The sequence below is a fragment of the Thermothelomyces thermophilus genome, chromosome 2 (assembly GCF_000226095.1).
Source record: "Thermothelomyces thermophilus ATCC 42464 chromosome 2, complete sequence".
Classification (NCBI taxonomy): Eukaryota; Fungi; Ascomycota; class Sordariomycetes; order Sordariales; family Chaetomiaceae; genus Thermothelomyces; species Thermothelomyces thermophilus.
Window position 1 is genome coordinate 62,244 of NC_016473.1, and position 130,997 is coordinate 193,240.

At 51.4% G+C, this 130,997-nt stretch overlaps 37 protein-coding genes and 1 non-coding gene across 38 annotated transcripts; 23 read left to right on the forward strand and 15 right to left on the reverse strand.

The window, feature by feature from the left end:
- Positions 1-691: 691 nt before the first annotated feature.
- On the reverse strand, positions 692-2,197 carry MYCTH_2299979 (uncharacterized protein). The gene has a single exon (XM_003660991.1). The coding sequence runs from the start codon at positions 1,999-2,001 to the stop codon at positions 877-879; it is 1,125 nt and encodes a 374-aa protein (XP_003661039.1). The 5' UTR covers positions 2,002-2,197; the 3' UTR covers positions 692-876.
- A 751-nt stretch (positions 2,198-2,948) lies between these two features.
- On the forward strand, positions 2,949-4,628 carry MYCTH_2299980 (uncharacterized protein). The gene has a single exon (XM_003660992.1). It carries the CDS (start codon positions 3,270-3,272, stop codon positions 4,434-4,436), a length of 1,167 nt encoding a protein of 388 aa, XP_003661040.1. The 5' UTR covers positions 2,949-3,269; the 3' UTR covers positions 4,437-4,628.
- Positions 4,629-4,968: 340 nt separating this feature from the next.
- Positions 4,969-10,804, reverse strand: MYCTH_2132970 (uncharacterized protein; the record flags this gene model as incomplete). The annotated part of the gene is made up of 7 exons (XM_003660993.1): positions 9,852-10,804; positions 8,821-9,792; positions 8,354-8,662; positions 8,183-8,301; positions 5,676-7,328; positions 5,519-5,624; positions 4,969-5,430 (listed from the first exon to the last, which is right to left on the reverse strand). Exons 1-7 carry the CDS (start codon positions 10,623-10,625, stop codon positions 4,969-4,971), a joined length of 4,395 nt encoding a protein of 1,464 aa, XP_003661041.1. The 5' UTR covers positions 10,626-10,804.
- A 2,192-nt stretch (positions 10,805-12,996) lies between these two features.
- On the forward strand, positions 12,997-14,605 carry MYCTH_2299985 (uncharacterized protein). The gene is made up of 2 exons (XM_003660994.1): positions 12,997-13,431; positions 13,518-14,605. The coding sequence occupies exon 2, from the start codon at positions 13,644-13,646 to the stop codon at positions 13,836-13,838; it is 195 nt and encodes a 64-aa protein (XP_003661042.1). The 5' UTR covers positions 12,997-13,431; positions 13,518-13,643; the 3' UTR covers positions 13,839-14,605.
- A 381-nt stretch (positions 14,606-14,986) lies between these two features.
- Positions 14,987-16,597, reverse strand: MYCTH_2057317 (uncharacterized protein; the record flags this gene model as incomplete). Its single annotated transcript, XM_003660995.1, has 1 exon — positions 14,987-16,597. The coding sequence occupies one exon, from the start codon at positions 16,595-16,597 to the stop codon at positions 14,987-14,989; it is 1,611 nt and encodes a 536-aa protein (XP_003661043.1).
- A 2,291-nt stretch (positions 16,598-18,888) lies between these two features.
- MYCTH_2124750 (uncharacterized protein) lies at positions 18,889-20,628 on the forward strand (the record flags this gene model as incomplete). The annotated part of the gene is made up of 5 exons (XM_003660996.1): positions 18,889-18,937; positions 19,041-19,442; positions 19,609-19,865; positions 19,940-20,012; positions 20,090-20,628. 5 exons carry the CDS (start codon positions 18,889-18,891, stop codon positions 20,626-20,628), a joined length of 1,320 nt encoding a protein of 439 aa, XP_003661044.1.
- Positions 20,629-22,907: 2,279 nt separating this feature from the next.
- MYCTH_2299988 (uncharacterized protein) lies at positions 22,908-24,967 on the forward strand. The gene is made up of 2 exons (XM_003660997.1): positions 22,908-23,132; positions 23,244-24,967. The coding sequence occupies exons 1-2, from the start codon at positions 23,055-23,057 to the stop codon at positions 24,723-24,725; spliced, it is 1,560 nt and encodes a 519-aa protein (XP_003661045.1). The 5' UTR covers positions 22,908-23,054; the 3' UTR covers positions 24,726-24,967.
- A 545-nt stretch (positions 24,968-25,512) lies between these two features.
- Positions 25,513-25,977, forward strand: MYCTH_2299991 (uncharacterized protein). The gene has a single exon (XM_003660998.1). It carries the CDS (start codon positions 25,701-25,703, stop codon positions 25,968-25,970), a length of 270 nt encoding a protein of 89 aa, XP_003661046.1. The 5' UTR covers positions 25,513-25,700; the 3' UTR covers positions 25,971-25,977.
- An 877-nt stretch (positions 25,978-26,854) lies between these two features.
- Positions 26,855-26,953, forward strand: MYCTH_t54. The gene has a single exon. It is a non-coding gene; the product is annotated as a tRNA-Ser (tRNA).
- A 1,216-nt stretch (positions 26,954-28,169) lies between these two features.
- On the forward strand, positions 28,170-31,894 carry MYCTH_2299996 (uncharacterized protein). Its single transcript, XM_003660999.1, has 2 exons — positions 28,170-28,911; positions 28,983-31,894. Exons 1-2 carry the CDS (start codon positions 28,631-28,633, stop codon positions 31,531-31,533), a joined length of 2,832 nt encoding a protein of 943 aa, XP_003661047.1. The 5' UTR covers positions 28,170-28,630; the 3' UTR covers positions 31,534-31,894.
- A 1,285-nt stretch (positions 31,895-33,179) lies between these two features.
- MYCTH_2299997 (uncharacterized protein) lies at positions 33,180-35,123 on the forward strand. Its single transcript, XM_003661000.1, has 2 exons — positions 33,180-33,563; positions 33,652-35,123. Exons 1-2 carry the CDS (start codon positions 33,346-33,348, stop codon positions 34,748-34,750), a joined length of 1,317 nt encoding a protein of 438 aa, XP_003661048.1. The 5' UTR covers positions 33,180-33,345; the 3' UTR covers positions 34,751-35,123.
- Positions 35,124-35,591: 468 nt separating this feature from the next.
- Positions 35,592-36,952, forward strand: MYCTH_2299998 (uncharacterized protein). Its single transcript, XM_003661001.1, has one exon. The coding sequence runs from the start codon at positions 35,814-35,816 to the stop codon at positions 36,828-36,830; it is 1,017 nt and encodes a 338-aa protein (XP_003661049.1). The 5' UTR covers positions 35,592-35,813; the 3' UTR covers positions 36,831-36,952.
- An 816-nt stretch (positions 36,953-37,768) lies between these two features.
- MYCTH_2089588 (uncharacterized protein) lies at positions 37,769-40,051 on the reverse strand. The gene is made up of 2 exons (XM_003661002.1): positions 39,329-40,051; positions 37,769-39,115 (listed from the first exon to the last, which is right to left on the reverse strand). The coding sequence occupies exons 1-2, from the start codon at positions 39,411-39,413 to the stop codon at positions 37,866-37,868; spliced, it is 1,335 nt and encodes a 444-aa protein (XP_003661050.1). The 5' UTR covers positions 39,414-40,051; the 3' UTR covers positions 37,769-37,865.
- Positions 40,052-43,018: 2,967 nt separating this feature from the next.
- Positions 43,019-45,027, reverse strand: MYCTH_2300003 (uncharacterized protein). Its single transcript, XM_003661003.1, has 2 exons — positions 43,903-45,027; positions 43,019-43,354 (listed from the first exon to the last, which is right to left on the reverse strand). The coding sequence occupies exon 1, from the start codon at positions 44,986-44,988 to the stop codon at positions 43,996-43,998; it is 993 nt and encodes a 330-aa protein (XP_003661051.1). The 5' UTR covers positions 44,989-45,027; the 3' UTR covers positions 43,019-43,354; positions 43,903-43,995.
- Positions 45,028-45,909: 882 nt separating this feature from the next.
- MYCTH_2300006 (uncharacterized protein) lies at positions 45,910-47,328 on the forward strand. The gene is made up of 2 exons (XM_003661004.1): positions 45,910-46,809; positions 46,901-47,328. The coding sequence occupies exons 1-2, from the start codon at positions 46,171-46,173 to the stop codon at positions 47,315-47,317; spliced, it is 1,056 nt and encodes a 351-aa protein (XP_003661052.1). The 5' UTR covers positions 45,910-46,170; the 3' UTR covers positions 47,318-47,328.
- Positions 47,329-48,064: 736 nt separating this feature from the next.
- Positions 48,065-48,975, reverse strand: MYCTH_2300008 (uncharacterized protein). Its single transcript, XM_003661005.1, has one exon. The coding sequence runs from the start codon at positions 48,793-48,795 to the stop codon at positions 48,172-48,174; it is 624 nt and encodes a 207-aa protein (XP_003661053.1). The 5' UTR covers positions 48,796-48,975; the 3' UTR covers positions 48,065-48,171.
- A 2,573-nt stretch (positions 48,976-51,548) lies between these two features.
- MYCTH_2300010 (uncharacterized protein) lies at positions 51,549-53,188 on the reverse strand. The gene is made up of 3 exons (XM_003661006.1): positions 52,787-53,188; positions 51,651-52,701; positions 51,549-51,593 (listed from the first exon to the last, which is right to left on the reverse strand). The coding sequence occupies exons 1-2, from the start codon at positions 53,040-53,042 to the stop codon at positions 51,827-51,829; spliced, it is 1,131 nt and encodes a 376-aa protein (XP_003661054.1). The 5' UTR covers positions 53,043-53,188; the 3' UTR covers positions 51,549-51,593; positions 51,651-51,826.
- A 48-nt stretch (positions 53,189-53,236) lies between these two features.
- MYCTH_2300011 (uncharacterized protein) lies at positions 53,237-54,069 on the forward strand. The gene is made up of 2 exons (XM_003661007.1): positions 53,237-53,673; positions 53,732-54,069. Exons 1-2 carry the CDS (start codon positions 53,481-53,483, stop codon positions 53,887-53,889), a joined length of 351 nt encoding a protein of 116 aa, XP_003661055.1. The 5' UTR covers positions 53,237-53,480; the 3' UTR covers positions 53,890-54,069.
- Positions 54,038-55,403, reverse strand: MYCTH_2300012 (uncharacterized protein). Its single transcript, XM_003661008.1, has 2 exons — positions 55,177-55,403; positions 54,038-55,067 (listed from the first exon to the last, which is right to left on the reverse strand). Exons 1-2 carry the CDS (start codon positions 55,241-55,243, stop codon positions 54,250-54,252), a joined length of 885 nt encoding a protein of 294 aa, XP_003661056.1. The 5' UTR covers positions 55,244-55,403; the 3' UTR covers positions 54,038-54,249.
- Positions 55,404-56,644: 1,241 nt separating this feature from the next.
- MYCTH_2076976 (uncharacterized protein) lies at positions 56,645-58,923 on the reverse strand (the record flags this gene model as incomplete). The annotated part of the gene is made up of 7 exons (XM_003661009.1): positions 56,645-57,031; positions 57,086-57,366; positions 57,444-57,584; positions 57,651-58,091; positions 58,153-58,326; positions 58,490-58,581; positions 58,650-58,923. 7 exons carry the CDS (start codon positions 58,921-58,923, stop codon positions 56,716-56,718), a joined length of 1,719 nt encoding a protein of 572 aa, XP_003661057.1. The 3' UTR covers positions 56,645-56,715.
- A 1,077-nt stretch (positions 58,924-60,000) lies between these two features.
- MYCTH_2300024 (uncharacterized protein) lies at positions 60,001-62,748 on the forward strand. Its single transcript, XM_003661010.1, has 11 exons — positions 60,001-60,230; positions 60,308-60,336; positions 60,464-60,553; positions 60,654-60,704; positions 60,802-61,094; positions 61,157-61,178; positions 61,261-61,524; positions 61,602-62,060; positions 62,127-62,227; positions 62,287-62,386; positions 62,438-62,748. The coding sequence occupies exons 1-11, from the start codon at positions 60,163-60,165 to the stop codon at positions 62,617-62,619; spliced, it is 1,659 nt and encodes a 552-aa protein (XP_003661058.1). The 5' UTR covers positions 60,001-60,162; the 3' UTR covers positions 62,620-62,748.
- A 949-nt stretch (positions 62,749-63,697) lies between these two features.
- On the forward strand, positions 63,698-65,450 carry MYCTH_111314 (uncharacterized protein). Its single transcript, XM_003661011.1, has 2 exons — positions 63,698-65,134; positions 65,209-65,450. The coding sequence occupies exons 1-2, from the start codon at positions 64,250-64,252 to the stop codon at positions 65,263-65,265; spliced, it is 942 nt and encodes a 313-aa protein (XP_003661059.1). The 5' UTR covers positions 63,698-64,249; the 3' UTR covers positions 65,266-65,450.
- Positions 65,451-65,710: 260 nt separating this feature from the next.
- Positions 65,711-66,994, reverse strand: MYCTH_2089610 (uncharacterized protein; the record flags this gene model as incomplete). The annotated part of the gene is made up of 2 exons (XM_003661012.1): positions 66,529-66,994; positions 65,711-66,375 (listed from the first exon to the last, which is right to left on the reverse strand). Exons 1-2 carry the CDS (start codon positions 66,794-66,796, stop codon positions 65,711-65,713), a joined length of 933 nt encoding a protein of 310 aa, XP_003661060.1. The 5' UTR covers positions 66,797-66,994.
- Positions 66,995-69,092: 2,098 nt separating this feature from the next.
- On the forward strand, positions 69,093-69,862 carry MYCTH_2300032 (uncharacterized protein). The gene has a single exon (XM_003661013.1). The coding sequence runs from the start codon at positions 69,106-69,108 to the stop codon at positions 69,583-69,585; it is 480 nt and encodes a 159-aa protein (XP_003661061.1). The 5' UTR covers positions 69,093-69,105; the 3' UTR covers positions 69,586-69,862.
- A 2,428-nt stretch (positions 69,863-72,290) lies between these two features.
- MYCTH_2108406 (uncharacterized protein) lies at positions 72,291-73,610 on the forward strand (the record flags this gene model as incomplete). The annotated part of the gene is made up of 5 exons (XM_003661014.1): positions 72,291-72,329; positions 72,394-72,508; positions 72,541-72,663; positions 72,945-73,406; positions 73,558-73,610. 5 exons carry the CDS (start codon positions 72,291-72,293, stop codon positions 73,608-73,610), a joined length of 792 nt encoding a protein of 263 aa, XP_003661062.1.
- A 1,685-nt stretch (positions 73,611-75,295) lies between these two features.
- On the forward strand, positions 75,296-78,022 carry MYCTH_2300033 (uncharacterized protein). Its single transcript, XM_003661015.1, has 16 exons — positions 75,296-75,762; positions 75,867-75,897; positions 75,954-76,083; positions 76,162-76,310; positions 76,368-76,486; positions 76,557-76,560; positions 76,645-76,739; positions 76,805-76,837; positions 76,894-76,919; positions 76,977-76,997; positions 77,052-77,105; positions 77,159-77,268; positions 77,320-77,381; positions 77,438-77,499; positions 77,557-77,650; positions 77,714-78,022. The coding sequence occupies exons 1-16, from the start codon at positions 75,748-75,750 to the stop codon at positions 77,795-77,797; spliced, it is 1,089 nt and encodes a 362-aa protein (XP_003661063.1). The 5' UTR covers positions 75,296-75,747; the 3' UTR covers positions 77,798-78,022.
- A 123-nt stretch (positions 78,023-78,145) lies between these two features.
- MYCTH_2300045 (uncharacterized protein) lies at positions 78,146-79,535 on the reverse strand. Its single transcript, XM_003661016.1, has one exon. The coding sequence runs from the start codon at positions 79,209-79,211 to the stop codon at positions 78,294-78,296; it is 918 nt and encodes a 305-aa protein (XP_003661064.1). The 5' UTR covers positions 79,212-79,535; the 3' UTR covers positions 78,146-78,293.
- Positions 79,536-80,403: 868 nt separating this feature from the next.
- MYCTH_2300046 (uncharacterized protein) lies at positions 80,404-81,721 on the forward strand. Its single transcript, XM_003661017.1, has one exon. The coding sequence runs from the start codon at positions 80,756-80,758 to the stop codon at positions 81,416-81,418; it is 663 nt and encodes a 220-aa protein (XP_003661065.1). The 5' UTR covers positions 80,404-80,755; the 3' UTR covers positions 81,419-81,721.
- A 591-nt stretch (positions 81,722-82,312) lies between these two features.
- On the forward strand, positions 82,313-83,748 carry MYCTH_2300047 (uncharacterized protein). Its single transcript, XM_003661018.1, has 2 exons — positions 82,313-82,519; positions 82,602-83,748. Exons 1-2 carry the CDS (start codon positions 82,499-82,501, stop codon positions 83,166-83,168), a joined length of 588 nt encoding a protein of 195 aa, XP_003661066.1. The 5' UTR covers positions 82,313-82,498; the 3' UTR covers positions 83,169-83,748.
- A 1,118-nt stretch (positions 83,749-84,866) lies between these two features.
- Positions 84,867-87,366, forward strand: MYCTH_2300049 (uncharacterized protein). The gene is made up of 4 exons (XM_003661019.1): positions 84,867-85,304; positions 85,399-85,616; positions 85,700-86,932; positions 87,012-87,366. Exons 1-4 carry the CDS (start codon positions 85,124-85,126, stop codon positions 87,072-87,074), a joined length of 1,695 nt encoding a protein of 564 aa, XP_003661067.1. The 5' UTR covers positions 84,867-85,123; the 3' UTR covers positions 87,075-87,366.
- A 376-nt stretch (positions 87,367-87,742) lies between these two features.
- On the forward strand, positions 87,743-88,302 carry MYCTH_2300050 (uncharacterized protein). The gene has a single exon (XM_003661020.1). The coding sequence runs from the start codon at positions 87,974-87,976 to the stop codon at positions 88,289-88,291; it is 318 nt and encodes a 105-aa protein (XP_003661068.1). The 5' UTR covers positions 87,743-87,973; the 3' UTR covers positions 88,292-88,302.
- A 19-nt stretch (positions 88,303-88,321) lies between these two features.
- MYCTH_2300052 (uncharacterized protein) lies at positions 88,322-89,428 on the forward strand. Its single transcript, XM_003661021.1, has one exon. The coding sequence runs from the start codon at positions 88,426-88,428 to the stop codon at positions 89,107-89,109; it is 684 nt and encodes a 227-aa protein (XP_003661069.1). The 5' UTR covers positions 88,322-88,425; the 3' UTR covers positions 89,110-89,428.
- On the reverse strand, positions 89,429-90,638 carry MYCTH_2300054 (uncharacterized protein). The gene is made up of 3 exons (XM_003661022.1): positions 90,120-90,638; positions 89,798-90,030; positions 89,429-89,730 (listed from the first exon to the last, which is right to left on the reverse strand). The coding sequence occupies exons 1-3, from the start codon at positions 90,538-90,540 to the stop codon at positions 89,587-89,589; spliced, it is 798 nt and encodes a 265-aa protein (XP_003661070.1). The 5' UTR covers positions 90,541-90,638; the 3' UTR covers positions 89,429-89,586.
- A 256-nt stretch (positions 90,639-90,894) lies between these two features.
- MYCTH_2300056 (uncharacterized protein) lies at positions 90,895-92,933 on the forward strand. The gene has a single exon (XM_003661023.1). The coding sequence runs from the start codon at positions 90,977-90,979 to the stop codon at positions 92,738-92,740; it is 1,764 nt and encodes a 587-aa protein (XP_003661071.1). The 5' UTR covers positions 90,895-90,976; the 3' UTR covers positions 92,741-92,933.
- On the reverse strand, positions 92,934-94,770 carry MYCTH_2300057 (uncharacterized protein). The gene is made up of 2 exons (XM_003661024.1): positions 94,540-94,770; positions 92,934-94,469 (listed from the first exon to the last, which is right to left on the reverse strand). Exons 1-2 carry the CDS (start codon positions 94,685-94,687, stop codon positions 93,127-93,129), a joined length of 1,491 nt encoding a protein of 496 aa, XP_003661072.1. The 5' UTR covers positions 94,688-94,770; the 3' UTR covers positions 92,934-93,126.
- Positions 94,771-95,693: 923 nt separating this feature from the next.
- On the forward strand, positions 95,694-97,605 carry MYCTH_2300059 (uncharacterized protein). Its single transcript, XM_003661025.1, has one exon. It carries the CDS (start codon positions 95,822-95,824, stop codon positions 97,244-97,246), a length of 1,425 nt encoding a protein of 474 aa, XP_003661073.1. The 5' UTR covers positions 95,694-95,821; the 3' UTR covers positions 97,247-97,605.
- Positions 97,606-97,968: 363 nt separating this feature from the next.
- MYCTH_2108417 (uncharacterized protein) lies at positions 97,969-98,750 on the reverse strand (the record flags this gene model as incomplete). The annotated part of the gene is made up of 2 exons (XM_003661026.1): positions 97,969-98,505; positions 98,535-98,750. The coding sequence occupies 2 exons, from the start codon at positions 98,748-98,750 to the stop codon at positions 97,969-97,971; spliced, it is 753 nt and encodes a 250-aa protein (XP_003661074.1).
- Positions 98,751-101,188: 2,438 nt separating this feature from the next.
- MYCTH_2059134 (uncharacterized protein) lies at positions 101,189-102,548 on the reverse strand (the record flags this gene model as incomplete). The annotated part of the gene is made up of 4 exons (XM_003661027.1): positions 101,189-101,325; positions 101,390-101,714; positions 101,793-101,860; positions 101,924-102,548. 4 exons carry the CDS (start codon positions 102,546-102,548, stop codon positions 101,189-101,191), a joined length of 1,155 nt encoding a protein of 384 aa, XP_003661075.1.
- Positions 102,549-130,997: the final 28,449 nt, after the last annotated feature.

The window sequence follows — 130,997 nt, forward strand, 5'->3', positions numbered from 1 at the left end:
GGAGCGAAGGGGCGCATCTATGTTTCTCCAAATCCGTATACATAGACCGTAGATATTAGACGTTTATGGGCGTCCGCACAGGAGAACAACGAAGCCAAGTTGCCCAAGACAGAATACGCGTAATAGACTTTCTTTCCGAGCTTTTGGGATGTGCTTTCCTTTCTCACTTAGGTCTAGGCTCCCTTGCGTTTGCCTAGAGGGGCATTGACATCGTCGTCTTTTACGTTTCGCTAATTGACCACCGCAAATACGATTGGCAGCCATGCTTGCCCTCGGTTTATCTTTCCATTCTGAAATCAAGGAGCTTCCATGTTGTGCGGTCATCATGCATAATATGTACAGACTCAGGACAGGAGAGGAGTCACCCACCCCGTGCGTTGCAAGCCTTCGTCCCCAGTTACTGCAGGTACATGCCACGAGAGGGGAAGAGCCACCGTACTGAAGGACGAGGTGTGTCTTCGAGGCCATCAACCGCGAAAGGTAGGTATCAATTGCGCCTGTCATAATAAAAAAAGGACAAATATTCTGGCCCTAATTATTCAAAAAGTTGCCGTTGAATGGTATTAGTGCTTATCGAAAGGCACCTTTCAGGACGACTCCGTCGAGGAAACGTGTTCCTTCTTCTAAGGTAGGTACCGCTCCTAACACGCACCGGCCTAGAGTGATCTCAAGGGAAAGATGGTCGTAGGTATTCAGCTCATCCAGAGAACTCATGCACAGCGGTGAGCCAAATCCTAAACTTCGTTATTCAACGCGACGTCATCTTCCTCTGCCGCCCCCCTTCATTCCATCACTCATGCTTGTAAGCTCGGCCATACAGTTGCTGCAGTCAACACAACTGCCTAGATATGCCGTTATGCCCTGCATGGACAATTCTTAGATCCTCGTTTGTCTCTCCGCAGCAGAAAGCGCCTGAGCCGCTTCAGTATTCTTGGTCATTTCGGTGTAGCTTTTAACCGCCGATAGAGCAGCTCGTGCTCGGACCACCTGTAACGATGCCTCGCAGCTTAGGGGAGACTTGTTGCAAGTGCATTTAGTAGCCCCTGGCACTGCATTGGCTACATCGGGTAGACCAGAGCCGGCAGCTACGGCAGCAAGGGCTCTTTCCGCCTGGATATGACCGGCCGTTGCGGCATGTGCCCGGATAGCGTAAATAACCGCCTGCATTCTGGCCACCCGCCGTACCGCCTCGCAACTTCCATATTTGCTGCGTGTATCGGCGCTTGAGCTTTTGCTAGAATCAGGGTCGGGAAGCTGCTCGGGAAGTTTCTGAGGACCGGAGCGGGTGCTGGCAACGCCGCGGTCGGGGACGCCGTCAGCCGTAGAGTTGGCGAGGCGAGAATACATGTCAGCCCTCCACGTCCCGCCATCCAAGGACGCAGCAGCCACATCGTCGGTGACCTTGGCGACGGCCTCTGCAATGGTAGCAGCGACACTGTCACGTAGCCATGGAACAACAGAAGATAGAGCGTGGTCAATGTTGCTGAGAGCCTTGGGAAGACCTTCGGCAAGAGCAGGCATTGACGCAACCGGTACCGAGGCGAGAGCCTGATCATATATGGTGACAGAGGGAACCCCTGGCCCTACTTGTACGACCCTGGTCGCAAACTTGATGACAGCGGTAGTTATGGCACTGACAGTGGCTGGTCTCTCGTCTTTCGATACGTTGGCGACGGAGTGGGAAACAATGCTGATCACGGTAGCTACCGCTCTAGCGGCAGCTGGCCCACCGGTGACGCCAGCAACGCATACGGCAGCCTGGGTGCTTGCACGTGTAGCCCGAACGGGACGGAAGAGTACGTCGTATTCCGGCAGCGCAGTCAACCTGGATTCTTGACTGTATGGTGGAGGCTCTGTGGTCGGGTGAGACTGTGTTTTGGTGGACATGTCGTTCGAAGGGGGATCTCTCGGCTTGATGGCGACGGATTCGGGTTGCATACCCTTGGACCCCCATATATTCCGTTGAAGCCACTTCTGGCATTGCCGTAACGGGTTACCCATTCCAGGTTGGTGGGTGGAAGATGGATGGCCAGTCAGAGCGTTAGGGTTAGAAGCGAATGATTCGGCTGTCAAGAGGAGAAGGACGGACGAAATGGCTTCAAATATCCCACTGCTTGATGAAAAATGTTTTGGAGCACATTAGCCAGTGACGTATGTGTTAGTGCATGCCATGATCATGATCATGCTACGATTTGGGTCTGTTCGCAAACTACGCGGGGATACGGAACTGTGACGCACCCACTGCGAGTGCTGCTGGCGGGATGATATTCCACGGTGCTCGTACGCCGGCACCGCCACCCCGCGAGGTCGGCCCACAGCTCCGGGACACGGAGGAGACTCCTAGTTGGAGGCAGCGGCACCTGTTAGGTGGAGCGGGGAGTTCCATCCCAACTCTTCCCTGTTGACTTGTCGGCACGGACGAAGCTATTAGGTGCCCACATCTGGCTGCTTTTGTTGTGATATGTGGCCGCTTATACGGCAATAGCCTTTCCAACAGGGGCAGGCTGGTGGCACGTCATTAGTTCAGGTATGTGAAGACTGAACTCGATGCTTTAAACATTGCTCCAATGTACGGAGGACATCGCAGCCCGTTCCTTGGGTGGAACCAAATCCAGAACGCCGTACCCGACCGCATTTTTGCTCAGATACCTAATAATTTCCTACACATCTTGACTCGCTGCTTGCTTAGCACCCACTTCGAAGCAGCACTTGCTCCCAAGCTACCAAATCGCCTTGGGAGCATGAACCACCAGCAATAAGGCGGCCCGATGTTGCCCTGCGTTTACTCAAGCCACTTACTCACAGATACCGATTGTTCGCCGGAATGATTTTGAGGCTAGAGTATCCGTATCGGCATCTGAACCACGAAGTGGATGGGTTCGGCTCATCACATGGGGCTTGCCGGCTAATAAGTGGAGAACAAAGAGGTCTCCAGTCCCCTAGGTCCCCTCTGCCCCACACAAAACCCAAGGCCCAGAAGTCCATCGCCAAGACAAACACAATCACGAGATCGGCGACCAGCCCCGAACAAGCAGCAGCAGCAACACCACCGCGCACAACAACCCTGGGCTTTCCACGCGCCGGCAGGACCGGCCCTACCACCGAGCGCACCGTCGGGGAGGTCTTTGATACGACGAATTTGGAACCTAGAAATAAGAGGAAGTGGAAGCATACCACAAATAACAGGAGGAAAAAAAAACAACGAAAACCAACGAAAAAAAAAAAAAAAAACATTTGGGTCCTCGGCATCATCGAGCTCGAGAAGCACAATGGACTCACCGACACGTCGACGGCGCCCAGCGGTGCACCGCTTCTCGCTGCGCTACCTGCTCGTGGTGCCGGTGCTACTGGCCGTCCTGACTGGCTGCGTGCTCTTTGTGCACGGCGACACAAACATCTACATGCTCTACTCGCAGTGCCACGCCCGCTCCCGGCTGCCGTGGCTCTCGCGCCTCCCCGTCCTCGGCGGCCCGGCCTGCTTCCTCGTCAGCTTCTTCGGCGAGGCCGTCGCGTCCGCCCGCGCCGCCGGCCTCATGGCCGCCGTCCTCTCCTTCGTCGCCGGCCTGCTGACCGTCAGCACCGTCGAGGCCGCCCGCATCTGCAACGCCCCCAGCCGGCTCATCGCCTGCCCGACCGCGCCCTGGCTCGTCTTCGACCTGGTCGGCGGCGCCTTCGTCTGGCAGCTCGTCATCATCCCGGCCTTCTTCCGCCGCACCCGCGACATCATCGCCGCCCGGAAGCAGCAGGGCGGCGGCGGCGGCCCCCAACCCCTGTCCGGCCCGACCGACCCCACCTTTGGCGAGGCCATGAGGCATCTCGCCAGCCCCGCCGAGGCCGTGGCCATCCCCGTCGCCGTCGCCCTCGGCTTCGTCCTGCCCGCCCTGCTCATGCTTCTGCTGGCCCGCCCGGCCGCCGTGCTCGTCTGGCTCTTCTTCCCCGTCTGGGTCTCCCTCGTGCGCCGGCTCGCCCGCCGCGCCGCCCTGATGCTGATGGCCCGGCAGGGCTGGAGAAGAAGAGGAAGCCACGGAAGCAGCGGAAGCAGCCTGCATCTCGAGTCGAGCCGGCCCGCCCTGCTTGCCGTCTACGCCCTGCCCGTCGCCTGCTCCGTCCTGTCGCACGCGCTCTTCATCTGGACCCTGACGCAGCCCGACGACCGCAAGGAGATGACCCGCTCCGCGCTCAAGTTCATCACCATCAACATCTTTTTCGTCGGCCTGACTGTCCTGTACTGGATCCTCGTCGAGGCTGGTTGGAGGGTTGCCCTCGTCATGGTGGTCGCGTCCATCGTGTTGGGCCCGGGCGCTGGTGTCTGCCTCGGCTGGGTTTACCGGGAGAAGACGGTCGACCTGGACCGGACCGTGACGGTCGTGGCCGTCGGATCCCGAAGGCAGAGCGGAGACGCGGACCCATCTGAGGAAACCCCGCTGTTGCGGTGAACCAGGGAGCGCACAAGCGGGAGGTAAGGGGGGGGGGTGGGGGGAGGCTTGGCGGATGGAGTTGGAACAAGATCAATAATTCAAGCATGCTCTACGGAGTTATTAATAACGTTATAATGATGTATGTACGAGTACACGAGCCTAGAGATGCCATCATGACCTCAGTAATGTTGATAGCAAGCATGATCGATATCTTTCATGAGAATCTGCGCGAGGTGGTTGTTGACAACTTGAACAGGTTCTTTTTTATGGTTGTACACTAACTTTAATAACGTGACTTGCCCCGTTTGCGGCCCCCAACAACAAACCCCAAACACGGTATGCACCCCACGCGCACGTGGGTGGGATGGCGGCATAAACGACCCGGATGGTGTCATGGCACCCTAAGCCATTTAAAACGGGGAGGAAATCCACCACTCAAGTTCGGGGCGGAGAAGAAGAAGAAGAAGAAGAAAAGAAGAATAAGACATGAGGACGTCGGAACAACATCTGGTGTCTATTAGACCAGGTAAAATTATTGATTGCAGCAGCCTTATGGGATGCCGCTGCCGGAGAAATGCCCAATGTCCGCCCAGCCGTGCGGAAGGGCCGACCACGATTCTATCCCGAAGAACTCGGGTCCAAAATAAAGCCCTTCAGGTAACTCTTCAAACGCATTACTTCCGCTCGTCACCCCGCTGGCCTGCGACGGTGCCACCGGAGCCGTGCCCTGTATTGCTCCCTCGGCCAGAGGCAAATTCAATCCTGCCATGGGGCTTACCGAGGCAGGCGGCGGCATCTGGACGGATGCCATCATGTTTTGGTTCGCTGGAGTCGGGGCCGACGTTGGAACCCCAAGTTGCGCACCGGCGTGGCTCGTTCTCGGCGTTGACAGCTGTGGCGCAAGGTACGGTTCCCCCGCCCCGGCATCAAGGCTGCGAGGGCGGCCAGGCGGAGCGGGAAGACCCTCCGGCAGCGACAAGCCGCTGGCGATGAGGCGCTCGATATCGGCTTGCTAACTATGGTGTAAGTATCGGTCCCGCTCGCTGACGTAAAACGCGGGTTGGAATGTATGCGTGTGTGTGAGAGAGAAAAAGACTTACGATGCTAGCAGATGCTGGCCCGGGGGTTGACTGCCTTGCAGCCCGGAGACAGACCGTGGCAAGCTCCCGCACGCGCTCCTGCGTGAAGCCCAGACCAAGATCGCCACTACTCGTCTGTAAACCGTGGTACAGTACCTTGCAACACTGAAAAGCACACCCAGGGAGGTCCAAGTCGGCCACTGGAGGGCTGGTAGATGTGCTGCTCAAGCTGAGCAGCTGAGACATCATGTCCGCCATCCTCCTTGCGTGCTCGTAGCAGCTGCGGCGTTTGTGCATTACGAAGTGGGGGTCCAATTGCTGCAGAGCAGCCGGGGCGAGTGCCTCCTTCAGACCCGGGAGGAACAGACGGTACAAGTCGAGATGACACTGCCGCCAAAGGAGATGAGTCGTGATGAAGATGTTGAGCCTGGAGGAATAACTGCGCAAACGAAAGTTGGCCTCGTTTTCACGGAACGAGACAGGTAATCGCGCCTCGAACATTTCGAGTTCTGCAGCAAAGTCCGCCAACTGGCTCGGCAGCATGGCTAGCGCGTCTGCCGTTGGCGAGGCGGCCGCTTTCGAGGTGCACTGCAAAATGCGGGAGCGGATCCAGTAGAGCCGGATGTGCAGCGCCATGAGGCCGAGCACGTCCGGTAGTGGCGGAATGGCACCCGTGACGGGATCGGGGCCCGGCGGCCGGAGCGGTTCTGTCGGATCGGGCAGGTCAAAGTCGAAATGCCGCTCGTTGCAGGGGAGCTGCAGTTGGATCTGGCGTTCGGCGTCGAACCAGATAGCGACGTCGGCCTGGCCCATGGATATGGACGCGTCGATCATGTAGATCGACCACATCAGGCGGCGGCGGGCTTCCCGCGCGAGAAAGCAGAGTTCCGGGTTCTCCTGGTACAGCCGGAGCGCGGTGGCGAACCGGCTGGCGATGGCGTGAAGCATGAAGGCGCTCGAGAACCGCTTTGAGAGGATGCGGTGTTTGATGGCGAGCACTAGCGCCTGCAGGCGGGACAAGGTCGGCTTTTCGAGGCTCGCCAGGCACAGAGAGACAGCCTCTTCGATGCATCGGTTGCCGTACTCGGCCATTCCCGGTCCGAGATCGGTCAGGAGCGAAGCGACGCCGACGATGGAGAGCACGAGGGCACGGTCCAGAGACCCCGCGTGGTAGAGCTCCATGAGGGATGGCCGGTGCAGGAACGAGAACATGGCGACGTGGTAGACGTGGCGGAAGAAGTTGTCGAAGGCTTTCAGAGCCAGGGCCTCGTCGGGCTCGCTCGGATCCACGGCCGTGGCAGGGCTGGCAGTGCCGCTGGAGGTGCCGTAGTCGTTGGGCGCGCCCTGGGCCGTGTGCGAGTCGAGATCCATCCCTGATCCGGTCCCGGATCCGGATCCGGATCCGGACCCGGACCGGGAACCGGGGGACGGGGCTGCGGCCGAGATGGAGGTTGAGGGAACGGGCGGAGGCAGCGACCGCTTGCCGGGGCGGTAGACGCATTCGAGGCGCTGGGCCCGGCACCGGTCACAGCTCGGCATCGTGCCGCTGCACCGGGCCTTCCTGGCGTGGCAGTTCTGGCAGGCCTGCCGCACCCGGCGTCGCGGGACCGAGATGGCGGTCCCACCGCCCTCGCCCGGGACAACCTCGACCCCGACATTCTCGTCGTAGGAGCAGTTAAAGCCGAGGCGTTCGCAATTGGTACAGATAGTTCGCCGCCCGTCGCACCGAACCTTGCGCGCACGACATGTGACGCAGGTGTTTGTCCGTTTATGGGGGCGGGGTGAGGTACTCATGGATAGGCGGTTTCCGGCGGCCGGCGGTTGCACTGTGCTAAAGCGTGTCTCGTCGGTGTGTCATCGGCCGTCGACGGCGGCTGCTGTCTCTCCCAATCCAGAGCCACAATTGCCCCTCGGAAGAAGCCCCACTCGCTGTCGCAGGCTGTGTCTTGCTGAATGCGCGGGCGGGTCTGCGTCACGGATTGCTGCAAACATCTCGTTGTGGCCAGGTCCCCGAGGCAAGCTTTGTTCCGCCCTGCGTCTGCTCAATGACGGGTTGATGCTGAGACCTCACCGACCGACGTCCTTGGTTTGCGGGTGTGTGGGGTTTGCGAGCCGGAGCCCGCGAGCGAACCCGTTGGTGGGGGCCCCACTGGGTCCCTGCCACCAGGTACTGCTGTCCTTCGTAATAACAAGTGCCAGTGCGGTTAGTCTTGGCGATGCAGTCGGCCCTCCGTGCAGGCATCAATCACATGATGAGGTACTGTACTGTATCGGGGCCCAGGGCACCGGCAACATATCAGTAGAGGAACACAAATTGACAAGAAACCCAAATTCCACCGGCATGGAAGGGTAAGAAGATACATGCATGTATCGAGAATTAAAAATGAATAACTCGTGAAAGTGAGAATGTCGAGAACAAAGATTGCCTTGCTCCTAACACCGTTAACAATGCTATCGCCCAGGCGATCGATCCACATATTAGCATCGAGTATTGAATAAGTCGTCGTCCTTGGATGTCTCGGAGCTGAAAGACAGCTGGCATCGTCTCATGCCCGCCACCTGCGAGGTAGCAACAGATTATAGCGGAGCAAGCTAGAATCGAAAAGCAACAACTAGCAAGACGTTTTCCGATATCCCTACTCATCCCGTACGCCGTACACCCGAACAAACATCGTGGCTCCTCACATGCGTACCCGGAACAGATACCGCAGGCAAACCTGGGCAACATCATAGCAAATGTACTCGTTGTAGAAGAGGCCGGCTCCCTTCACGTCGGTCGGGCCAGGGGGCACCGATGTGTCAGGCTGCAAAGTCTTGGTTAGCTGGCTTTCCGCTGTCTCGAAAGAGGAATCTTACCATCTTCACACCGACCAGGGATGGGTGGACACAGCTGGCATCCTTCCACTTGCTGGGACCCGTCCTACCCTGACCCCAGGTCGAAACCATCCCTTTTTTCTTCGCGTCCTCTCCTGCGTTGTATGACGCGCCGATGAGTTCTTGCATGGGATCACCCAGCTCTGCCTCGCAGAGCAGGAGGAGCGCGGTGCCTCCAGAAATGTATGAGCAGCAATAATTGGCCGACTTCGACGCCATGTCAGCCAGGTAAATGCCCTTTCCAAACATGTAACCCGACACTGGCGCTTCTGGAGGCGCGATGCGTAGGCCCTTCAACAACGTTAGTATTGACAGTTTCGCAAAGGTTATCACTTGGAAAAAACAGCCGAGAAGAGAGAAAAGAGTAAACAAGGAAATAGAGCTGAACAAAGGGTGAGGCAGCTGGAAGGGGGTTTAGGTTGAATGAAAGAGCTAAGGTCATCGCTCACCTGACTAAGGATACCGCCGAAGTTGGTACAGCGGGAGCCATGCCATAGCAGACGCCGGTTCTGGTTCATCTTTCCAAAAGAACTGTTCTCGAACCGCTCACGCTCACCCTGGCGCTCGATTCGGAAGATATTCTCGATCGTGTAATTATGTCCATGGGTGTAGCCACGAGTCTCGAAGAGGTAGTTCTGTAGCTGGGCGTACTCAGCGCTGGTAGGGTCGAGAGGCGTCATCTCCTCCATCTTCAGCCCCTGATACTGCTTGTCAAGGGGGTGGATATCGTCATCGGCAACCTTGTCCAGCTTCATGATTAGGGCGGCATCCTTCATGTCGCTCAGGCTTTCCAGAAGCTCTATTTCTTTCTTAACCATCGCCTGGTCGCTGATGACCGGGGGCCGGTTGCGACCGAAATCATGAGGAATCAACGAGTAGAAAGTGTTGGAGAGCTGCTCAACCGCCGGACGGTAACTTGTGCCGTAGTTCGCGGCCAAAGAGGGGTCGTCGATGAGGGCCGAAAGCTCCTTCAACGCTTGATAACCACGCGTGATGGTCGCCTTGCTGAGCTTCCCGAGAGGGAGCTTATTGGCGTCATAATTCAGAGAAGACATGGTGTCTCTGAAATACTGCGGGTTGAAGATGAGCTGCATGAGAGACTGCACTGCAGGGTGAAGCGTTGACTTGGGCGGCTCCCGGACAGATGTTTTCTTGTCGTCCTTGGCTCCCGCCTTGTCCGTCTCGCCATCGTCGTCCGAATCGTCTTCGTAGTTTCTCTCGACGAAGGCGTATTTCCCAGGCTTGGGATTCATTCCCCGATCCTTCCAAGCCAGGCCCGATTTGTCCTTGAACTTCTTCTCATAAAGTCGAACCGCCTCCTGCAAGGAGGTTGTGCTGGTCCATTGAGTTTGGCCACGCTCGCCAACTCTTCCCCATCTTTGCCACGTGACATATTTTGCTTGTTGAGGTTGAACCAGAAGCTTGAAAAGTGCATTAGTCAGGCAGCGGCGCTCTGTCTTGTTGTCGTTGTGGATCTCACCTGAAGGCGATAGAATTTATTGTTGTTGTTCGACGCATTGGTCTGATTCAGTGAGGCGTCGTATATGACGCCGGAATCGTCGATATAGACCTTGTACTGAAAAAAAGGGCTCCCTTCGTCGAGCGGGATCTGAATGTCCTTGCTCTTCGCAACCTGGCCCTCGCCTACGGCCCGTTCCACGCCCTTCGTCTTGTCCAACGCTTCTTCCTTGGGTTCGGTGTTTGTGGCGTTGTTTGCATCTTGCATCTTGACGTCGTTCTCCCCATCCGCCTGAACCGCCGCTGCCTTCCGCCCTCTCGTCCTCTTGGGCTTTGGGGCGGCATCATTATCTGAGGCATCATCCGCGACGGGGGAAGAGGCACGCTTTCGTGTCCTGGTACCATCCGTTGCTGTTGCTCCACCTTTCTGGGAGGACGCCAACTTAGACGCATCTGGCTGAGCGGAACTGCCTGCGGTGGGCTTCCCAATGGTGTAATCTTTCTCTGGTTCCCGAGTGTTGTTCGTCTCACAGGCCAACAACCAATCCAAGCTGATAATGTGGGTCCCGAGTGACTGGGCTTTGGCGACCTTGGAAGATGGCTTGTTATAGTCGTTGTCGGTTGTCACAAGGTGTGTAACATTGTCTGTCACGCTGATGGCGACAGTCGCTCCGAGCGATTCAGCTTTCGCCTTTATCGCCGCGTGCGTTGCCCCAGGGAAAGTTCCGCTGAGAGCGAGGATGCAACCATCCAAAGCCGGCTTGGCCGCAGCCTTCTTCCCTCGCTTTGGTGGCATTGTTTGTCTTTGTCGTACTTGACTGTGGCGGGAATCGGGGTGCTGCGGTACGGATTTTTCCCAATTCGGAGATCGGGTTGGGTCCCAGGCGGGCAATGAATTGAGAACCAGGGCAGATGCACAGAGAATGATCGATCAACCCCGAATTGGTGGTGCAACAGAAAAGGGCTGGACGCTCGAGGTGCAATGGTGAAAATCTCTGTCCTGAAAAGAGCAGTTTGAGCGACCATGTAAATAAGATTCCAGCAGAATTGGGCCGGGTTTGTGAACGCGCCGCGTCGAGCAGGCAACAGCGCCCCTTTGGCAGGGTCAATTCGCGCGATCACGGGACATCAGCAGGCACCAAAGGCATCAACGAGCACTAAGAAATCACGGGTTCCACAAAAAGTTAGGCAGCTCGAGGCAGCTCAGACCTCCCCACAGGTCCAAGCGAAATTCGGTGCCAACGTGGCTTGGGCTTCGCAAAGGTCGCCAAAAATTACCTGGCAACTGTTCCAATAGCGCGTTGCTTTGCTACCATTTCTCCAAAAAGGATGCTTGGGTATTTCTCGAATGAGGATTTTCAGGACAACTACTCGGGCTCTCCATTCCTCCCTGCTGTCGGTGTATGTACATAATTACACTTTCTCCTCCTGTATACGGGCAATTGTCGGCAATCTTTCTTTGCACTTGCAGAACGCTTCAATCTCTTCCGAAAGACCGGAACGACGGCGGGAGCGAGGAGTGAGTCTAACGAGGGGGAAACGCCTACGTCTACGAAGTACAGTCCATACATCGCAAACAACGCATGGGAGGGGAACGCAGCGTTCAGCTTCGTTTCCATCTCTAGGGCAATAGAACAGTCCGCCACTTCGAATTCCTCTTTCGCATAGTGTCGCACAATCCCGAGTTACCTCAGGCTCAAAGAACGAGCTGATGTGATGCATGCCCAATCCGTATCAGAAGCTGTATTTCGAGTATTTCCTGTGACTGTAGCTCAGCTCATATCTTTTTTTTTCTCAGGTCTCTTCCTCAAACTTCGGTAAACGAATAGAGCTGGCGCGCTTCTCGGTGCTTCGCACACACTTAAGAGGCTTGAACTGCAGATTTGGTGCGACTCATGTCAAGCGAAGCGAAATGGTTGACAATCGCCATTTTATGCTCACGGTGTCTGGATTATAATTAAACCTCAACCAAAAGTAGTAAGTCAGGCATACCATGGGTTATCTCACGATGTTGATAGCTAGGTGCCTAATAAGGTTAGTAATTGTGTACCTTAAGGGTGCTCCGCCTTGGGCAGCAAGTTGGAACAACCATATCGCAAACTCCCATGACAGGATTGATTCCCTGACAATCAGGACCTGCCGTTGACTCCTATGTCCATGGTCTTCATCTGTCCAATATTCAAAGCAGCTAACTAACTTTAGCACAAATCGGGTCATGCACCACTTCTGAAGTACAGGCTCTTTTGCTCTCTGTTTGACTTCCATCCACGGATCAACGGTTTAGGGACCTACTACATACCGGGGGGTATGTCGGGTCTACGGAGTCTATTAGTATTTAGCGATTGGGGCCTGCACTGAGAAGTACTATTAATTATTTTATTTTTGTAGACTCGTTGCTTTCAATCATAGCTTTGAATTCATCGTCCCAAAATGAAGAGCGGCCTGATACATAACGTTCTCGGGAATTGCCTATCCGATTGCCGTTCTTCTCAAAACAAGCAATTACTGCGTGCGTATAGGTCTCTGTAAAACGAGCCGCTGTAAGAGGTTGCGCTAGCTGCATAGAACCCCCATCCGTTCATTCAACCACCAGCCCAGTTCCTTGTCGGCCGTTTCAACTAGAAGGCGATGCCCCATCCAAACTATACCAAATGGTCCGAGTTCAACAATCTTGTTGCGTGGCCCTTGCGTCAGGCTCTTTGGCTTGGTGCGCAACTTCCCCCCAATCGAGTTTTCTCGACACCTTGGTGCTAAAGCGCACTGCAGTCCCTTTACTCCCACTCCCTTTTTACCCGGGACCTTTGCTGGTGTCAGTCACGCAAACCAAGTTGAATTCTTTTTCAGTGAAAAAAAAAAACTTTCGGTTGCATTTTCTTGCCCCATGTCCACGCACCCTTCTGATGAACGATTTTAGCATATTCTGCTAGCCTGGCCGTGAAGCTCCTCGGAGGCTGCACACCTTTTGACGATGTGGACCAATCATGAGGTCTGACAATCCTCAAATTTGCCAGACGGAGCCTAGAACCTCCAGCCCAGACCATGACGTAAGTGACTTAGACGGTCTAGCCAGTGGAACTGCCAATCAAAGGGCAAGCACCGGGCGAAGCTTGAAAAAGGGATTTCATCATTGTAGCCTTCTGCTAGGAGCGGCTTGGTCTGGACCGCATCGTGGCATGGTGATGCTGGGCAGGCTTGAGACATGGCGGGAAGTTCAAAGCCGAAGTTCTCGCTCGCCATCCTAAATTTCACTGGCGCTCGGAACTTGGCTCAGAAAAACAACTTTTAGTCAAAACCTCGAGCAGCCCAACCCCCAGAGCCAAGTCAACCTAAGCTGAGGACGACAACAACGCCGGTCTTTGGGTTTCCTGCGTACGCAGTTCAAACCACCGTTTCGCGCGTGAAACGAGCTCCCGGAGCTTACTGCAGACGGAGAACACGACCCCGATTGAGGCTCTCGAGGCTCTGGGGCTTCGAGAGGCAATAACCCGGCTCCGTACCTCACAAATTCAATCTTCGTTTCTCGACATCATTCAACCAACTTCAATTCCTCTGTTCACTTTGACATTTTTTCTCAGTATTTTACCCTGCTGAGACACCTTTCGGTAGGCCTGGAACATCCCTCCCCCCATTTCCTTCAGACAGAATCCTTCGCAGCGCAGTGGTCTTACAAAGCAACCTCTGCACACAGTTCGATACCCACCTAGTATATTCGATTCATTTTATCTCCACGACTCCGGGCGAGAAAGGGAAAAAAAAAAAGGAATAAGAACAAAAATATAGAGAGAGACGGGACCGTAGCACATCAATAGCGAAGATGTGCGGCACCAAGATCAGCTACGCCTGCATGACGACACTCATCTCGCAGTCGATCACCTGCAGCTGCGACCGCGTCGTGGCCTGCGGCAAGAGCACGCTGTTCTGCGGGACATGTTCGCACCCACGCTGCAAGGAGCTGCGCGGCGAGGTCCAGCAGCCGGTGCCTCAGCAGCTGTCTAGCAGTCTCAGGTAATAAATATGGCTTCTGGTGCTGGTGGTGATGGTAGTGGCGGCGGCGGCGGCGGCGGCGGCAGATGGGGGGCCCTAGTGCTTCATCTTCTCCGCGGGTTCGCAAGCAAAGGGTCACGGCGGCAGTGGCTGGCTTCCATCTTACCCCGTGGGGAGGAGACTCGAGTGCACTCGACAAGCAATGAACAGCAACAACGAACGACTCGGCTCGTCGTAGTCCATGTCTCGCCGGACGGGACGATACGACAACTGTTTGGCGGGACGTCAAGAAGAGCTGGAGGCTGTCCAACTCGTGACTTGGTGGAAAAAAAAAGGTTTTCACTGTTCAGGGCTGGTCCTAAAACTTTACGAGATATGGACGTCCAATGTATGTTCTTTTTTCTTGAGTTTGTTGTTTTCTTTTTTTTTTTTTTTTTTTCAATTTCTTCCCGTCTTCCATTCTTTCTTTCGTTCATGCATGTTTTCTTCTTCCATTCTTCATTCTTCTTTCCATGTTTTGCCGCACATTCCATTGCCAGGCACAATAGATCGACAACGGAGGTCTGGCGGAGGGGCAGCGATTTGACACCTGGAACTCGCTGGTCGTTGAATGTATATAACATGTGTGTGCGTGAGCAGAACTTAGAGACTATGCAACGCACACTTACCATCCCTACCTACCTTTCCAGCTATACATAGTACAGGCTTACGATCGTTGGGAGTAGCGGCGATCATGTGTGCGGGGGATGTTATGGGATGGTGGATCTGTTGTGATCCGTACATCGAATTCCATCAGGGGGGGGGGGGAGGGGATGATCGGCAAAGGTCTAGACTCGCTGCTCTCAGGCGGAGTCCTGGCATATCCTTACTGCGCACAATGTCAGCTAGGTAGAAAAGACATATCAAATGCATGAATCCATGCGAAAGTTCTAATAGTCATTCAAAAGGTTCGGATAAGTGTCACCGATCCTAGCCGACACCAGCAGACGCCATTGTCCAATTCTTGTCCGTTGCCATACAAACCCAAGTGTACCGATCTACTGATGCTGAATGACTCGCAGAAAAAAAAAGGTATCATGAGATGCCGAAACCGTTTCGTTGTTGGTTTCTCTTTTGGTTTCTCCTCTCTCTCTCTCTCTCTCTCTCTCTCTCTCTCTCTCTCTCTCTCTTTCTTCACCTCCTTTTCTTGATCCTTTCTATGTCCGCTAGCCTCGGAGTCCTGGCGCCTCTCTTGGCCGGCTTCAACCAGTCCTCCCTCCCGGGCGGCCAGTACACCCTCCCGTCCGGTCCGCCCATGGCGTAGTCCTCGTCCGACACTTCTCTTCCGGTGTCAACGGGCTGCTCCCGGTCGTCAGTCCCGGAGCCGACGTTGTTCAGCTCGACCGGGTCCTCGTCCGGGGCCCGCTTCCTCTTGAGGCTGGCCGCGGGCTTCTGCTTCCTCTTGGGCACCTTTGGCGCCGGTCTGGGCTCGTCCTCGCGCTCGTTGGGGATCATGTCGTTGATGCGCTCGAAGCCGGGGAGCTTGAAGGTGCGCATGAGCTCGAACACGGCCTGCTCCTTGTCCTTGGCCTCGATCATGAGGTCCATGTCGGGCGGGCAGGGGGGCAGCGTCATGACGCGGGCGCTGTGCTTGCGCCGGTCCCGCGGGGTGACGGCGCCGGGGCAGGGCTCGCTGTAGTGCATCTTCTGCTTGATGCGCTTGCGGGTCCAGGTCGCCGCGATGCGCGCCTGGAGCTCGGGCCGGCAGATGTCGAGCGTGCCCTCGCGGCACTGGGTGCTGTCGAAGACGATGTTGTGGTGGTGGTAGTCCAGCACGAGCGGGATGTTGAGCTCCTCGCAGACGGGGAGGAGGTCGTGCACGCTCCAGCCGACGTCGTCGTTCTCGAGCACCAGGCGGGCCCTGACCGAGGGCGAGAGCTTGGCGTAGTTGGCGCGGAACCTGTCGAGGGTCGCCGCCTTGTCCCCGAACACGCCGCCCATGTGGAGGACCATGACGGCGTCGCGGTCCTGCTGCTCCGGGAGACGCAGGAGGGACAGCATCTCGTCGTGATACTCCAGGTCCCGCACCGCCGCGTCCACCACCTCCTTCCGGGGAGAACCCAGCTGGGTGAACTGGCCGGGGTGCGTGGTGAGCCGGTGACCCAGCTCGGCGGCCACGCGGCCCGCCTCGGCCAGCACCTCGGAGGCGAATGGTGCCAGCTTGTAGCCGTGTTCCCGGTGGCTGGCGAACGGAAACATCTCGGAGCTGAGGCGCATGAACTTGATGCCGTGCTTGCCGTTCCACCGGAGCATCCGGACGATGTCCCGGGCGTTGGCCAGGCCGAGGTCCTGGACAGACTTCAGGCCTCGTTCGAGAGAGGGCTCCTTGGACTTGTCCGGCCGGTTCTTGACCGAGTGCTCGGGCCGAGACGGGTCCGACAGCGGGTACCGGTGGTCGATGATGGATGCCATGCGGCAGGTCCGCGAACAGAAGACGGGCGTCTTGGCCGATCGCAGGTACGTGTTGAGGCACGCATAGCCGAGACGGCCTCTCCAGGGCAGGGGCAGATACCCACTGTTGACCGGCGGCGCTCTGGCAGCCCCACGCTCGGGGACGTCGGGTGCTTCGCCGGGGGAGTCTATCCTCTCAGCCTCCGGATCCAGGATCTTCTCCCCAGCGATGATGTCTTCAGCAGAGCTGTCCTCCCCGCGTTCGCCCTGCCGGAGGGGCGTCTCGACGTCGAGGTCCGCCAGTTGCTCTAGCTTGAGCTCAGCCTTGGGCGGCGGGTTGGACCTACGAAGCATGGTGATGAACGACCGGGAGGCGCACGACGCGGGGAAGAGGGACGTGTGATTGTGCTCAATCTGAGAGGTCGCAAGAAGCGACTTAGGTAGGTAAGGTAGCTGGTGGTAGGTAGGCAACGAGGGCTGCAAAAAGGGAGATTGGCAGATGACACACAGGACGAGAATCGAGGGCGAAAAACGTCACAGGCCAGACAGTCAGGGTCTGTCCGTCTTTTATCGCCTCGTCACAACCGCGTTCGCCCAGTGTTTGCCGCCCGGATTCGGACTGGGACATCCTCTTTTTTTGGCATGCCCCCCATTCATGGATGCTAGGTCCAATGACGGATGATTAAGCGGATGAGTTTGCCTTCGCAACGGCCCGCCCAAGCTATTCCCCTGCCAATGGCTGTTCGGAGGGCGGCGGGGCGCATCTCCCAATCCAGCTATAGAAAAATACAAATTCAAGTGATATGTGTCCAGTCATGTTCTTTGCCCTTCTCCATAATTTAAACATGGCGTTGAGTTCGCCACGGTGATGCATCTCGAATTGTGACAGCTGGCCCTCTCGAGTTTCATGACTGCAATACCGAGAATGCCTTTATGGATGGGGAGGCTCGGATGGTCCAACAACTTGAAACCTCGTCATATCATTATTGTGTGCGCTTCTAGCAAACGTGCCACCTTAATGCTCGCCTCCAACTTTCGGTCCTTTGGAGACCTATATCGGTTCTGGTGAGTTTAGATACAGGCAAAGTAAAACACGAGGATGTACGACGCCGTTCATTCATGAGACAGGTGCGATGTGGAACTTGGAGAGAAAACCCCTGTAATGATCATCTTAGCAGGTGGGAGAATTTAAGGTGGGAGGACAGAAGACTACCAATGACAAACACAGGGGATCCAGTATGGAAAGAAGGGAGAATGGCACATGAACTGTAGGTAATTACATACCTATCTTACGGCAAGCACTGCTGATTGCTCGTAGTCAATCGCCCTGGGATGGCTAGCAAAAACCCAGTTGGTCTAGGTGGGAATGGAAAAGACTGGCCTCCGGCAACACATTGCATTTGCCTGATTGAGGTTGTGTAGTCACCTATAATCGAATTAATAGATGGAAATGATGATGACCACGAAAATCAGTTTCGGGCACAACGGTGACTGCAACCGCAGACATTGTTCTACTGAGAACTGATTACACTTTAGGTAGGTACCTGAGTTACAATGCCAAGGGCCATCCGAGCTCTTTTGGAAAGTAGCAATGGGGATGGGGAACTTCTCGGACGACGTTGGAATCGTACCGTATCTGACCTTGTTAACCGTCTTCTCGCGAAGACATAGAAACAACAGGGAACGACGACAGAGAAAAATTGAATGAAAGAGAGAGAACTTCAGTGGGTGCAAGCACATACTCAGCACCATAAATAAAATTGAGCGTATTGTAGTGCTGAGCTACGCGAATCCGCCATTTGCTATTAGGTGCTAGTATCCTGCCCGCCGGCGGAGAGGCCAGAGGGCGTGCAGCTCGGAGGTTGATCTAAGGGCGAAGGACAGCAGATTAAGGTGCCAATGGCCAGTCATACGTACGATCAGATGTCTCCTCGAGTGTCCGCTGACTTAGGCAGTCGTGAAATAAACCATCCGGTCAAGTCGCATTTCGATACAAAAATAAAAAGGAGCGAGTGTAACCGAGGGAGGATCGACAAGTTCCAGTGTTTCCTTTGTGGTTGTTTTGACGGGGCAAAATGCACCCTGGCCGGGGCAGAATATCCATGTCGAAGAGAAAACGGAGAAACGAGCTTCGTACATTAATATATGAACCAGCAAGATTGTCAGCCAATGGAGACGCTTTTGCATCTTCCCCCGCAGCCGGGATAAGTTGGAGGAGCCAACTGCCGCGGTCCCTTACAAGCTCTCCGGAGCCAATCTACCGAACAGGCTATCAAGAGCATATTGGGGCCTCAAACCCGAGAGCTGGTTGGCCAATACTAGGGGCACCATTTACAGGACCCAACCTCAACCACGCGGTAGAGTGACAGCATGATTCACGGGGAAAATGTGAGCGATGAGCACGCCAGCCCCTGAGCCGGCCAAAGAGAGAAGAGAGAGAAGGGGGGGGGGGGGGGCAAATGGACGGCATGTCCTGAATCCTAGTGCAGAAACCATGATAAACACTTAAATATTCGAGAGGAGCCCTTCCCTAGCCGGGACGTCATCATGCTCGACTCCTTGTAGGCTCACGTCCCAGCTCCGCTCGGATCCATAGCGCAATTCTCGACAACTTTCACTAGAACACGGCTGGAAAGCAGGGGACGATGCGTCTAGTCCAGATCGCCGCAAGCGCAGCGGCGCTGCTCTCCACAGGTCGGTCTACACAATACTGACAGCACGGGGAACTTGGTGCAGGCACAAGTCCCATGCGAGATCAAAAAGGGGCGGTATTGCTAACGAGGGTTCGAATGACCAGGCGCCAATGCCGCAATCCCGGAGCTCCCGCTGCCGCAGTCCTGCAGCGGCGTCAGCAGCTCCCGGTTCCAGTACACAGTGGCGTCGGGATGGTCGGCGTTCAAGATTGCCGGCGGTCTGAAGCAAGTCCGGACCATCGTCTGGGACACCGAGGGCAACATGCTGGTTGCCCAGTCCGGCAGGGGCATCTCGGTGCACACGTTCGGCGCCGACGGATGCATCAACAGCACCAGCATGCTCATCCAGGCCAACCAGCTCAACCACGGGCTGGCCCTGTCGCCGGACGGCAAGACCCTGTATGCCAGCGGTGAAACCGCTGTCTACAGTTGGAGCTACGACCCGGTCGCCCGAGCCCTCAGCAACCAGAAAACCCTCATTTCCGGCATCTCCACGGGCATCCACTGTAAGCCACAGTTAATTACGCACCACCCTGATGATTTTACCATCATCGCTCCATAGCTGTCTCGGTCGGCGTGGTGGTAAATGCCGGTGTGCTCCGCGACAGCGGGAGGGTACCGTTTAAAGAGCACGCGAGCAGCCATGTATGACTGACATTGTCTGATACATAGTCACCCGAACCATTGCTGCGGTGCCCAACTCGGACCTGATTCTCGTCCAAGTCGGCAGCAATCAGAACCTTGACATGGCTGCGGCGAGCCCCTCCACCGGCAGGGCAATCATCAAGATCTTCGACACCACCAAAGCGCCCGCCAGCGGGTTCAACTACAACACGAACGGCGAGGTGTTTGGCTACGGTCTGCGCAACACTATCGGCTTCGTTCCCGACCCCAGCGGCGTCTTCTGGGGCGTCGAGAACAGCGGTGATGTAAGTTTCTCCGGCCCGGTGTCTCTCAGTGTGGAACGGGGCAGCAGCGTGCCGGCTGACAGTGTCCCCAACAGGACTTCGCCCGGACCGAGAACGGACAGCAACGCGACATTCACCAGGACAACCCAGCAGAGGAGCTCAATAACCGTAGGTCAGCCCCTGGTGCGCTCATCTCCGTTGACCCCTGAGCGCTGACAAGCTCGCGACGACTCCACCCTCATCAGTTGGCAACCCCCTGGACCCCGAGAGGCGCAACATCTGGTACGGCTACCCGACGTGCTTTACCGTCTGGGACCCCTCGCCTTTTAGCGGTCTCAAAACAGGCGACCAGTTCGTCCTTTCCCCCAACAACACCTTCAATGACGCGTCGTGCGCCCAAAACAATGCAGTCCCTCCCCGCCTCTCGTTCCAGGCGCACTCCGCACCCATCTGGAACACCTTCAACGCCGATGCGAGCAAGATGTACGTGGCCTTCCATGGCAGTTGGGACCGAAGCCCTCCAACAGGCTTCAAAGTTGTTGAGATTCCGTTCCAAAAACTCGACGATGGCAGCTATGAACCGGTGGCTCCGGCGGACAGTCAAACCGGATACAAGGATATTTTCGGCGCGCCGAACCCGGCCAGCTGCACGGCAAACGGCCTCACCATGAGCAACTGCTTCCGGCTGACTGCAGCTGCCTGGGATCCTAGCGGCCGCGGCCTGTTCGTTGGGAGTGACAACAGCGCCGAGGGAGAGATCTTCATCTTGACCCCTTCGTCTTAAACGATTGAGAAAAAGGGGGTTTCGCGGCCGACGAGAGCCATAGAGGTATCATCCTCAGCATGCCTGAAGGGGGCGTATCAAGTTTTCAATGCTTTGGTAAATCAGTGGTGTCATGTTGTACCTTACTCGAGGTCTCGCGACCGTCTTTCGACTCGGTGATGATGGATGTTACGGAGTACATCCGTAGAGGAGTTGCGAATTCAGGGTGCATCCTTCGAAGGGCTCACCCCAGTTCGGTTCTCTTCCTTCTATTATATAATTACTCCGTACAAACACATCCGTTGCAGTAGAGCTAAACGAGGATCGCTTTTTGCATTTCCCACCCCACAGAAGCTGTTATTCCTGTAAAGCTCATGCTACCGTGTTCAGTCCTTGTCAATGAATCGCCGAGTCCTCCGTTTACAATCAGAAAGAAGGATGGGATGACCCTTGGTTCGCGGTCACGTAATTAACCACCTGCAAACTGAGAATGATCTCTGGAAAAAGGCTGATAGCCACGTCGAGAGCACAACATAAATTATGTTGTTTTGGCATCATATGGGCTTCTACTCCCGAAGACGAACTCAAGCAGAATGTTGACCAATCTTGGTTACGAGCCGGAAAGTCCCTGAGCACTTGCCATGAGGCTCCAAAAAAGAGGCATATGAGAACCCGGGAACGAGGCTACGAGTCACGCTTCCAAGCGAAACATTCGACGACACCATCATGTCACGGGATCCCTTACACATTTATGAAGAAACATAAGATGAAGTGTAAACTTTGCGTTGCGGATGGCCTGGCCGTTGAAGGGCTGGTCGGTTATAAGGCTTCGGTAAGTGGGTAACCGAGATTTCAGAAAGGCCATGGAGTCGCCTGGCCAGACCATCTCCGGCTTGACCGCGATGTGCGACAAACAGATTAGCATTTGGCTCCAGATCGCATCCGGGGTCGTTAGGGTCAGGCTGTACATCACCCTCGGGCCTGGTCTGACAACCGACATCAATAATGTTGGTCTCTCCATAGCCCACGCTGATTTGGAAGGGCTTCCGTAGAATCTCATTCATTAAGCTTACAGTAATTACTGGCAACTGCTGAGAGTGGTGATGAAGCCCAAAACCCAGGCACAACAAATCTTGGTTGAGTTCTCGAGATTGGGGTCGCTCTTTCTTTTGTGTGTGTGTTCTTGCCTCCCCGGCATTCACTGCCTTGAATTGACCAAAATACCTGGTAGTCACTCCTTCCCATGAGGGATCGTCTCCCTGCTCTCTTTTTTCTAATTTCCGATCCTGTTCGAATAAGTCCTTGTTTTCTGTTTCCTGGTTCGAAATCGTCCCTCATCATGGATACAGCAACTTTGGGCCATCAAAGTCAGACAAGAGGCACTAATTATACGCCAACGTTAAATGTGCCACAAGATTAGATAAATTGGAAAGCTTTCGAGCGTCCATTCATCTGTCGAGACAGGGGCTGCAAAGACCATAGGCATATATTCCCAGATATATGCAACCTACGAAGACACCTCGGCATGGTAAAACATCGTGTAAGGCTACTAAGCAACCGTGGTAAGATAATAGTATAAGTACTAATAGCATATCTAGAGCATCAAGCGAAACCCAACTGTCCGGACTGACTGTTCAGACAAAAAGGGAGTTCCCGGCCCCTCGCGTACTATCCCGGAGACACCAGAGTTGGATCCCATCGACAGTGACGATGACGGGACGTGATGGCGAACGTCACTCCCCTCCGCCTCCCAAGCCAGCCCGTGGCGGCCTCTTCCACCCCCTGACGCCGTCAACCCTGCGGAGGCCCGTTGTTACCCTCTCAGGCTCCCCGCCCTCGCGTATACGGCGCCGCAAGCCGCTTCCTCAAACTCCCCCGAAAAGGCGGTGACCCCGGCTGCTCTTCACTTAATTACGATGTCTGATGAGTAATTTTTACCCCGTGACCAGGTATAACTAGGGAAGTCCTAACCCGAGTGTACAGGTTTTAGCTAGAATTAAGGCACTACAAACTGCCATTAAGCTAGGTAAGGGAAGCAGATAATATGTAATACATATACTAGTTAAATGGCTTGCCTTAGTCTTTAACCTATGTTTAAGGTATCACCAATTTCCTAATTAGGGCATCACCAATTTCCTGAGGCGGTTGTTTTGAAAAGGTCGGCTGGTGGCACTGCCCAGAATGCGGGGATGCGTAGGTAATAACTAACTTCCTGGGCCCGACAGGGAGTGAAACTACAGCATGCGACCGCAGTAAGTTCCCTTTTATTAGTTAGTGCTCTCACTTTTTTTGACCGTACTGCGTAGTTCTTCGGAGCGGCCAGCTGGCAGAGGCGGCCCCACATCATTATCAACACGTTGAGCCCCACCACTTCGCTCTCCAAATCGCCAACGCCATCGAAACAACGACCACGACGCGCACATATATCCTCAAAACCGGTCGCCGCCATGGTCCTCCAAGATCTCGGTCGCCGCATCAATGCGGCGGTCAGCGACCTGACGCGCGCCCCCAACCTTGATGAAAAAGCAAGTTTCTTTGCACTCTCGCGCCTCGAAGGGCACCCCACGTTTCGCTTGCCCGGTGCAGGGTGAAACAGACCCATGGCGCAGCGATGCTGACTCCGCGGGACCTGGCAGGCTTTCGATTCCATGCTCAAGCAGATATGTTCCGCTCTTCTCGAAGCCGATGTCAACGTGCGCCTGGTTGGCCAGCTGCGCAAGTCGATCCGCTCGACCGTCAACTTCAAGGAGCTCCCGCCCGCCGTCAACAAGAAACGCCTCATTCAGAAGGCCGTCTTTGACGAGCTCGTCCGCCTCGTCGACCCCCATGCGGAACCCTTCAGGCCAAAGAAGGGCAAGTCCAACGTCATCATGTTCGTCGGCCTCCAGGGCGCCGGAAAGACAACTACCTGCACAAAGCTCGCTAGGTATTACCAGTCCCGTGGGTTCCGCGCCTGTCTGGTGTGCGCCGATACCTTCCGCGCCGGTGCCTTCGACCAGCTGAAGCAGAACGCGACCAAGGCCAAGATCCCCTACTACGGCAGCCTGACAGAGACCGACCCCGCCGTGGTCGCCCGGGATGGCGTTGAGAAGTTCAAGAAGGAGCGGTTCGAGGTCATCATTGTCGACACGTCCGGCCGCCACAGGCAAGAGAGCGCCCTGTTCCAGGAGATGGTGGACATCCAGGCGGCCATCAAGCCCGATGAGACTATCATGGTCCTAGACGCCTCGATCGGCCAGCAGGCCGAAGCCCAAGCCAAGGCGTTCAAGGAGGCCGCCGACTTCGGCGCCATCATCATCACCAAGACGGACGGCCACGCCGCGGGCGGCGGCGCCATCTCGGCCGTCGCCGCAACCCACACGCCCATCGTCTTCATCGGCACCGGCGAGCACATGCTGGACCTCGAGCGGTTCGTCCCGCGCAACTTCATCAGCAAGCTGCTGGGCATGGGCGACATGGCCGGCCTGGTGGAGCACGTCCAGAGCCTGAAGCTCGACCAGAAGGAGACCATCAAGCACATCAGCGAGGGCATCTTCACCATCCGCGACCTCCGCGACCAGCTGCAGAACATCATGAAGATGGGCCCGCTCAGCAAGATGGCCGGCATGATCCCCGGCATGAGCAACATGATGCAGGGCATGGACGACGAGGAGGGCTCGCTCAAGCTCAAGCGCATGATCTACATTTGCGACAGCATGACCGACAAGGAGCTCGACAGCGACGGCAAGATCTTTATCGAGCAGCCGACGCGCATGACGCGCGTCGCCCGGGGTTCCGGCACCACCGTCCGCGAGGTCGAGGACTTGCTGACGCAGCAGCGCATGATGGCCGGCATGGCCAAGAAGATGGGCGGCAACATGAAGAACATGCAGCGCGCCCAGAGCGCCATGGCCGGCGGCAACAAGGCCCAGCAGCTCGCCGCCATGCAGAAGCGCCTGCAGAGCATGGGCGCCGGCGCCGGCGCCGGCGGCATGCCTGACATGGCTAGCCTGATGAAGATGTTTGGCGGCGGCGGCGGCGCCGGCATGCCGGGCCTCGGGGGGATGGACATCAACGCCATGATGAAGCAGATGGGTGGCATGATGGGTGGTCAGGGCGGCCGCGGCGGCCGGAGGTGACCCGACGCGTGAAGCGTTGCCATGTCTCAAAAGATGTGTGTCTACTTGGTGGACTCCCGGGATTGATTGCATTGTCTGGCGTTGGGGTTGTCGGCTGGTTTGCCAAATAATCATTATCCAAATTTTACGAACAATCTGATCACGTTATTCTGCCCTGTGTCTCATCGATCTTTCCATCGTTCAGAGCATATCATCATCATCATCGGTATTGCTATTGTTGACGTGTCCCCGCTTTCCTTGCTCTCTCCTCCCGTTTTCTCTCTCTTGTTCTTTTTCTCCTATTTCATTTTTGTTTTGCTTTCTTCTCGACTCCTTTTCTCTTTCAAACTCCTATTAATTAAAGCTCTTCTACCCTTTTCTCTACTTCATCTTATATATATTGCTGCTTTCTTCCTTAATTTCTTTGCCTATCCATCCTTGTTTCTACGTAATTAATTACCTATCACATTCTTTTTATCAATCTTCCTATCATTCTTGCTATTGTAGGTGCTTAATATCATTCTTATCATTCCACTTATCATCTATCAACCCATCTATCACGCCGTTCATCGTTCTTCCTATCGTCCCTCATATCCTCCCTCTATCATTATCTGGATAGGTAATCGCGATTTATTATCTTCCTTAACCTTAGCAGCGCAATCGTGGTCGTTATTGATCAAAATTGGCATTACTACTGGCATGACACTTGACATCAACCCATGTTAGTCAGGGCACCGTTGATGTGAGCAAACGATAACAGATCGCAAAGGCGGTTAGCATCATTCTTTTCGGAGATTTGGGGGATTCGCTGCTCTCCAATGTTCCCCGAAATCGTGGAAATGACACAAAACCACTTGGGCAGAGCAAGAACCGCTACGCAGCGCGCTACCGCATAATATCTGCTGCGTCCTCTCTGAATTCAGGCTGAAACCACGCTCAATGCTTGTTTAGCATGGTACCGGCCGCAAAGAAAGGACAGGCACCGGTGATAAGCACATGCTTGTCGAGGGTCAGCATGTGGAGAGGCGAGAAGACGAGGCCAAGGTGCTCGAGCATTACCGCAATCCCGTCGCTTTGGTTGATAATAAGGTTAGCGTGACGGAGAGGGGTTCGATAGTCGACATTTTAGCGTGCGGGGACAGCTCTGGTCGTGGGACAGTGATGTCCAAAACAGCCGCCTTATTAATATACGTCTCGGTGGCCGTCATGTTGAGTACGGCGTCGAACATGTACCACGCAGCCTCTGCTACTCCGCATCGTCAGTGATGCCGGCACATGTAAAAGACGCTCTTCCAAGGTCTTGAGTCCGAGATTGTCCCGCACATTCGGAGCCATCGGAAACCCCTTGGTCAGGTAAGGCTTACTCAGGGCAAATGTGTCGCCGACAAAGCACGTCAGTTGCTCGGATTCCAGGCCCACGCGGAGCACGCCCGCCTAGTCGACCCGAACGTTCCCGTAGACAAGATTGGCCAGAAGTACTTGAAAGAAAAAGCCGGCGGGGCCCCGGAAGGTAAAAAATTGTTGCCGGCCGCCGCGTCCTCGCGGGAGATGGTCACTCTAGACCAAAGACAGTTAGTGGATGGAGCTCCACCTTAGTGGTGGTGCAGGGTTGTCGGACCCGTCGATGAAGTACACTAGAGACGGAAGCGGTGAGATAGAACTGCTTGACGAAACCGCGGCCGCATTTGATGGTGCAATTAGGTGGGGGTATAGTGGCGGTATCGGAGAGGGAGGAGGATCGAAACAGCTCCTAGGAAGCTTTCAGCTGGCGTGGGGAGTTTCTGAGACAACCGACGTGGATAAGTGCCTGTCACAACAGGACTACTCGAGGGTAAAGCAACTGAACTCAAGTTTGCCTCGAGTTGTGTTGTGAAGCCTGCTTCCAACTTCGGAGCGGCAGCTCCGGTGTGCATCGTGATAGATCCCAGAGCTTACACAACAAGCCCGCGTCATGCCCCCATATCTCGGACTGACTGTCTCAACCACTGCACCGATGGGAAAAGCCACTAACCAGCAAAACTCCCAACTTCTCTCCAAAGTCGCCTAAAAATCAGTGACCGTGGCAGTTAACCACTTCCCAAGGTCGAGCCGGCCAGTCCGCATTCCATTTACAAGAGGGGAATTCCCAAATTGTAATGATCATCTGCTTAGTCACTTTGGCGGAGTGGTTAACGCGCTGCCCTGCTAATAAATTATTAGCCTGCTAGGCAGTTCCCTCGGGAGCGTAGGTTCGAATCCTACAGGTGACGCGGACCTCTTTGATTTTTTGAACCTTGAGCCTGCACCGAGACGTTCGGCGTAAGGATTTACTACCTGCGATAGATAACGAGGAGCTCTATAATTAATTAGTATATTTGCTGCGTATATAGTAGGATTGAGTTATAGTTATATAGACAAGTATACGATATGTCTATTTCACGTAATATTATACGTGTTGAGCCCCATAGTCCTGATGAAGCTTTGCTTTATACCTACTGTGGGGCTCGAAGAGGGGCGCAAAATACTAGTATAGGCTTGCCCCAATCCAAAAATCTTTGCTCTGCCTTATGTTGGTGCGTTTGCCAGAAACTGGTCGCCGCCCGCTAAGAATGCGCACAATGCCCGGTAATTAGTGCCTTAAGTATTCTGCGACCTATCTGTCATCTCGGTGTTTCGGCTGAATGGTCTGGCATAATCAGTTCTTAAGTCAAGGTATACATGTTTTGCAAACCTAGCTTCCGAGTTGTATGCGAAAAGGTCTGGGTAGTAGTGCACCGACGCTGTTGTGGACTGCGGGTCCGCAGCACTACGGAGGTGGTTTGCTGTGATGAAAGCACCTCGTAGTTGATTCTCTGGTAAGAGGGTGAGGAGGGCAACCAGAGCAGTAGCAACCCTAACCCTAATTAGACATCTTGAGAGAATCTGCCCAGGCAGGAACAAGAGCGCCCAATATCTGAAGGTCTCCAAGTGCTCATAGTTAAGCCCGCCCTCCTTCAGCTTGTTTCAAACATGGTCATGGGAGAGGTCAATTGATAATGAAAATCTCGTGAACGCGGCTGATCGCTCGGATGTCGTGGCCGTCCGCGTTCGAGCTGCCCAACGTCTTTATTTTGCACAATTGTGCGTTACGCACGTTCTTGCATCAGTCTTGTTTAGCAATCTCATGCATTGCGGATCTGTGAAGCCTGATTGATGGGCTGCTCTGGGAGAGCGACGGCCTACGTGGCGGCATGCCTGTCAACCCAGGCGAGAAGCGCGGCTACTCGGTCCTCACTGAATTCTTCATTGGGCTTGGCGTCGGGCGATGGGCCACTGCGGGCCCAACGAGATCCAGTGCTGGGAAAGAGCGCGAGCCACGTGTAGAGGGAGCTCACATGCCTCCTTGCCCCTTCCAGATCGCGCGGTGCAGACTACGGGCGACTTCCAGCTTTGTCGAACCGCCCTGCCCAATGACTGGCTCGCAGGGCGAATTGTAGGCGGGGCAATGTCCGATTGGGAAACCGCCGGCCACATCGCTCCTCTTGAGTCACAATCCTGCCACCCACTGCTATCGGTAGTCTCCGCTGATCTCTTTCCCGGAATTTGGCCCATCGCTCGCGCCATGGGATCTCGAGCGTTTGACAGCTCACCACAGCAACGCAATGCCTCTTGCTGGATTCTCGGTACTATCCGGCAAACTCGAGACCCAGCCACCTGCGGCCGGGCTTGGCGAATTGAGCCATTCAGGGCGGCCATTGAGGCCCAACCGAGGACGAATGGCGAGGCGGGCACAATCGCTGTCAGACGCATCGGACTGGCAGTTCCAGTGAGTGCCATTGCAGCGAGCGGCAGGGATGCCAGCTCACAGGCGCAGATGCCGGGACACCCGTTGACCGAGGGGTAGAAATATGCCCTCTGTCTCGGGTCCTCGATGGAGTTGATCCAGAGACCATTGCAGCATCACTGCAATGAGATATCTGTGCAACCTCAGCGTTTACATCACGGTCGAAGCCGCCACCCTCATCGGACTCACCTTTGTCGCTGCCACTTCATACCTCTACCACTCCGTCATGGCGAGGAAAAAGAAGACGGGTGCCGCCAAGCCCCCCCAGTCGACTGGTTCCACACCCGCAGCACCCACAGCAGCGGCCGCGTCAAAAGGTGCCGATGCCAAAGGCTTTGCCCAGGCAAAGCCGGCCGCCGGTGCGGCTCCCGTGATGAAGCAAGCCGATTCCAGACCGGAAAACTCGTAAGTCATGCCCGGCGTATATCCGCGGTCGACACCATGTAACTAGCTAACCGCTGTCGTCCTGCCACCAGGCCCTACGGAAGCCCCTCCTGCACCATCCCCTTCGCCAGCCCGCTCACAGTGCCGTTGGAGATCCTTAAGAAGAGCCCCAAGCTGCATGCGGCCTACGAGCTCCGGCTGCCGGAGCTCCCGGCTATCCCCGAGGGCGTCGGCCACGTGCTTGTCCACTACCTTCACACCGGCACCTACGAGTCCCTCAAGCCGAAGCCGACCGACGCCATGTCCAAGCAGATCTGTGAGCTCAAGACGAGCATACAGACGTACGCCGCCGCGAGGACATACGACCTCCCGGAGCTCATGCGCCTGGCCGAAGCCAAGATCGAGAAATACGGCAAGGGCCTTCCTCTTCCCGCCCTGCTCGAAGTGGCTCGGGATGCCTACCCAAACTTGACCGAGGGGGACGCTTGGTTTCTCAACTATCTCAGGTCGCGCATCCGCCCCCACCTGAAGGACCCAAAGTCGCTGATGGGGTCCAACCTGCTGGACCAAATCAGCGGCATTCTCTCGCCCAACAGGGTCCTTCTTAGAACGGTGCTCGAGCTCTTCTGCGAGCGGATCGTTGTTCGGCCAGAAGCCACCACCCCTCCAGCGGCCAGCACTATCGCCAGCCCCGTCACCAGCCCGGGCACCTCCAGGCCTGTGTCGCCTCACCCTCCTGCCTCTTCCATGTCGCTGCTCGAGATGAGGTCGAGATCCGTCGTCCGAGAGGAATACACGCCTGCTCGGAAACCCCAAAAGGCGACGCCCTGGCCGTCGCCCGACAACATGTCGGAGGCGTCATGGGCGAGGTCCATGTCCCCTGACCCTGTGCTCCCGGAGACAGTCCCGCCAAAGTTTGAGGCCAATCCGGTTGCGGACGCGAAGCCCCCGGTTACGCCGTTCCTGGAGCTTGGCCCTGTCATTCGCGACGCCGTGCCCTCGCCGGGCCCATCGATCAAGTCCAAGGCTGAAGAAGGTGAACCCGAACCTCAGCCCGCCCCCGAGTCAGAAGTCAAGGGTGCCATTGAGCCCAAAGCCAAGGCTACTGAACCGAAGGTGGAGGATGCAGAACAGGAGGTCAAGTCCGTTGAACCGGAGGTCAAGGCTGCTGAGCCGGAGGTCAAGGCTGCTGAGCCGGAGGTCAAGGCTGCTGAGCCTGAGGTCAAGGCTGCTGAACCTGAGATCAAGGCTGCTGAACCTGAGATCAAGGCTGCTGAGCCGGAGGTCAAGCCTGCTGAGCCGGAGGTCGAAGCCACTGAACCGGAGGCCAAGCCCGTCCCTGAGCCCGAGGTCAGCATCGCCATCGAGCCCGAACCCAAGGCCGAGCTTGAGGTCGAGCTGCCTGCCGAACCTAAGGCTGAGCCTTCTATTGTCCCCCCCGTCGACGCCCTACCCAAGCGTGCAGTCGAGGTCCCCACCGAGGGGCCTGTCGAGACCGAGGCGACGACCGCTGTTGAACCAGAAGCCAAGAAGGTGGAGGACATTTCCGAGCCGGCGGCCTCGATCGCTCAGAGGGAGCGGAAGGATTCCGGCAAGGGAATCGATTTGGAACCCCTTCCGAAGGAGCTCGACTCTTCTCCCGAGCACGTGTCCGAGCTCGAGCCTGATTCCAAGCGTCAGCCTCACATTAGGCCGCAAGTGCTTCGGGAAGCAGACTCGGGATTCTGGGAAGGACCCGATGTTGAACCCGGCAAGGAACCCGCTCCCTCCATCGTCGAACTTGAGGAGTCCGTGGCCGAGCCTGCCCCGAAGGTTGCACACGAGTTGGAAGCCATTGCCGGGCCCAAGGACGGCCCGGGCGTGGAGATTCGTGACTTTGCCAACGCTGATGCGACTGTCGAAAGCGAGTCTGACAAGCGCGCTGAGACGGAAACCGATGCAACGAAGGAAGCCGTTCTGGACTCCCAGCCGACACAAGTCAATTCCGAGGCGGTCGCCAACATTCTGCCCAAAGAGCTCGAGTCCCAGCCCGAGCCGGAACCCCTGCCGACCAGGTCGACCGAGGCAGCACCGGAACAGTCTGCCGATGCAGCAACCCTTGTGTCCGAGATTGGCTCAGCCCGAGAAGTGCCAGAGACGGCCGAGAGAAAGGAAGTTAAGGCCCAGCCGGAGACAGAGAAGGTAGAGCCGGTTCCGAGGGGTCCAGAACAAGAGTCATTGCTAACCATTCGGCAGGTACAAAAGGAGACCGTCGAGCTTCAAGAGGTGGCGAAATCGGAGCCCGAGCCCGAGCCCCAGACGGACTCGTCGGAGCCTGTCCATCTTCCCGACGTTGCTGAGTCCGCTGGGTCCGTTGAGACCAAAGCGGCTCAGCCCGGCGTCGAGTCGGAGCCGGAGCCCTCTGGGAAGCCCGAGGTTCAAGACGCCAACAGTGACTCCGCCGTCCACGCCCCCAGCGGTGATGCTGGTGCCGTCGAACCCGCGGTTACTCTCGGTGCAAAGCCTGCGACAGAGCAGGAGGGTGCAAAGACTGAAGCCGACGGGGCTGGTAGCCAGCCCTGCAGCGCTCAGGTGAGGCAGCGGAGCTGGAAGAGGCGGTTCCTGAGCCTCCGGTACCCGGTCCTCTTCGGCCGGGGCATGTGACTAGCTCGGCCCACGTCCGCGGTGTCTCGAGTTAGTGTGTCGGCACTGACAGGCGGTGTCAAGGGCAACAAGGTTCTCACCATGACGACTCCTACGGCACACGACCCCCAAATGCAAGAACCCTGTACAGTCTCCTTTGTCGGCACGAGTCATGATTCTCCTTCGTCTCGGTCTTCTTCTTCTTCTTCTTCTTCTTCGATTTCTTCGCCTCCGGCTTTGTCTTCTTCGGCCCCACTCGTTTCTGGCCTCTCGCTCGGACTTGCACTGGCTTTCACTTCATCTGGCTGTTCTTCTTCATCGGCTTCGGGTTGCGACGGCACGGCATTAGATTGGGCATTGCTGGGCTCGCTGATGTTTCAACTCTACTTTTTCACCACCGTGGTCTGGCAAGAGCTCCGGGGCTTCTTCGCTGGCCGGCGGGTGGGCAACGTCTTCCGGTCTTGGGTTTGGGTTTGGGCTTGCATTCGGAACTGGCATGGGAAATGGATTCGCAATGGGAACTGGAATTGGGGCAGATCGTCAATCGCTATTAGGCCGTGGGCTCGGAGGCATGGGAACACGGCATCATCGTTTCGGAGACTGGGCTAGATTGCACACTTTGTAGCAACGTGATGTCCCGGTAGCATTTCATAGGACAATATTGGGGGGCCTTTTTTTTGGCTTAGGCTGCGATTTCCTGTAATAGTGAAGTGGCAATGATGGGATAACGTCAGCTATCTACCTACTGAATGTTGTTGATTATCATACGATGTGAAGTTGAATCTTGAGCCGCCCCTCCTTTGGTATAATTAATCATGTCCCGGCTTTGCACGCCCTCCCCCCCTTGCGCCGGACTCGGTATGATCAACTGAATAATGCCAGTCAAAGGGACATGTGAGAAGAATGAGAATTTGACTAGTTAAATATATTTCGCATCGCTTGGGCCCATCGATACCGACACAAGAGAGCCATTGTACCCTCCCAACGGTAGGTAGGTAGGGAGATGACTACCTTGACGCTAAATTTTCTTTTTCTCATGGTGGCCCCATACTAAGTACGGGTGGGTTGATTTGTACTACGGATCCGTACACTGTATGGGGTGATATGGGAGGTACGGAGCTGCGTAGGTACACTTACGGGACTACTCAGCTTTGCTCTCGTGTGGTCTCGCGAAGACAATCTGCTGGGAAACCCCTTAGCGGGTCGGCGCTCATTGGCCGGACTTGGCAGTTTGTTCTCGATCTGGTGTTTCAGGTTTCGCAGACTTGGGCCGGCGGCCAATGGAACAGCCAAGACCAGGGCCCCTTGCCCACCCCCCTTGACATCACTCCCGCGTGCGACCGCCGCAACCGAAATCAACCAGAGCCAAGCGACCTGAGCTAGAACACTTGGGCCGAGAAAATGTAGGGTATTTCACTGGTTGCTGCTAGGAGCCGGCTGAGACTCGGCTACCCGAGAGGGCCGCGTAGGATTCCAGTGTGACGACCCGCAAGATCTTACTTGAATAGCGTAATTACTTGCTCTTACGGAGTACAGTAGCGCATCTTCGGCTGTGCACGGAGGTAATTATGTGTATGATTCAGGGAGGACCGGGGAAGGGGCACATAGGAAACTCTTTTTTTCGGCTCTGATCACGCCGTCGAAATTTAATCCGCTCTTCTCCCCGTGGTTGCTGTTAATTAAGCGCCCATTTTCGCCCTGGACCACACAGCAAAGCGAGTCAGTCCTTGTAGAAGACCGACACATCGCCAAAGCAGAGAGACTCTCGGTGTTTCCCTTTGACTTCCTTAGCGGCGAAGCTTGCCGGAACCAGCCCTGCCGGGCATGGCGACGATGGATGAGTCCGGCCGGAAAGGGACCGGCACACAGAGCGTGCAATCGGAGGCGGCCCTCTTCTCCGTTGTCAAGCCAAGCCAGTCGACGGCGGACTCGCTGCCGTCTCCGGCAATGGACAGCCTGACGGGGAGGCCATCATCGATGAAGACGGGGCCGGTCGGCCGGAAGACGAGCTTCCGGGTGCGCGAATGGGCCAAACGGTCCAACTCGAGTCGGTAAGCTCAGGTGCCCAAATCCTACCTCGCGCGAGTGTTTTGGGTAGTATGATAGAGAGGGACTGGGAAGGCTGACGACTATTTCCAGGACGGCACCGTCGACAGGAACTTCTGCCTCCGAGTCCCTGAAATCACACATCAAGCACTTGGGAGGTGGGCGACTCGAACAAGTCGAGGTCCGGGGAACAGCAAACAACACCACCCTCCTCGCGCCGTTTCCGAAGCGGGGGCTGAGGAGCCGGACGAGCTCCATCGACAGCCGAGTCACCCAGTGGGTTGACTTCTACCCGAGCTCATCGGAAAGCAGCAACTCCCAGAGCAAGCCCCAGGCTGATGATGATGATGGGAAGCGGCCCGATGATGAGCAACCGGGCCAACAGCAGCGCCAACAGGAGCGTCAACAGGAACGGCGGCGGGAACGACAGTGGGAACGGGCCGGCTCCAATTCCGATCTACGGCCAGCACCACTCAGGATTCCTTCCTCCGAGAGGCGAGGTGGTGCCAGCGCCGACACGCCGCCGTCGAAGCCGCTGGAGCGGAAGGACTCGAAATGGAAGCCTCTCCCCATCTTGCCCGCACAGCGAGCCAGCAGAGGTCGCGAGCAGTCCGGGCTTGGGCCGGCACCACCAACACCAACCAAGAGAGCCGAGACACGGGGGCCGCAGGAGCCCGAGCCGGCGGAGCAGCCACCGACCGAACAAGGGAAGGGCGGGCGGAAGGGCGGGCCCTCGAGATCGGACGAGCCGCAGCCCCTGCCCACGTTCCGCTTCGACTCGGCCCCTCCGACGCCCGACAGCAGCGCAGGCGGTGCTGCCCGGGTGCTTGTGGGGGAGCAGGACTGGGGCCGGCAGGTCGAGGGCGCGCGTGCGCGGCCGGCCGGGGAGCTCCGGGGACCCAAGGGACCCCTCCAAGGCCGGGCGCCGGAGGGGAGAGACGAGAAGGGCACCGGCGGCTCCGGGGCCGTGGGCATGGACAGCCCGCCGAAACAGGTGGTGCGGCACACCCGCGAGGAGCGGGTCTGGCTGCACGTCAACTACCGGGGCGAGGCCCCCTTCCTGCAGGCATGGGGCCTGGATATCGCCAACCCGGGCGACCGCCTCGAGGGGCTGACCATTCTCCGGGAACTCATGCAGGCCGAGGGCGCAGGGGGTGGACCAGAGCGTCGCGAGCACGGGAACGCAGCGTGATGCTGCTGCTCCTCCTCCTCGTCCTCAGGGACCAGCACGCTGGTATGAAACCAACGGGCCGCGGTGGCGGGCGGATGGAAAACTTGGGTGTGATGGGACACACGGACGGATGAAGGCGCTGGGCGATGCTACATTCATTGATTGTGCTGTACTAAACGTGTAATTTAACTGCTGTCGAAGGATCACCGAGCCGAGAGGAGGTTCCCTTTCTTATTTGGTTTTTTTCCCCTCCTTTTCTTTTCTTTTCTTTGATGTTGTTTCGAGTCTTCAATATACCCCTTTTGCCAGCCACCCCAATATCCGGCTCCCCCCCTCTGTTATGCCAGTGGCTCGCTCTCTTGCGGATAGACCCCAAGACAGAGACAAAGTTGACCCATCATTCCACGTTTCCGCGGCGGGAGAACCAGTGCCTGTCGGAGTATTTGATTCCAAAAGGGTCATATCGGCGGCATATCGGGTTGTTGATCTTTACGTGCTTCGCAAGTCTTCATACATGACCTTCACCATTATTTCCATCTATGATCTCGAGTGATTCCCACAGACAAGAGGCCCTAGGCCCAGTGCTGCCTGCTGAGCGTCGACTTCAACCTTCAGACAAGTGTGAAATTACATATAATATTATCTGATTGGCGGTGGGCACCTCGATCCTGCGAGCTTACAAACAGGCCCTTGAACACGAACAAGCAGCTATCTCGAGCTACGAGAAGTGAATTATTATAATACCGGTAACAAGGCCTGGGCCGGCTGATCGACGTTGTTACATTGGAGCACCCCGGAGTGTGGCGGAACCAGTGTCCCGGAACTCCGCAGACCCTAGAAGAATCTTCCAATGATCTGGCTGCGCTACTGGAGGCTTCTGCGGGGTTCATGTAACCTTCCGGTTCATGATGCGTCATTGTCCGCTGTGAATTAATTACTGCTACGATATGGTATATCGCAAATTACAAGGCACACTGAACTTGTCGTTAATAAACGGAAAGTCGCGAAGCCCATGCTAATCAATTCAAAGACGATGGAAGGGGAAAGTTCAGGCAAAGAAGCTCGAGGACTGGATTGCCAACCAATGACACCTTTATCCGATGATGTCCCGCGTATTAGTCGCGGAGCCGAGGCCAATGCCGACAAGCGCGCCCACGGAGACGGAGACGTCGGGCCTCCTAGAGCCCACGAGTCACAAGACCCGTGGCTCCAACAAGCCAGGAACGCCGGATACACGACTCACATCCGCTCAGCTTCCAGAACAACCTGGGACGGCAGGGCGCCTCTCCCGCGCAGCCGCAGCCCCTCCCCGCCACATGCGCCCGCCCAGTCGCGGCTCAGCAACCCGCCACGACCCTCCTCAGCCATCAGCCTCCCGAACCACCATGCCGCTGAGCACGGCAGACCAACAGTGCTTGCCGACAGATGGAGCTACGACCGGGAGCGGATGCCGCCTCCGCCTCCGGCCCCTCGGGACTCGCGGCCGGGCACACCGGGCACACCTGCGAGTGACCCTGACGCGTCCGACACTGGGTTCTCGAGACCGGCGAGCACGCTGATTGAGTCCCAAACACCTAGCAGACAGCAGTCCGGTTTTTTTAATTTTATGAACGGCTCAGCCGAGCCGAACGACTCACCACCACTACCTTCGGACTTTGATCAGCGTGGGCAGCATCTGAGTCCGCATCTCCGGCAGTCTTGCCACATTCTCACCGACGAGGAGATGGAGATGCTCGCGCGCCCGCCGCCACCCCACCCGCCAATGACAGCACCCTCCCGACCGTCGTCACCTGGCCGGGACCGCGGAGCATGCGGGTCAGCGGCACCAGGACACAGCAGCGAGTCAACATCCGCCGTCGCTCCTCCCGAGCCGCCCCAACCCCGGGAGGGTGTGGGCCGCCACCTGAACCGTAACAGTGTTAATAGCCACGGCAGCGATCATAGCCGCGACGTGAGGCCTAGCTGCTTGGGTATGTGTGACATCGCGCCCGTCCGACCAGTCCTCGGGAAGTTCGGCGCGTGGTTCATGGGCGTCGTCACGCCCGTCTCCTTCGGCTTGCTGACGGGCTGTCTTGCTTCCACGATATCCGGGTGTCGGTAATGGTGAAAAGGAGGGAAGAAGAAAGGGGTGAAAAGGAAAAGAAGAAAATATAAATAGGGTAAATAAACAAAGTACAGGAGAAAACAAAAGAAAAGGAAAAAAATAGAGCAGAGAAGAAGATGGGGGAAAAAAGAGAAGAGGGAAGAAAAGAAAATGAACAACAGCAGGAAAGATTGGGATGACAAGAAAACTAAAATGAGGGTTTCGGTTGGGTGTTGATAGAGTTCCTGATTGCTCAGGGAAGATGGGCACCGACAGACATTGGTGCTTCGCTTTGCAACATGGCTCATGTCTCCTGCTCTTTCTGACTCCATTTCTTGTCTCCGGATCTCTACCCATACTGTCTTTCCTCTCTCACTTCCTGGGTTCCAAACCCGAGGGCATCGTCCAGAAATGTACTCGATGCATTTTGACAAAATCTATAAAACGTTGGCCTATTAGAATCACAGAATGGTATGTATGGACTGAAGGAGAACGACAACGACGAGGCAATGAGCCATCTCAAAATAGAAGGCATCTCAAACCGGTAGGCAAAAAGACGTATGAATAAGAGTATACCTATAGACGAGACACGAACGAGCATATGTACGGAAATATATCATCCCAAACGCCCCGGGATCGGAACCAACCAACCAAGCCGTTCCCACCATCTACCTAAAGGATCCATCCCAGCAGCCATAGCATCGAGTCCTACAAACGCCGTTCCCTATCCTCCTAACCCCTCTTTAAAACCAAAGCAAAGTAGGGTATTGACATTACCGAGGACCCGTCCAATGACCATCCAGAAATCCAAAACAAATTCGTGCGCGTGATTAGGGAACAGAACGTTAAAACGTAAAGCGTAAAGCAATGGCGTAAACCCCCCCCCACATTGTATGTGCGTGTGGGTATGTGTGCGTGTATGTGTTGGGTTGTGGGGGGGGGGGGGGGGGTGGGGAAGGGGGGAAGGGTGGCTGTGTGTGTTGGTGATGATTTGTGTGCATGGGACCTTCAAAACTCGAAACCGGGCTCCTGGCTGTACATACACACAGCCGCTCATTCAACCAGAGGAGCCGGAGATATTGGCGCGCTCCCCTCATCTTTGGCGCTGTGGCTCTCCCAAAGCTCAAAGCTCTCACCGGCGCCTTCGATGGGTCCCAGACGAGAAGGAGAAGCTTCCAGGGAGCGGTCATTTCCGCCCATGATGTCATCTACGTCCACCCGCTCGACGTCGTCCAGGCTGACCTGCGGCGCGGGCGGCGGCTGCAGCCGAGGAGACCTCTCGCTCGTGTCCTCTTCTTCCGCGAACCACCGCTGCTGGTCCTCGCCGTCCGCGGGAAGAGCAGGCAGGTCCTGGCCCTGCTCTTCGACGGCGCTCTCGCCCTCCACCACCGCCTCGGGATCCTCCTCGTCCCCCGGGACGATGAAGACGCTCGAGCTGTCGCAGCCCTCGGCGTAATAGTCGGTCACGTTCATCTCGGCGAGGGGGCCGCGGCCCTTGAGCAGGAGCACGTCCTCGTCGATCTCGACCGGTTCCGGGACGGGGCCGCCCCGCGCCGACGACGTCTGGCTGACGTCCTCGGGCGGCGGGATGTTCTCCTTGTCCCGACCCTCGGCGCGCTCCCGCTTGGCGCGGCTCTCCGACTCCTCGTCGCTGCTGATGTCGAGCGTGCACGTGCCGTGCTGGAGAAGGTTGGTCATCTCCTGCTCGGGTGTGTCCTCGTGAATGTCGAAGCACCACGACGAGGCCAGGTCGGGGGTCGGGATGAAGAAGTCCTGCGCGGCGTTGCTGCTGCTGCTGGCCGCCGCCCGGCGCTTGAGCTTGCTCTGACGGAGGCTGCCCGAGTAGCTTGGAATCGTGCCTCGGAGAGCGGCGTCGAGAGAGAACGGGACGGCCGCTTTCTGAGAGAACGCCGGTGGGTCAGGGCGCTGGGAGCGGCGCCGGGAGAGGATGCCCATGCGCTTGCTGGCGCGTGTCGGCGAGCGACCAGCGGGAGCTGTCAGCGGGGACTGGGCAGCGCTCCGGGTCTTCAATCTTGATGAGGGAGACTTGGGCTGGAGCACGGTCCGCGGCCTCGAGGCTGGTGAGGGCCTGCTGATTGGGCTGCTGAGGGCATCTTTGGTCACCGGGGAGGAAGCGGCCTTGGTCAGGGTAAAGGCTGGAGGCTTGGAGAAGCTCTTGCTCAGATCGCCCCAAAAATCAGCACCCTTTGACCGCTTCGGGAATTGCACAGGGGCGATGTTCTCCGAGTTGTCCGCGTCCTCCACCTCGGAAGCCTTTCGCTTGATGGGGGAGGATGCGATGGCTTCGGCGTGTTAGCGGTTTGCCACGGCGAAAAATAAGATTGGGGGCGCGATCGAGCAAGGGCAAAACACGAGAGACAGGAGCACCAAAAAAAGAAAGGCACAGATGGATCAAGACACGCAAATCCGGAAAATCCACACAGCAAGGCACCTCGAGGGTTGAATACAAGAAAATTGAGCATTGCGAGTGTAAACTAAGAGGAACAAAGACATACCATTCTGCCTATTCTTGACGCTGGCCAGGCTCTTCAACCGTGCTTCGCCGACCGGAGCAAAAGGCTGACGGCTGACGGTTGCCATGGTGGAGAATGGCGAGGGAGAGGTAGAGACGGGGGATACTTCACACTGAGACGGATGGAAGGGGCACGTGGTATGTTCGCACCACAAAAGAGACAGACCCAGAGCTCCGCGCAACAGCTCGAGTACTCTCCGGACGACAGGCGACTGCGCCGGCAGTGTTTGTCGAACTATTTTGCGTACGCCGCGGTCGCCGAAGTGAACAACTTAGGCTGTCGGTCAAACGAGCGTGGGTAGAGGCGAGCAAAAGGAGGGGGCCGGCACCTGGTGGGGGGTCCGAGCCGGGGGTGCCAAAGGGGGGGGGATCTTCTTATTTCACAAGCCGGTCTGCCGAAACGGCCGGCCGCTCAGGACGGTCTCTGACTGTCGCGTGTGGCCCGAGTAGCTCACGCGCGCTCTCGAGAGACAGCCGAGTCAAAGCGCTAGTGAGCAAGGTGGTCTGGGTATACCGGATGCACTTTCTGCGTTCTGATCCGGCGGATGCGCGTCGAGGTCTGGCTCTGGGCGCGAAGGGCTCTTCTCTTGGAAACAGTGGGTGGGAGTTGGGGTGTGACGATTGGAGTGCGCGAAGGGCAACTTGAGACGCGAAACGAGGTGGGCGGTGAGGCTCAGAGAGCGCGTGGAACAAAACAGGGAAGCACGGATGGGGGGTTAAGGGAGGAGCGAGGAACTTGGACGAGACTGACAGCAGGCACGACCAAGGGGCGGCTGGGGGGTTTTAAAGAAAAAAAAAAGGCCTGAAGCGCCGCCAATGCTGCCTGCGCTCCGTCCACCTGCGTGTGCCCTTGAAGCTTGAGAAGACCAACTGCACGGCAAATGAATGGCGTTCGAGAGCTCCCTCATGCCCCGTCCGAGACCAACCCGAGCTCCTCATGCAAGGTCGAGATTGGGCCGGCTTCCTGGAGTGCCTTTTCGTGGTAAAACCTAACGCGTTACCGCCCTGTCCTGCAGCGCCCGCTTGGTCCCCAATCACAGCACCGCATCGGATCTGAAGCGGGGTCCAGGCGTGGGCGGAGTCCTGCGCTTGAGAGCCTGCAGCGAGCACACGGCGATTGGCAGCTGCCGGTGCAGGCTGCCTCTGGGCTTGCCCAATCAGAAGCCGATCGCATGCCCCATGGGACGCGGTGTGCCAGGTTTCGCAGGCGATAACGCCAATCATCGTGTCCTCGCCTTCTCCACCACGCGGCATGAGACCAAGGTCGCGTTAAGTGGCTCCACTCTTCAGACTTGGTGGACTTGCAGAGCGCAAGATCAACCGAGACCACCCAGCAGCGCCGATTCAACCTGTGCTGCTGCGCTGTTTGGAAGTCGAGCGCGAACCAGCTCATCTCGCCTGCTTGCGGTCTCGGCCGGAGAGCCAAGTTACGAAGCCCAGGGACGTCAGATTCCAATGTCATACGAGGTGCGACTCCAGCACGCCAATGAGCAAAGGTGAAAAAGGAAAATCCTGTGATGGGCCTGATCATTCCCAACATGTCCGACCGAGCTTGACAAATGCGACTCTTCCTTCGTGAGCGGCACAGCAGCGCAACGGCGCACCTTCGCCCGCTTGGCTGGGATGATGGCAGGACAGGCAGGTCAAGTTGACGGGCTTTCCGAAGGGGGAGGGACTTGTAGCTCTGCCGCCGTTGTATATATTGCCCAGGAGAGGAGGGCGTCTCTACTTTTGAGTGCAAGAAGGAGGTGAGGTGGTACAAGTCAAGCATACCGCGCGCAACTTCCTCAGTGTTCCAAGGTTCAGGGGAGCAAGGCAAGCAGTGGACGAGGCGCACTAAGGTAGGGGCCCCGGCAGCGGCATTGGAGGCGACGTTCATCGGGAGATCTGGTCGTATTTCTTTTTATAACGGCTGCCAGGTTACAATTTAGGAAAGCCCCTCTCTCTCATGGGCTTGTTTCCAGAATACCCCACTGGGCCTTCGGCAGCCGAAGATGGTAGCATAAATAACCGTACGGTTTACTTCGCACTGCGTAGGATTCATCCGTTGTATGTATGTAGTACTCCGTATGTATGTACACTTAGGTACTAACGGGGTATCCGTAAGGATTCCGCTGCACTCTCCTACAATGTATGTACAGCCGTAGAGATGGAGGAAGCGCAACTGAGCGATCCCACCTCGTGGGAGCTAACAGCACTCGATTGGTGCAGCAGACCGCTGGCCCGGGCGCTCTGCGACGGATTCGTCCACTACTGCAGACCGGAGGCGCTTCACCAGGCCTTCGTTGGTCTGCAAGCTTCTCTCGACTACTGCGCAGTATTCTTCTCTTCAGTGCTGACGTTCCATCCCGGGTGACAGCTGGCACTTTCTCCACTTATCGACTTTCCAAGTCTCATATCAATCGCCGTGAAAGAGGGCACCTCGAGAGCACCGGCGCCAAGCCAACCCAGCGCCGCCGCATGCTTGCGGCGAGCTCGGCCTGCGAGTGCCCCACGGAATTTCAACGCTGTCGGCGTGCCAAGCAACGATAAAGTGACATGGACAGTGACACCCGATTCCATCAATCTTGCAGCACTGCATCCCGACCTTGAAGCAAGCAACAATTGGCCCAGCCATCTCTGCCCCCTTCCATTTTCCCTGCTTGCCCTTTCGTTTCATGTGAATTGCATTGATTCGCCAGACCGACCATGGCCTCAATCAATGATCTGGCGACAGCGGCTTCAGCGCTCGTCAATCCCGCCGCCACGGCCCCGCACCCGTCATTGCCCGATTCGGCCCAGACCCAGACACAGGCACAGACCGATGATCGCGGCACTTCAGAGCACGGCCCCGGCGAGCCTGCCGTGGCCCGGGGTGCGCTGGTCGTTCTCGAGGGCCTCGACCGGAGCGGCAAGACGACGCAGGTCAAGCTGCTCGAGCAGCGTTTTGTCGAGCTGGGGCGCAAAGTCAAGGTGATGCGGTTCCCAGGTACGTTCCAAGACCAATATCAAGACCAAAATGCAGCGCTGAGTAGCGCTGCGGGGGGGGAAGGAGAAAGAGAAAAAAGGGGTGGGGGGGGAGAGGAGAACGTAAGAAAAGAGAAGGGGGTGGTCGGAGGGGTCGGGACCAGCGCGAGAGGCCGTTGTGAAACTGAAACGCAGCAGAGCGTGTGCCCTGGGCTGACTGGCTAACTAACTGATCCTGATCGGGAACAAAGACCGCACAACGCCAATTGGCCAGATGATCGACTCGTACCTCAAGAGCCAAGTCGACATGGAGGATCACGTCATTCACCTGCTCTTCAGTGCAAATCGGTGGGAAGCAGCGTATGCCTTCACCCCCCCCGTTTCTTCTTCCCCCTTTGAAGCGGTTTGTCATGTTAAGACGGGGTAATATATATATACGTAAAAACACAAAAGCAACACGATTACGTCGCTGTTGTCCGCGGGCGTCACGGTTCTCTGCGACCGCTACTACTACAGCGGCATCGTCTATTCGGCGGCCAAGCAGAACCCTTCCCTGACGCTGTCCTGGGCGCGCGCCCCAGAGGTTGGCCTGCCGCGGCCGGACCTGGTGCTGTTCCTCGACTTGGACGAGAACCAGGCCAGGGCGCGCGGTGGCTGGGGCGGAGAGGCCTATGAGAAGGCCGAGACGCAGCGGCGCGTCAGGGAGCTCTTTTGGGGGCTGAGCCTGGGCAAGATCGGAACGGCTACCGTCATCGCCGAGGATGGCGCTGTCGGTCCCAGGGAGGAGATCGCCGTGGGACCGCCCACCACCCAACCTCTGACGGGCGTCGAGTACCGCTTCAGACAGGAGGAGGAAGACCTCCACGTCATCGATGCCGGGTCGTCGGTCGAGGAGGTTGCCGAAGAGGTCTGGAGAGTGGTAAAAGCTAGGGTGGAGGCCGTCGAGAAGGGTGAGGTTGGGAAGGTAGTGAGAAAAGTCTCATGAAGGCGATGAAGAAGATTTCAACCGAGCATTCCCCGGCGTTTGTATATTACTGAAACGATGGTGGGCGCAGATCCGGGGCTTGTCACAATCCGTGTATAATGAACATCAGCGCCAAGCTTCTTCTGTCTCTTCTCCCCGGTGATAAAACGAGGAGCTAAGGAGGGTGTAGGTAGTTGAAAAAAAAAATGGTTGTTTGCGGCGGTTGAAGTCGCCCGAAATAAACCAGTTGAGCCGCGTGTCTAATGATCCCACAGGTACTGATATCCGTGTCGTGCCTCCCGTCGGGACACCCCACCCCTGTGTGAATGAACCCTGAGAGCGCGTGTACTGCCGTGTTGAATGACTGCAGATATGAGAAAAGAAACGACCACCCGCCAATGCGTGAAATAAGAGAGCCAGCCCGATGTTGAGATCCTCGCCCAGTCAGTGACAATACCAGGTTACGTGTATGGCCCCTCCGGATGAAACCCTGTGCCCTCTTTGAACCCCCAAACGCCAGCTCGATGCAAAAAAGTCGAAAGACGGGTTTCGACAAACGCTTTCCCGGCATTGCTGCCATACAAAAAGTTATACGGCGGCCATTTTGTTGAAAAAAAAAAGAAAAAGAAAAAGAAAAGGATATATACCTTCCCTCATTGTACGTCCCCCGCCTCGCATATCCCGTTCAATGCTTGGCACGGCCCGGCCGCCCCGGTCGTTGTAGAACAACATGGGCATCATCAGCGGTTGACGCCGATCAAGCTCAGAAACTCGTTCCTGGTCTTTTCCTTTCGCTCAAAGCAGCCCAGGACGCAGCTGGTGATGGTGGTGCTGGTGGTCTTATGGACGCCGCGCATGACCATGCACAGGTGGCTCGACTCCATGACGACGGCGACGCCCTGGGGCTTGAGAACCTCCATGACGGCGTTGGCCACCTCCTTGGTCAGGCGCTCCTGGACCTGGAGTCGGCGGGCAAACATCTCGGCAATGCGCGGCAGCTTGGAGATGCCGATGACGGCGTTGGAGGGTATGTAGCCGATGTGCATCTTGCCGGTGAAGGGAACCAGGTGGTGCTCGCACATGCTGAAGACCTCAATGTCCTTGACAATGACCATCTCGTTGTGGCCCTCCTGGAAGATGGCGCCGTTGACAATGTCGCGCACGTTTTCCTGGTAGCCCTTGGTAAAGTACAGCATGGCCTTGGCGTAGCGGTCGGGCGTGGCGAGCAGGCCTTCGCGGTCGGGGTCCTCGCCGACGCACTCGAGGAGCGTCCGGACGGCACCCTTCATGCGCTCCAGCCGGGCTTGTTTCTGCTCGTCGTCCTCATCTACGCGCTTCCGCGTCCCGACGCTGGGCCGGCTCAGGCCGTCGAAATCGATGACGGGGCTCGGAGACCGGGTCGATTGTTCGGCGGCTTCCTCGGCCGTCGGCGTTTCCTTTACGGCGGGGGCGGGGGCGGCCGGTGCCGGCGTCTTTCTCTTCTTCTTCTTGGGCGGCGGCTCCGGCTTGTCCCGGAAGTCCCGCGCAGGTTTGCTGACGCTCGAGCGGCGCTCTCCGAGCGGATGCGCACCGTTAGCATCGGCGTCACTGGCAGCATCCTTGGGGTCTCCCTCTCGCGACCGCTTCTTGCCGTTGTTGTTGTTGTTGTTCTTGCTCTTGCTTCGCCTGCTCTTGTCGCCATTGACCACGGGCGCCGGGCTCTCGGAGCCAGACGAGGATTCGGAGTGAGCCATTGAGTCGCCGAATGGGATCCTGCTTGGCGGGGTGGGTGATTGGGAGGGAATTGAGACGGCAAAGAAGGCTTGACCATCAGGCCTCCTTGATGCAAGAGAGTGGGACCCTGGAGGGGCGGGCAGATGACTTGCGCTCTAAAAACGTACAAAAAGTTGTCGAACAGAAAGCCAGGATGGATCGGGCCCGATACTCCGCTCCCTCTCGCCTCGAAAATTTTCGGTCCCCGGATTCTCATGGTAACACTACCGGTACGTAGTTATGTAATCCGTACTCCGTACACTACGGAACACTGCTTACTTTACGTCAGGTTCGTATGGATGTACATATGCATACACGGATGTATACACGTTTAGACCCCGCGAGTCAGACAATGTTTCGCTACGAAGTACCACAGTACCTTACGCAGGCGAAAGGTGGCCAAGGCGGAGCCCGAGTTTTTGGTCTCGGAAATCTCCCGAGGTCGAACAGCGTTTAAGGGACTAGTCGCAATGGAACAAGTCGACAAGGGAAAGAGCAGGACTCTCCGGCCCCGAGGTCTTGCTGGGTCTCAATGTAATAAAAAGGCTTGTGTTTAACCCACCATCTCATGTTTTGTCAAGGGCGTGCACTTGGTTGCAAGCCAATGCGACGAGTGCGTCATCTCGGCCTGTAACTAGAGTGTGCTCTGTTGGCAAAGCAGTTCTCTGTTGGATGAGACGGCCGCAGGCACTTGAACCAAAAAACCGTCGAGGTCCGCTGCAAGCAGTGGGTACTTGTACTCGGCTTCCAGCGGCGAATCCAGACCCTGGTATAATGCATCTGGCCCGAGCGCGAGATTCGCTTGAGCTGGTCGGCTCAGTGGAGGCGTGCAGGGGTCTGAATGTCTTCGCGTCTTGTCCAGAAACGCGATGGGAAGTCACATCATTCCAACATTAGGTACGCGGTCTTGCGTGTTTAATCCGCCTTTCCGCATGACGGCCCGGCTTGTGGCTGCACTTCACTGTAGTTGAACCTCCGAACCCACGTCCTCCGAAAATCTACGACTCTTGTCATTGCTTCCTTCAAAGAAGTAACTAGGAGTTACCTAGTAACTTGGGGAGTTTCCAAGTTGAGCTCGGACCACGGCCCTCTCTGCCACCGCCCGAATTTCTGCCACTTTCAATTGATTCGCGCGCCTGCCGTCAGAACGAAAACGCCCAACGATGGCCTCGCCATCGCCGCACTCTCCCCCGTCCTCGCACCCGCAGCAGCCTAGCATCAACAACATGTCTACCAACAAGAAACGCACCGCCGATGGCGCCGCAGCGCCCGCTTTGAAGCGCCGCAAACCTTCCACAATCTCGACAGCCTCGGGGCCAACATCAGCACACCCGCTCCGCCAAACCTCGTTTCCGCCCGATCTCGACGACTCGTCATCGGCGTTCTTTGGCGCGCGGTCCCCGTCCGCCGACGCCGACGCTATGAGCCTCGTCAGCGGCAGCCAGGTCAGCACCGCCGCGCCGCTGAAGAAGAAGCGCGGTCGCAAATCCAAGGCCGAGAAAGCGCGGGAGCAGACGCCGTCGGTAGCCGGCGGCCGCGCGCCCACGGCCGTCAGCGGCGTAAGCGAAGGCGGTGTCCGGGGAAGCAAGAGCGTGGCTGGCGGCGCGGGCGGTGGCGACGAGGGCGAGGGCGAGGACGAAGGCCCGACCGAAGTCGCCGCGACGGCGGACGTCCGGACCAAGGAGCAAAAGGAGGAGGAGCACCGCCTGAGGGGCATGCTCATCAGTGCGCTCTCGGAAGACCAGTTCTACCGCTTTGAGAATTGGCGCGCTGCGAATCTGAGTAAGGCGTCTGTCAGAAGGGTGAGGAATCTCCTCGGCTGCTCCGCTTGGGCGCTCCGTTGGCATGCGCACCGAGCCCTTGGTTAAAGGGTCCAGCTAACGTTTTGCCTAGCTCGTCAACGCGACAATTTCTCAATCCGTCGCCGAGAACGTCGTCATCGGCATGCGTGCAGTGGCCAAGGTCTTCATCGGCGACATCATTGAGAGCGCGCGGCGGGTGCAGGGCGAGTGGATCGAGAAGCTGGGCGAGAAACAAACCGACTTCCCGACACCCCCGGCCACCGCCGCGCCAACGCCGACGGCCGACGGCGGTGATGCAGATGATGCGCAGAAGAGGGAAACGAAAGATTCCGAGGTCGACGACCGTCGGGGGCCCCTCCGGCCGGAGCATCTCCGTGAGGCAGTCCGACGGTACAGGAAGGGCTTCGAGGGCGGCGGTGTTGGCATGCAATGGATTTTTCACCAGCAACAGCAGGGTGGAGTGGAAAGGTTCCCCACGCGGACAGGAGGGCGCAGGATATTCCGTTGACACGGTCGCAATCACTTTCTGTTAGATTATGACGGGTTGGGGTCGGCGCAACTGGTTTGGTCGGGAAGGGAAGTAGGAAAAGGGGAAACGGGAGTCCGGCGCAATATTTGATATTAGTGATGATACCCATGGCACGAGAGTGGTCCACGTCGCTCGCCGCTTCAGGCCTTTGAAGAACGGATCGCCGCCCGGATCACGACGGTCATCCAGGCAGCTGGGCCGCCCGCTCATTCATCGTGATTCGCCATCTTCGAACAACCCCTTCTAACCTCATTACATCTACGTCCTTGTGATGGGTTTCCACGCCACGTTCTCTCGCCCTCCCCTACTCCCATGCGGGGTTTTCTTACTCACCACGTCTCCTTAGAACCCATGATCCCCAATCGTGGTAACATGTATCACAGCCCCTAAGTACAAGGGATTCACCACGGCACAAGATACTCCCTGCTTAACCTTCCACATACCGTTGGGCCCTATGGGAAACTCCTTTTCTGGTAATCTCACGCGGATGACGCCCTGGGCGACCGAGCACAGGCGCATTCTAGATTCCTCGGCTGTCCAGTGCAGGTTGCCTCCCGGGGGAACTTCAATGACCTGGAAGGTCGTACCGTCTATGACGGGAACGGCACGCCCTTCGGCGAGGTATGCGGATGAGAAGGCAACATCTGTGATCGGGTCAGATTGTTCTTTTTTTTTAAAAAAAAAAAAGAAAATAGAAGGAAAAAAGGAAGAAGGAAAGAAAAGAAAAGAAGAGAACATATTAAATAGTCAATGGCAGTTCTTAAAGTTTGCCCCTAGAAATAAGGGGCTTGTCGTGGGTAAGGTACCCTAGGTAGCTGATGGGGACCATCGGCTTAACAGCAATGGTAAGGCGACCACTCACTCTCAACTATGCCCTCCCTGTCATCCCTGACGCGGATCCTGCCCGGCGCAATCTCCCAGTCGGCCATCATCAGGGACAGAGAAGGCGCAGCCCCTGTCTTGTTCTGGCCTTGTGCGCCCAAAGGGTCCCAGTCCGCCCTGCTACCGCTCCCAGGGCTGGTACTCGAACTCTTGTTCTCCTTCCTCAGCCTGGACGCCCTGGGCGGAGAAGCGCCGTCCGACGACGAGCTCTTGGACACGGCGCTCTGCTGGCTCGCCGACCGCGGCTGCTCCTTTTGCTGCTTATCGAGCAGGCGGCGGGACCGCCTCGTCCCCGTGCCGCCCTCGGCCGTCGTGCTCTGACTCTCGCCCTCGGCCTCCCGGTCTTCCGGGACCACACACTCTCTCGGTTTGTATATCGCCACCTCCCTCCGCACCGCCTTTGCCCCGAGCTTGGCGGCAAGCCGTCGGATGGGGCTCTGTCTCTTCGTCTTGGTCGTAGCGGTTGCCTCGTCGGCCTTCCCAATGGATACCATCTTGGGTCTGCCAATCACTCGGGCGGGCAATGCCGTCTGGTACTCCGGGCTGTTTGTGACGGCAGCTGGCGAGAGGGTCATGCTTGTGTCGCTGTCACTAACAGCATCCGGGCTGGCGGCGTCTTCCTGCGCATCGGCGTCCTTTTGCTGAGGAGGCACAACTCCTTCCTCCTTGGTCGCGCTTCCCGCCACTGCAGGTGCCTCCCCCGGATCGGAAGACGACAAGGAGAACCTGGAGGAGACAGAGCATGTCTCCTTGCCGATCCCAACAGGTTGTTGGCAAAAACGATTGCAGCAGGCTGTCGGCCCACCAAAAAACTCCTTCAGCGCGGATGAAGCTGTTTCTGGGAGCGTGATACACCCTGGAAACGGCAGTTCGCCGGGGGATGTGGTTCGCGTCGTCCCCGTGCCGCTTAGCCCGGCACACAGATCGCACGGTGACGGACTCGTAGGTCCACAGAGGTAAACGAGTAAGGCACAGAACGCCCCTGTGGCCGGAAGACCTCCCACCAATTGGAACTTCCAGCTCTGTGGCAGGTCACGCCGGCGCGCAAACGAGAGGAGCTCGAGCACCAGGGGATCGTCTGGCAGGGGGGTAGTGTGCGGCAGGTACATCGTCAGGTACTGCCAGGGCCGAGTCGCTCCGGGCTCCTTCGCTGTCGTGAGTTCAGTCTGCTCCGTCATGCTAACCGGAGTCAGCGGTCGTGAGACGGTAGCGTTTCGCGGCTCGCGATCGTCTCCGTCGCCCTGAGCTTGTTCTTGCGCTGCGTCTTTCTCTGCATCTGCGCTTCTTTCCACCCTCTTCTTGCGCCCAGGTCGTCGCGGCGGCGCCCTCGGCGGAGCTGTAACTGGGTCGACGGCGTGTCTCGAGACCACCATTGGAGGCATCCGGCCCGAGTTCGGGTCGGCACTTTTGCGTTTCCCAACCACAGACATAGTTCCATCGAGATTGTCATTGAGGAGGCAGGCTCGATGAGCCGCCTTGATATTGCGGATCTTGGTCAGCTTCAAGTTCCAAGGAAAGCAATTTGACCCCCTAGAGACTGGGAAACGGATCTGGAGCACCGATAGACTCACGCTGAAGTGTCCGCCAAGAGCCCAGACCTGTGGGAAGACAGTCTGGCAGTCCCGAATCGGGCATATCCAAGGATTCGCATGTCCAATTCGAGGAAGATATCCCTCAGGAAACAGTGCCCCTGCTCCCGGAATCTTGCGGGGAACTCCTTCTGCGCCAACCGAGGGTGAGCATCCACACAGTCTCGAGCGCAGGGCGAGCCTGGGGTTCACTTACCCCAGTATCCAGTCCAATCCGAATAGCGCCTTCTGCCACACATGATGATGGGAGTCTTGTCAAGTTGACCGCCAATTCGGTCTGTATCCTTATCCTGCCATCGTCCCCCTCTGCTCTTGGTGCTCTCCAAGGCATGAAGCGCACCTTGACTGGCGTGCTTTACGACGGCGCTGGTTTCCGTATGGCTCTCTGGCTGCGGTTCGGGATCCTGGGGGACTGCTTCAGACGCTCCAGTCCCGCCCGTGCTCATCCGTGTTGTACGGATACTGCTCCCATGACTCTGCGAGGAGACAGCTCCGCTGCCGAACCCCCCCTCTTCTCCTTTACTGGGCCACGGAACAGCGTTTCCAACGGCAGGTGGCGAAGCCATGCACCAGAATGAGTAGCCATTCCTCTTCCGTACCTCATGTGATTCCCGCGGCTGTATCGCAGACGATATGTCGGCTTCGTAGCTTGGCCATGGTTGGCAATCGATGGTCTCGATCGATGCGTCGCCCCTGATATCGCCTGTATTCTCCCGCTCCGAGTCTAAGTAGGAAGTGGTGGACGGCAAGGGATCGTAAATCATCCCCACAGCAAGCGAGGATTGAATAGGGGGGGCGCCTCTCCTTAGGAGGGGCCCGCCGCGGCGTCGTTCCCTCCCATCGGCTTCAGAGCTAGATGGACCACAGGGGGCTGAGTTTCGGAGCGAGGTAGCTTTATGGTCCATCTCCGCCATCAGTCGGCGTTTTTGGCGAGGAGAGCCCTTGAACGATGGTTCCAGGTCGCGCTTCCTACCTGAGGTGCTCGACGGGCTCTGCCACGGAGTTTCTGAACTTGTTGAGCGTACGGACGAGTCTGAGAGCGTTGATGGTATGAAATCATGGCCACTTTCGTGATGGCCTTGTGTCATGCGGTGTGACATTGGTCTCTGAAGCTGGCTAACAAAGGTCGCCTCTGGGGAATGACGATCGGACGACGAAAGTGTTCGACGGTTTCCAGGCTTATCCGGGCTCCGACTGCGGCTCTGCGAGCCGCATGCAGCCTGCGTGCCAACTAAAACTTGGGCAGCGGCATCTGGAACCACGCCATTTCGGGGTGGCGAGCCTGGGGATTCCGTTCGCGTGGAAGCAAGTTCCGAGTGCTGAGTGACCACGAGATTGGAGGGGCCGTCACTATTCACGCCGCCCAAAACCCGACTCTGCTCCTCGGCCCATCGCATGTACGAAGCTTTCCCGATGCTATACATGGCCTTGAATTTTGCGATCGAGGCAAGCGCACGGAATCATGAGAAACAAGCGTGAGGGATCAGGGGCATTATCGTACATGCGTAGGGGTTCAGGGCTGAGGTTGGTCGGGCTGGCTATTCTGTCCCTAAAATCCGGAATTTAAAAAAAAAAAAAGCCATATGACAAAGAGAACAACACTTCTTGTTCTTCTGAGAGGGGTTAGTTGCTTCGAGGTTCCCTCGTCTTGGGTGTCCGCATTCCAAAGCCACCATGCCACCCGCTCTGGCCGCGCAAGGGAGGGCAAACAGCTCGAGGAATAAGCACCTGAACAAAGCCTAACCCGGACAAAAAGCGAATCGCTGCATTGCAGCGCTGAATTTCTGCGTATGCGGTCAATGTGAAGAAATTCTTAGGATAGGAATGGAGTCTGCACTTACCATTGTAAACCAATACCAAACCAAGCTCTGAGACCGCCGGGGTGTTTGTTACAACATAATCTATTTGTGACAGAATATTGTACAGTATATCTCCGGCCACAACTCCCTTGTCCGGATGCAAGCTTGGACTCAGCCTTCATCCTCCAAATAGCACACAGCCCAGGGGCGCTAGGCGATCAGGCCTTAACCTCGCCCTTGTCCGCGGCTGCATTTGCAGCCGCGGAAGCAGCCTTGCCCAGAGAAGCCTTCACGGCTGCAGCAGCCTCTGCCCTCTGAGCCATCCTCGCCGCCCTCTTCTCGCGCACCATCTTCCTGTATTCCCGGCGCCGGGCGGCCTTGGCCATCTTGCGCTTCTTGATACCCTTGAAGTGAACCACGCGCTTCCTCCTGCGCAGGCGGAACTTGGCCTTCCTCGACTCGGGCTGGTCGGTGCCGGGAACAACGCCGGCGTCGCCGACGAGACGGCCAATCTCCCAGTTGCTCTCGCGGTAGCTGTAGTCGCTCTGCAGGTGGAAGACGCGGGTGCCCTTGCGTGCCTCGAGCTCCTTCAGCTGCTCGAGCTTCTTCGCCTCCGCCTTGGCCTGAGCAATCTGCCGGCTCTGAAGCTTCTCCCTGATCAAGTTGGCGACGACCGCGTTGCCATCGGTCAGGGAGACCGGCTCCGGTAGGTTGGCGACAGGTTGTTCCTCGGTCGCTGGTTTAGGAGCCTCCTTCTCGTCCTGCGCAACCGTCTCGTGCCGCGTTACCGAGAGCGGGATGCCGCTCGGCGATGTGGTCTCCTCGGCCGGCCGTTCGACCTTCCGAGGCACCGCCACGAGGCCGAGCTTGCGTCTGCGGGGCGATGTTGGAGGATACGGCAACTTGTCCTCCCGGTTGAACGCAACACCAATGTATTGCCGTGTGGGGTGACGTTGCGGGTCTCGGTAGTACTTGACGTAGCCACAGACGGCGGCATGGATCGTGTGGTCGCGGCCCATGATGGTGTTCTCGCCCGGATGCCATATCGTGCCGCGCTGCTTGTAGATAATGTTTCCAGTAACGACATACTGGTCTGAACGTGAAAAAGAGAGAGAGAGAGAGCGTTAGCAGAGAGCCCCTCCGTTGGAGCAGCAATCAAGCGGGACAGCCGGGCATACCGCCAGTCTTCTTCGCTCCCATCTTCTTGGGTATCGTCTTCTTCGACTTGAGCTTGTAGGCGCCTTGCGACTTGACTGTGGCGTAACGCCTGCCCTCTACCGCGGCATTGGCGCTATTCAGCGACGAGATTCGAAGGTGGCCGAAACGCTCCTCGAGGGCTGTTGTCGTCGTCGTCGGCCGCAGAACGGCGCTGAACGGGAGGGCACTGCTAGCAGCAGCCCTCTGAAGGGGCCGCTGCAGCCGTGCGAGATGCATTGGGTCCGCCTGACGGAGCACTTCGCGACAATTGAGGATGCACAGAAGTGGGCGGGCAGCTCGAGAGCAAGATCCCGGGACCAGACCAGAACGGGGGGACCGAAACTCGAAAGCACGGCTATTGCTCCAGCGCGTGTGTTGCAGCGCTAGGGTGAAGTTTTCTGCTGAGTCAGCAGTAGCCATGTCCCCGATAAGATCACGCCTTTCAAGTGCTCACCTCGTGGGCAGGGGCCCCCCACCATCCCTGCCTGCCGCTGCGCTTTTTGAGGTCGCCTCACTGATCTGGCCAGCAAGTCAACTACAATCTGTACGAAACGAATTCCGGACAACTTACTGAAGGGCTGCGACAACCCCATTTGCTTCCCCGTCGACAAACCTTTGTTTACCAGGGCGAACCCTCGAGTCTTCACAACGGTATTGCGTGAAGAGTGGTCGACGATGCGTCTGGTTTCATTTATCGTTCTGGCTTTGGCCAGCCTCGTTTCCGCACAGTTTGGCTTCTTTGACCAGATGTTTAGTGGTGGGGGACAGCAACACCGCCAACCCCAAAATGTGCCAAGCGACTCGTCCCACTATCGCACACAATACGCGCGCTCACACTGCGACAAGTACCTATGCCCGGATACACTAGGTAGGTCATCTTTCGCTTCAGCAGCCCCGAGAGGCCGATGGCTAATACCGGTCGACAGCGTGCGTCCACTTCCCCCACCACTGCCCATGCCAATGGCCGTCGCACGAGGACAAATTCGAACTCGCCGAAGGGCAGCGGATCTGCATCTCTAAGGGCGGGTTCAAGGCTGGGGAGGCGGCGAGGAAGGTTGAGCTGGCGCGCAAAGGGCTGCTATGATACTTCAAAAAGACGCTTTCCCTCTTTCATGCCTACACATTATTACATTGCCAAACGGCCTGGGGTTTACAAAAGTAGAGCAAAGAGACACAAATAACTTTGTCACGTAGCCCAATACAGACCATTCCCTCTGCCACGAATACACGGCCAGCCACGTAGCATCCTATTCATCCCGAATTCTCATGTAATGACGGTTGTTGGCGAGAGCTTTCCCGAGTCTCATGTAAACCCAAGAATAATACCTCCAAGGATCATCGTCGTCGTCGTCGTCGTCGTCGTCACCACCACGATTCATCACCACTCTCTTGAACATCCTCTTCCCTAGCATCGGTTTAACAGGTTGTCTCGTCCGTATCGTATCTACGATGTTCCATTGACCCGACTCGGCAGAGGCGGAACAGGGGGTCTTCCCTCACCCGCGGCATCGCCGTCGCCGTCGTCGTCATCATCGTCGAGCTCCTCCAGCTCCTCGGGGTGCCCCAGCAACGCAGCCACGTTCTTCATCTCGTAGTGCTTCTTGCGCATCTCCTCAAACCGCCGGTGCTTCTCCCGCTCCTCGGCGCTCAGCCCCACCAGGTACTCCTCGCCGTCCGTGTCGTGCCCACTGCCCTTGCTGTCGACGTGCACCGCGCGCGGCCGGGGCGGCGAGGACGGCTCGGGCACTTCCTCCTCGGGCTCGCCAAGCGACAGGCGCGGGATCTCGTCGTCGGAGGGCGCGCCGTGGCGTCTGCGCTGCGTCTGCGACCGTCGTTGCTGTCCGGTCGGGTGCGGCGCGCCGTCGACCTTGTCCATGTCATCGTCATCGTCATCCTCGTCTGACGGGTCCTCGGAGGGGTCGTAGTGCTTCGCGTAGGGCGTCTTTGGCTCGTTGATCTTCATCGTGCTGGTGCGCTCCTGCTCCGTCAGGTACAGGTTCGCCTCGTCCCACTTCAGCCGCTGACCTTGCTCCTCCTGGCCGTCATTGGGCGGGAGTGAGCTTTGCCGGCGTGACCCACCCGGCCGAGAGGCCGTGGTGGATGATGAGCGGCGGTGCCCGGCATTGTACTGTGTGTTTGCGATGGTCAACTCCTTGGCCTCCTTTGGTGACAGAGGAAAGCTCGCTTCCGGAGTGTGCGGCAAGCTATGGCCGTCGGTGGGGGAGACTGGAGGGGAGCGGCGACACGAGTTCTTGAGAATGCCTGTCGTTGAGCAAACAAGTCCTGTCAGTTTGCATCATCTACAGTACCGCTAGCATGGCATCCAAATCAAACAGATCTCTTCCCCGCCGACGGAAATGGCTTGGCTCACCCTTCGGGCGCGTTGGCTGTGACCCCGACGGGGTACGTGTCTGCGTTGTATTTGCGACGCTCGCCATTTTGATTCCGGTCTCCCTGTCCTTGCTGGATGTTCCGGTTTACTCTTCCAAGTCTTCCGTTAATCAAGAGTTCCTTGGCGGCTGTCGCTTTCTTAACTAGTTATCTTGCGTCGATGAAGCGGAAGTAACTTGGGCGCTGGGTGCCGGGCAGGTGGAATGACCTTGAGCAAAGTGGGGCGGGGTCTGCCAAGCCGCTGCTTAATGCCAGCCACACAGAGGGGATCAAAGGCCAAGCTTTGGCAGTCGCTTGTTCCTCCTCCGTAGTTCTTCCCACAAGCGTCTACTCAAGTAGTGTAGATAGTGCTCGTAACGCAGGAAATCTCCCAGAGAGACCACCTATGTTTCGCCAATATGTGAAATTTTTTTATCAAGAGCTGCATATCTTCACTCTGCGTGCTTGGCGGGAGCGGCAATTCTCTGCTGGGAGATGAAGTGTAGGGAGTACCACTCCTTGATTGATCATCAAGCGCGGGACACACGTACGTACACTACCTTACCTACAAATTGAATGGGCCGCACCTATCAGGTAACGTACCTTAGGTACCTAAGGTACCTAGGTACAGGGTACGTTGGGCAAAGTGAGTACCGTACAGAGTACCTAAGGCATGTTCATACGATACCGTACCAGAAGTACGGAGTATGTACATACATACATACAGGGTACAGTACATACATACACCGTAGGAAATACATCCATCGTGGCCCCAGCGAAAGCAGAATGTGCAACAACTTATGCTTAAGCTTCATAACAGAATACTTCTAACGTTTTAGGACTTCAAAGGATAAGCCTGGCAGGAATATGCGAAACCCTCTGCAGCGACAGTGTCCTCAAGACACCATAGCCTAACTTCCTCGACCATCTGGAGTGTTCTGGAATCTTGCCGCACTTGTATGTACACTTGGTATCCTGATTAACGCATTCTAACTTGGGCTTTTTACACCATTTTCATCGATATTCACGTCTTCTTTTGTCTCACAAGTGTTTCCAATAATAGACCTCGGAGAGATTCATCTAGGTCATCGGTCGCTGAAGTAATGCATACACACAAGTTGCTTTCAAGTTCTCCAGAGGGCACATCCCATTACGTCATTGAGCTTCTCAGCCCACCAGCACTCCATACACTACAACTAGTGTAGTCTTTGGCGAGCCCACGCACACGATGCTACCGTTGATCAATGCTTGAGGACCGACATTCAAGCGATGGACTCCGACCAGGCAGATGGTTGATTGGCGAACGGATACTCGTTGATCAACACGCTGGCATGATGGGATTCGTGTAGTTGGTGCTGAATGTACGAATTGCTGTAACAAATGCTGTACGGAATATGTGCGCAAGCCTTGCTGAGCCGCTCGAGACACCCGGCAAGATACACTTAGGGACTGTCGGCTCTCCCGTAAATCGCCAGGGCATCCACTGTAGGGTGGATCGTGTCTTTGACTATCTATTCTGCTCTCGTATCTCCAACACGCCCTACGGGATGTGGGCGCTGACTGGACCCTTGGCACTTGTCTGCTTTTGATACTCGTTCATGAGGTCGCCATCGATATCCTCCTCGAACACGTTGACCCGCGTGGAGGGAAACTTGCGAGCGCTGACTCCCATCTGGAAGAGCATATCCAACTCAGCAAACGATCTCCCCCTCGGCTCGGGGACGCGGAAATAGACGTAGATGATACAGAGGAAACAGATGCCGCCCCAGAAGAAGCCTGCAAAATTTCTCCAGTTCCACGCCCCGGGGTTGAGCATGTACGGAGTAACCACCGAGCAAAAGATGCCAACAATGATGCTGCCCTGACGTTAGCAGCCGGCGGCGGTTTACGGACAACCGAGATCCACTTACTAGAAGACGCGCCCGAGGGCGACGGTCTTGATTTGCAGCCTTCGCGTTGAGATCTCGCTGACTAGCGAGTAGCACACGGTGCCCACCGATAATTGGTACGTCAATGCCCAGCAAAGCATGATGCTACCCGTGGCGATGGACCCTTCTCTGCGGTGCGCCTCGGGGACGAGGCCCAAGAAACCGAGGATCAGGAGCATGGCGCAAAGCACGCAGAGACCGTACAGATACAGCGATCGGCGGCCAATTCCGCGGCTCATCAGGAACCAAGCTCCTAGGACTCCCTAGCCGACACCGTCAGCTCTTTCCTCATGACCAGAGCACCAGTAAACACCGGCCGAGTAGGCGTTGCCTGACATACCACCATGTTGAAGCCGTATTGGCCAAGAGCGAACCCATAAGCGCTGTGGGAATCGAGACCGGCTTGGGTAAGGAAGTACGTCGAGTAATTAGAGAAAGAGTTGCCGCACAGGTTCTGAATAGCCCAGCACATGCCGACAATCTGGGGAGATGGTCAGTCAGCTTTCGAGAGGTCTCCAATGGTTATGCAAAATGCCGCCCATCTCACCTCTGTTCTCCTCAAATCGTGTCCCTTGAAGCAGTCAAGGTAGGTAGCACCACTCGTTGTCTTCTCTTCCAGTGCTGCGGTATGCACCATCATATCAATGGTCTCGTCCGCGTTGAAATCGGTCTCTCGGTTTAGACTGGTGAGGCGCAGTAGGGCGGCCTTTGCCTTATCCAACTTCCCCTTGCGGACCAGCCACCACGGAGACTCAGGGGCGAAGAAGATGCCAATGGCCAGCGGCAAAGGCCACATCCACTGCAGGGCATATGGGATACGGTAGGCCCACTCGTCGGTCCGGTCCAGCATGGACATGATGACGCCGATTCCAATGAGTTGGCCAAGACCCCAGCAGAAGTTCACGTACGTAGAAAGGTAACCTCTAAGCGCCACGGGGCAGACCTCAGAAGCGTATGTAATTGTGAGGGTTTGGAAGACGCCCCATGGCTATCCGTGAATTGCGTGTTAGCGAACTGCTCAGGAGTGCGGGAAAGTCAAGGGCTCGTACGATGCCGCAGAGGATCTCGGCTGCCAACAGCGTCTGGACGTTTTGGGCGGTGAAAAACAAGGCCGTCCAGGCGTTGATCAGCATCAGACAAACAATCACCGTCCAGCGGTAGCCGAACCGCTCCGACACATAGCCGTTGATGAGAAGACCAAAGAGTTCGCCAACGTTGGCGCCCTGTCAGGGAGATCCACATGTCAGCACGGCCGCCCAGCTAATCTCATCATGGTTCATCTCATCGTGCTGGGAAGGGAGAGGATGTGGAAGAGGGCGGTGCGCCTAAATGTCCCGCCCCGCCGGTATGCGATTCCGTCGAGAGCAAATGGGCGGGCACACTCACATTGCTGAGACCGGCTTGCCATGGGGCTGGCACTTCCCAAGTGCCGTCGGGCAGTTGTTTTCCGTACTTCTTGTTGAACTGCTGGAAAGCGTCTAGGTAACCAACTCGGTCAGCCTCCATGTAGGATGCCGGGCGGGGTCAGGATCGAACGAGCACATACAAAAGTTGTTTACGATACAGAGGTCGTAGCCTTCCATCACGATACACGTCGAGATGAGCACGCTCCAGGCGATGGCTTTCGGGTACAGGCGGATACCCTGCATCAGCGTCATCTTTTGTTCTTTCTCCGTCGCTGTCTTGGCGCCCTGAATGACGCGGTTCTTGGCCTCGAGACGCTGGACCTTATCCTGGGTATACTGCTCCTTCTCGTCGTCCCCTCCCACCTCCAGCTTGTCGGAGGGCACAACGCCCCTGGGCGCATCGTCTAAGGCCATCTTGGCGGCAGTTTACCCCTCCGCTCAGAAAATGCAGTGGTCGGCCGCGGATGCGGTAGAATCAACTTGGAAAGCTGACGATGGACCGGCTCGCCAATGGCTAGGGCTGTTGTTGGCGTTGGCGTGGGAGTACTCACCCGACCGAGACCGCAGGTTCTGAGGGGGGAGGGAAGAGATCACATTAAGATGTAGTCCCAAGACTCGGCCCGGGGTCCATCCCGACAGGTGGGAATTGAGCAAGCGAGCATTCTCGAAGATTCACATGGGTCCAATAGGCATGTTTGGTGACAGGAACTGTGGAGTTGCAGTTTGGTTGGTGGGGTGGTGCGTGCTTGCGCCGTTGCAAAACTGGCGATCCCTGCTGTCTGGGTGTGGCTGGCCCGGTGCTTAGCTCGGTGACATTTTGCAGCGTTTGCTAGGGGCCACGGAGCTCATGATTTGGTTCTCGGTGTGGCGGCGTTGACAGGAAGGGAAGGTGCATTTGTTGGGCGGTGTTGCCGCACGTTGGGACGGCGAAGCGGCCTTGAAGGGAATCTTTTCGGTACGCAGGATTGGACGGCGCCGCTCACACCACCCCTCCCCGGAATTGTTCCCCGCACTGAAGACATGGCTGGAGAGGCCTGGGAGGTGTGCAAACCCAACCGCGTGGACAAGGCAATATATCCCGAGATTATTGTTTGGAGTGCCGCCGACATGGTGCGACCCCTCACTCATCATCACCCGCACCCCAGATTGCCCCAGACCGTTCCCAGACTGCTGGTCCAATTCATTTCGCGGGGGTTACCTTCAGCGATCTACGTCAGGAACGCGCTACGGCGAATCTCGCGGCGAATCCTCGTCCTCCAAGCATAACCGGATCTTTGCTTTTACACTATTGGCGGCGCCCCAAAAAGTGGGGGCAACCCGTTACCTAAGGCCGGAGTTTTCAGCTCATCGGGGGGGTTCGCTGCTGCTCCGCACCCTTCCTCGGGCAACTGACAGCCTGAATTTCAGGTTTGTTCCGGGCTTCAGCCACCGCATCCTGGCGAAATTACAACACCGAAAGAGAACAGAAGAAGAGGAAACAGATAACTACCATACCAACCAACCAACCAACCAGAAGTACCGTTTCTGAGTTAACCAGTTTCTGGCTCCCAGGTCCCAGATTAAAGCCCAGCCCAGTGACCCCAAATCTCCCGCTCTGTGGCTGCGGCCCGATCGAGCATGCTGTTGCTTCCGGTGTAAGCGTGAGCCCTGCCAATGTCGCCGCACGGCACGGCCACATCCGGGTCGGGCTCCTCGACCCAAGCCCTAGCCAAGTTTGGATGGTGAGTCTGCCACTCTCCCCTTCATTGCCGAGAGGTTGTTAGAGACCTGGACCTTCTGACCAGGACTGCCACTTTAGCGCCAGATGCCGACAGCATCATCTCAGATGTTGGTCCGCCCCCACTTATTCCGTCGCTCTCTATCCCCTGTCCTCATCACAACCCACCCTTCAACAGGGGCGCCGATCTGCCAAAAGCGACAATGTGCATGATGTTGACTTGACCACTTCTTGCAGGCGACAGAGTAACACCAACCTGCGGCAGATGCCTCAGTGCAGACGAGCCATGCCGACCACCGGGCCTCAAGATTCGCGAGTCTAATAAGTGTAAGTGGCCCTGGGCCAATTCACCACCACCACCACCACCACCACCACCACACCACCCCCTTTTCGTCACCTTCATTTTCACTGACTCCCTGATCTACAGACCAGTTCAAGTTTGGCAAAAGACAGCGATGGGTCAAAACGCCAAGGAGATGTTCGTCCTCTTTTTCTTTTTTCTACCACCGTTGCTCAGTCAAAAGTGCCCTTAACTTACCACCACTCGGAAGCGTGCTGACTTTGTCGAGCCAAAGTGGTTTTCATCGATGAGTCGCATGCTGCCACCAACGATGCCTCGAGTCCAGATAGCGAACCAGACGAGTCCGAGACAGTATGGGACTCCTCACCCGTGGCTTCGGGATCCTCGTCCCAGAAAAGTCCGCCTGTATCAGCAGGCATGACGCAGTATCGACCCGCGTCGCCCCCAGAGCGCTTGCGACGGATGATGATTTCTTCCGTCGTTAACCCCCCTGCCCCGAATTGGCCGCTCACAGATCCCGAAGAGGCCCGCCTCTTCCGTCACTTTGTCGAGAAGCTAGCCATCTGGGTATGACGACCATCACCTCATCCGGGTCCCCTAATACAGGTGGCTGACACTAGTCTCCGCAGCTCGATTTGTGTGATCCGCATCGTACGTATTGACCCCGGTGTGGCTCCGACTGCGGCTTTCACTTGCCCATGCCAAAGCGGAGAAGAGACTAATGATGATCTAGATACCTTCGAGATCATGGTCCCTCAGATGGCAAAAGACTTCCCTGTATTGCTGAACGCCATCTTCGCCCTCTCGGCACGCCACTTGGGACAAACGCTCAGCGACGGCAGTCTCAGGAAGAAATACAACCGGCTGGCGGACACGCACAACGAGGCCTGCATCAACATCATGAAGGGTCTCTTGATGAGCAAGGATTATCAGTCCGTCTGGACCGAACACCTCTTTGCGGCAACCATCATCCTTCAGGTCATGGAGGAAATGAATGGTACGTCAGCCGTTGAGGAATGGCGGGCGCATCGTTGACACTTCCCCGGTATACTGACGATTCATTGATGGACGCAGCCGGGCTGAGAGACGAGGACGATGACAACGGTGTCCACGGGCATCAGGAGGCTATCGGGAGGGGCCACTTGCCAGGGATGTACAGGTTCGTTCGGGAGCGCTCTTTCGAGCCCGGAACCCTTGGCGCAGCGTCCTTCTGGGTTGGGCTGCGACAGGAAATATACAGCGCCGTGACAAAGAGGCAGCCAGTGTGCCTGAATCTTGTCCATCCTGGCCTCGTCAATAGGTCTCTCGACCAGACGGATGATTACACTTGGGCTAACTTGGCTGTGATGCACTGTGCCGACGTTGTCAACTTCTGCTTCGATACCGACAAGCATCGTCGACAGTCCTGGGACGAACTCGAGAGATGGAATCGTCGCTGGTTTGAAGAACAGCCGCCGTCATACGACCCTGTCTTCAAGGGTTCACGGGGTTCAGCTGTTTTTCCAGAAATCTGGTATCATCGGAGCTGTCAAGGCAAGTTCACCTGCCGTCATCTCATCTCCGCTTGTGCGCTAACCTTCGGTCCGTTTGTCGAAACAGTGATTGGCGTGCAGCACCACAGGCTTGCAAGACTCTTCTTGCTGGACCACCGTGTTAAATCCGGCGCACTGGTACGAGCCGAGGAGAGAAACGAGGTTGAGGTTGGCTGAGCCCCCGCCTGTATTGCATGAAGAGGCACTCACATCACTCCGACGGTCAGGAAAGCATCCGGGCAACGGTCCGGGAGATTTGCGGCATCGGGCGCGGTAATAGTTTCACCCCGCCAGGCCTGTTCACATCGTGCATGGCGATCGCGGCCTGTAAGTTTGGGGTTCGCATCCTGCCCGAAGCCGTATGACTGACGCGCGCAGTTGGTCACTACTTCAACAAGGTTGAAGAGCAAGATGCAATGATCTCGATCCTGGAAGAAACGCAAAAAGACCATGCCCGGCCAACCGAGAGCGTCAGACTCGACATGCTCCAGGCTTGGGGGCGCAATACTGGCTTGTCCGGGAGGCCGGCTAAGGCGCCGAACACCAAGCGCATCGCCTGATTGCACTCGCCAAATAATGTACACATGTATACATCCGTAATACAGCGACGGTTCAATCTTTGGATGTTCCTGGGGTTGATAGCAGTTCGCAAGATCTTGGCAGGAGGATTCGATCCCCCACGGTATTCAAACAAGTCTCGCTATGTGCAGGTGGGCTGGTCGACTTCCCATAACCTAGTCCGTACTTGTGGAGCCATGTCCACTGTCTCTCTTTCTTTCTGACAGGAGCGGATAGATTTGAAGCCAACGAAGTATAGAGTTCCTTTTTCGTGGTGTTTGAAAGCGATGGAAGATGTGAACGTCGGTGCGTCCTGTGATGGCAAGCAAACGATCCTCCGTTGCTGTTAGTTCTAATTACTCTGGTATCCTGCTCGACCAGGTATCTAGATCAGGAGCATCATGTGACGGAAAAAAAAATAAGGGATCCTCCGTTGTTGTAAGTTCAAATTTTCTTGACCAGGTATCTAGACCAGGAGGCGTCCAAGTGCCGGCGTTCTCGTGTTCACATGACCATGGGGGAAACAATAGATTGCTAAACGTACCTAGGTACCTGACACAGAATGATTATAGCAGGTAACTAAAGTGCAACCTTGTGATGGTATGTACTGTACTATGTGTAATTAAGGTACACAGTAATTACCTGACACTGGCGAGGAAATTGACAACTTGAATTATTCAATTGATAACAATCTCGAGTCGCAAGATACTCCCGCTTACGTGATCATCAACAAGGCTGCGCTGGGCTCATGCAACGACGTTTCAATGGTGAGAATTTGGTTTCCGTTGGCGCAGGTCACTTCCGGGAGCCGCGACCGGAGAAAGCTGCCTAAGGTAGGTACGAAAAGGGAAATCCGTTTTGACCCTGGCGGGACGCGGTTCGCCACAACTTCCTGCCTTTGATCCCAGATGGGAAAGTTTCGCCGGCTCTTGCCTATCTCGGCCACCGCGAACCCACCCCGTGAACACCATCTTGTCGCAGTGCGACAACTCGTTCCAGGGCAAGGAGATTCTGGACTTGGCCACATGTCGTGGCTTTGGCAACAACCCTTGATGTCGCTCTCGAGTGGGGTGAGATCATCTCGACTATCGATCAGGTACAGGGTCTGTGGAACGACAGAACCATGTTTTCTTCTCGTGTTCTCCAACGACGAGCATCCGATGAGTCCGAGATTCGTCAGCCTAGATGCAGACCCTTCGTGACGTGGATTCACCGTCCTTTGCTCTCTGCAACACCGGCCCAATCGTGATGTCGAGGATCCTGTCACTCTCCTCCACTATTACAGTTTCCCTTCCTCCCCTGACCGCCGGTTCGGAAGCTGTGGCGTGCAACCCATGGTATATCAAGGCGGCACTCGCCCCCAGGGGTACTAGCCCCCGGTGCCTCAACCTTAAGTTCTCAGTTTCCTTTCGACGTTCCTCCTCATCCTCCCTCGCGCTTTCCATCGGGACTTCGTCTGTTGCCAGCAGAAGCATCTCTACGACCCAAGCGAGCCATACGGCGTGAGCCCTAGCCCTGCCCACAGGGACCTTATCAGCACCTGCCCGAAACTTCCGCGAAACCCCTCTGTTCTCTTTCTTCTCTTCCCCGACGCACACTCTTTTTTTGATCTCACCACCGTTCTCCAAAACAATGGCTGCGGTTGATATTCGCCCAGCTCAGCGGGACGGGCCGGCGCTCGAGGCCATCACGGACGCCGTGGCCATGGTCAACATCCTCCGAGGGATGGCGACCTCAGAGACGACGGCATTCGACGCCGAGTCGCGCTTCGACAGCGACAAGGACAAGTCGGCATTCCGGAAGTACGACGAAGCCTGCGACCGGGTCAAGGGCTTCTACGCCGAGCAGCACGCCAAGCAGACGGTGGCCCACAACCTGGCAGCCCGCCAGCGCTTCTACTCGCCCACGCGCAAGAGGCCCGAGATGACGGTCTGGGAGGCCATCGAGAAGCTCAACGCACTGATCGACAACAGCGACCCGGACACGGAGCTCAGCCAGATCCACCACCTGCTCCAGAGCGCCGAGGCGATTCGGCGCGACGGCAAGCCCCGGTGGATGCAGCTGGTCGGCCTGATCCACGACCTGGGCAAGCTGATGCTCTTCTTCGATGGCTGCGCCGAGGGCCAGTGGGAAGTCGTCGGCGACACCTTCCCCGTCGGCTGCCAGTTTGACGAGCGGTGCATCTACCCGGAAACATTCAAGGCCAACCCCGACTCGAGCCACGAGGTCTACGGCACACGCTATGGCATCTATCAGCCGGGCTGCGGCATCAACAATCTCATGATGTGCTGGGGCCACGACGAGTACCTGTACCTGGTAATCAAGGATCAGAGCACCCTACCCCCCGAGGCTCTCGCCATGGTGCGCTTCCACTCCTTCTACCCCTGGCACAGGGAGGGAGCCTACATGGACTTCATGGCTGAGGGCGACGAAGCGCTGCTGCATGCCGTTCGCGCTTTCAATCCCTACGACCTCTACAGCAAGTCCGACGAAGTACCAAAAGTTGAGGAGTTGAAGGTAAGAGAGACAAACCGAAGTCCCTGGAAAGGAGATGAAGAAAATGAAGAGAGAAACGCTAATACTGTTTTTAGCCATACTATCTTGAGCTTATCGATGAATTCTTCCCTCAGAAGGTTATTAAGTGGTGACTAGATTTGGGCATTCTGTTCATGATGAGGATTGTTGGGACTGGGAACAAATGGGATATCTCAGGAGGGAGCGACGCGTCATTGTTTAGTCTATGGAACGGGATAGATTCATTCGGCATCTCCGTCTTACCAGCCCATGCTATTGTTTGCTGCGACGATTCACGAATTCAACGAGTCTTCGAAAGGTGGTACGGACCGGCCGACTCACAACGACACGGCGACACCTCAACCAAGGCAAGCAGAGTGACGGCTAATCGTGTTCTCCGTTTTCGTCCTTCTTCTTTCCTGCCTTTTCTGCCTTCGGAGATCTTCTTCGCATGCTGATATCGTGGCGATTCCAAACAGGTCACGGAAGAGACGGTGACGATGTAATTATCTGTCCTGGTTCCCGCTCGGAGGCCCCGTCTCTTCTGAATCACGGCTCAACCGGCGCAACCTAAATGGCTCATCGCTGCTTCGCGATCATTGAGGACGCATCCACGCTGCTATTGATCTTCAGCACGCCCGCGGTGCAGAGCGTCTCGACGGTCTGGATCACCACCTTGGCGTCCACCCCTCGGGTCCGCTCGGGGAACCTGACCGTCTTGAGCCACTCCCGGGCGTCCTCTTCCGAGTAGTCCAGCTCAGTGCTGATATACTTGACGGCTTCCTCCTTGTTCTCGTTGAAGTGCTTGATGCCCTGGTCTAGCTTCTCCAGCAGATTTTCCACCGCGGCATCCGGGTTACCGTCACCCTGTATCAGACGAGTCGAAGCGACGATCTTCCAGCTGCTCCAGGGGGTGTATATCTCGCCGATCTTGCGGATCTCGCCCTTGTCGTAGTACTGCTTGGACGTGAAGTGCTCCCACATGAAGAAGTCAGCCTCGCCCGAGTTGACGGCCTTGCGCAGGTTCTCAAACGTGTTGAGGACGACAATGTCCGAGTAGGGAGCAGCCTGTTCCTTGTCGGAGCCCACGCCGGCCGTTGGTACCAGCCAGCCACGCTCCTCGGCGAGTACGTAACCCATCACATAGCTGCCGGAGCCGATACGCGAAACACCAATCTTTCCGCCCTGGAGGGAGTCGACCGTTCGGATCTCGGGCCGCTCAGCACCGGTCGAGATGGCCCAGCCTTCGGAGAGTGGGGAAAAGAGGGGTGGGGGGACCAAGTCAGCATCCAAGGCGTAGAACCAAGAGGGTTGGGGGGAAGGAAGAAAAAAAGAGAAAATCGGGCAGGCAACGGCATCGGGCAGGTTGCAGATTGTGGGCAGGTTGTTGTGCTTACAGAGCGGTGTTTCCACATAGGTGCCGATCAGTCGATAGCCGCCGTCCTTGTCTCCGGCCTCCTGAGCCTTGCCCAGGCCGGCGACCCAGCCCTCGGTCAGGCCGATACCGACGTCGATCTCTCCGGCGCGCAGCGCGGTGATCATGTGGCCCGTCCCAGAAGGGAACGGGATCAGCTCGGCATCCAGGCCGTAGTGCTTCTTAGCGAAGTGGATAGGGGTCGAGAAGTGCTCAGGCACAAAGCCCACCCTGAGCCGGGACGAAGTCATTGCGTTCAAAGTCAGGAACTAAAAGGAGGATCGAAAACGACAGAAATGTTATATAATAAAAAGTTGATGCGCGATGCGGGCGTCCCGAGGTCGTGGCCTTTGTTTTCTCCTCGTGTGCGAGAGGTGTATGATCCCCGTCTTTGTATGCGAGCTCTTGCCACCGAATCGCCCTTGAGACCCAAGAAACTTTTCTGAGGCTTCGCCGTACTTGCTCTCCTCAATCCGGATTGAAAATGTCGCCTGCGTACAACAACCGTCAGTCGGATGATATCTGACCTGGGTCCCGTCTCCCTAAATGACGCAATGCGGGGCGTAGAAGCGGCACTTCAAAGTTGGGAACACTTGAAGTTCATAGAGGACCCACTGTGCTGCCTTTTTTTTTTTTTTTTTTTTTTTTGGGACCTTGGGCTGAGGCTCACAGGGCATAAGATCTGAGACTCAAGCTCAGTTAGCGTTTGGAAGGTCGAATATCTTTTGAAACTTTGTATATAAGTTTCAAATTTCAAAGCCTGAGCCTCAACAGGCAATCATAACTCCATTTAAACTTCAATCTTTTGGAAGTATCTCCTCCGCGCGAGGTCGACCCAGCACTTATAAAGTCTTTTACTAGAAGATCTCAGCACATACGACCATACCTACCAGAAAATACGGGATCCCGTCCGCTCTCCCTTAGTCAAGCTGGTAAGGGCCAGATTAGTAGTTGGGTCGGTGACGACCAGCGAATCCCTGGTGTTGTATGTTCAGTTTTTTTTCTGCCTTCGGTTACGCAACCCGAGGGCTCTAACCCGGCCCATTGTTGAATCTGACCTTAATATTAGGAAGAGCTAACATATCTAGAGAAATTAAGTTGCCGAAAGCCCTATATTTTTAGGGAACTGAGTATAAGAATCGAAAGATAAGTAGGTGACGGCTGAAAATCTTTCTAATAGAAAAAATGTTTGAAGAATCAGCTAGGATTACGAATCCATGAAGTCTCTCCTTTCACGATTGAAATTCTGTCACCAGGCAATGAAAGAAGGCTGCGGTATAAGTTACCTGACGCTGGCGACAACCTCAACAAGCTCGAACCGACCACCAGGACGATGCCTTGAGAAACCGACACGGGAGGGTTCTGAGGAAAAAGGTATATTATCATGTGCCCCAGGCCGGCAGGGATGTAGCAAGTAACTTGGTTAGGGATTAAAGACTCGTTGAGACCTACCAAATATTGTTGTTGGTTGGCGAAGAAATGGTACCAAAGATCAAAATGGGTAATTTGAACATGACACATAAGCGGAGACATGAATCACACCGTGTCTACCCTGGATGCGAACTGCACATTAGCGCTGCAGGTTGGTACCAAGTTAATTTGTACACCAGACGTAGCAGTTAGGGTTCCGTTCCCTCCATTTCACGGAAACACGGGTCCGCAATTGAGATGAGACCGCCCGATCGAATGGTACTGAGCTACGATTCTGGCTACCGGAATCAGCCGAAGACGAAACCAGCCACTCTAATAATCAGATTCGCGGGGCGCACGACCTCCCCTTGATACTCCATTTTTTTTATTATTTTATTATTTTTCTTGGAAACAATCCAGCCGCCTCATGCAAGGGATGCAAAACACAATAGACGACGGAGTGTCCCTCACTTCGCCGAGTTTCAGTGGTCTATGAGATCTCACCCGGCGAACATGCCAGCCCCCCGAAGGGTGCTTGTGCTCTTGCCTTGGCTGCAAAGGGGCCGGGTATCGAGCCAGCTTTCCCATTAATTTTTTGACGACTTGTCTCATCAATACGTTTTTGATGACTATCGCCTGTCAGCGGGGATGGCTGCTGCCCAGCTAAAAATAGGAACGAAAGACAGTGATGGTTTGGTTCGTGGCGCTGCCAAAAACGTGGAACGGGCGGAAGCTCCGGCTTGGCTATGGAAAGTTTGGGAGCCGATCGCCCTCTGCCGATGGCAAATATCGAAGCGCTGGAATAATGGAAATTGAGAGGCGTCCCTGGATCATCCCACGTTTCGATTTCAGCCGGGAAACGAAACACGAGAACACGAGAAATGGGATGGCTGCCATGCTACTCGACCCGGTTGCGGTTCGTGCCCTTCCAAGGGCGCGGAAGGAGGTTAGCTGGCAGCCGTCGAGTGGAATCTTGAAGACTTCGGTACGTATTCACTAGTTATGAATATAAAAGGCGGAGCTACTCAATCAGTATCGTTCGTCACCACTCGCCACATACCAGTCCTGAACCAACCACTCGGGCCCTATATTAATAACTGTCACGACTCAGTCCCTATATCTGTTAATTAATACCCCCGCCGTTTCAAACATGCGATATCATCTTTCCCTCGCCGTCCTCTCCCTTCTGGGAGCCACCAGCGTGGCCACCGCCGACAGGCGGCCTTGCGGCTTCAAGATCGCTCCTTGCCCGACCGGCGAGATCTGCCAGAAAGTCGACCCCGGCTGCGACCGCGGCGAGAACTGTCAGGGCTACTGCGTGCCCGCCGCCACCCCCACCACCCTGGTGACCAAGACGACCGCGAGCCCGCCCGAGCCGACCTATCAGTTCTGCGGTGGCTTCGCCAACATTCAATGCGAGAACGAGAATCACGTCTGCATCGACGCGCCGGACGACAACTGCGACCCCCGAAACGGCGGTGCTGACTGCGGCGGCATCTGCGTCGAGCCCGTCTTCTGTGGGGGGATCGCCGGCTTGCAATGCCCCGACGGCAAGCGATGTATCGATGATCCCCGGGACAGATGCGACCCCAAGAACGGCGGCGCCGACTGCGGCGGTATTTGCGTCTAGCTCGGTAGCAGCGCCGGCGGAAACTCCCAAAGACGACGTGCCTGGCATCGCTCAGCGGTTACAGCAGCGCCCTTGGGACGGGGTGTTGGGGCTCTTTTTGCTGAAACACGAGACCCTAGCCTCATACCTACCTACATAACGTGAGTTTTGTATATATGTACTACATGTACATACCTGGCACATAAAGGGGGTTACATCACAGAAGCAAAACATGCAAGATTTCTTGTGATACTCCCATTGTCCCTGTTATTTTGTACGTCAAGATGTGTCTGGCAAGGAGATTTCCAAGAGCTGTCAAGTCAACCAGGATCTTTAAGCCGAATACGTAGATTAAATACGCCATTGCTTCACTGATTCACCTTATAGTGCCCCTGTTCTACGGACATGCTTACGTATCGACATCTGCACGAAGGAATTTCCATAGGACCGAATACTTGCAGTGGAGCTCGGCAAGGTATCCTCTCACGGCCTGGGTACTGCTAGATTGGCATCTGGTGAACATGAAGGTTAACACGTTATAGTTTGAAAGAGATCACAGACAAATACTGAGCTAGGTAGGTGGGTACCTACGCACTCGAACATGATACGTCTCCTCAAGTAGAGCATAATCGCGTTCTTCTCGATCCAGACACGTAAATAATTAATATACTTGCCCCTGGTCATATCACAAAAACGGCAAATTTGTATGACTGTAGGGGCCTTTTCTCAGTGCAAATCTTATGTAGGCCGCTTAGAGTTACGATGACGACGGATATTGAGTAATTATTATTAGGAAGCATTGATTCGTGTCACAAGTGACCGGCCCTGGCAAGGTGAAAAGGGGTTGAAAGTACCTTGGACAAGAAGCCGAGTGGTGCCATCAAGGGTAAAGTGCTAATACATGTATAATTATGGAGTTTAGACCCGATTGAGGCGGTGCCGAGCTATTGCTATTCGATGCGATGAATGCCCTGCGGAACGTTAGGACCAGAATAATTCTTGGTAACGACAAGGTCAACGGTAGCGCGCAGCACTCTGATCACTACCTCGGCGAAAATATACAGTTCGGGATTCTGTTGGTAATCAAGTATTAACACCGCTACCGGTTTAGACGACTCGAAGCAAGCCGCTCATGTTCACCAACTTCCAGGCAGCTTAACAAAAACTGCCATTCAAGGCCATGTTAGAAAACCTTACTATCAGAGACTACAATGATGTATGACATCCTCCGTATGGAGACAGGACAGCATGAGGCGATGATACAGAGCAAGGTAAGACGGGGGCTGGGAGAAGCATAGCAAGAAAGGGCAGGGCAAGAACGCGAAAACTAATTGAGCCAAATAAAAGTGGAAATATGAGGGGAAAGAGGCGGAAGTGGAGCCGAGAGTGATGAAGAGCAGTTCACGGGAGAAGTGATGCTCGGAAATCAACTTGAACTGTCAGGTTCCTTCCCTATTATGGTGGGAATCAAAAGCGTACACATTGCGAGACATCGGGCAGTCGATAAGTGTGAGGCCGGTATGTTTCGACCTGTAATTTCTTCATAATAATTACCCAAAATCCGAGTGCTAGGTGCCGGCGAGGCTATGATTTCTAGTAGACAAGGAATATATCGGCCGGCTGGCGTCAGGTACTAGCACATATAGAGTGTCGCTATAGGATCCACGCAAAAACGGAATATAAAGCAAGGCCTCAAAAGTACGTGTCAGAAGCGCTAGAGCTTCTAAAGCACTAGCTACATAGTTGCTATAGCATATAAGGCGCTTACGAAAGCTTTAATTAGCCATTTCTTTATTATCTATAGATATCACTCATTTCTCTCCTTTATAGATAGTTTAACAAGGCACCTTTCAGACCTTCAAGCCACCTACTACAAAGCACTCTCGAATACTCACTCGAGCTTACCGCTGTGTTCGACACGGGAGGACGTTAATGGAAGACCTGGCACATTACCATGTTGCAGCGAGAGTCGCATAAAGCGACCACGGCACATTCAGCGGAAACTTGGGCATTCGGATTGCATCTCGGCCCCGCGTCCCACCTGCCCCCTTGTCCCGATGCAGGATAATTAGCGTTGATAATTAAATATGACGAGAGATGCCAGAGGCCAAAGAGAGGGTTCTCGCCGCCATTCGCCGCTTGACAAAGGAGCTGAGTTGAAAGTGCAGCCAGCTACCCGTCGTCACTTTACTACCATTTAATAATTAAGTAGGAGCACCTCCCGTTAGCACTAATTCAGGTAGTGTATAATAGTAGGTAGGAAGGCCCCCGTTGGCAGAGACGGGATCGACTAGCCTGCCAAAGTGCCAAAGACGGGTACCTGAAACTATCTGGTATATAGGTAAGATAGGTATCCAATGCGGCAAGATTCATCAAGCGCTTTGGAAATTGTTTCTCCCAAAACTGTAGGTCAACGGCCGCTCGGACTATTTGCGAGAGCGCCGTGCTTGTCTTTAGCCAGCAACCTACGCCTCCAATCGTTGACAGGAACATACCGGCGGCCATCCCACCGAGGCAATCAACGGGGTCTGATGTGTGAGCGTTCAATGCTGGCTCACGTCCGACTTCGTCATTTGCTGCCAGCTGCTGCTGCCCAAGTGCTCCCGTCTGCTCCCGACAGACCGCCGGGTGAACAAAAGCTCCGGGAATCGCATTTGTGAACCCGTTCACATTTACTTGGAGCGCGACCGGCCCAGACTGAAGACTCCAGCCTACAGCACGCCATAATGGAGCTCCTTCTTCGCCCGGCGGTGCTGGCACCCGCCGTGGCTCTGGGCCCATGATCAAGGGCATGAGCACCGTCTGGTCCCTGTATTTCTGGTCTGCCAGCTGAAGGGCCGCCTCGAAGTTACGCATGTTCCTCCATACTGCCTGATACAAGGGAAACCCGTCTCCCTCCTTGGCGCCCAAGATTGGGTCATCGACCAGCCTGATTCGGTCCTCAGTATGTATGCTCAGGTTATGGAAGCTTTGCAGACCGACTACACGCCCCCGACCCGTCCGTCGTCCACGACCCGGTCCACGACAAGCTCATTACGACGAATCTGACCAACCAGATCGGCAACCTGGTCCCCGACGTCGCCGAAGAGACGGCCTGGGGTTCCGAAAAGGACTGAGCCAGCCCCCGTGACTAATATCGGGAGGTATGCGTCTACGAGACGATGCGCAAGATTGTCGGCTCCGTCACGAACCGCGTCTGTGTGGGGAAGCCAAAGTGCTGGGACCCGGCGCTACTCGCTGAGGGCATGGGATAATACGCCCGGGATGCACCCCTGAGGTCAGTGGTGCTGCGCACGCTGCGCACGCTGCCGAAGCATCTGCGGCCCGTCGTGGCGCTGTTCATTGCCCTGCCCATCCGCCTATGAACGCGACGCTTCCAGACGCTCCTCTTGCCATGCAGAAGCTCGACAGCGTGATGCGAGAGTCGGCTCGCCTCAACTCATTCGTCACGGTCGGCCTGAGTCGTGTGGTGGTGGCCAAGGACGGCGTCGTCACGCCTGCGGGCGTCAAGATCCCCCGCGGCGCCGCCGTCAGCGTCCCGAGCTACCCGGTCTCCCGGGACAACGATATCTACCCGGGCGCTGACGAGTTTAGGCCGTTCCGCTTCGCCGAGCAGCGCGCCGACGACAGCGTCGAGTACGTCAAGCAGGTCGCCAAGGCCTTCGCAACCACCAGCACCGACTACCCGGCCTTCGGCCACAGCCGGAATGCCTGTCCGGGCCGCTTCTTCGCCGCCAACGACCTCAAGCTTATTCTGGCACACCTCGTGCTCAACTATGACATTAGGCCCCGCAATTCATGGCTCGGCCTGAACAGGGTGCCGCCGCTCCAGGCCACGATCCGTATCTGCGGCCGGGTTTGGGCGCCCTTATAGCCTACCATCCTGGCCGTCGTTCCCTAACGGGAGCCGGTTTTCCGTTTTGGTTCCGATAGTGTCAGAAAGAGCTTAAGATCATGAATTGTAATTAAGGGCTTACTCTATGTCCTTAACAGCAACTCGGTACTATACTTATAAGGCTGAGTTCATGAGCAGGATACTGATATAATATCTGTTGTTGTTTGTGTTGTTGTTTTTGAGAGAAATGACAGCTTTTTGAATGATGAGATGTTGCTGCGGACACGGATGTCTATCGGGCACCTGGATATCATTGAATTAATTAGTCGGCTTCCCTAGGTCTTTACAATGGCTTGTTAATGCAGCTCTTGTCTTGGAGCGGTAGCACCAGGTTAGTGTTCGTCAACTCGAGCGAAAGACGCTCTGTTCTTCCCTTGATGTGGCAATATCGCATACTTACCTGATGTTGGGAGGCCAAGGAAGCACCCTCAAAGCGTGATGACCACAGGAGGACGAGGTGACCCACAATGTGTGTGGTCGCTCCAGCACTCCCCGGTGGCGAGGCAGCACTGTATGTATCTTTTCACAATCAAGGCCCATCACCAATCCATACCTGCCTCGGGTACCACAGCGGATCGCCTTAGACCGTTCTAATCACCAAAGGTCCGCCGGCTCAATGATAACTATATGGGGGCAAAGATGTCAACAAATCAGGAATGTGGCTTTCTCCAGCTCTAATTAACCCATACACAGCTCGACGTTTGTGTTGTGTACATACATCACGAAAGGGCACTTTGTAAGGGGTCAAATTCTACTTACTCAGCCGATATCTGTATCGAAGCTGTCGATACCGGCCAACGCACTGTAGTTAACCCCTTCCCCTCTGGCTATCTGCTTTCAAAGACTTCTCCCAATAGAGCTAGTATTGCCGTTCTCTAGACACTACTACGCGCGAATGGCAGGCATTGGGCTCCAGTGGCGGAATAAATGGCCATCTCTCTCCATTCTCTCTCCATTGTCGTAGGACGGCCATGCTCCCTCTTCCCAACAACGCCTTTGTTGGTCAGATTCAATGAGCACGGACTGTTTTAAGGTACCCAAATACTCGGGCTCTCTCACTATTTCGAACATCACAACGGTGCCATAGGTGCTTCGAGCATCCTCAGACTAGCTCCGTCGAACCTCGAGGTGCTTGGGCGGTCTCCGTCCTCTCAACCTGTCTGTCCAACTTGTCACATCTGTCTGTGACTTTGGGTAAGACATGCCGACTCGATAGGCTGAAAGGTGCGTGTTTCCAGGCGACTACCGCATCCTCGAATATTAGGACAGTACCGGGCACCACGAAAAGGTGCATCTTGCGGCCGCGATGTTACTTCCCCTAGCAGCTTTGCCAACGCAACTGACCACATCACGGACACAACACGAGGTCCTGTGGGAAACGGCAAAAATCCGGAACCAACAGAGGACGCAGTATCAAGGAAATGCCACTTCCGTCGTGACCATGATTACTGTTTTAAAGGTAGATATTCCGTAGAATTTCCCGGCTCGGACCGAGGTCAATGGCATCGAGAAGCCGCTCACCTGACCGACCGTGTCGGCTGCCTTCGGAATGCCTTCTTGTCTGACATTGGTCCAAGTCGCCCGGCCAAGTCAGAACCAATTGGACGTCTTCCCGGCTTGCGCCGGGAGTGGCACCCGGGCCAAGACTTGATTGATTCCGAAAAAATCCAGACACGTCCATTTCCGTCAGTCGGGCACATGGAGCTGAACGCTTCCGGCGCCCGAGCGTGAAAGCGCATCAACCATTGATTGATACAAGCACTGCCGGGCGGACGTAGGCCTGCTGTCTCGGCAGTTGGTTCGTTCAATTATTCCTCCATTAGAAGAAAGGGTGGAGATAAAAGCTGGGACACTACATTCGTACTACACTAGCCGTGACGTAAATCCTGGCTGGTATCAGTGCGCAAATCGGCATCCTCACCCCACTTGTGCCCCGCGATGAGGGGCTGTCGGGAGCTCTCCTGGCCTGGCGCGCGCTGAGCTCCCAATGACCCCGCACCTTCGCCCATTGTGCTGACCCCCCCTCAACCGAGAATCAGAGCTGCGTCATACAAATCCCTCAATCGGCCGCGGCGTATCATTTGTGCGAAAGACTGGTTTCATCTTTCTTGCTGTGCCTTTTACTCTCTCCTTTGGTGGGAACCTCGAGCCCAACAATTTCCACAACTCAATCGCAACGACATCCCTTCAAAACAACGTCAAAAACAACTTGCTTGACACGACCTGCCCCGCTATTGCAACACTGAAATACTAAGTTAACTTCACGAACCACACACAATTCGAACAAGATGGGTATTCTCGAGGTAAGTGTAACAACGAACAAAACAAACCCACAGAGCGGGACCTTGTGTTCCCTTGGCCATCCCGCGACAAAACGACATGTTCGGCTAATTGCGATCCCGCACAGGATCTCAACCTGCCTACCGGCGTCATCTATGGTGCGAATTCCCTCTCGCCGAGATCGGAGAACCTGAAATTGACCGCTTGAGAACAGGCGACGATGTGCTGAAGCTCTTCACGTACGCCCGCGAGAAGGGCTTCGCCATCCCGGCTGTCAACGTCACATCCTCGAGCACTGTTGTTGCCGCCCTCGAGGCTGCTCGTGATGCCAGGGCTCCGATCATGTACGAGAAAACACCCCTCCTCCGCGCAGCGGTTTGTGATATGTGTCCCGACAGGTATTAACTTTTGGGTGTTGTTAGTCTGCAGACCAGCCAGGGTGGTGCTGCCTACTTCGCTGGAAAGGGGGTCAAGAACAGCGCCGAGAAGCAGGAGGCGTCGGTTGTCGGTGCCATTGCCGCCGCCCACTACATCCGCTCCATCGCCCCCCTGTACGAGATCCCCGTCGTCCGTGAGTGCCCCCGCCGCCTCCCTCCCGTCTGGTCCTGATGCTAAATTCCCGTTCCAGTCCACACTGATCACTGCGCCAAGAAGCTCCTCCCCTGGCTCGATGGCATGCTCGAAGAGGACGAGAAGTTCTTCAAGCAGAACGGCATCCCCCTCTTCTCCTCGCACATGATTGATCTGGTATGCCCCTGAATGCTGACCTGCTTGGCCTATACTGCCGGTCTGATGCTAACGATTTCCCCTCTCGCAGTCCGGTATGCGATCCGCCCTTGGTTTCTCCTTCTCCTCGTTTGCCCGCCGTTAGGTTCTGTCCGGATTTTGCTCACAGAAAAATGTAGAGGAACCCGTAGATGAGAACATCAGCACATGCGTCTCTTACCTGAAGCGGATGGCGCCCATGAAGCAGTGGCTGGAGATGGAGATCGGTATTACCGTATGACCGAGCACCTCCCATCTTTCGGTTGAGTGTCGTACAGTAGTGGCTAACAGATGTCACAGGGCGGAGAGGAAGATGGTGTTGACAACTCCGGCGTAAGTCCGGATGACCAAATTGCCAGGGTCGTCGTCCTTGCTAACATACAAACCAGGTCGACAACGCTGCTCTTTATACTCAGTGAGTACACACCGGGGTTCGAGAGAGGGATACAGGATCTAACAAACATGATGATAGGCCCGAGGATATCTGGAAGATGTGTGTTCGGCCTGTCCCCAAGGTTGTTCCGATGACATACTGACCGGATAACAGCGAGCAAGCTTTCCGCCCAGTCTCGAAGTACTTCTCGATCGCTGCTGGTTTCGGGTAAGAAGGACTACTTTTTGCCCCAACTCTCTCAGAAACTGATGGCTTGGCAGCAACGTGCACGGTGTCTACGCGCCTGGCAACGTTCGCCTCCACCCTGAGCTGCTCGGCAAGCACCAGGCCTATGTCTCTGAGAAGCTGGGCGGCACTGATAAGAAGCCTGGTAAGCATATCAATCTCAATGGTTCTTGGATGTCACACTGACAATAGCAAGTCTTCTTTGTGTTCCACGGCGGTTCCGGTTCCAGCAAGGAAGAGTATCTCGAAGCCATTAGCGTGAGTCACTCTTGGCTTCACTGGCATCATTGGTCGGCACAACTAACGTCTTGAAGAACGGCGTCGTCAAGGTCAATGTCGACACTGATATGCAGTGGGCTTACCTGACTGGTATCCGGTCAGTGGTTACCAAACTCTTGAGGCCCTTATTATCTCGCTGCTGACTGGTCTTTAGCGACTACATCACCAAGAACATTGACTACCTGAAGACTCAGGTTGGCAACCCTGAGGGCCCGAACAAGCCGAACAAGAAGAAGTATGACCCGAGAGTATGTACCTCCTTCGTCCAGCCGCGGCATCCTTTAATGCACAATTACTCACGGTTTTCAAAGGTCTGGATTCGTGAGGGTGAGAAGACCATGTCGGCTCGGGTAGCGGTCTGTCTCCAGGACTTCAAGACCGCTGGCACCCTCTAAAATGGATGACAAGTTACGAAACATGCCGTGGATGGTATCGGTAGCATGAGGCTCGACTGGAACTACCAGATCGAGCAGCTAATTGAACTCGGGACTAAAAAAAGGAGAAGAACCCGAGTGTCTCAAACTAGATATCCTTGAGCCAATGAAAATCAACCTTGTTTCCTGCTTCCCGGCATTCAGCTTCCATTGACCCAGGAGACGCAGTTAATAATCACATGCGGCAAGGACCACGGATCAGGATTCCCACCGTATCCGTATTAACTAATAACCTACCTATCCAATTAGGTACAGTACATATTGCATATGTAGGTAGGTATATAACTACCGGTAATCACCCACCACTTCTTAAACTGGGGATAATTAATTATCCCCGCGATGCGCCAACACGACGGTCCCTCCTGGACTCCAAGGAAAAAAAATTAGATTCGTCCTACGCTTGCTTCCTAGTTCCAAAACATCTCCCCTTTACGCTTTATTATTACATCTCATTTCATTATCTTCCCTTCCCGGCGACCGCCTCTGCCCATGCGGCCGCAATGGCACCCCAGTACTGATCGGGGTGCCCACGCATATGGCCGACATGGGGGGTGCCCTCAAACACCTCGGCCGACACACTCCAGCCCTTTTGACGAGCCTCTGCCGCGTGCTTCTCGATATCTTCCCAGCGGATGATGTCGTCCTCCTTGGAGTAGAGGTACAGCCTCTTGGCGCCCCTGTCGGACAGGCGGGCGTCATTGACAGCGCGGGTGCTGAACTCGGCCGCGCTGGTGGCCCCGATCAGCCAGCCGAAACCGTGCAGGCAGCCGAGGAACAGGGCGGCCAGGGCCTGCGTCACGACGAATGGCCAGGGGAACCACCGGGCCGCACCCAGGGCCATGGCTCGCGACCAGGGGCCCACGTTGGGGAGGAAGCGGGTGCTGCCCGGGGTCGAGTCGCAGACCAGCATGTCGTGCGGGAAGACGGCGCCGCCCGTGTGCTTGGAGTAGGCGTTCATGGTCGCCGCGCAGTTTATGCCCCCCGTGTTGGACATGACGTGCAGGAGGACCCTCTCCCTCCCGCCCGCCGGCTTCTCCCCGGCCGGCTTCCCGAGCGCCTCCGGGTACACCGCCTCGATGACGGGGAGCATGGTCCGAGAACGCGCCTCCAAGGTCTGGTAGAGGGCCTTGAGGATGGGCGAGAAGATGAGGACGATCCTGGAGTGGGGGAAGAGCCTCCCGTAGCCGTCGACGTACTTGGCCAGGTGCCGGGGTTTGGCATCTCCCCAGCCGTAGATGACGACGGTGCTGGGGTGGCCAGGGTCCAGTACGCCGGGCTGGCCTTCCCGCACGAAGACCTGGCTGCTGAGCTTGGTTAAGCCGAGGACAGCGGACTCGGCTCCTCCTCCCGCCTTAGCCACGTCGGTCTTGATCATTGTTGCGAAGGGAAGCTGTCGAGTGCTCAGGAGGAGGCAGTCGTATGGTCTCGAAAATGAACTAGAATAGAGGAGCTACGAGGCCCCGTTTGCCCCGATCGTCTGCGGGTAACGTAGGTATGCATCACCTGCGGATACGGCAGATTTCGTCGCTCGTTGGAACGCAGCCAAAAGAGAGGGAAAAAAGAAAAAGAAAAAAGACAAAAAGAAGATTTAAAAAAGCCTTATCAATAAAGGCACTTGTATATTAGGGGCATGTATCGATATCGAATTGCTCTAGAGTTCCATCTACCAGTAGAAATTTTGTTGAATGGGTCTTTCCCCCCTGATCCCTGATTTCCCGCTCCATACCCCTGGATGAGTACCGAGACTAACACACTAGCCATGTGGGCAGTTAGTTACAGGGTTGAGACATCACTGCAGGTCATCTCTGGATGAGAGCCGCGTAGAGAAGCGGATTCGAGCATGTGCTTCGCCGAGACTTTCAGTAAATGGCCGACTACGGGCCAACCAACGGTGGAGAAGCAGGAGCCGTTAGATCGGCGGCGAGACTTCGTTTTTGAACCACGGCCTGGATCTGGTTTGACACTTGCCCTGCTGTTGTGCGACGTATCGAGTGTACTCTGGTATGCACCCATGTATGTACTGCATAGTATTGGGTTATTCAAGACGTTGCCGGTTCACAGTTCGCTCCTTACATTTGACATGTTTGATTATTAATCTTTTATTTCCTTCACCATTACCGGGTCGCTGGCTGTTGGTTGCCGCTCTGATGGCGACGGTTTGAACAAGTTTGGACCCACCTTGTCCCTGGCAGACCGTCAAATAGCCGAGGTTCATGGTTTGGTTGGGTCAACTGCGAGTAAGTGAGCTCGCGGGGCAGGCCCCTGAATAGTGTACTTACTGTACATTATGAACTTGATCAGACTCTACCACTCAACTGTTTGCCAACATATAAGTGCCCTACCTTTTGAAGATACAACAACCAAACATCCCGAGACCGAGAAGGGGGCACTTGCTGTACCTTAGCAAAAGCAAAAAAATTGTCAACTTATTATTACAATATATCATTCCCACGATCTCTTGGTACTAGTCATGGACCTTGTCCCGTTCTCAAAGGCGACGAAAGTCGAGCGTCTCGATTCACATGTTTACAGAGTCGAGCTTATCGACTCGTACTGCATAGGAACTGGTGAGAGTGGTTCACCCTGTGCCTTTCAAAGGCCCGGGACCCCTTCGTTAATTACTTAGCTGATCATTGACTCGTGCCTCATTCAGTTCCCAACGGAGGGTATGTGGCCTCCTGCCTCCTTCGGGCCGCGAGCCTCCATCTCGAGCGAAGGGGCCAAAAGGATGTGCTGAACGCCCATTTTCAATATTTGAACCGCACCGAAACGGGCCCGGCTCTGATTGTCATCGAGGACGTCAAGCTTGGCACGAACTTGTCGACCCTCCATGCCACCCTGTACCAGCAGGCCCTGTTGCCCGAGGCGCCGTGGATCACCGCGGGGTCGACGCGAAAGGAGGTCGCCGTGTACTTGACCATGACAGACTTGCGCAAGCAAAGGGGCATCTCTCTGCCCACGGCTTTTTCTCTGCAGCCCCCCACAGAGGCCGCCCCGCCGCGGCCGGATCTTGCCGCCCTCCGGGAGGACCGCGATAAGCACTGGACCCGACTCGAGCTGCCGGTCAACGACCCCCTGAGCTACGCGCGGTGTCTCCGGAACTGCGTGTACTACGACCCCCGGGGCGGGCAGCCAGCCAGCTTGGTAATTTACAAGTGGATCCGGCTCGCCTCGGGGGAAAACTTCACGGCCGCGTCATTGGGTTACGTCGCCGACTGCTGGCCATACGTGGTCGAAGCCCAGAGGCCGACCAGATCGGAAGCCGAGGAGCGGCGCCGCCGGGGCGAAAGCCTGCCCCTTGCCCCTGATGTGAGGCTATGGTACCCCACCGTGGTCCTCAACCTGGAAGTGAAGAAGCCGCTGCCGGACGAGGGCCTGGAATGGCTGCAGCTGCGGATACACTCGAAACAGATCAAGGACGGCCGGTTCGACCTCGAAGTGGTTGTACTGGACGAGCATGGAGACTTGGTCGCCCTCAGCAACCACGTGAACCTGATCCTCAGCAGCGAGAGGAACACGTCTAGAAGGAGCACTGGTGGCGAGCGCGGCGGCGGAGCGAAGGAGCCGCTGAGCCGTTTCTGACAGCTGCAGACCTTCTCTTCTCCCCCTCCATCTCCCTAAGAAAGAAAAATAAATAATAAATAAATAAATAAACAGCGAACAAAACGAAAACGGGCAATAGATGGGGAAAAACATAAAATGGGGAAAGGGAGAGGGGCCTTGTCGAGAGGAACAATCATTCTCAGATCCGTGGTTGACATGCAGGTCGCAGCTCGATCTGTTGTGGAGCGGTCCTGTCAGCCAACGCAACAGTGGAAGTCGAGGCAAAAGGAGCAACTAGAGCCCAAGAGCACCAGGGCTTCTCAGGCTGATGCTGCATATTTCGTACCTTGCCTAATTACGTCAAACCCTGGCCATTCTCCGACAGCTGCTCCTCTGCAACAATGCCCTCGAGTTGGCATGTTGCGCGCACCCCTCCGCCCATATTCCCCCCCCTTTCCACGTTTGCAGACGACCCAACGCTCATGGTTCGATCAGCTGACCGCCACGATGCCCCAGAGTCACGGTTGAGCCCAAAGCGCCCAATGGGTTGTCGCCGCGCTTTGTCGCTCTGCTGTAGTGGTGAGTCGGTCTTGGCCCGGAATCCACCGAGAGTGAGGCGCGAGTCCGCAGTGTGTGCAGTGTAGGTATTGCTCCGCCAGCAGGCCGGGGGTCGTCGGTGTAACTGGGGCCGCCACGTCACGCCCGGACGGCACGTTGCCCCCTGCCAAGTGGCCCCGGGTCAGGGGGTGCTGGACCCGCCTCGGGCAGCGTTGTCGGGCTCCAAACTATTCCCCAGAGGTGGTCACGGATTGATTGGTTCTGACGCATATTCTGTAGGGCTGGATTGCGCGATGCCCCCCTTTGACTCTCTGCTGTTGGCAAAGATGCCTCCCCACGTCTCCGGGCATGGGGACAAGCAAGGAATTTGTGGTTATTATATAGATGGGCTTCTTCTCCTTCGGAATGCGATCATGGTCTTCTCACACCCACTCTTCATCGCAAACAAGAAATCGTCATCATCATCACCATCGCCAACGTCGTCGTTGCCGCCTTCCTGAAAAATAAACACTCTTAGAGAATATCCTAGTGGATTGACAACCCGTTCCACACCAAATCAACATGGTTACCACACGCGACCTTGTAAGTGCGATAAAACAATGATCAGAGCTTCACATAGTCTCGGACTCCTGGTGGTCTTCGGCTTCTAACGTATGGGCGTCAGGAATGGTGCTTTCTGGGCAACCCCAAATCCGAGAAGAGGTATGCCACGTACCACAACGAACGCGTGTTTCCGGCCGTGGGCTACGATCGCGTGTTCGACTACTTCGACTGCAAGGAGGTCAACTTCTTGTCCGAGGACACGTTTCTCCAGGGACGCAGGGGCAACGGCCGCATGAGGCTGCCCGCCGGTGTCTGGATGACGGTGAAACAGGGCTCCATCAGGTTCGAGCCGGACGACCGATCTGACGGGAGCGGGTCGCGCGCGCCGCCCCCGAGCCTCGCCTCTGGCTATAGCGGGAGCATCGCCCCCTCCAACTACTGCCCCAGCCCGCCCCGCGATGCGGCCACCTTCAGAAGCCCCGCCCGCGCCGCCAGCTCCTCCGACATCACGGCGAGGAGTCAGCCCAACCCGGGCGACTGGGAGGTGATTGAGGAGATGGGGAGACACTGCGGCGAACCCCTCGACGACCGCAGCATCGCCCCGAGCGAGAGTATCAGCTCTGTCGGCAGCCGCCGCGGCGCGAGCCAGGCCACCCGCCGCTACACCTATGACTACTACGGCCACTAATCCTAAAATCCCCTCGCCTTCCTCCCACCTTCCTTCCTTCCCGAGCGTTCCACGCGACCGGGGGGTGATGGGAAGGGAGAATGGGGGAAGGGGAGGATTCGGGCGCGGAGTCGGGAAAAGGGATTAGAGAAGGCGGGAGGCCCTTGTGAAAGGGGCAACTCTGCAGTGCCAACCTTCGCTGCCGGTCCAGGAGCGGTCCGGGGCCCGATGCTAAAGGCTCGAGCCGAGTAGACCGAGGCGACGCACAAGGGTGGATTGCCGACTCGCTCATCTGATTCTCCTTCCCTCTCTTCCCGTGTCCGTACTCCGCTTGCGACACTAGCACCGGGGGGATTAACTGGTAGAGTCAGCTAACTACCTAGGAAGGTCGGAGTTTAGAAATTTGGGTTTCGACGGTATCTTTTTTTTTTTTTTTCTGGGAAAGCGTTTGCATCGGGGTAATGGAGCTGTTTTTACGAGTAGGGGACACGGGATTTCGGTATCTCATCTTTTTTCTTTAGCTAGATTGGTCAGTCTGGGCGCACATTAACATATATATTTTCATTCAAAGAAAGGCATTTCAATTCCACCTTGACTCCATCCTTTCCTGGGGCCATCTATGCTCGAGCATCGCCTGCCTAGCAATTGGTATTTGGGGCGTCGTTCATTAACGGCAACTACGACCAGCATCCTAGACCCGTATTCAGTTTCACCTGCTTTTTATCGATAAATTTCTGGCTTTTGCCTTTCAACTTGATCTATTCCCGCTTCTGTTTCTGCCTATCTATTTTGACGCCCAAGCTGATTACCCGAGAACACCTGCCTGGTTCGGTAAAGAACAGCTCGCCATTGAGTACTTAATTAACCATTGGCGTGGAGGCGCGAGGGGACGATGCGAGAATGCTTGGTACCCAGTCTGCGTAGGTTGGAATGCCACGGGAGGGAATGCACATGAACGACACGCACCAAGTGATCTGGGGATGATGCCGGGGCTTACCTTGGACCGGGACTCTGCCACGCCAGCGAAAACAGGGTCTGAGGGTTCTGGATGCATTGTGTGCTTGTGCATCCGTATATATCCACAGCTAACATTGCCTCCTGTGAGCACCTGAGTTCGGAACTAAATGCGCACAGAGAAGCTTGGTAGCTCCCTACTTTATACACTACTGTATTAGTTTGTATGGTAATTATCCCGTAGAGGGAGGGGAGCCTAGACCCAGTGTTTACTCTGATTACTGCGTATTCACCAAAAACTCGGACAATTTCCTACATGTCTATCTATCCGCGGTCCAGGAATCACAACTCAGAGCGGTAATTACGCGCGTCCTGTGCAAAAAATATCACTGGCGGTAAGAACCGCGCTAGCGCTCTTACCCCCACGTTCAACGCCTAAAGCCTAACACGGTACTGTATGTATGTATGTATGTACATACATCGGCGGCGAAGCCTGTGAGTACCGTGTGGATGGAGCTACTTGGGCTATTTTATAACATGTTTTTATATACGCAAATGTAGTACCTTACATACCCTATGCAATTGGGTGCATTTTACAAGTGCATGCAAGGACGTATGTTTTCTATAGTTATTCCGTATCCGTAATTACTTCCTACGGGCTTCCCAGCCGCGATGGTGAAAGGACGGAGTAATTCTTGGCACTGCTACGACCGTGGCTCCACTCTGAATCTACTGTGTAGCGTTTGACCTCTCAAGTTCCCTGCAGAGACAAGTCCTCGTTCCCGTGCTCTCTTGAAAGTTCCCTTCCACCCCCCTCCCCGAGCTTGGCGTACTATCATCGCAGCCGCATGACGGCGGTCGCGCGTCTGTCGAGCTGCCGTCTTCCCTTCACTCAACTCGAAGGTTTAGGCCTAAAGGAGGTTTCCCAATTGTCTTCCGTTCCATTAACTGATCCTGGGCGAGACCACGGTCATACCTCAGGTGGCTATTAATATACCTTACTTCAAATTCCATCCACCATCATGGTTGCGAATCTCGTGCTCCTTGCCCTCCCGCTCCTGGCCACTTACCTTGCCGCAACGCTATGGCATCGCCGCTTCAGACAGTGGGCCAATTTCCCCCAGCTGAAGCCCTCTCTTCTCTGGGGTCACCTGCAGGTCATTCACGAATACACCCTCCGGGCCAAGCCAAAGATTCATATCGGTAAGTCGCCCTTGGCCAAGCCGAGAGTGTGCTGAAGTAATCAGTAATTGAGTACCATGGACTTTTGAGGGCTGATTGACGGAGATGCCGATAGATGCCGTGTTTGCGCAAATCGCCAAAGACCTCGGAAGTCCGCCACTCATGTACCTTGATCTTCGCCCCGTCAGTTATCCGATGGTTGTCATCAACAGCCATGAAATAGCCGAGCAGGTTTCGCGCGTGAGCAAGCTATTCCCCTGGAGAACGCCTAAGTCTCCCACGATGTGGGACCTGGTACGGGTGATCGGTCCAGAGTCCATCCTGCTCAGGCAGGTGAGTATTTTGAATTTAACTCTTGCCCGTCATCCCTTCCGCTCGTCCCGTGGCCGTCGGTCGCTGATCGGCAACCACTCCAGAGCGAGGACTGGAAGCAACTACGGAAGCGCTTCAACCCCGGTTTCGCCCCCCAGCACCTGATGACGCTTCTCGGGTGCATCTGCGATAAGACCATGATCTTTGTAGACCAGTTGGAGCGCTACGCTCGCTCGGGTAGAGAGTTTCCCCTCAACAAGCTCACCATTAACCTGACGTTTGACATCATCGGCGCCATCACCATGGACGTCGACTTCGACGCACAGCAGTCCGAGTCCTCGGGCCAGGGCGAGTTCATCAAGCTGTACGACCGGCTCCTCAACATGTACGGTACCGAGGACAGCCGGTTCCCGTGGTGGATGTATCCGAGGCGGGAGTGGCGCCGCTACAAGCTCAGCAAGCAGATTGACAGGCGCCTCGAGGACATGATCCGGCAGAAGCACGCCGAGCAGCAGCAGCAGCAGCAGCAGCGAAAGCAGCAACAGGAAGGAGGAGAAGCCGGCAAAGGAAAGCCCCGCGACATCCTCAGCCTTAGCCTGCAGGGAAGCAGCGAGCTGAGCAGAGAGCTCCTCGCCGAGACGCGAGATCAGCTCAAGACGTTTCTGTTCGCCGGCCACGACACCACCGGCATCTTGCTGGCGTGGCTCTTCTACGAGCTGTCTCGGTCTCCCCACGTGCTCAAGGCCGTGCGCGGCGAGCTTGATGCCGTCTTCGGCCCGGACCCGGACCCGGGAGCCGTGCGGGAGAAGCTCATGGCCCCGAACGGGGAGGAGCTGATCAACAAGATGCCGTACATCAACTCGGTCATCAAGGAGGTCCTTCGGCTGAGACCGCCGGCCGGGACGGCGCGCATGGCCCCCCCGGGGACCGGCTTTACCGTCCGCACTCCCGATGGGCAGAGCTTTTGCCTCGACGGCGCCATCATTTACAACTGCGCCACCATCATCCAGCGAGATGGGACGGTCTACGGGGACACGGCCGACGACTTCGTCCCGGAGCGGTGGCTGGGCGACAAGAGCATCGGGAGCGCCGACGCAGAACAGAACGAGGCGGCGGGCAGGAAGTTCCCGCCGGGGGCGTGGCGGCCGTTCGAACGAGGCCCCCGCAACTGCATCGGGCAGGACCTGGCCACCATCGAGGCGCGAGTCATTGTGGCCCTCGTGGCGAGGCGGTATGACTTTGTCAAGGTCGGGCTGGGGGAGCTCGATCTTGAGGAGGCAGGGCGGCCGATCCTGGACGAGAAGGGGCAGTATAAAACCAAGCCGGAGTTGTACAACGTACGTACTTTAACTTGCCGGGATGGAGGCGCGAGAAAACGGCGTGTGTGTGTGTGTGTGTGTGCTGACCGGCTCCAAGACACAACAGGTGACGGCCAAACCAGTCGATGGCATGATGATGAAAGTGAGACGGCTGGCGTGACCGTGGACGGGCGCTGGATGAGGGTCGTAAAACACGCGTGGTGGGGACTTTCAGGTTGGTTGGGTCGGCTGCGCGGGCAGAGCGAATTTCAGGTACTTGTAAGTTGAGGAAGCCCCGTCTTGCAGCAGTACTCGGCCTTAAGGTGCCTATGTAATAAATCCACCCAAAGTAAAAGGGTAGTGTAGATTTCAATGGTAAGGTGGTGGTGGAAGGCTCCGTTGTGCTTTATTAATTGCTTGGCCAACTGACATTCAGCACGACAGGTATATATGTACATACATGTATGTACAAATCATATCATCCGTACTGGTCCTGCATGGTGCAACGTCGGCCACCGGGCCAGGTTGAACGGAACCCCGACCAAAAATCTCACCTTGTGCGACCAAAATTGGATGGTGGAAGCGGGATGTGGCAATGGTTAAAGTTGTAGGGTCGGTCTGCAAAGGCAAGGGCGCAGGAGGGCAGGCGCTTTCGGACCCACCCTTGCAGATGGCGAGAGGCTTTTTTAAGCAGGACCTGACCTTGATAACTGACGTACAGGTAGGTAATTAGGTACGGATGGCCTTTAGCTGCCCCCACTCCTGCGTGCTCCCGTACCCGGGGAAACCGCATCTCGAGCCCGGCTCTTCGGTTCCTAGCAACAACTCGCACTAGTTAGGTAGGTAAGATAGGCTGGCGACGCCCTATTTCTTTTCTGTTGACTGCCCCGTACTGTACAAGTCCCTACCCTTTCTATGCCGGGCAGGACTTCGGTGTAGATAGTTCTAATTTGGCTCGCTCCGTCCTTGTGCAGAAGTCATGGTCCCCGCCGTCCTCATTTCAGCTCACTGACACCTGATACATAATTGCATTTCTTGGAGTCCGCTCTGTCTTGGACCCCGAAATCGCCGGGAACGGCGATGGCACCGGATGAGAAGGCGGCCACCGTGCTATCGCAGGTTGCCCAGTTTCACGTCGATGCCGAATCTCAGCCTACTAGTCCACGGCTGCACAAAACAGCGGGTCCCGACAATTCCGCCTCTGCAGTCCCCGTGACGGTCACGGTGAGCGAAGTGTCGTCTCCCCCAGCCTCGCCGGCCGAACGGCCTGCTACAGTCGAAACACATCCTGAACCCGAACCGGAACCGGAACCCGAAGCTCGTAACAAAACCGAGCCATGCAGCACATTTGCGTATTTTCCTCTGCTCCCGGCCGAGCTGCGTCTCAAGATATGGTGAGTCGGCTTCACAGAACATCTGGGGCCCCACCATACCTCCCGAGGGGGGCGGGAGGTGTCACTGTAACAGCCTGCGTGCTGCCTTCAGTTGGTCCGCGGGGTCGGGGCTGACAGGAATGCGCTCCAACCAGGCATATGTCCTTCCTGCCTCGAACTGTCGTGTTGCACGCCAAACGCAGCCACTACGCCGACTATGTAAAATACGACGCGCCCAAGTGGCAGTCGCAGTCTTGCAATCCCGCCGCCCTGTCCGTCAACATCGAGGCCCGCGCGGCCGCCCTGGAGCACTATACCGTCGCACTGCCCCTGTTTGCGCCGCCCCCGCGGACGTCGGCGCTCGAGCGGGCCGGCGACCTCCTGCAGGACAGCGACAGGGTCCTGTACCTGAACCTGGAGCAGGACACGGTCGTGCTGCTCGGTGACCTGCAATACGTGCATATCATGAAACTGCTGGATGATTTTCGCCGGCTCGACAGGCCCCGCACCTGGAGCCCTCGCGCCGCTTACGGGAAGGGGCTGCGAAGACTGGCCATGAGCGTCGCCTTCTGGACACACGACGTTGGCGCGGCCGCCCTCGAAATGTTTGCCCGCAAGGCCTTGGCTGATATCGAGGAGTTCATCCTCTTCACGTATGCCAAGCCTTTGCCCCCAAGCGACTGGCGCGGGCTCTGTGTGCTCAAAGAGGTCGATGTCGACGGAGGTTTTTACCGGGACTTCAGGATGGGGAGAGGCAGGCAGTTTCGTGTCAAGGATGGTTGGATGGTTGTCGGCAAAGGGCCGATGAAGCTGGCAGATATCTACTTCCAGGGAGGGTGGTGAGAAGCTGCACATCGCCCCCCGGGCGCCTTTGACTCTCATTTTCTTGTTTTCTTTCCTTGCTTGTTTCTTTCCTTCTCTGTTTTCAACATTGCCGTACGCCGTAAGTATCCCTTCTTCCATGGTTGTATCACCCCGGGTGTCTTTTCTTGGCGGTGTCGACATGTACTACCTCGTTGTGTCCCGACTCCGTATCTGCGTCTTCTGTCGTCAGCGGACGGCCAGCTCCGCAAAGAGCAGAGCGTACAAGTAAGTGTCTTTGCACGCTCTGAAGCCTAGGTTAGCACATGACGAATTGGGTTTCCTTGAAATAACCATCAAGCCCAGATGCACTGATTCCGTTCTCCCCCCCTTCGGCATCAATGTCACCACGGAACTGCAATCAAGAAAACCGGGCCAGCCTCTCTATTTCCCCCAAATATGGTACAAAGATATACAGGGTTTTCTCTTTATCATTACGCCGCGGGCCGCGGGCCGCGCTCATGCTCCTAGCCTCCTCAGGATCTTCTCCCGGACCACCTGCTGCGCGACCCCAGCACCGTGTTGTAAGGAGATGGCACCAATAATAGCGAAGAGGGCAGTGTTTAGTACTGCGGTCAGGCCAGATGCTTCGAGGTTCTCGGGCTAAACGGGGGCGGATTCGCGGTCAGTCTGCGGCCGTGTAGTTCCGAATGTGCGCGGGATCACGTACCATTCTCGGCTTCCACCTAACAACTTCTGGCAGCCCAACTTCGATTGCCAATTTCGCGAGCTTCTCTTTCGACACCACGTCCATCGGTTGCTTTGAGCTGAGCTTGTCGACGTTCGCGAGAGCACTGTGCTGGAAAGGTTCGCGACCGAACGAGTCCTGGGTCGGCGAGTCTTGGGCGGGAGCAGGAGTGACCATGATGTGCCGTGTAGTCTCAAGAGAGACGATCAACCGCCCTGCATAAGATACGGTCAGCGTTTGTTGTTACTCGTGCGCACCCCGGCACTCGAACGCTCAGGCAACCGGCGAACGGTCGGGAACGCACCGAAGTAGGCCAGCCTCGTGTTGAACCCTCGTCTCCCCTGGTCGAAGCTCTTGTGTGTGATGGCAAGCCATTTGATCTCGTCCGGCAACATCCTATCCCCCTTCGACCCCAACAGGCGGTTGTACATGGCATCGAGTTTGGCCGGGTCATCGTTGTTGTGCCAGACCGTCCGCCTGGGATCCTTGACCACGTTGATCGAAAAGCCCGGGCCCTTCATGCGCTCTGGCGTGTAAGACCATCGTGGCCGTTCTCGCTGCTCGGCGGGCGTCTCAAGGACTTCGTCGCTGCTGCGCGATGCAGACGTCGACAGTTGCCGCGCCGGTTGCCCGAGCTGCCGCGCGACCGACTCCGTGACGGCGCTGCATCGGCGGAGGGCTCCGCAAGTTGCCGTAACGGCCGAACGAGACGTGTTGAAAACCATTGGGCGCAGGAGTGGACGAAGAGGCAGAGATCCCAGGGTTGGGAAAGCGCTGAAGCCCAGAACTTGATGTCGGTCTTCTGGGGATCATTTTTTGCGGCTGGCTTGCCAGCTGCCAAAGGCTACTTCGGTAACGTCCTTACAGTATTCCATACATACGCGGCACGGAGCCTTGCATGCCCGGCCCTCGAGCTCAATACCTGATTCGTGACAAATTTCGTTACAGCTCGTAATTTCACTAACTAGAACCTTGGCGCCTTGCTCTCTTCGTGGCGGACCTGGCGCTTGCAACTGACTTTTCAGCGCAGCGGTCTCCACTGGTCCTCTCGCTTCCAGCTCCACTTTCTTGATCTTTCGCGTCACAGCGCGTCTCCATGATAACCAGCCGCGCTGGTTGTGCATGCTGCCTCGCATTCGATCATCGTGAATTTTTTCTACTATGGCCGCGGCCCCGAAACGTTCCGCGAGCAGCACGGGCGCTGCTGGCGCGGGCTCCCTGCGCGAAAGGCTCGCAGCAGTGCTCCCCCAAGGCCACAAATTCGACATTCACCACATATCGACTCCCCCCACACGTGCAGAGCCGCTCTGCGCGGCCCCGCCCGGCCAACGACCAGAAAAGACGTACAAGGAGAGCCACTTCCTTGCCGTATCAATATGTTCTCGGGACATTGCAGTCGCGTCCTCTAAGCGGCCCTCTCCAGACGCGAACCGAGGCAAGGAGCAGACAGAAACCAGGAAGCAGGCATTGGTCTTCGCTCTCGAGGTCTTCATCTTCACCACCGCATATCAGACCATTCTCTTCGTGTCCAAGGCCGACTCGACTGGCTATCTCCATCTCCTCGACCTTCCTGAAGGCGCTCCTTCTCCGATCCGCCAAGTATGTGCCACGTTTCTCGCATACCTCCTCGACCACCGGCGGCGCAGCCACGTACAGTCTGTCGTCAACCTGTTCGCTCGAGCGCAGGCGCAGTATCTCTTTCCCGGGAGCGTCCGAAACAAAGGAAAGCATGTCTTGGATGACCGGGGTCTCGTCCGTTGGTGGTGCAAGGTCCTAAACCCGCTCATGGAGGGTTTGAGCAATGGGCCTTGGACCAGCACCAGGGGCTATTTGCTTGTTCCTGGACTGGAGCACTTGGAAACACGAGCCTTCATCCCGCGAACCACGGCGAGCTCAAGTAACTGGGTGATTGGTCACCCCCTGGAACAGATTTCACACTACAGTCGCGAGCTTGATCGCGTTCCACCACGGTGTCTCATCCCTGGCTATCCGGACGATCCCAAATCCCGATTCCGCGACGAGCTGGACGAGGAGGTATCCAAACAGAAAAAGGAGATTGGCGAGTGGAGAAGCGTCAAGTCCTTGGACCAGTTCTGGGAGATGATGTCGTTCCGTCAGGAATGCTCCAGCGGGAGATTGACCGGGTTCATTTGGTTGGTCTTCGATCCAATCCAACCGTCGTCGCCGCTGCCGAACTCTCATAAGACTACCCCTACAACGGCTGACCTCACAACCACTAATAACGGCTCTTCTGATTCTTCGCCATCACACGCGGTGTCCACAACACCGCCGCGGCAGGAAGTCGAGGTGTCCTCCAACACGCCGCAACCGAGTTCACTCAGGGCGCCAGCGCCTCCAACTGCGCCCGATTCGCGATCGTCCAAGGCGGTGAAGAGAAAGACTAAAAGACGGCTTTCTGGCCCAGTTGTTCCGCGCGCACCCAAGGTAAAGACACAAGTGCGCAGTTCCCTCGCCTCCCGTCCGACGAGAACCGCCTATTATTACTGGCCACCTGAAGCCCGCGGGGATAAGCTGGTGAGAGAGGCAGAGTACAAACGCATCGTCGAGCTGCTTCTTCACTTAGATTTTTCAACGCTCGACAAAGCTGTCGGAAGCACTCGGCGATGGCTTAACGAGGTTGGCATCGGAGATGGTGCGGAAGGGGACATTGTAGGTAAAGCGAGCATCGCAACTCCGCCACAAGTCAGGGGAGCCGCTTTCGATACCGTCAGCGGCACCGTGACCAACCTGACTGGGTTGGTCAGAAGGAAGAACGTGTCAACATCTGTGGAAGCAGATGCTGGCCGATCATCGGCCCCCACCACAGGAGAACCGACCGGGCCTGCGTTCGAGCCCGCTCCAAAGGTGAATGTTCTTGGCTCCAGCCTAGTGCGGAAAAGGAAAAAGGGGACAGGGGACCACTGAGTCTGGTGCCACTTTCTGGTCGATCAATCTGCCATGTTTCCTGGAAGACGCTCAGGCGGCTTGGGCGGCGATCCTGCCGGGAGCTGAATAACTGTTACGGTCCCCTCTTGTCCGGTGGGTGGTGTAACTCTGCTGCGGCGCTTATTTGACGATCATTCTGGGTGTTAACCCTCCGTGGAGCCATATACCACGCCGCAGATCATGCCGTCCTTCGCCAGGAAAGCCGACTCCGCTGACGGTTAGATTTGAATAAATCACCGGGTACTAGTAAGTTGGCCGTGTGCCCGAGCCATTCTTGCAGTAGGCAAATACACAAATTGCGCATGCAGGGACATATGCCTTCGCTAGGCATCAGCTTGGCATTCGTAGCAATACAAGCGGATTATTCAAGTTCGCCGCCTCTTAGCAGCCGGGCCATCGTCTTGTCGCAGATCATCTGAAACCCTATCCTGCAATCCGCCCATCTGGTGTTGAACCCACGTCTGGGCTTCCCGCAGAAGCTGTTTCTCGCCCATTCTTACCCACACTCCCATCCTTTGCCGTTCCGTCAACTGGCCTGCATCCACGAGAGACTGGTCATCTTCGAGGGATGTGGCATATTGCCGCTCCCTAGCCCGCAGCGCGTCGAAGACAACCTGCAAAAAGACCACCTTGCGGGTATCCTTATCTGACACGAGGTCGACGTGGCCGACCGTCTTGGTGGCCTTGAGGAACGTCTTGAACTGATCGCTCAGTTCGTCCGGCAGGCCTGTAAAGGTAGCGTCGCCCTCCAGCTGCCCCGTGGAATCGGGGTCCTCGCTCGAGCGCTCCAGCACAAAGCTCTCCTCAAAATCGTCGTCTGACCGGGTGAGCTTGTTCACTTGCTCCCAGTCTGCTGGGCTCATGCGATCCCCAACGCGCTCCCTCAGCCCCGCCTCGATGAGGTCCCACGGCAGCTCGACCACGTCGTAACGGGCATGTTTGGGCGTGACATAGCCGTAGCGGCGCAGAAGCTCGCCGTTGGGGAGGGGGCCGTAATAATTCAGGATTTCCTCGCCGGCCTTGATGGTGCGCAGCGCGGTCGCCGTGAGGGAGTCTGCGCCATGGTTGATGTACGCGTTGAACTCGGCATCGGCGTTGAGCATGTCGGCCATAGGCACCATGCCCAGCATCGTCCTGCCCTCCCTGTCGTCGACCCACTCGTCCTGCTCGCTTGCCTCCTCGTTGGCGTCGTCATCCTTCTCGAGATCGAAAGCGTAGGCCATGATCGCGCTCCCCATGCGGTGAGCCAGCTCGAACAGCTGATCGTCGTCAAGTCTCTGGCGGCCATGGGGGAAGAAGACATGGTCGTGGCCTCGTATCACGGGGAGAATCTTGGACCTGATCATCCGGTCTGCCTCCTCCCTGCCGACCTTGGTGACGAGCGCGCTGGCTTGCAGCTCGGCCAACTCGGTGGGCGACCAGAACATGGGCGTGTCGAACGCCGAGGGCAGCACGTCCAGATACGGCTTCCATTGCGAAGCATCCCCCTGGAGATACTCGTAGATCAGGATCAGGATTAACAGGGTCCACGAGTCCTGCGACGAGGAGGTGCCGTCCTCGCCTCCAGAGTCGGAGTTCCCATCCTCGTCGCCCTCGAGATCAAAGATACCGGGGATCTCATTCTTGAGGGCCGATGTTGCGGTACAGATGATGGAGCTGCGGGGGATGGTAAAGAGCACCGTGTCCGCCGCAATGTCTGTTCTAGCGACTAAAAAGTTTACCGGCCAGTCAACAATAGCTGCAGGAAGATGAGAGTGTCTTGGGCTGGGCTGTCCTACCGATTCCTCGCCCGGCGTTCCGCGATCGCAGGTCTTCGATGGCGATGAGGTCGGAGCGGAAGGTGGCCCCTGGAAGCGACTGGAACCAGGTCAAGAAGCTCTGCGTTGTCGCCGCGAATCTTGCATCCGCGTCATTGTCAATTTGCATGATATCGGACCGAGGGGGGCTGTTAGGTAAGGTATGTCTATGAACTGTCGAATGGCCGGCCCAATCTCCCGTCGTGACTTCCCTGTTTCCTCTTGAGAATGGTTTCCAGTTCTCTGCAGAAAATTTTGCCCATAAAAGTTCTTTGTCTGCTCAGAAGGGTCCGTAACTAGTAGCTTCGAGGACAAGAAACCGCATCCTTTGAACAACAACAAAGACCAGAAGCTGTCGCTTTTGCCGGGAGGGCGAAGACATGTTTCTGGACTCGCGAGTTCACTTTTCATTATGGGGTAAGTTGCTGACTCAGCAAAACAAAGCTATCGTGGGGGTGGTTCTAACATCCCCATGTGACCAACGCGTTACGAATTTTCTTCTCAGCCATGTAAACGCGTTTGCTGCCCTCCTCTAGCGGTGGTTGAGTTACCTGGCTCCCTGCTAACAACAAAAAAAAAAAAAAAAAAGGCACACCAAAAGCCTTTACCATCACAATCATGATCTGGAACGCGGCCAAAATGGTTCTAAATTACAGATTGGATAATAACAAGTGCTCCTAATGCCCAGTCATTGCGCCTTCCAATTGCGCTGCCTGATTGGTTACCTAAGCGATGGGTGCCAGATCGTCCCAACGTTCCGGCGGCTGCAAGCCTCCTCGGGCCGCCCCTCCCTCCGCCTTTTGCAGACAGAACGGCACCCAGCCCAACTGACGCAATTGTGTCTGGAGCAACCCCACTGGCATCGCACTTTGCATTACCTCAACGCCGGAACCAACAGAAGATGGGTAATCGTACATACATACGTCTCGTCCTACAGGTCTCCGCTAATTTTTATCTCCAGAACTAAGCCCCTCCTGGACGCCACGTCATATTATAACCGTTTATGATGCTTGATCATGTCATGACCGGCCCGGGAGAGTACATGCCCCGACTTCGTCTGAATTGAAGACCAGCTACAGTAATTACTATCTAATTACCTAGTACTTCGATACCTCAGTCTCCGTCAAGTCCCAATCCACCTCTCTTCGGCGTCCCTCTCCCTCCCCTAAGTCCTTCGCAAGACTAAGTTGCGCTTCCGCCTTCTCATCTCTTCCACGCCCTCGCTCGTCAAACAAACGCGGAAAGGCCGAGATTATTGCCAACCATGTCTCTAAATTGCCCCAATTGCGGCGCCCACCTCACCTTTGCCCTCGCCGAGGACTCGAGGGCCACATCCGCCGCCGCCGCCGCCGCCGCCGCGCCGCGCCGCAAGCTCGTGCTGGCAGAAAAGGCGGGTTCTCACGATGTCAACCCCACCGATGCCGACCTCCAGCGGCTCAAGCATTTCATGTGTTTCCCATTCAACACGTCGTTACTATGGAAGCCAACTCAACCGACCATGCGCCCAGTCGTGTCCGACAAGGAAGAAGAGGTGGGGATTTTGAAGGACTGCCGCGCGCGCCAGACCCTGGACCGGGTAGCGAGAAAGATGCATGCCACCATCCGTGCCTGCGGAGAGCAGTCAGCCGACACTCTCCTCGAGTCGCGGCGGCGCGGCCGAGCCAAACAAGATCTGCCGGTTCCGATGCACACGGTCTTTGAAGCCGTCGGCGCCATAATATACGCAATGGAATGGACGAGTGGCCAGCCTCGGGCCGAGGAGCTTGTGCCAACGCCGGCGGGCACCGGCACTGTGCACCCTCAAGCCGTGATGGGGCCGTTCGAGCCCGGGTACGCGTTGGAACTTCCGTCCGTGTACTTGCCTCAGTACACGTTGCAGCTTCGGCGCCTGTTTGAGCACATGCTCGTTATCGACTATGGGTTTCCGGCTCGTCCAATCTGCGGGTCAATATTCGGACCAATGCTTCTCCCAAGCACTTGGTTTCTTCACGCATGGTCTGAGTTCGAAATTTTCTCTGACTTTCTTGTGGGAATCGCGCGGGTTTGGAGATGGCGACAAGGTCTCCCAAACGACAAGTCATGGGGCCTCATTGCCGAAGCCACGAGTGACTGGGCACATTATATTGGGCTAAGATTGCCAGTATGGGACGTTGCTACCATGATCTACTACTACTGCCTTCATCGAAAGCCGGTTGACGCCGAGGACCGCAAGGAAGGGTGGACAGGATACACGGGGGTCCTACAGGAGATGATCGCCGAGGTCCCTACCAGGGGAACAGATCGACTGGAACGCAAGCTATCGCTTGATGTCCACCTCCTCATTCCGAGATTTGTTCGAGACCGAAAGCTTCGGGAACAGATGCTCTTGATCGCACAAGATCTTGCGGCCAAGTACGGTTGCCAGCTCGCGCCTCCCAAGATGCCCAAGCCACCAATGTGGCGGAGATTGTTCGGCCAGGTCCCTTGCCAGCTCGCGCCTCCCAAGATGCCCAAGCCACCAATGTGGCGGAGATTGTTCGGCCAGGTCCCGTCCCAACAAGGGCCTGAGGACAGAGAGAAAGGTCACGAGGATCTGAAACTTCTCGAAGGTCTGCGATGGGAAAGCAGAGGGGAGGGAGATCTTGATCCCAGCTGTGCTGGTAAAAAATCCTTGCATTGGCTAGATGTACATAAGAGTGTAATGAACTAAAATGGCGGCAGCTGCGGCGGTGGACGACAACACTATCCTCCCCAATACTTCCTCCCACCATCAGCAGATGGCGGGGGGCCGCCCCTGTTAAGAGGCATGATGCCAAGGATCACAGGCGTTGCTTGAATTGTCTCAATTGCGATTCAGAGTCGAAGTCAGGGCAACGGAGCTCACAGCGGTGGGAGAAGCGCAGAACAGGTCGGGCATTGGGATGGTGAATGAAGAGGCGCCGGCAACCTCTGGTGGGGGAAGGGAGAAGAAGAGAGAGAGATCCCCGTTTCTCAAGTTGTGTGTGATTGCCAGCCGCAGGATTGGCTTTTGGCATTAGATGGCGATACTGTGTTCGGATTCGGCGCCGATGGTCGGTCTGAGAGCGGCATGAGAGAAGTGGAATGGCTTTTTGGTCTTGCGAATTCTGGTCGAGATGGGAGCAGCGCAACGCCAAGTGACTGGAACAGACAGCAACCAGTGAGGATCTAAGATGTTGCAGTTGGGTTGGTGTCAGTCAACGCCACCTGTGTAGTAGAAGGGTTTGGGTCGAGCATACCTTTGCCCTCGGAAGGTGCTGGGCATGCCTCTTCTTAGCTCATCGGTGACTAAATCCGATGAGGAACACCCATCCACGACGGTGACGTGAGAGGCTCGGATGGGATAAGAACATTCATTCAAAGGCAAAAAAGCAAGGGGGGGAAAACATTGCAAGGGGATAAAGATATTTCAACTCACTCCACCGCCGCCCACCCGGCCTCCCTGGCGTCTGCCACCGCCGCCCACTCGGCCTCCTCCGCCGCTACCTCCGCCGCCACCTCCGCCGCCACCGCCCATCTGGCCTGCATCCCCGCCCAGTCCTCCGCCGCCGCCGCCGCCGCCGGTGCCGCCTCCTCGGCCTCCCGGCCCCCCCCCCAGCCGCAGCCGATACCGCCGCCGCCGCCGCCGGTGCCGCCTCCTCGGCCTCCCGGCCCACCCCAGCCGCAGCCGATACCGCCGCCGCCGCCGCCGGTCCCGCCTCCTCGGCCTCCCGGCCCCCCCCAGCCGCAGCCGATACCGCCGCCGCCGCCGCCGGTCCCGCCTCCTCGGCCTCCCGGCCCCCCCCAGCCGCATCCGATACCACCGCTGCCAGCGGCGCTGGTGCCCGCGGCGTCTCCTCCAGGTCGCCCCAGACCCTCACGCGAGCCCGAGCCCCGGTCACAGCCCCCTTCCACTCCTTCCCCGTCCGCTCCACCTCGTCGGCCGCCAACGCCGCCACTCTCAACACCCCACTAATGCCTCGGGCGAGGTGCCTACGCACCTTGCCCGGGGCAGGGCACAAACCGCCCACCAGCCCACCCAACGCCCCCCCCGCGTTCCCCACCTTCCGCCACACCACCGAATTCTGCAGCTGCTGCCGCCGCGACTCCGGCACTTGCGGCAGCTGCCGCCACAGCAGGCGCACCAGCTTGGCCACCCACGCAACAACCGCGTACGCCCCTGCCGCCAGGGGCAGGCCGTAGCCCCACCCCACCATCGTGATCGTGTTGGCCGCGAGGCCAATGAGAAGTGTAGCTATTGAAGCAACAGGTTAGCCAGTATCTTGCTCCCATGCCAATCACGGGGCAGTATTAAAAACGGGGAACGCGAAAAGTAGCACATGGTGAGTGGGGCGAGGACTGATCAATAACTTCCAACTTGGAACTTGAGCACCTCCAGGTTTCCGTCCATCTTGCGACGACAAAACGTCAACGACACTGATGAGGAAATCAACGGGACAGCGAGGAAGGGGGGGCGAATGGAGCAGCCAAGGGCGATTTTGGTGGCGGGCAAGATCGCACGAAGGCGGTACAGGGATGCGGGTGTCACGCCTAGGGTGTGTAGTGCCCTCACGAGCTGTGAAGCCTTAAGCGTGGAGTCAAGTGCCGTGAGACACTGGTAAGTGCCCCGAGGGTCCTCCTCCGGTACGCGTGTTGAGATGGAGGCCAGAACGGGACTTGCTCTGTCCCCTGCGAGACCGGGGAACGTTGGAACTTTCAGTGGTGCTTCAAAAGGGGGTTGGGGAGTTGTGGGACAAGACCATAAGCAGGATTCAGAGCTCTAGTGCTCGAGGGTGGTGGGCGGTGCTCCGCAGGCCGCCATCCGCAGTCATCAAACGAAGACTGGAGCTGTCAGGGCTGGTAGCAACGAAGCGAACACGGCGTCCTTGGACGGCGAGTGGCGAGAGAACAGTGAAAGAATAGTCAGGCTGTTCAAAGGGTGGAGGAAATAGCAGACTTACTAGAAGTCATTTTGTCGTTCGCAGAGAAAATAAAGAGAACAGAGAAGTGACACACATTCGACAGAGGTTTATCTGTAACAGCGGCCAAAACTGGCTCTGCCCATTGGGAAGGGGCCGTATTGCTGTCCGCACTTCCTCCAAGCTTAGGTCAGGTCGATGCCTAATGTTTAACGTAGGCACGTCCCAAAAACGGAAACAAGAATGGCCATCTGACGAGCCTCATTTGGTGGAAAGAGAAGGTGCTCACTAACTAAGCTTTCTTTGTCGCGGAGAGAACGAGGGCATTCATCGATAAGTACAGAGGAAGGATCAAACGGTCTATAGCTGAACTCCTTAGGGGGTTTCCCGAATTGGCAAGAACAGGAGGTTGATACCATCCGAATCCGAAGACGCTTGTGGGTAATTGCCCTGAGAGCAGATGGAACGAGGAGTAGTCTCTTTGGACCGGAACCTAGCCACATCATGATTCTACTATTATAAACCCTAATCCCCTTTTTCTTTTCCGTTTCCTTTACTTTCTTTAACTAACGTATTTTATAAACGAGCGGTAGGTATAAGCAAGGTATAGAGATAGCGACGGTCTAGGAACGTAAATAGGATCGTGTCCGGCAAAACATCGGGGCAAGTGATGAGTCGGGTGTGCTAAGTCAGCAACTACATCCCATGATTTTGCTCTTCCACTCGCCAGGTGGCTTGTACATCGACACACAAGGGTTAAATAGTGGAAGAAGCGCCAAACCATAAATCAACAAATGTTACAGAGGTAAATCGACTCTGTCTGTCAGATGGGCAATAAGCCCCGCAGGAGAATCTGGGCGTCATCTGCAGCTAGCAGGTGTCTGGAGCCGCCTTGGGGCAACCCTCGGGGACATCGCCCACCCGAGCTCCGCGCAGCAATCAATGCCGCTTGGGGTATTAATTAATGGGGGTGCCAAGTCTGAGATTGCCTAATGAATAATGCTCCTGGTTGCTCTGCTCGAGGTTGGTTGGCCAAGCTCGACATGTTGAATTGGATAAACTCAGTGGGAGGCTTCAAGATCTTCATGTGTCAGACCACCGTCGAGGAATATTGACCCCCAGTTGAGTACCTCAGGCGTCTGGGGTTTAAAGGGCAGTGGATTTTAGCACTGGTGAACTGCTTTGTTGGGCCAACACTGCAACAACATCTTCATACCAAATCAAAGAAGATCATGAGCAAGCCCTCACGGAGATTAATAATAATACACCATACTCACACTCCGGTCTTCCTGTCGACGCTAACTAGGTAACTATTCATCTCCAGCTCGTCTCGTGTCTGGCCCAATTCTCCCGAACAGCCTCATAACGCCTAGCCGCAATACATCCGCATGCTTCATGTCAACTCAGAAACTCCCCGGATTCAAATACAAGACTATAGCTATACAAACCCCCCCCTTCCTTAAACCCCCCTTAGTGTTAGCTAAATACGCCTACCTCCCCAACACCTAGGGTGCCGTCAAAAAGATTCCCCGCAAAAAAAAAAAAAAAAAAAAAAAAAAAAAAAAAAAGGAAAAACACTGTTGCCGCCATCTTAGTACTTTGCCACGGTTTGCTGGATCAAGTCCCAACACTCTTCTGGGTCCTCGAATACATGCCACAGTCTCCTGTGTCGTATGTCAGTTCGGAGTGATGCTATTCAAAAGAATCCGTTGTCAACGCTGTTCTCAGGTGCATACTCACCTAGGTACCCCATCAAAGGCCCTCTCAAACCGCTCCGGCTCGTTCTTCTCTCTGATGCCAACAGCGGCCACGTCGGTCACCTTTCGTATCAGGACCAACTTGATCCACTGTGGAAATGCCCTGCAAGCTTCGCCTGGGGTTTGGTATGTTGGTCAGCCGGGACAGGCTCGTGTCCTACGAAATGAAGCCTGACTTACCGTATGCCTCGGGGTCGCTCTGGGTCGAATCTCCAATGCAAATCACCTTGCGGCGCGGCAGCCAGCGCTGTATCTTCTTGATCCTATCGATCTTGTACTTCTCGGTCCCCAACGTCAGGCTGGATAGGAGCCCGGATATGGTCATCCAATTCGAGTCCCGGAGGATCAGTTGCCCATGCGGGTAGTAAGTGTCTCGGAAGCCACGAAGGAACGGGTATAGGTTGTATGGGGATGCCGACAGATAAAAAAAGAGCGCCGAGGGGGCCAGAAGCCGGTTGATACTCGAGTAGAGCTCCGGCATACCAGGGACAGGCGTCGGTTTTGACTTGGGACGGTTAGTTGATTAGCAGGATGGCGAGTTCGCCGCTCGGGTTCCCCAATCCCCGGGACAGCAGAGGCTCACCACAAAAGTTGACCTAAGAATCCTGACCGGGTCGCTCGTCTGCGTGATTTTGATTGTGTCGTCAATGTCTGGAGCAGGCCATGCCTGTCAGCTACAGAGCGCGCGGGCCCGAGAGCCTGAGATTGTCATACCTGAGATTACTGCCCACCCCTCAGGTTCCGCATATACCGTCTTCATCTCGAGTACCCCGGTTACCCCCGAGGGCACGTCCGCCGTCGACTTGGCAACAGGCCCGGTGGACGGCTCCGGAACCCTCCTGATGTCGCTGCTGATGCCATTTCTACCGCCCGGGCCGAGCTTCAGCAGGGTCGGGCCGTTGAACCTCACCTTGATCTGCCTGCCCTGGAGGATCTCCATGACGAACGGGGAGATGCGGCGCTCCATCGTCCTCTCCTCGTCACCTCCCCTTGCCAGGCCGACCTTGCTGGCAATGTCGCCCACGATGTCCACCACCTTGGCCGACGCCTGCTGGTCGAACACTGCGGCCACGAACTCAGCCTCCCAGTGTCCCCCGCGGTCCCAGAACGCGACATTGTCCATGAGCCACACCACATCGTCGGCCGCGATGGGCGCAGGAAGGGGGTTACTGGATCCCAGACATGAGAGTAGATGGGTGAGTTTGTGCTCCTTGCGAGACGCCCGTGCTTGGTTTGTCGATATGCTAGCTAAAGACGACTCGGCGTCGCTGAACTTTCCATTTTTCCGCGTGTGCTCCTCAAGCAGAGATGACGAGGTTCGTTGGGACGTGAAAGGCATCGTCAAGATTATTAGACTTCGCTCCTGAACGGGTCGGAGTATGCTAGCGCATGGCGCACAAGGCTATGGTTTCGGTATCTGAGAGGATGCTCGAGCTGCAGAACTTTAAAACAATACTTGTTACAGTCCCCTGCTAGAGATTATAGGCCTCGGGTCACCGTGTTTTAATACTATGTTCTTTCCAGGTTCTTCGCTGCCTCGAAGCAGGGCAGCTGACCGAACTCCGCATGACCGCTGTTAACAAGGGTTTGGGGCTGGTGGCTGGGTCATTAGAACGCCCAACAGGCACATCATGTCTTGGCTGCATTCGCTAAAATGAGTTAGAGCGAGCATCGATGTAGCATGACGACATAGGCAATGATCATCTTGTGAGCGTAGTATATATGATCATTGTCAGGAGCAACTTCGGCGTTATCCAGGACAGCAAGTGGAATCATACCCTAACCCTGGCCTAGAAGACCTAAACATTCTAGGGTGGAGAACAGAGTTGACAGGGTACTACCCGGTGGTTAGTGCTGACTAATTACTTCAGTACCACTACCTGTCTCCCAATAGGTAGGGCCAAAACCCCCGGACGCCTAGATACAGCCGGATAGGTATACGTCCAAACCTATGTCTAATTTTACTAGTTAACTCCCTATACTCGAAGATATAATTACTGCTATAAGCCTAATTTAAATCACTTTCCTATACTACTTGCCTATATATAATGCCTTTAACCGACTAAATCTCGGAACTAGCTAGTATATAAGCTGCTAAATAGATCCTAACCGCTTAAACTTACTACCAAACTAGCCATTTACCCTATAGAAAGGAACCTAATATATAGTATATAGCTTAACTATTTAAGACTAGAAAGACCTAGGTTAGCTAGCATTTAAAATCTTTAAAGGATACTAGACTTCTAGCCACTAGTAGTAATATAGTTAGAAGATCTTAGTTACTTTAAAATAATGAAGATTCTATCCTTAAAGGATATATATACTAGTATATCGAATTTAGTTCTCTTGCTATTAAATATCTTCTCTACGATACTATTAATCATTTATAGGTATATTATAATCCTTTTTGCTTTCCTATTAGTAAGTACTAGTAGCTATATTAGAAATAGAATTATCTATAGTTTTAGCTAACATTTTTTAAACTAGTCAAAGTAAACTGACTCTTAGCTAAGTAGTAATAGAAGAACTAGAGATATTCTTTAATAAGCTTAAAGATATTATTAAAAGCTTTAAGATTACTATATCTAGCTATTAGAATATAGATGAGACTAGATATATATTTATAATATTAAATAAGCGGTTTAAGATCTTGATAGTTAAAATAGATAAGAAGAAGAAGGTTAGTATTTTCGTCTTTTCTAAGTATTGGTTTAGAATACTAACTATAGTATTTTATTAGCTAGAGATTTTAGACCTTTATAATTAAGAGTTAATAAGTATAATTAGTACTAGAAATACTATTACTAATATCATTCTAGTATTTTATATCTTTAAATAATAGCTATTAAAAGATTAGGATATTAAAAGTCTTAATAAAGAGATATAACTCTATAAGTTAAAGATAGTATTTAATAATATTAAGATTATAATAGATTAGATATAATGTTTTAATAAATATTCGTTTACTATTAAAGGCAAGACAAAGGTTTCTATTTAGCTTATTAGGTATAGTTTTCTTTATATATAACTAAAGAGGCTCTAATATACTTATTAATATATTATTATTATTATTATTATTATTAATCCTATACTATTATACCAATAAGTATACTAGAGCCTCTCTAGTTATATATAAAGGAAACTATACCTAATAGGCTAGATAAAAACCTCTATCCTATCTTTAATGCCTAGTCCGAAATACTAATATACTATAAAGAAAAGGAGAAGTAGCTAAAATAGCCCTATAGAAGCCTTGCCTCCTAGTCTAACCTCCTTATAAGGTAATATTCTAGGAGCCTCTCTAGGTCTATTAGCTATTATAGAACCCTCCTTGCCAAATGACGGTTTTAGGCCCCTATACCCCGTAAAATGAGGTCTAGGTCCCTTTATAACTATATATCCTAGGATTCCTAAGTTTGGCTTCTTAGTAATTTTAGGCACTATATAATAAGGTGCTTAATAGTCTCCCTCTCCTAGCTATAGGTATAGTAAGGGAGACTAACCCCTAGGACTTAAACCTAAAATAGGAAGTTATAAAGGCTAATAGCCCCTATATAGGCCTATACTAGTAAGGAGCTCTAGGCCTTTATTAGGCCCTAATGCCTTTATAGGCCCTCTCCTATAAAAACTAGGTATAGGGGGTCCTTATCTAATATATATTATATCTTCCTATTAGCCTAGTTAGCCCTCTAATAGTTACTCTAGCTAGTTACTATAGCTAGTTCCGTGGCCTATAGCCTCCTCTATAGGGTCTATAGGGGGGGTAGGCCCCCTCTATAGCCTTTTTAAACCTATTACTAGATCGTTAACCTTATTACCTCTAGGGCTATAGGCTTTAGCTCCTAGCCCCTTACCCTAGCCCTCCTTTTCTAGAACCTCTAGCTTAGCCTATTATAGGCCTATTAGATAAGAGTCTTTATAGGGGCCTAGGTAGCCCCTAGGCCTGCCCTAGTCCATAGAAATGCCTAGTCGAGTTTAGCTTTGAAGTCGGCTAGCCTCTTATTAAGGTAGAGGTTAAGGGGTAGTACCTAGGCTTCTATTTTAAGGCACTAGATAGGGGTAGCCTTATAGGCCTTAATAACTACTTAAAAGGCCTTATATTAGGCCTTTAATAGTTCCTTAGTAAGGCCTTCTAGCTTACCTCCTAGCTTAGTAAGCTTATAGAAGTTTAAGGCCTTATAAGTTAAGGCGCTATAGATATACTTAATATAGACCTTATAGGCCTATAGGAGGCTAGGGCCTTAGGTCTTTATAGTAAGCCTAGTTAAGGTAAACTCCTAGGTTTCTAGCTTCTTAGCTACCTTTATATAGTAAGGGCCCTATTATAATCTCTAGTCTAGCTAGACCCTAAGTAATCTAGCTAACTTTAAAGGGGCTATAGTAGTAGTACCCCCTCTAGGCTATAGGAGCTCTAGTAGTTATAATTACTATTTCTAGCCCCTTTTAAAGTAGATAAGTTCGTATTTTTCTAGGGTAAAAGCTATATCCTAGGTCCTTACCTACTATAGGTAGGCCTTCTAAGCCCTCTATAGCTAACTATTATAAGCCTCTTTAGCCCTCTTAAAGGCTAGAAGGTTAATATTATTAGTAAAGCCTATTAAACTAACTATAGGGTAGGCCTAGCAAATAGCCTAGTAGAGAAAGGCTATATAGAGGATGAATAGTATAGGGGAGAAAGGTAACCCCTATAGGACCCTAGCCTTTATTATTATATCCTCTATTTCCTAGCTATTAAAGTAAAAGATAGCTACCTTATCCTATAGCTACTCCCTAACCTAGACTATTACCTACTTTAGGAAGCCCTAGCTCTATAAAGTAGCTAATAGTATAATATACTAGCCTTATAGCATCTACAGATAAGTATATAATGTTTCATTTAACTACCTTAAGGAAGAAAAAGAGGAAGAATATAAGAGTTATATAGAGGAGTGCTTTTTTAATGTATACGTATATGACCTAGATAGGGCCCGGTTAGGCTCTAGGTTAGATCCTAAGCAGGCCCTGACCGCACGCCCTACAAACGACCTACGAACGTCTCGCAAACCAATTATATATGCTTAGGTAGGTCAAGTAGGTCTGGTCTGTTACCAGGTAGGTCTGGTCCGTTGCTAGGCAAAGCCTAGCATTGTTTAGCCTAGGTAAAGCCTAGGTTTGTAACAAATAGCTAGGTATAGTTAATAGTATTAAAAGCCCCTAAGATATTAAGCTATAGGAGGGAGGTAGCTACCTTATACCTCTAAGCTTCCTAAACCTAAGCTATAATAAGCCGAATAGCTAGTTCTATAGACTTATATTCCTAGTTATCCATTTACTTAGCTAGGAAAAGCCTATAGGCCTTTATAATAGCTGTTACCTTCTAGGTAACTATAGCTTCTAGCACTTTACCTACTATTAATAGGAGTATTATAGGCCTATAGCTACCTAAGGTAAAGTAGGCCTATAAGGGTTTACTAGGCTTATAGAGGACTATTATCCTAGCCCTTGTAAATTAGGCTAGGAAATAGCTAAGCTATAGACTCTTTAAGGCTAATATAGCTAGTATCTAATAGAGTGGCTACCTATAGGCCTTTAATAGACCTATAGGGAGGAGGTCCTTCCTTAGGGCTTTCTATAGGGCTACTCTACTTAATACCACCCTAACTTCCCCTACTATAACCTCCTAGCTTATTTTAAACTTCGGCTCCTAATAGTCGTTTAGTTCTAGGTCATTAATATCTAATAGGTCTACTTCTAGGTTTAGAAAGAACTCATTAGCTAATATTCTAGCCTTTTATTAATAGGTTATAAGCCTTCTTTTAAAGGCTAGGAGCTTTAGAAGGTTAACTAGTAGGTAGCTTTATAACCTTGCCTACTGCTTAAGCCTCTATAATAGGTCTAGCTAGTTAGTTACCTCCTATAATATAGCTCTCTAGCTCTTAGTCTTTATAGCTATAATAGTCTTAGCCTAGTCCTATAGGGCCTATTAAAGTGCCTCCTGTATATAGGGGTTTAGGGTGCTTATATAGGCCTTCTCTACCTCTTTAGCCCTCTTTTAGGCCTTTTAAACCTCCTTTATCTACTATTAAGCCTATTTACTACCTATACTAGCCTTCCTTACTAGAGCTAAGATAGTAGCTATCTCCTTAAAGGCCTCTATAAGCCTAGTAAAAGCCTATATAAGCTCCCCTAGGCCCTAGAAGATAGGCCTAGCCAGGGCCAATACTTATCTACCAAGCTAGAGTAAGAGGTAGGCTACCTTGGCCTATATAACCTCCCTATCTAGGCCCTTCTAGTCCTACCCTTTGCTAGCTAGTATAAGTTTACTAGTCCCCTAAAGGGAGATATATAGGGCCTATAGGTAGTAGTTAGACTTTATATACTTTATAATGCCCTTATAGATTGCTTCTAGTCTAGCTAAGGCCTAGAATAGGTCTATTATAGAAGGCTAGCTATATTAGTCCCCCTAGGAGGCCCTAGTAACCTAGCTATATAGTATATATAGGTTAAGGTTTTCTAGTCTATAAGGCTAAGGAGGTCCTTAGCCCCTAGGCTAAGCCTATTAAATAGGTCCTAGACTAGGTAGTAAAGGTTAAAGTTACCTATAAGAACTAGGGGGTAGGTTAGCTAAGGTAAGGCTAGTAGGTCCTATAAGAGGGCCTACTCCCCCTTATTATTATAGACTAACTAGAGTTTACACCTCCTCTCTCTTAGGGCTAGAAAGGTTACCCTATATTAGTTTTCCTCTACTAAGTAGTCCTATTAGCTAACTAGAAAGTGTTTAGCTACTAAAATAGCTACCTTACCCTTAGGCTTATAAACTAGGTAGTAGTTTAAAGCCCTAGAGTAGTAAGTTAACCCTATAAATTAATTAATCTATAGCTCTTAGATAGCTAATAAGTTATATTTAGCCTCTTCTAATAGGACCTTAAGGGCCTATTTATTACCTTAGATATTCCATTAGAGGATCTTAATTTATATTCGAGGTTACTAAGGCAAAGCCTAAAGGTATAGTAGTAGGCTCTATAGCTATTACCCTATTAGCCGATTATAAAAAGGAAGGGGTTCTAGGCTATAGAAAGGAGATATAGGTCTATTAGGCATCAAATAAGGCATTCCTAGCCGCCTATTAGGCTAGGGTAGGCCTCTTATAGGGGCGTTTAGCCCTAGTTTAGTAATAGTTATTATCTTCTAGCTAGCTACTAAACTTAAAGGCTACCTTCTAATATAGTTATTCTGGTAGTTAGAAGGTTTAGGGTCTATATTAGTAGGCCTCCCTAGCCCTTTCCTAGGCTTTATCTTTCTTTAGATAGCCCCTATACTAGGCTATATAAGGGCCCCTATAGGCTATATACTTATAAAGGAGTTAGTTAGAGTAAGTAAGGTACTAGGCCTCCTTAGCCTTCCCTTCTCCCTATAGGCCTTTATACTATAATAGCTATAATAGGCCGGCTACTAGTAATACCATTAGGTATAGCTAAAGCTCTAATACCTATAATATTACCTTAGCTTTAAAGTATCCTAGTAAGGCTTATAGTCTAATACCTAGGTATCCTAGACTATACCCTTATTATAGACTTTCTAGATCTCTTTAAGGTCCTATAAGCCTAGGAGTATTATAGCCTACTTGCTTTATAGGCTCTTTAGTAGCTAAAACTTAACCGTTTCGATCGATTATAGGCCTATTACCCCTTTAAAGTCTTATTTACTAACCCTTTATAGCTCCTCCTTCTAGACTCCTTTAGCTAGGACTATATAGGCCTTACTAACCTCCTTAGCCTCCTTTTTAAAGGCTAAAGCTACTTATCGCTTATTAGCTAAATACTAGTCCTTAGTAGTTTTATCTTTAAAGACTATTATAATATCCCTACTTAGGAGCTTTCTAGCTATAATAGCTCCCTAGTAGCTAGAAGCCCTATTAATTACTTAGACTATTTCGGCTAGGGTTTAGGCTTTAAAATCCTCTTATAGGCTTATATTCTATATTATAACCTCCTATAAGGCCTGTAACGGTACTGCCTTAGCTAATAATAGGCCTCCCTAGGGGCCTATTACCCTTTATTATAAGCCTATAGCTACTTATGCCTAGGTAAGGCAAGGGGTGGCCTTAAGGGCTTCCTTAAGCCTCTTTTTAACTTCCTTAGCTATAAGCTCTTATAGGTTTAAAACTAGGCCTATAATAGTAATTATAAGGCCCTATAAGAGCCTATTAATAAGGTCTTATACCTTACCTTATTTAGGGCTTAATATAAGGTTAACTAGTTATATAATAAGACCCTTTAGCTCCTTAATATCTAAGGTAAGGTAGGCCTATAGTAAGCCTTCCTTTAATTAGTTTAAAGCTATAGGCCTCCCTACTTAGTAGCTTAGTAGTAGGCTTTAAATTAACGTTATGTTTAGAAAGGCTAGGTAGCCTATATAGTGAAAAATTTAATAGTTATATAAGGTATAGTTAGATTATAGTTAGGTCTGGCTTCTATGCTCGTAATGCCTATTATATAGCTGTAGTGGCTCATTTGTAGTTAAAAGTGATACCGTTAAATAGCAGTTTTCGAGAGCTTTCTAGTGATAGTAGTTTCATGTAATTTGGTAAGGTATTCGCAGAGATGCAAGAGAAGCTAAGTTGGCTAGCCCTGATATTTTTAGATTAGCTAGTTATAAAAGGGAAGGGGTTTTAGGCTATAGAAAGGAGCTATAGGTCTATTAGGTATTATATAAGGTATTCCTTGCTATTTATTAGGCTAAGGTAAGCCTCTTATAAGGACGTTTAACCTTAGTTTAATAGTAGTTATTATTTTCTAATTAGTTATCAAAATTAAAGGCTACCTTTTAGTTTAGCTACTTTAATAGTTAGAAGGTTTAGAGTCTATATTAATAGGCCTCTCTAGCCCTTTCTTAGGCCTTAGCTTTCTTTAGGTAGCCCTTATACTAGGTTATATAAGGGCCTTTATAGGTTATATACCTATAAGGGAGCTAGTTAGAGTAAGTAGGATACTAAGCCTCCTTAGTCTTCCCTCCCTTTCTATAGGCCTTTATACTATAATAGCTATGATAGGCTAGCTACTAGTAATACTATTAAATATAGCTAAAGCTCTAATACCTATAATACTATCTTAGCTTTAAGGTATTTTAATAAGGTTTATAATCTAATACCTAGGCATCCTAGATTATACCCTTATTATAGGCTTTCTAGGCCTCTCTAAGGTCCTATAAGCCTAGGAGTACTATGGCCTACTTGCTTTATAAGCTCTTTAGTAGCTAGAACTTAACTATTTTAATCAATTATAGGCCTATAGCCTCCTTAAAGTCTTATTTATTAACCTCTTATAGCTCGTCCTTCTAGACTCCTTTAGCTAGGACTATATAAGCCCTATTAACCTTCCTAGCCTATTTTTTAAAGACTATAACTACCTATTACTTATTAGCTAAGTACTAATCTTTAATAGCTTTATTCTTAAAGACTATTATAATATCCCTACTTAGGAGCGTCTTAGCTATAATAGCTCCCTAATAGCTAGAAGCCCTATTAATTACTTAGGTTATCTTAGCTAGGGTTTAGGCTTTAAGGTCTTCCTATAGGCTTATATTCTATATTATGACCTCTTATAAGGCCTATAATAGTATTACCTTAGCTAATAATAAGCCTCTCTAAGGGCCTATTACCTGTTATTATAAGCCTATAGCTATCTATACCTAGGTAAGGTAAGGGATAGCCTTAAAGGCTTCTTTAAGCCCCTTTTTACCTTCCTTAGCTATAAATTCCTATAGGTTTAGAACTAGGCCTATAGTAATAGTTATAAGGCCTTATAAGAGCCGGTTAGCAAGGTCTTATATAATACCCTTTCTAAGGCTTAGTATAAGGTTAACTAGTTATATAATTAGACCCCTAAGTTCCTTAATATCTAGAGTAAGGTAAGCCTATTAAAGGCCTTCCTTTAATTAGTTTAAAGCTATAGGCCTCCCTATTTAGTAGCTTAGTGGTAGGCTTTAAATTAATGTTATATTTAAAGGTACTAGGTAGTCTATATAGTAAACATTTTAATAGGTATATAAGGTATAGTTAGATTATAGTTAGGTCTGGTTTTCGTGCTTATAATACCTGTTATATAACTATAACGCCTACTAAAATATATAAAACTATATGACTAGAAAGCTCTCGAAAAACGCTATCTAACGGTACTACTTTTAACTCTATAAGAGAAGCTTAAAGAGTAGCCCTTATTACTTAACCTTTCACGCTTTAATAATATAATATAAGCTTTAAGGAATGGGTTAATGATAACTATTATGATTATTACTCTATTCTTATATCCTGCTTATATAGCTACCTTACTTATATAGGGATATCTAACTTTAATTTCTACTAATGTCTACTAACTTCTACTAATTTAAATAGCAATTCGAATAGCAATTTGCAGCTACTTTAATAGCCTTTTAGCTAGTACTTCAGATAGTAGTATTTTCCACTAAACTACTGGTTAATCGTCTTTAAATACTATAGTAACTATTGCTAACCAATAGATAGGACACGTAACCAACGCGAGGCATCTATTACCCTAAACGCCGAACAAGTCTATAATATTCGATAGACTATAAAGCGCTTTAACATTCTAATAACTTCTAGTTCTTCTATATATATTAGTAGGCACGAAAGATAATTTTAAAGAATATCCCTAGCATATAGTATAGGGCTAGCTTAATTCCTTTCTACCTAGAGAAAATCTTAGCCGCTACTATCTAAAGACTCCCCCATTTCTCCTAGCTTTACAATACTCCTCTAAAACGCTAGGTCACTACTTTAAAAGAGGACTTCCTAGCCTTATATACTAAGTATATCTATAGTGACCTAGCCTATAGGGCCTCAAACTTGTATAAACCTACCAAGCTATAGGGCAAGCTAGAAGGCCCTGCTAGGGAGCTATCGAAGGCCTAATATAGGGCTCATCAAGTAGTTACCAGGGCCTATAAGGCTACCCTTATCTGGTGCCTAGAAATGGAAGCCTAGGTACTGCCCCTCGACCTCTATTTTAATAAGAGGCTAGCCGACTTCGAAGCCAAGCTCGACTAGCTACTCCTATAGACTAGGGCAAGCCTAGGGGCCTCCTAGGTCTCTATAAGGGCTCTTATCTAGCAGGCCTATAATAGGCTAAGCTAGAGGTTCCGGAAGAGAAGGGCTAGGGCAAGGGGCTAGAAGCTAAGGCCTATAGCCCTAGAGGTAGCAAGGTTAATAGTCTAGTAGTAGGTTTAGAAGGGCTATAGAGGGGGTTAACCCCCCTTATAGACCCTATAGAGAAGGCTATAGGCTATAGAACTAGCTATAGTAGCTAGCTAAAGCAATTACTAAAGGGCTAACTAAGCTAATAAAAGGATATAATATATATTAGACAAAGACCCCTTATACCTAGTTTTTATAAAGAAAGGCCTATAAAGGTACTAGGGCCTAATAAAGGCCTATAGCTCCTTACTAATATTAGACTAGGGCTAGAAGTTCTTAATATAACTAGAGGGACATAGGGTATAGTTTTGTTTTTCCGGTTCTATAGAGCTTTACTATATATAATAGGTATAAATAAAGGTTACCTATCTAGGGGCATTAGATAAAAAAGACAAGAACAATAGATAGCTTTTAATACTCGTTTACTCTAATAGATTAGAGTAGTAGGATATAGTTCTTCTTTCTTTTATAAGTTAGGGATATCTTTTTCTATGTAAGTAGACTCCTTTACGTCTATCTAGAGGGACATTACTATAGCCGCCTTTGCCCCTATCGTTATTGCCATCTAGATGGTCGGACTTGCCTACTATGACCGCGAATACTTAGACACTCTAGACATTTTAAGCCGAGGCTCCTCCTTATCTGACTAGATAGAGGTTTGGTTCTAGAGGTATTAAGTAGTGCCCTAGAGGGTTAGTACTAGCTTATATTTTTAGGGGCTTAATTAAGGAAGAGTATAGCTCTAAGTCTAAATTAGACTACTAGACTTTAAATATAGTAGGATAGTAATGTTTACGATAGAGGAGCGAGGATATATATATAGAGGTATATATAGTAAAACTATTAGGAAAGTAAGAAGAGTAAATATAGGTACTAAGAGATCGGTATATCTAGTAGTAGGCTAAGGAACTACTCTTGCCCTAATATAATAATACTACTAGTAAAGATGGTAAAAATCACGGGATAATAAGTTTAAAGGAGTTTGACATCTATCTAGAGGGATAGAAACTCCGAAATACGAATCTATAATACTAGAATTATCTAAGATTTAGAAACGAGATTTTAGAGTTATATAGACATTAGAGGAGAGCTTTATAGCTATCCTAGCCCTAGTTACCTTAGTACTAGTGCTTACTAGCAAGGGTATATCTACCTATATACTACTATTCTTTAGTAATCTAGTATAGATTTGTCTCATTATTCTAGGAGTTCTAACTTTAGTGGTTAAAGCGTTATTATTATAGGGTATCCTCTATTAGAAGGTTTAGGAATAGTTTTACTAGGTATATTCTAAAGGAGTAAAAGTGGTAGATTAAGTTTACGTTTAATCTTACTAATTATAAGAAGACTTAAAGGAAAGGAGGAAGTCTTCCTAGATTAGCTACTTAGATAGAAGAGTTATCTTTAAGGAAGTTATCTAAATAGGAAGGTATAATTAAGGATAATAACCTTAGGTATTACTCTTTTTAATAGTTTAATAAATATCTTAATTAGAATTATTACTTTTAATACCTCTTATATCTAGGTATATCGAAACCTTATTAGGAAGAACACTATTAGAATCGCCTTAATTACTAGAGTTTGGAAACCTTACTTTAGACTTGGAAGTCAAATATCGTACTTAAGTAGAGATTATAGTAGATAGACTTATTAAAGTTATTTAGGTTATATTCCCTTTACTAATAGATAAAGGATTACCTAGCCTCTTCTCTAGTTATAACGCTATTAAATACCTTAAGCGTTTTATAAAGGCTTATAAGATCTTTAATAGAGATAACAATAATAAGATCTCTTACTTCAAGTAGTAGTATATAGATGACCTTTAGGAAATTCTTAACTAGTAGCTAGAGTTAAAGAAAAAGGACTAGGCTACTTTCGAAACTACTATTAAAGAACGCTAGAAGTAAAACGACTCTTACTAGGAAACCTCTATTTAGGAGCTAAAGCATCTTCTAGATTCCTAGTATATAGATTCGGCTAAGTCTATCTATAACTACCTAGAGTACGTTAATATCCTGCTTACCTAAGTACCAAAGAAGAAGAAAGCGATCTATTAATTATTAGCTATCTAGAAGGTATAAGACAGATTTCTTCCTATTCTCTAGACTAGTCTTTAGGTCTATAAGAAAGGTAACTTATAAGTCAATAATATAAAGTAAAAGGACTTCTATAACTTTATATAGGAGTATTTATATAAGGGAGTTAATGCTAGGTTAATATATTACAAGCTAGATCTAAAAGGAAGAGAAGTTAAACTATAGATAAGCTAGATTATCGAGAAAAGTCCTTTAGCTCTCTAGATATAAGAGAGTCCTTTAGGTTTATCTGCCTAGAGAGATACTACCTTTGATAAGATTGTTGACAGGCTTGTAGATATCTTATATAAGCTTTGGATTAACAAGGGCAAATTTGGTTAGCTATAAATCCTTAGATAGAGGTAGGCGTTTCTATAACTAGACGGATAACCTAAATAATAATAAGATTAAGGAAATCCGAACCTACCTATTAGCTACTTAAGAGTCTTAGTAGAAGAAGAAGAGTAATAGGTTCTAGCTAAGTTTAACCTTAGCTATACCTTATAGTTATTATTATTATAGTAATTAGATATACTTTACCTATAGGTATCTAGTCCTAGTAAAGGATATCTATAATAGTCTTATCTATTGGCTTGGTTTTGAGTAGATCTTAGGTAAGAGAGATCTTACTCTTCTAGAAAGCTAGTAAGTTAAAATTCTTAATAAGGATATAGCTACTATAGCTAATTAGGGGACCTGGTAATATATTATTTATACTTATACCTCTCTCTAGTTAGACCTTCTTAGCTAAGAGCTATACTAATGGTTTATAGAAAGCTACTAAAAGGAATATAATTAGAAGTACTATCTAGACCTAAACCTTATTACTAATAAGGCCTTCCTTTAATATATTAAAGGTTTATATTTACTAGAAGTAGTTATAACCTCCCTTAATTACCTTACTAATATTAAGAGAGTTTCCCTAGAGTTAATCTATAACTATACTAAGGCTAGAGAGATCAATTTCTAGATAGATTATAAGTAAGGTAGATATACCCTTATCTAATAGGTAAAATAGATAGTATCTCGGACGGACGACTCCGTTTTTACTACCAACTATAAGGGCTTACTAACAGATATATTACGGTCTGACCAGATAGTAATATAAGCTTTTAATATTATTAAGTTAGAGGTTAATAGTAAAGATATTTCTAATAGGGATAGTAATATAGTAATTATAATATAGAGTATTACCTTTATAAAGTACTATTTTATAGAAACAGAAGATAAGTTAATATAGGATCCTATTAGGTAAGAGGGGACTAATAAAGTAAAGACTATTCGATTACTAAAAAGAAATATAAAAGTAAGAGGAGCTTACCTTCTAGCTATAAGCTAAGGGGTTATAGCTACTACTAAAAGAGCTACTAATCTAGCTAGTAAGGGAGCTCTCCCCTTAGCTAGATAGAAATAAACCATTTACTTCAAGGAATTAGAGAAATAGACTAAGGAAAATATAGCCTATAATATACTCTTTCTAATTAGTAAGGCTCTTTAAGCGAAGATACTTACTATTGATAAGGTCTTAGGGATCTCCCTAGTATTTAAGAATACGCTAATTATATTCCTTAAGTAGGATTATAAAAGTCCTTAGGAGGTAATCGAGTATAAGGGCTTAGCTACTCCCTTCCCTAATAAGCCGGCTTTATAAACAAGAGGGAGAGCGTTATAAGAGGTTAAGATATACCTTGGCTATCTAGGTAGATAGAGTAACATTAAGGAAGAAGAGTCTATAATTACGGTTCTAGTATTTCTAGGGGTTACTAGTAATAGCTAGTAGGCCATTGTAATAGATAGTTTCTAGAGTAACTACCTTACTAGATAGCGAGACTAGCTAGGTTTAAAAGAAATTAAAATATCCTTCTAGGCTCTAATCTATATATTCTCTACTAACTAGAAGATCCAGATAGATATACTTATATAGATATATATACTACTAACGCTCTATTATAACTTTAAAAATCTAAAGGGTAAGAAGGTACTTACTCTAATCGATACTAGATCTAAATATAATATAATTACCCTTAGCCTAGTATAGAGATACTATCTCCCTATATAGATAATAATAGTAATTTCCTAGAGTCTTTATAATAATAAGCCGTTTACTAGGGAAACGGTTAGTATAATTATCTTAAGGGTTATCTTAATCTATAAGTATTTCTTCATTTTAGATAGAGATATTAGTAATTACTAAATCTTACTAAGTATACCATTTATCTATAATATAAGCCTAATATTTAGTTATAAAGCTAGCTATCTAATTATAATAAATATTATTATCAAGAATAAATTAATTAAAGTATTAATTATCTCGGACGTTATAGCCAAAATAACGTTTAAAAGAAAATATTAACTTATAAGGGATAAACTCTAGTATCTAATTATAATGACTATCGCTACCCTTATATTTACTAACATTTAGGATAGTAAAATTCTACTTAGATTTCTTAATAATTAGGCTAATAAAGCCATTTTTAATATAATATTAAGGATTTCTTACCTACCTCTTATTAATACGCTTACTAAAGTTTTGACATTTTGTCTTACTAGATAGGATACTTTAAAATAGAGATACTAGGAAACAGAGGACGAGACGGACGAGCCTGGCTATCTAGATAGACGGAAAATGCTTAGGAAACTTATATTAGAGGTTAGAAAAGGGTTATAGGAGGTACAGACGTTTATTATACGAAAGTCTATAGCTAGAAAAGTTTACCTTGTAGATACGGCCGTTAGCGATAGTTTAGTACCTAATGGTAACCCTAACTAGTAGGAATAGTACCTAGGGGAAGCTATTAAAAAGATAAAGTTTAGGTTAGAATAGGATAGCCTTATTATACTATGGTTTTTAGACCTAGAGCCTAGGATATAGTTTATAGCTAAACGGCTTAATATATTACTTATATCTATAGGAAGCTTTCTATCTAACTAGGAGAAGGAACTCTTTATATAGGTCCTATGGAATAGGGAGGCCGCCCTAGCGTAAGATTTCACTAAATATAGGCGGATTTAATCTAATATTGTCCCTCCTTAGGTTATCTAGACTATTCCTTATATAATATAGTAATTAAAGAGTATCCTTATCCTAAAGCTATTAATACTAAAGGTTATTAACCTCTTAAAGTAGTAGATCTAGTATAGGATTATTAAGCCTAGCTATAGAAACTACTATAATAACTAGTTCCTAGTCCTTAAAAAGGATAATAATCTCTAGCTAATTAATAATACCTAGAAAGCTAACGCTATAACTATATAGAATATATTTGTACTACTAGCTATAGAGGAATTTAGTAAAGACTTTAGTAGTTATAAAGTTATCTTTCTCTTAGACCTCTTTTCTAGGTATAACTAAGTTAGCCTTAACGAATAGAGCTAGGACCTTATAACCTTTTAAACGCCTATCGGCCTCTTCCGGATATATACCCTCCCTATAGGCGGAACGAACTCTATTACCTAGTTTTAATAAGCAATAACCTGGATCTTCTAGAACCTGATTCTAGATATCTGCTACGTTTACCTAGATAATATCTATATAAAGGGGCTATAGTCTGACTATAATAGGGAAGAAGTTACCCCTAGGTTATAGAAGTTTATAGTTAAATACCTCTAAAATATTAACGTAGTTCTCCTAAATACTAAACTTGCTAGAGCGACTATTATAGCTAGGAAATCTTAGTAGTACCGCCTATAAGTAGTATTACTTGGCTACCTCTATATACCTAAAGGGTAACTACCTAATAATGCTAAAGTTACGAAAATCCTTAAGTAGACTTCTTATTCGGATTTAAAGGATATTTGTACCTTCTTAGGGATTGTTAGCTACTACTAGATCTAGATAGAGCACTTTACTATAATTACTCGGCTATTATATAACCTAATAAAGAAGAATACCTATTAGGAATAGGGCCTTACTTAATAGCAGGCTATAAAGGAACTTTAAACTCGAATAACTACTACCCTAGTCCTTATATTACTTGTTTTCGATAACCCTAAATATAGTTAGATATACCTAATGACTAATATAAGTCTTTTTGGTTAGGGAGGAGTCATTAAATAAGTCGGCCCTAATAAGAAGAGGTACCTATACTAGTTTAAGAGTAGGATATAGTCCAAGGTAGAGAAACGGTATAACCTTACTAAATAAGAGCTCTATAGACTGCTTTTCCTATTAAAACGTTTCTAATGGTACCTCTTTAGTATTTACTTTATTATAGAGATAGATACTCTTATCCTAGTCTATTAATTAAATAGTATAGCTAGTGATATATCTAGAGCCTTAATAATATAATAGATCATATAGATTCGGCTATTTGACTTTAAAGTCAAGTATATTCTGGGTTTTAAAAACGCTATTACTAATAGGCTTTTGTAGAAGCCTCTTAGTCCATCTAACTAGATAGAGAAAGCAAATAAAGAGGATATTAATAATTAGGTTAATATATAAATCTATATTAACCATGTTAGTAATCCTCCTAAACCTATAGACCTAAACCTTAAGGAAGGATACTCCAAATATTCTAGAGCTATTATATAGTACTTAGCCACTCTAGAAAAACCTATAGCCATCTAACTATACTAGCGGCAACGTCTATTTAAGAAGGAAGCGCTTAAATATTTGGTAGATAAGGGCTATCTGTTTAGCTAGCAAACGATACCTAGAATCCTTACTATATAGTAAATACCCTAGAAGAAAGGTAACAAATTTTCTAGGCTTACTATAATAAGATAGGCCATAAGGGTAAAGAAGCTACTTACCAGAGGGTTACTAACTACTATTATTAGAAGGGAATATACGCTAATATAGTAGAGTAAATTTGTACCTACCTAGAGTACTAGATATAGGATACTAAAGGATTTAAGGAGGTATATTTATATTTAGAACCTTCTCTAATCCTATTTATAAAATAGTACTTAGATATCTAGTTTATACCCTCTGACCAGAGGGGGAAGCCTTGTTTTCTCCTCGAGGTATATAACAATCTTTTAGAATTTATAGAAGCTAAAGTCCTACCTAATAAGTTAGCTAGAGTAGTAAAGAACTTTATTAACCGTAATATTCTCCTTTATTAAGGACTCCTAATAGTTATAGTCATTAATAGGGGATCTAAATTCAAAGGGGAAGCGAAAGCTATCTTAGAGGAACTAGGGGTAAAACGTATTATCATTTCTCCCTATAACTCTAGGGCTAACGGTATTAGTAAGGCTAGGTATATACCTATTATAGCTACCTTAGCAAAGATAACTATAGAAATTAGAAAGAACTAGCGATAGCTTCTTCCCTATATCTTATATACTAACTATATTACTATTCGAAATAGCTATAGCTGCTTACCCTTTAACCTTATCTATAACTATAATCCTATTAGCCTAATCGAAAATAATGTTCTTACCTAGTAAATCCTTTATTAGGACTCTATAGCCGTCTAACTAGATAGGGAAAATTAAGCAGAGGCCTATCTACGACTACTAGAACTCTATATTAAGGTACTACTTAATATAGAATTCGATCTAGAAGTTACTACTAAAAAGGTTACTAAAGCTAGACAAAAAATGGCTAAACGCCGAAATAAAGCCTATTATTGTAAATTTAGAGCTAAGAATGCCTAAATCAAGGTAGGCAATCTTATTCTAGTATATAATAATATTTAGTAGATCGATATAAGCTTATTTCGAAAACTCTAGTACTAATAGTATAGTCTATACCAGGTCTAGGAAGTTAGGAATAGGAATACCTACTACCTAGAGACTCTTAATAGTATAATTATATAGATACTATATTCTATAAACTATATTAAGAAGTTTTTTAAGTAGGATAGAGTTTGGCTTAAAGCCAATAGATCTGATAGTTTTCTAGGTAAGTAGAACCCCTAGAATTAGGAAGTAGGTTCTTTACTATTAGAAGCGCTTAAAGAAGTAGTAGTAAAAGAGGAAGCTCTTAGACGAACTAGGTAATTATAACTAAGCGACTAACTTACTAGATCTAAAGCCTAAGAGTAACGATAGTAATGGTAGGAGCTTATAGTCGAACTAACCAGAGGAAAACTACCTAGATTTTAACTTTCAAGCTATTAATAAAAATATAAGTTAACCTTATTTAATTTTACTTCTATTTATTCTTTACTACCTAAACCCCTAATTACCTTTTTTCTATACCGCCTTTACCCCTTTTCCCTAAATCTCTAATTCCCTATCTATAATCGTTATTTACCCTATTTATAAGCTGTCTATTAATCTCTAACTATACTATCTAAATCTATTAAAATTAGAGAGCTCTTTTTCTACATTACTAGTTAGATATTCTTTAGCTAGCTATTAAGGTTAAATTTAGCCTAACCTATAAGCCGAAGGTTAGGATCTTAAGAGCTATCGTTAACTATATCTTCCTATAAGTACTTCTTATTACTCTAGTAGCAGTTTCTATACCGTCCGTCTAGGATAGGACCTATTAAAACGTAACTATAGAATGGCTATATAGCGTAGATAGTAATAGGCTTCTTATTCCTTAGAGGGATAACCTTAGTTATCGACCTTTGGTAGGACTATTTATAGGCCTAGCATGGTATCGGATTCTTATATTCCTAATTAGCTCTTCCTTTAACCAAAGGGAGAAAGTTATTCTTATATATCCCTAAATACCTAGATAAATAAACTAAGAACTTAGGCCTAGTAGGTAACTATAGTATAAATCTACCGACTAAATAGACTATCGTTATTGATTTCCGCAAAAACTAGGTATAACCGCTTTACTAGAGCTCCCTTATAGGTATAGAAGAATTCTATAGAGGTAAGAGCAAGTCTTAGGATTCTAAATATCCGCTCTAAGATATTAAGATTAGAGTTTAGCTCCTAGTAAATATATAGGATTACCTATATCTTAAGGTACTTAATAAAGAAGAATCTATAGTATAAAAGGAATAGTTTGTGCTAATATTATATCGAGGCTACCTCTAGATAATCTAAAGGTATTAAGGGATCTTCTAGGTAAGCTACTCTTACTACCTATACAAACTTAGGAGGTACTAGGAACCGATTGTCCTAGGTAATTATTAAATCTACCGGCCGGTTAGTTATTAAGAGAAGTATAGGCTTAGTATCTTTGTCGATTTCTATATCTTCCTGGATAGAGGATTTATATCTCTAGCGCTTAACTCTTTCGATAGATATAATAGTTAAACTTGCTTATAGGAGCTTATAGCAAGTTTGAAGGGGAAGTAATATAGGAAGAAGTAATACTAGCCGTCTAAGTAGAAGAAGACAATTATAAGTAAGAGGTAGTTAGAAGGGTAGAAAAGTAGGAAGAAGTTTAAGGAGAAATAGGGGATACTTATCCTTTAAATAATTTAATAGTTAGGGTATTAGAATTACTAGACTTCTATTTAAAGAAGGTATACCTAGGCTAGAATGACCTATTATATAATAGATTATGTTCCTTTATTACCACTAGATAAAATATAAGTTAAGGTTATTCCTTAGAGTTATAATAAAGAATAACCTAGTTATATAGAGGCTAATATAGTTACCTATTAGATAGTACTAGAACTAATAAATATAGCCTAGAATAGCTAGATAAGGAAAGTATCTAGGAGGAATTAGAAAGTCTATAAATATCCCTAACTTAACCCTTCTCTTCTCTCTCTTTTCTATAACTAATAACTACAAACTATAAATCGCTAATTTACAAAAAAATGCTAAATAAAATATCTTCTCTACCTAGTCAGATGGCTAGGCACTATCAAGTAAGTATTTCATTAAGTAATTTATTTCTAAATATTAGTAGTCTAGGTTTTGAGTGACTCTATATAAGTCTTCCGACGGTAAATATATATAGGGATAACGTTAGAAAGTTAGATCGAAGAAGAAGAGAAGGATTGGTTCCTCTCCCTCTGACTAGAGGGCCGAGCTAACTAAGTATAGGACTACCTTTACTCCTCCTAGGGGAGGATCCTAAAACCCTAAGGCTCTTTCTTTAGTACCTTCTTATAACTTAGGTTCTAGGGGAAGAAATCGCTAACTACCTAGGGAGTAGTAATACCTAGAAGCTCTTTAACGAACTATATACTAGGCCTATTCTCTATCCTAGGAAAGTTATAATTAGAAGGCTAGAGTAGCTTATAAGTCCTAGTCTTAAGATTAATAAGTAAATTATTAATTATCTATTTCCCTTATATACTAGGCTATATAGTTCGGGGAAGATATACTTTAGCTAGTATTAATATAATATTACTATAAGCTTATATAATATTAAAGGGCTTATATTAAGAAAGGAATACCTAAATAGCTATAATCTCCTAAACCTATTTTAATATATATTAGTATCTTATAAGCTATATATCTATATCTTTCTAGAAGCTATTAGTAACCTAAAGCCTATGTAGTTAGTACTACCCCTATAAAAATGGAAAGATATAGCTAGAAAACAATTCTAGGTAATCCTTTATTACTTACGATAATTATATTAGGCTATAGCTATATATAACTAGATAGAGCCCTATCTCTATTATATAGATTCCTATCCTTCTGATAAGTAGAGCTAAAAAGATCTATTTAAGACTCTATAGGATAAGGTCATTCTCCCTAGCTTTCTTTTTCTACTGCCTAGAGGTTATATATACTAGCTAATAGTATAGGTAACATTAAAGTAAAAGGGCTAATAGGAATATAGTATCTAGGTTACTAAGTTCTATTGCTTCTACTTTTAGGAGATATAATAAGGAGATAAGGTACGGCTTAAGCTCCTCTAGTAGAAGGGCTATCTATATATAGGGCTAAAAGTAATAAAGGCTAAGAATAAGATATTAACGCTCTAGCTTAGAATAATCTAGATAGCTCTAGGCTATCTACCTAATAGCTCCCTCTAGCTAGAAAAGCTAAAGAACCCTTAGGAAAATGTCTATCCCTATTAACTACCTAAGTAGCCTATAGATAAGCTACTTTATAGGCTACCCGTTCTATAGCTATAGCTATAACTAGGATAGGCAAAATCGGTTATCTCTATCTAGATAGAAGAAGGAGAAGATAATCCGCTACTAATAAAGGAGTAACTAGTTATAAAAAAGGATCGCTAGGTTCCTTTAGACGATACTATCTAGCGGTTCTTTAGTAAGGTATCTAAAAGACTTAGGCTGCCTTAGCTACTTTAATAGATACTCGAATATCCCTATAAACTAAGGATAACTATTTACTAATATATAGTAAAATAGGTAAAAGAGTAACTTATAGCTATAAAAGGATAAGAAAAACCTTTAGAGTTATAGTAATAGTAACTAGTAAAGTAGGTACCGTTAGTAATATAATAGCTATCTAGTTAGATTAAGATAAAGCTAAGTAAGTTAATATAGATATAGGAGATATACTTAACCTAAGTTACTAAGAAAGGATAAGCTCGTTAGTATTATCCTAACGATAATCTTACTAAATAGACTCGGCCCCCACTATTTAAACATTTAGGGCCTAAAGATTTTAAGCTAGTTCCTAAGTACCTACTATAGTTTATAGGCTAGGATATATTAGATATTAAAGTAAAAGCCTAGTAAAGGTATTAGGCATCTAAGAAACGGCCCTTACCTAAAGGTAATAATAGAGCTAAGTAGGCTAGGCATTATAAGGAATATAAGTAAAGTTTTAGGTCCAAATTTACTAATAGGAGCCTTAGGGCGAATTCGAAGGGGAAATATGGACTAGGGCTAGAAGTTCTTAATATAATTAGAGGGATATAGGGTATAGTTTTGTTTTTCCGGTTCTATAGAGCTTTACTATATATAATAGGTATAAATAAAGGTTACCTATCTAAAGGTACTAGATAAGAAAGATGAAAATAACGGATAGCTTTTAATACTTGTTTACTCTAATGGATTAGAGTAGTAGGATATAATTCTTCTTTCTTTTATAAGTTAGGGATATCTTTTTCCACGTAAGTAGACTCTTTTACGTCTATCTAGAGGGACATTACTATCGCCGCCTTTGCCCCTATTGTCGTTGCCGTCCAGATGGTCGGACTTGCCTGCTATGACCACGAATACTCGGACGCCCTGGACATTTTGAGCCGAGGCTCCTCCCTATCTGACTAGACAGAGGTTTGGTTCTAGAGGTGCTAAGTGGTGCCTTAGAGGGTTGGTACTAGCTTAGTATAGGCTTATATAGGGGCTATTAGCCTTTATAACTTCCTATTTAGGGTTTAAGTCCTAGGGGTTAATACCCCTTACTATACCTATAGCTAGGGGAGGGAAACTATGGAGTACCTAGTTATATAGTTCCTAAACCTACTAAGAAGCTAAATATAGAAATCCTAGGAAATATAGTTATAAAGGGACCTAGACCTTGTTTTATAGGGTATAAGGGCCTGTAACTATCATTTGGCAAGGAGGGTTTTATAGTAGCTAATGGACCTAGGGAGGCTCCTAGAATACTACCTTATAAGGAGGCTAGACTAGGAGGGAAGGCCTCTATAGGGCTATTCTAGCTACTTCTCCTTTTCTTTATAGTATATTAGTATTCTAAATTAGGCATTAAAGGAGGGATAGAGGTTTTTATCTAGCCTATTAGGTATAGTTTCCTTTGTTTATAACTAGAGAGGCTTTAGTATACTTATTAGTATAGTAGTATAGGACTAATAATAATAATAATAATAATAATAATATATTAGTTTTTATTAGAAAGTTTTTACCTCTAGATATATATTTTTCTTTAGAAAAGTATAGAGGTTAGCTTTAAAAGTCTAACCTTATAATAACCCTAGGCTATTAATAATATATAAAGTAGATATATAATCTTATTTATATTATAATTTCAATTATAAATTAATCCTACCTATATATCTAGGGTTTTCCTTACCTACCCTTAATACTAGAGCCTATAAATCTCCTAAATACAATAGCTATAATAATTCTAAATATAATATACTAGCCTTATAATATCTATAGATAAGTATATAATATTTTATTTAACTACTTTATAGAAGGAAAAAGGGAAGAATAAGTATAGGAGTTATAGGGAGGGGAGCCCTTTATATAGTAAGTATATATATACTAAGTTAGGGGCCTGGTTAGGCTCTAGGTTAGGCCCTAACTAGGCCCTGGCCGTACGCCCTATAAACGACCTACAAACGTCTTATAGACTAATCATATATACTTAGGTAGGTTAAGTAGGTCCGGTCTGTTACTAGGTAGGTCTGGTCCGTTTCTAGGTAGAGCCTAGGCCTATGACATTAAAGCATTTTAGTAAACTATCTTTCTAAGGTTAATAAACCTACTCTAACTAGCTTAGTATAAATAGAGCTTATTATATAGATATTACTACTAAAAGAACTAGCTTACTACCTTTATATATAAGCTATATAAGGTCGCTAGAGTTTTAGAAGGTTGTCACGAGCCAACCATATACCACGACCCGGTGGGGCACAGAAGGCTAAATGAGCCACCAATCAAGAAGGGCACGAAGCAAGGCTAATATGGGATCGCTAGGGAGCACGGGCTACCACGGGCGAACAATTGCCAAAAAGGGAAAGATAGCAAAGGATAGCTAGCTACCAAAGGCAATCTAAGGACAGGATAGAAAGGGACTATAAGCGATCGGCAGAAGTATATATATATATAAATAGTTACTCATTATAGTAGACTCTAGGAGTTCACTAGTGATAGTAACTACAACCTATAATCACAAGTACTTATACTAAGCATTACTAACCATTATAGGAGATAACTCTAATGTTATTATAAACCCTTTAGCTTTACCAAATCCCTTAGACGACTTATACGTTTGTCCCGTTTAACCTACCTTCGTCTAAACCCTTTTAGAAGAAGTCTAAGTTAGGTTTATTACACGTTACTATCACTCCCTTTGTTCTATTATAATTCAGGACGAAGGTGATTTCGACCTTAATATTAACATAGCTACTAACATTATAGCCGAATAGCTGCTTGCCTAGCTTGGTTAACTCTAGCAGCAGATCTAGGAGTTAGACTAGAGAGATAAGGTTGCTTAAGCTCGGATTAAGGAACTCGAAAACGGCAAAAAGCACTTGTAAAAGCTAGTTAACGAGGCCTATACCAAAATCAAGACACTCGAAGGCGCCAAAGCGAGCCGTATTAAGATTAAACTACCTAGCAAATATAGAGGAACTAAGGAAGATCTTATAGGATTCCTAATAAACCTCTGATCCTACTTCTGACTTAATGACGATAAGTTTCTGGATAATAAAGCTAAAGTCCTCTATATAGCTATGAGACTAGAGGGTAAGGCACTTAGATGGTTCGAGCCTATATAGAATGACTATCTTACTAAGGAAGACGAAGACGACCGAGATACGTTTATATAGGCAGTTTTTCGATCCTATGACCGTTTTAAAGAAGAGCTTTGGAAGGTTTTTAGCGATAAAGACGAGGAGATTTATATATAAGAAAGACTTACTAGCCTTCGATAGACTAAGTTAATAGCCTTCTATACTATATAGTTCAGATAGGACATGCTTAAGTCTTAGCTTAACAATAAGGCGTTAATATAACTATTTTATAATAGCTTAAAGGAAAAGGTCAAAGACAAGCTATATAAGTATAACTAGCCTAAGACCCTAGATAAATATATTATATAGGCTATTAGAATTAATGATCGACTCTATATATAAGAGTAATAGAAACGAGGTCAAATAAACAGAACCATAGTCAAGGCTAATAACAAGAAAAAGCAAGTATACGTTAGCACCTTATATAGGACATATCCTAGAGCTATAGATATAGACGTAATATAGAAGTAAGATAAGAAGAAGATAATCAAAGACAAGTCTAACATTACCTACTATAACTATAGAAAGAAAGGACACTATAAACAAGAATATTAAAGCCTAAAGAAAGACTAGAAATTAGTCCCTAGAAAGGAAATTACAGCTATTAACGAAACTACTAAGGACGTTATTAAAGTAGTAGCTATAAGCTACAAAGATAAGGATAGTAATACGGATAGTCTCAGACATAATAGCGACGATAAAGACAAACAAGCACTATACTCCGAACTAGTCACGGTAGACTTAAAGATAGGTCTTGCCAAATAGAACACGGCAGGAGAGTATATACCACTAATTTCGATTCTCCTAGCCTTAAGGCAGTAAGGTTTCATAGTCATATAGAGGCAGGATAGATTATAGACAACCGATACCTAAGGAATCGAAAGACCTAGACCTAATATTCTATTTCTCTAGGAATAAATCGAATAGTATCGTAACGAAGTTTTCTAGCTTAATACGGAACTATACGAATAGGATAAACGCTTAATTTAACTTACCTAGTAGAACGATAAGATGAGGGACAAGATAAGGGAACTCTAACATATTATAGAAACTATCAAAGGGGAATAGCCTATGATATACGATAGGCCCGATAGCTATACTAAGCATTTTAACGATTAGCAACTTAGCTATAACATATAGAACCCTAAGTACTAGTTTATATACGCGAACTATAGAAAGGATAAGCGTACATAGGAAAGCTATTAGAAGAAACACTTCTACCTTAGCATTAGAGTACCTACGGTCTATATATAGTAAGAAGGATTTGGAAAAGAATTCTAATACCTTCTAGGCAATACTATATAACTATACCTACGATACGAGGTATATATATAAGTGCCCTAGTTCTAGTATATATTATACAAATGCTAATACTACTTTCGTAACAAATTCGAAAACAATCACTAGCCGACCCGACAAGGAAATGAGAACGGAAGTCTCTGCCCTGTAGAATAGGTCTATAATACAGGAAACAGAGCGGCCGAATTGCTCTAGAAGATTGAAGCCCGCGACTTAGAAGGCATCACGGTAGTACCAAAACGAGCCTAGCCTAGGTACTACGGAATAGGACGAGACATATAAGACTCGTGCCGAAGTAACGACTACCTCTACTACGCGGACGAAAAGAAATCGCGGATCTAGGAGCTTCAGATAAAGCTATAGCATGTATAATAGAAAGCAGAACGGACCTAATAGTAGGAAGCTATAAGCACTCAATGGCTTATAGAAATAAGTACGATTGACGAAGCCGCTATTAGCCAAACAACTAAAGAGGTTAGTACTAACCTAGGAAACAGGTCAGGGCCCTTTAAGGGGCCCGAAAACCATTAACGCCTGTATAGCGGTAAGTGGTAGCGTAGTATAGGAGGAACTAGCGTAAGAGACCACTATATCGAGACCTCCTGGTAGAAATATAGGAAATCGCTATAATCTTTAGATAATAGTAGCAAGATAAGCGATTATAGATAATAGCATAATGGAAATAGCATGAAATGCTTATATTGATAGATAGTAGAGTAAAGATAAACCTGATTTCGCTAACACTTATAAATTAGCTATAGATACCCTAGAGAATAAAGTAGAAGTATAGTATAGTTAAAGGGCTATTTCTAATATAATAGGTATATAGGGAGACTAAACTAATCGATATCACTATAGTAAGGAAAACTATAGTAGTCGTATTTAGTATTATAGATATAGGTAACAATAAAGATATAATATTAGGATTACTATAGTATAAAGATTATAACCTAGACATTAGCTAGAAGAATAGTAGCTACCTATAACCCTAAATAGAGTCGTATTTAACTAGTAAGATAAGGAGTATATAAGGATTATAAGCAGATAATACTTAAGGAAAGGCATATCCTATAGATCTACTATAGGAGATAAATAGTAGTAGGCAGACTACTATAGACTCTAGAAAAAGCAATATAATAATACCGACATTACAACAGGAGGAACGAGCTAAACCACCAATAGCTATTCTCTCTATTAACGAATATAGAACACTATAACTAGAGTAATAGGTTAAGACAGGAGAAATCGCTAGCATCGCTATAGATAGAACCAAGTTCGTATATTATTAGAAAACCAAGAGACGAGATAAGACTAGGGAAGTACCAAAGGAATACGAAAGACACCTAGCATTCGAACCGAAGCATCTAGAAAGATTACTAGAGCACGGCCTATAGGATTACAAGATCAAGCTTAAGGAAGGAACACGACTAAAGTTCTTTAAGATTTACTACACAAGCTAGACATAGAACGAAGAACTTAAGCAATATTTAGAGGAGAACCTTCGAAGAGGATATATCTACCTATCGACATCGCTAGTAGGCTACCTAATCCTATTTATACCTAAGAAAGACAGAAAGCTATAGTTATATGTCGACTATCGGTAACTTAACGAATAGACCGTAAAAAACCGATACCTATTACTGCTAATCTCACGGCTCTAAGATTAGTTAGCAGGAGCCTAATATTTTACACGTCTTGACTTGCTATCGGCCTATAACTATATATAGATCAAAGAAGGCAACAAGTAGAAAATGGCCTTTAGGATACCCTATAGCCACTATAAGTACCTCGTTATACTATTTAGACTTATAAATACACTAGTAACGTTCTAAGCCCTGATTAATCAAGCTATCTGACCATTTCTTGACAAATTTATAGTATATTATCTCGATAATATACTTATCTTCTCTAAAACAATAGACAAACACCGGAAGCACGTAAGAGTAGTGCTAGATATATTACACGTATATAAGCTATTAGTTAATAAGGAAAAGAGCAAATTCTACGTTAGGAAGACGGTGTTTTTGGGATACAAAATATCCCTAGGACAAATCTAGATAGAACCCTTAAAGGTTAAAGCTATCAAGGATTAGCTACGACTAACGTTAGTTATAGAAGTATAAAGTTTTATTAGGTTTACAAACTTCTACCAAATGTTTATTAGGAACTTTAGAGCGATTATATAACCTTTATATAAACTTACTAAGAAGAACGCTAAATTCCAATGGGAAGAACAGTATAAGCAAGCATTTATACAAATCTATAACGCTATTACTAAAGATCTAGTACTAGTGCTACTAGACCCTAAGAAGCCATTTAAGGTAGAAATAGACGCCTTAGACTATGCTATCGGAGGATAATTAGGATAACAAGACAAACAAGGGGAGCTACATCCTATAGCCTTCTTTTTAAAGAAGCTTAATAGACTATATCTTAATTATCTGATCTATAATAAGGAACTACTTACGATTGTCAAAGCTTTTAAGGAATAGCGACTATACCTTAGTAGTACGATCGAACTAGTATAAGTATATATAGATTATAAGAATTTATAGTACTTTATAATAACAAAGGAGCTCAATAGATAACAAATACAATAGGCAGAATTCCTTATAGAATTCAATTTTGAGATCCGCTATAAGAAGGGTAAAGAGAACGTATAAGCGGACGCCTTAAGCTGACAAACGGATCATACAGAAGGACAAACGGAAATAATACCACCGTTATTTAAGGAACAAATAGACAGAATGCTATATTACGAAACGTAGATACCTATAGAAGATAATCTACTCGACTTGTTCCTAGAATGTTACGTAATCTTTCGAGAAGAAAGGATTAACGAGGTATAGTATTAAGTAACACCTAGACTAGTAATACCTGACGAAGTAAAAGAAAAAGATAGGAAACTCTAGTACCGAGGTAAAGCGTATATCTACGACAAAGATC

Coding starts and splice junctions, on each gene's coding strand:
- MYCTH_2299979 (XM_003660991.1), bottom strand. CDS start 2,001: ATGGGTAACCCGTTACGGCAATGCCAGAAGTGGCTTCAACGGAATATA.
- MYCTH_2299980 (XM_003660992.1), top strand. CDS start 3,270: ATGGACTCACCGACACGTCGACGGCGCCCAGCGGTGCACCGCTTCTCG.
- MYCTH_2299985 (XM_003660994.1), top strand. CDS start 13,644: ATGTGCGGCACCAAGATCAGCTACGCCTGCATGACGACACTCATCTCG.
- MYCTH_2299988 (XM_003660997.1), top strand. CDS start 23,055: ATGGTCCTCCAAGATCTCGGTCGCCGCATCAATGCGGCGGTCAGCGAC. Junction 23,133..23,243: donor CCCCCAACCTTGATGAAAAA/GCAAGTTTCTTT, acceptor GGGACCTGGCAG/GCTTTCGATTCCATGCTCAA.
- MYCTH_2299991 (XM_003660998.1), top strand. CDS start 25,701: ATGCTTGTCGAGGGTCAGCATGTGGAGAGGCGAGAAGACGAGGCCAAG.
- MYCTH_2299996 (XM_003660999.1), top strand. CDS start 28,631: ATGAGATATCTGTGCAACCTCAGCGTTTACATCACGGTCGAAGCCGCC. Junction 28,912..28,982: donor GATTCCAGACCGGAAAACTC/GTAAGTCATGCC, acceptor TCCTGCCACCAG/GCCCTACGGAAGCCCCTCCT.
- MYCTH_2299997 (XM_003661000.1), top strand. CDS start 33,346: ATGGATGAGTCCGGCCGGAAAGGGACCGGCACACAGAGCGTGCAATCG. Junction 33,564..33,651: donor AAACGGTCCAACTCGAGTCG/GTAAGCTCAGGT, acceptor GACTATTTCCAG/GACGGCACCGTCGACAGGAA.
- MYCTH_2299998 (XM_003661001.1), top strand. CDS start 35,814: ATGACACCTTTATCCGATGATGTCCCGCGTATTAGTCGCGGAGCCGAG.
- MYCTH_2089588 (XM_003661002.1), bottom strand. CDS start 39,413: ATGGCAACCGTCAGCCGTCAGCCTTTTGCTCCGGTCGGCGAAGCACGG. Junction 39,116..39,328: donor CGTCAAGAATAGGCAGAATG/GTATGTCTTTGT, acceptor AACACGCCGAAG/CCATCGCATCCTCCCCCATC.
- MYCTH_2300003 (XM_003661003.1), bottom strand. CDS start 44,988: ATGGCTCACTCCGAATCCTCGTCTGGCTCCGAGAGCCCGGCGCCCGTG.
- MYCTH_2300006 (XM_003661004.1), top strand. CDS start 46,171: ATGGCCTCGCCATCGCCGCACTCTCCCCCGTCCTCGCACCCGCAGCAG. Junction 46,810..46,900: donor GTAAGGCGTCTGTCAGAAGG/GTGAGGAATCTC, acceptor CGTTTTGCCTAG/CTCGTCAACGCGACAATTTC.
- MYCTH_2300008 (XM_003661005.1), bottom strand. CDS start 48,795: ATGACCCTCTCGCCAGCTGCCGTCACAAACAGCCCGGAGTACCAGACG.
- MYCTH_2300010 (XM_003661006.1), bottom strand. CDS start 53,042: ATGCATCTCGCACGGCTGCAGCGGCCCCTTCAGAGGGCTGCTGCTAGC. Junction 52,702..52,786: donor GGGAGCGAAGAAGACTGGCG/GTATGCCCGGCT, acceptor TTTCACGTTCAG/ACCAGTATGTCGTTACTGGA.
- MYCTH_2300011 (XM_003661007.1), top strand. CDS start 53,481: ATGCGTCTGGTTTCATTTATCGTTCTGGCTTTGGCCAGCCTCGTTTCC. Junction 53,674..53,731: donor CCTATGCCCGGATACACTAG/GTAGGTCATCTT, acceptor ACCGGTCGACAG/CGTGCGTCCACTTCCCCCAC.
- MYCTH_2300012 (XM_003661008.1), bottom strand. CDS start 55,243: ATGGCGAGCGTCGCAAATACAACGCAGACACGTACCCCGTCGGGGTCA. Junction 55,068..55,176: donor ACAGCCAACGCGCCCGAAGG/GTGAGCCAAGCC, acceptor GCTCAACGACAG/GCATTCTCAAGAACTCGTGT.
- MYCTH_2300024 (XM_003661010.1), top strand. CDS start 60,163: ATGTCGCCGCACGGCACGGCCACATCCGGGTCGGGCTCCTCGACCCAA. Junction 60,705..60,801: donor GGTCAAAACGCCAAGGAGAT/GTTCGTCCTCTT, acceptor GTCGAGCCAAAG/TGGTTTTCATCGATGAGTCG. Junction 61,095..61,156: donor TCGAGAAGCTAGCCATCTGG/GTATGACGACCA, acceptor TAGTCTCCGCAG/CTCGATTTGTGTGATCCGCA.
- MYCTH_111314 (XM_003661011.1), top strand. CDS start 64,250: ATGGCTGCGGTTGATATTCGCCCAGCTCAGCGGGACGGGCCGGCGCTC. Junction 65,135..65,208: donor CAAAAGTTGAGGAGTTGAAG/GTAAGAGAGACA, acceptor TACTGTTTTTAG/CCATACTATCTTGAGCTTAT.
- MYCTH_2300032 (XM_003661013.1), top strand. CDS start 69,106: ATGCGATATCATCTTTCCCTCGCCGTCCTCTCCCTTCTGGGAGCCACC.
- MYCTH_2300033 (XM_003661015.1), top strand. Junction 75,898..75,953: donor GCCTACCGGCGTCATCTATG/GTGCGAATTCCC, acceptor GCTTGAGAACAG/GCGACGATGTGCTGAAGCTC. Junction 77,500..77,556: donor GCTTACCTGACTGGTATCCG/GTCAGTGGTTAC, acceptor ACTGGTCTTTAG/CGACTACATCACCAAGAACA.
- MYCTH_2300045 (XM_003661016.1), bottom strand. CDS start 79,211: ATGATCAAGACCGACGTGGCTAAGGCGGGAGGAGGAGCCGAGTCCGCT.
- MYCTH_2300046 (XM_003661017.1), top strand. CDS start 80,756: ATGACAGACTTGCGCAAGCAAAGGGGCATCTCTCTGCCCACGGCTTTT.
- MYCTH_2300047 (XM_003661018.1), top strand. CDS start 82,499: ATGGTTACCACACGCGACCTT. Junction 82,520..82,601: donor TGGTTACCACACGCGACCTT/GTAAGTGCGATA, acceptor TATGGGCGTCAG/GAATGGTGCTTTCTGGGCAA.
- MYCTH_2300049 (XM_003661019.1), top strand. CDS start 85,124: ATGGTTGCGAATCTCGTGCTCCTTGCCCTCCCGCTCCTGGCCACTTAC. Junction 85,305..85,398: donor CAAGCCAAAGATTCATATCG/GTAAGTCGCCCT, acceptor AGATGCCGATAG/ATGCCGTGTTTGCGCAAATC. Junction 86,933..87,011: donor CCAAGCCGGAGTTGTACAAC/GTACGTACTTTA, acceptor ACCGGCTCCAAG/ACACAACAGGTGACGGCCAA.
- MYCTH_2300050 (XM_003661020.1), top strand. CDS start 87,974: ATGGCACCGGATGAGAAGGCGGCCACCGTGCTATCGCAGGTTGCCCAG.
- MYCTH_2300052 (XM_003661021.1), top strand. CDS start 88,426: ATGTCCTTCCTGCCTCGAACTGTCGTGTTGCACGCCAAACGCAGCCAC.
- MYCTH_2300054 (XM_003661022.1), bottom strand. CDS start 90,540: ATGGTTTTCAACACGTCTCGTTCGGCCGTTACGGCAACTTGCGGAGCC. Junction 90,031..90,119: donor CACGAGGCTGGCCTACTTCG/GTGCGTTCCCGA, acceptor TATCTTATGCAG/GGCGGTTGATCGTCTCTCTT. Junction 89,731..89,797: donor TTAGGTGGAAGCCGAGAATG/GTACGTGATCCC, acceptor GCCCCCGTTTAG/CCCGAGAACCTCGAAGCATC.
- MYCTH_2300056 (XM_003661023.1), top strand. CDS start 90,977: ATGGCCGCGGCCCCGAAACGTTCCGCGAGCAGCACGGGCGCTGCTGGC.
- MYCTH_2300057 (XM_003661024.1), bottom strand. CDS start 94,687: ATGCAAATTGACAATGACGCGGATGCAAGATTCGCGGCGACAACGCAG. Junction 94,470..94,539: donor GAACGCCGGGCGAGGAATCG/GTAGGACAGCCC, acceptor TAAACTTTTTAG/TCGCTAGAACAGACATTGCG.
- MYCTH_2300059 (XM_003661025.1), top strand. CDS start 95,822: ATGTCTCTAAATTGCCCCAATTGCGGCGCCCACCTCACCTTTGCCCTC.